This window comes from Nothobranchius furzeri, chromosome 15, assembly GCF_043380555.1.
Source record: "Nothobranchius furzeri strain GRZ-AD chromosome 15, NfurGRZ-RIMD1, whole genome shotgun sequence".
In the NCBI taxonomy this organism is placed as follows: Eukaryota; Metazoa; Chordata; class Actinopteri; order Cyprinodontiformes; family Nothobranchiidae; genus Nothobranchius; species Nothobranchius furzeri.
In genome coordinates, this window is record NC_091755.1 from 53109831 (window position 1) to 53239984 (window position 130154).

General features: G+C 43.2%; 8 protein-coding genes across 29 annotated transcripts in view; 6 read left to right on the forward strand and 2 right to left on the reverse strand.

Annotated features, from left to right (window-relative positions):
• Positions 1-13014: 13014 nt before the first annotated feature.
• csde1 (cold shock domain containing E1, RNA-binding) lies at positions 13015-24706 on the reverse strand. Of its 8 annotated transcripts, none has more exons than XM_070544997.1 (21): positions 24473-24681; positions 20707-20895; positions 19998-20196; positions 19796-19905; positions 19297-19383; positions 18713-18810; positions 18559-18640; positions 18338-18466; positions 17394-17519; positions 17099-17314; positions 16850-17017; positions 16600-16764; positions 16183-16200; positions 15078-15185; positions 14788-14969; positions 14593-14714; positions 14396-14515; positions 14141-14319; positions 13898-14061; positions 13683-13815; positions 13015-13567 (listed from the first exon to the last, which is right to left on the reverse strand). In XM_070544997.1, the coding sequence occupies exons 2-21, from the start codon at positions 20863-20865 to the stop codon at positions 13520-13522; spliced, it is 2613 nt and encodes an 870-aa protein (XP_070401098.1). In that variant the 5' UTR covers positions 20866-20895; positions 24473-24681; the 3' UTR covers positions 13015-13519. The 8 variants fall into 8 exon arrangements, with proteins under 8 accessions (XP_070401098.1, XP_070401096.1, XP_070401095.1 ...); XM_070544995.1 differs by having other exon boundaries at positions 16877-17017; positions 19739-19905; XM_070544994.1 differs by having other exon boundaries at positions 19739-19905.
• A 5205-nt stretch (positions 24707-29911) lies between these two features.
• On the forward strand, positions 29912-32404 carry sike1 (suppressor of IKBKE 1). Its single transcript, XM_015968513.3, has 5 exons — positions 29912-30215; positions 30514-30619; positions 30702-30844; positions 30940-31053; positions 31451-32404. The coding sequence occupies exons 1-5, from the start codon at positions 30057-30059 to the stop codon at positions 31571-31573; spliced, it is 645 nt and encodes a 214-aa protein (XP_015823999.1). The 5' UTR covers positions 29912-30056; the 3' UTR covers positions 31574-32404.
• A 284-nt stretch (positions 32405-32688) lies between these two features.
• micos10 (mitochondrial contact site and cristae organizing system subunit 10) lies at positions 32689-34264 on the forward strand. Its single transcript, XM_015968501.3, has 4 exons — positions 32689-32835; positions 33570-33617; positions 33813-33919; positions 34086-34264. Exons 1-4 carry the CDS (start codon positions 32772-32774, stop codon positions 34092-34094), a joined length of 228 nt encoding a protein of 75 aa, XP_015823987.1. The 5' UTR covers positions 32689-32771; the 3' UTR covers positions 34095-34264.
• An 8303-nt stretch (positions 34265-42567) lies between these two features.
• htr6 (5-hydroxytryptamine (serotonin) receptor 6) lies at positions 42568-49946 on the forward strand. Its single transcript, XM_054746147.2, has 3 exons — positions 42568-43600; positions 46891-47025; positions 49554-49946. The coding sequence occupies exons 1-3, from the start codon at positions 42695-42697 to the stop codon at positions 49908-49910; spliced, it is 1398 nt and encodes a 465-aa protein (XP_054602122.1). The 5' UTR covers positions 42568-42694; the 3' UTR covers positions 49911-49946.
• Positions 49946-66676, reverse strand: tmco4 (transmembrane and coiled-coil domains 4). Of its 3 annotated transcripts, none has more exons than XM_015968500.3 (14): positions 66583-66676; positions 61769-61904; positions 61504-61678; positions 61373-61400; positions 61158-61287; positions 60804-60901; positions 59771-59914; positions 59497-59616; positions 57960-58124; positions 57759-57895; positions 57069-57153; positions 56871-56988; positions 56675-56792; positions 49946-50954 (listed from the first exon to the last, which is right to left on the reverse strand). In XM_015968500.3, the coding sequence occupies exons 2-14, from the start codon at positions 61861-61863 to the stop codon at positions 50448-50450; spliced, it is 1920 nt and encodes a 639-aa protein (XP_015823986.3). In that variant the 5' UTR covers positions 61864-61904; positions 66583-66676; the 3' UTR covers positions 49946-50447. The 3 variants fall into 3 exon arrangements, with proteins under 3 accessions (XP_015823986.3, XP_015823985.3, XP_054602121.2); XM_015968499.3 differs by lacking the exon at positions 66583-66676 and adding an exon at positions 62718-62819; XM_054746146.2 differs by lacking the exons at positions 49946-50954; positions 66583-66676 and adding exons at positions 51202-51357; positions 62718-62819.
• An 11453-nt stretch (positions 66677-78129) lies between these two features.
• vwa1 (von Willebrand factor A domain containing 1) lies at positions 78130-86127 on the forward strand. The gene is made up of 6 exons (XM_015968498.3): positions 78130-78457; positions 80753-81310; positions 82771-83100; positions 83245-83520; positions 85026-85301; positions 85429-86127. The coding sequence occupies exons 1-6, from the start codon at positions 78376-78378 to the stop codon at positions 85455-85457; spliced, it is 1551 nt and encodes a 516-aa protein (XP_015823984.3). The 5' UTR covers positions 78130-78375; the 3' UTR covers positions 85458-86127.
• A 1290-nt stretch (positions 86128-87417) lies between these two features.
• On the forward strand, positions 87418-121482 carry ralgapb (Ral GTPase activating protein non-catalytic subunit beta). Of its 11 annotated transcripts, XM_070544999.1 has the most exons (33): positions 87418-87555; positions 88381-88602; positions 92094-92296; positions 92436-92602; positions 92672-92858; positions 94046-94177; positions 94472-94650; positions 96533-96601; positions 97227-97378; positions 101428-101662; positions 102242-102277; positions 106472-106673; positions 106766-106933; positions 107035-107149; positions 109808-109955; positions 110064-110128; positions 110206-110350; positions 111598-111728; positions 111833-112015; positions 112088-112236; positions 115211-115422; positions 115514-115617; positions 115718-115870; positions 115981-116046; positions 116517-116726; positions 116815-116973; positions 117051-117219; positions 118734-118856; positions 119543-119679; positions 119750-119858; positions 120300-120378; positions 120756-120904; positions 121107-121482. In XM_070544999.1, exons 2-33 carry the CDS (start codon positions 88426-88428, stop codon positions 121298-121300), a joined length of 4707 nt encoding a protein of 1568 aa, XP_070401100.1. In that variant the 5' UTR covers positions 87418-87555; positions 88381-88425; the 3' UTR covers positions 121301-121482. The 11 variants fall into 11 exon arrangements, with proteins under 11 accessions (XP_070401100.1, XP_070401103.1, XP_015823977.1 ...); XM_070545002.1 differs by lacking the exon at positions 115981-116046; XM_015968491.3 differs by lacking the exon at positions 115981-116046 and having other exon boundaries at positions 115211-115398.
• A 2872-nt stretch (positions 121483-124354) lies between these two features.
• prex1 (phosphatidylinositol-3,4,5-trisphosphate-dependent Rac exchange factor 1) overlaps positions 124355-130154 on the forward strand; it is a 114474-nt gene continuing 108674 nt past the window's right edge. For all 3 annotated transcript variants that reach the window (XR_008564303.2, XM_054746134.2, XM_054746135.2), the window contains exon 1: positions 124355-124718. Coding sequence is in view for 2 of the 3 variants with exons in the window: in XM_054746134.2 (XP_054602109.2) it covers positions 124575-124718 (144 nt within the window). In the remaining variant the exon portion in view is untranslated. The remainder of the gene's footprint in view (positions 124719-130154) is intronic.

The window sequence follows — 130154 nt, forward strand, 5'->3', positions numbered from 1 at the left end:
GTAATTCTTTCATTTATGAAATTATAGCAATTTGAATTTTTTTGGCGAGTGCTCGAACTTTGAGGCCTGGCCCCGCCCCTTCAGTATTTACGAAAAGTCAATTTTATTTGCTCATTTGATTCGTCCATCGCTTCTGTTCGATCGCCCACTATTTTTGAGACGATCGTGCGAAAAATGGTCATATTGTTCAACCAAATGTAGACCCTAGAAATGGCCAAAACGGGGTCAAAATGGCCACTTTAGTCCAAAATGGCCGACTTCCTGTTTGATATTGACCATGGCTGCAAGAGGCTTTTCTGTGCGTATTGTTGAGTTCTACAGGTGCACCAAATTTCATCACTCTACTATGAAAAAAGGTCAAGGCGGAGGGGTATTTTTAATTTTCCAGGGGGCGCTGTTGAAACATTTTTATACCAACTTTCACGTTGCCAGTGAAATACGTAAATTTCACGCACTTTCTATATTGGGCCAGAATTTGGTGACTTTTTGGATATGCTAAGACCCCCTAAAGGCCGTCCAAAGACGCGGAAGAAAAAAAAAGAAAAAAAAAGAAAGAAAAATAAACGGAGCAGATACAATAGGCCTTCGCAGCGCTTCGCTGCTCGGGCCTAATTAAAGCTGCAAGCAGCGTCGTTCGGCCCTCGCAGCTCCGCGCCGCTCCGGCCTGGCCGGCAGCCCGGGGCACCAGGGCACGTCCGCAGAACACAAACGTCGACCACCCCAACACCAGAAACTGCTAACGGCCACCTTGTCCGCAACTCACCCTGACTCAGCATCCCCTTTGAGCCCACCATTATATTTTATGTCTCACCACTAGGGAATCCTCTATCTTTACCACACTGGTGGTGTGATGACAGTGACCAACTTTAATGCTATTCTGACCATGTTTTTTAAAGTTATCGAAGGATAACGTTATCTAGGTGGCGCTGTGACCAACTACAGAAAAGTCCCATTGAGGTCAGCTTTGGTGACATTATATAACATTCACCAACCGTTTGTGCCTCATTGGCTAAAGGGCATGATTGTTCATTGCCATATTCAGTTTCGGGCAAATCGGAGGCCGTTTGTGGAAGTTACAGTCAAATGTAAGGTCATGGCGTCACGCCAGCATTCACCATGGCATCAAAGCCCCTCCCATTCTGGAAAGCTATCAGATCTGAATGGTCTTTAAAACATCATGAAGACACTGTATGACCTGAGTGTCATTTTCATTAAATTAGAGGGGACAAATATGGGCATTTCACCATAAAACAATAGACTTCCTGTTGTCAGGGGGCGGGGCTTAGGTGATGTCAGCTGTCCACATTGTCGTTGTCTTGAGATGTGGTCAGTGATCACACAGACAAAGTTTGAATTAGATCTGATCATGCACATGGGAGTTATTAAGTCAAGTAATGTCATGGCGAAAGGTCAAAGTTTGAGGCTTAGCCACGCCCACACCTTTATACTTATTTAAAATCCGACGGTTGAATTTTTTCCCCTTTGACTTAAAAGTACATAGCATAAGTTTGAAGGTGATCGGTGTAAAGGGCAACGGGCCATCAATGTCCAAACAACGTGTGCGAAAACCACTAAATCGAGTACTTGGACCAAAATGGCCGACCTCCTGTGCGAAATTGCGCTTGGCTCCAAGAGACTTTTTTGTAGGGCCAGAGACCCTACATGAGTGTACCAAATTTCGTAATCCTCAGTCAAACCTTGTCTTGGGGCTGACAGTTTTAATGGTCCTAGGGGGCGCTATTTCAGAATATAGGCCACGCCCACAAATCTCAGATGCCCATTTCTATTGGGGGTCAGACTAGGATCACTCACCAGACATTTTGTGGCGATGTCACGATAATTGAAGAAATGAGAGGCAAACGTATTGCCATGGCGTGATGGCGAATTTCGCCATGCTCCCAAAGCCCCGCCTTTTTTCAAAACCTGCCAGTACTGTAGACCAAGTGACCTCAACTTGTCAGCTGCTATTTACCAGAGATTCCAGGTGATTGGGTAAAAGGAGTCCAATAGGGAGCTGTGAAAAAAAGAGTGGCGTGGCGAAAGGTCAAAGTTTGAGGCTTAGCCACGCCCACACCTTTATACTTATTTAAAATCCGACGGTTGAATTTTTTCCTCTATGTCTTAAGAGTATATAGCAGAAGCTCGAAGGCGATTGGTGAAAAGGGCGACGGAGCATCACTCTCCAAACAACGTGTGTGAAAACCACTAAATCGCGCACTTGGACCAAAATGGCCGACTTCCTGTGCGACTTTGCACTTGGCTCCAAGAGACTTTTTTGTAGGTCCTGAGACACCACATTAGTGTACCAAATTTCGTAATCCTCAGTCAAAGCATGGCTTGGGGCTGACAGTTTTAATGGTCCTAGGGGGCGCTAATACAGAAAATAGGCCACGCCCACAAACTTAAGCTGACCTTTTCTATTGGGGGTCAGACTAGGATCACTCACAACAATGGTCGAGGTGATATCACGATAAATGAAGAAATGAGAGGCAAACGTATTTCCATGGCGTGATGGCGAATTTCGCCATGCTCCCAAAGCCCCGCCTTTTTGCAAAACCTTCCAGTACTGGAGACCAAGTGACCTCAACTTGCCTGCTGCTATTTACCAGAGATTCCTGGTGATTGGGTAAAAGGAGTCCAATAAGGAGCTGTGAAAAAAAGAGTGGCGTGGCGAAAGGTCAAAGTTTGAGGCTTAGCCACGCCCACACCTTTATACTTATTTAAAATCCGACGGTTGAATTTTTTCCTCTATGTCTTAAGACTATATAGCAGAAGTTTGAAAGTGATTGGTGAAAAGGGCGACGGAGTATCACTCTCCAAACAACGTGTGTGAAAACCACTAAATCGCGCACTTGGACCAAAATGGCCGACTTCCTGTGCGACTTTGCACTTGGCTTCAAGAGACTTTTTTGTAGGTCCTGAGACACCACATTAGTGTACCAAATTTCGTAATCCTCAGTCAAAGCATGGCTTGGGGCTGACAGTTTTAATGGTCCTAGGGGGCGCTATTTCAGAAAATAGGCCACGCCCACCAGATGTTCACATCAGATCTTTTGGGGGGCCGGACTAGGATCACTCACAAGAAGTTTCGTGACGATATCTTTGGAAATGACGAAATGGGAGGCAAACGTAAGGCCAAGGCGGTACGCCTGAATTCGCCGCGCCGCCACAGCCCCGCCCTCTGCCGAAAACTCCCATAAAGTGACGCCAAGCAACCCCCACTTGTCTTGAGTTACCAGCTACAAATTTGTGGTGATTAAGTGAAATGGGGCAATTTGGGACCTTTCACAGTAAAACTTGATCTTTTTGGTCCTGAGGGGGCGGGGCTTGTGTGATGTCATCATCCGACCTTTCAATTTACTTTGTGGGTGGATGACGAATGACCACAGAAAGTTTGGTAACTCTATTCCATTCAGTTATGAAGTTATAGCAATTTAAATATTTTTGGCGAGTAGTCAAACTTCGAGGCCTGGCTCCGCCCCTTCAACATATACGAAAACTCAGAATCCTTATCTCATTTTGTTCGCCCATCCCTTCTGAGCAATTTTACACAATTTTTGAGACGATCGTGCGAAAAATGATCGAGCAATCCAATCAGAAACGGACCCTAAAAACGGCAAAAACGGCAAAAAATCGCCATTTCAACCCAAAATGGCCGACTTCCTGTTTGATATTGACCATGGTTGCAAGAGACTTTTCTGTGCGGACTGTTGAGTACTACAAGTGTACCAAATTTCATAACTGTACGATAAACTAAGCTTTATGGAGAGGGGTTTTTTTCACTTTGTAGGGGGCGCTGTTCAGCCATTTTCTTTGCGATTTTTTTGGGACCTTTAAAATATCAAATTTTTCACCAGGCCTGACAAGTGTGCAAAATATTGTGAGTTTTGGGGTATGTTAAGGTCCCCAAAAAGCTGTTCAAAGGGGGCACGGAATAACAAAAAATAATAATAATCAGAGCAAAAACAAGAGGCCTTCGCAGCGCTTTCGCTGCTCGGGCCTAATAATAATCAGAGCAAAAACAAGAGGCCTTCGCAGCGCTTTCGCTGCTCGGGCCTAATAATAAAGAAAAATTAAAGCTGCAAGCAGCGTCGTTCGGCCCTCGCAGCGAAGCTGCTCGCCCTCCTTCCGCACCCCCTCCGCTCCATCCCCTACGCTCTCCAAACCCAGCTCCGCGCTTCTCCGTCCTGGCCGGCAGCCGGGGGCACCAGGGCACGTCTGGCAGAACAGAAAGTCAACCACCCCGACACCAGAAACCGTGAACGGCCTCCTCGTCCACACCTCACCCTGACTCAGCATCCCCTCTGAGCCCACCATTACACGTCTCACCACTAGGAGATACTCTATCTTTACCACACTGGTGATGTGATGTTCAGTCTCGGGCAAATCGGAGGCTGTTTGTGGAAGTTACAGTCAAACGTAAGGTCACAGCGTCACGCCAGAAATCGCCATGGCATCAAAGCCCCTCCCTTTCTGAAAAGCTATCAGATCTGAATGGTCATTACAACATCATGAAGACAGTGCATGACCTTAGTGTCATGTTGACTTAATTAGAGGGGACAAATATGGGCATTTCACCATAAAACAGTAGACTTCCTGTAGTCAGGGGGCGGGGCTTAGGTGATGTCAGCTGTCCACATTGTCACTGTCTTCACATGTGGTCAGTGATCACACAGACAAAGTTTGACATTGATCTGATCATGCACATGGGAGTTATTAAGTCATGTAACGTAATGGCGACTGGTCAAAGTTTGAGGCTTAGCCACGCCCACACCTTTATACTTATTTAAAATCCGACGGTTGAATTTTTTCCTCTATGTCTTAAGAGTATATAGAAGGAGTTTGAAGGTGATCGGTGGAAAGGACGACGAGACATCATTCTCCTAATAACGTGTGCAAAAACCACTAAATCGAGTACTTGGACCAAAATGGCCGACCTCCTGTGCGACATTGTACTTGGCTCCAAGAGACTTTTTTGTAGGTCCTGAGACACTACATTAATGTGCCAAATTTCGTGATCCTTAGTCAAAGCATGGCTTGGGGCTGATAGTTTTAATGGTCCTAGGGGGCGCTATTTCAGAAAATAGGCCACGCCCACAAACTTCAGCTGTCCAATTCTATTAGGGGTCAGAGTAAGATCACTCATCAGAAATTGTGTGGTGATGTCACAATGATTGAAGAAATGAGACACAAACGTATTTCCATGGCGTGATGGTGAATTTCGCCATGATCCCAAAGCCCCGCCTTTATTCGAAACCTGCCAGTACTATAGACCAAGTGACCTCAACTTGTCTGCTGCTATTTGCCAGTGAATGGTGGTGATTGGTTAAAAGGAGTCCAATAGGGAGCGGTGAAAAAAAAGAGTGGCGTGGTGACAGGTCAAAGTTTGAGGCTTAGCCACGCCCACACCTTTATACTTATTTAAAATCCGTAGGTTGAATTTTTTCCCCTTTGTCTTAAGAGTCTATAGCAGAAGTTTGAAGGTGATTGGTGAAAAGGGCGATGGTGCAACACTCTCCAAACAACGTGTGCGAAAACCACTAAATCGAGTACTTGGACCAAAATGGCCGACTTCCTGTGCGACTTGGTTCTTGGCTCCAAGAGACTTTTTTGTAGGTCCTGAGACACCACATTAGTGTACCAAATTTCGTAATCCTCAGTCAAAGCATGGCTTGGGGCTGACAGTTTTAATGCTCCTAGGGGGCGCTATTTCAGAAAATAGGCCACGCCCACCGGATTTTCACATCACATTTTTTGGGGGGCAGGACTAGGATCACTCCCAAGAAGTTTCGTGGCGATATCTTTAGAAATGACGAAATGGGAGGCAAACGTAAGGCCTAAGTGGTACGCCTGACTTCGCCGTGCCGCCACAGCCCCGCCTTCTGCAGAAAACTCCCATAAAGTGACGCCAAGCAACCCCAACTTGTCTTCAGTTAACTGGTACAAATTTGGGATGATTATTTGAAAGGGCGAATTTTAGAAAATTTCCCAGTAAAACTTGACCTTTTAAGTCCTGAGGGGGCGGGGCTTATGTGACATCATCAATCGACCATTCATTTGTCTTCGGGGGGCGATGACGATTGTCCACAGAAAGTTACTTTAACTGTAATTCTTTCATTTATGAAATTATAGCAATTTGAATTTTTTTGGCGAGTGCTCGAACTTTGAGGCCTGGCCCCGCCCCTTCAGTATTTACGAAAAGTCAATTTTATTTTCTCATTTGAATCGTCCATCGCTTCTGTTCGATTGCACACTATTTTTGAGACGATCGTGCGAAAAATGACCAAACTGTTCAACCAAATATAGACCCTAGAAATGGCCAAAATGGCTAAAATTCGCCATTTCAACCCAAAATGGCCGACTTCCTGTTTGATATTGACCATGGTTGCAAGAGACTTTTCTGTGCGGACTATGGAGTACTACAAGTATACCAAATTTCATAACCGTACGATAAACTAAGCTTTATGGAGAGGGGTATTTTTCACTTTCTAGGGGGCGCTGTCCAGCCACTTTTTTACGAACTTTCACATCGCCAGTGAAATACGTAAATTTCACGCACTTTCTATATTGAGCCAGAATTTGGTGACTTTTTGAATATGCTAAGACCCCCTAAAGGCCATTCAAAGACGCGGAAGAAAAAAGAAAGAAAGAAAGAAAGAAAGAATTAAAGCTGCAAGCAGCGTCGTTCGGCCCTCGCAGCGAAGCTGCTCGCCCTCTGTCCGCACCCCCTCCGCTCCATCCCCGACGCTCTCCAAACCCGGCTCCGCGCTTTTCCATCCTGGCCGGCAGCCGAGGGCACCAGGGCATGCCTGGCGGAACAGAAAGTCAGCCACCCCAACACCGGAAACCGTGAAAGGCCTCCTCGTCCACACCTCACCCTGACTCAGCATCCCTTCTGAGCCCACCATTACATGTCTCACCCCTAGGAGATACTCTATCTTTACCACACTGGTGATGTGATGTTCAGTCTCGGGCAAATCGGAGGCTGTTTGTGGAAGTTACAGTCAAACGTAAGGTCACAGCGTCACGCCAGAAATCGCCATGGCATCAAAGCCCCTCACTTTCTGAAAAGCTATCAGATCTGAATGGTCATTACAACATCATGAAGACAGTGCATGACCTTAGTGTCATCTTGACTAAATTAGAGGGGACAAATATGGGAAGTTCACCATAAAACAATAGACTTCCTGTAGTCAGGGGGCGGGGCTTAGGTGATGTCAGCTGTCCACATTGTCACTGTCTTCAGATGTGGTCAGTGATCACACAGACAAAGTATGAAATTGATGTGATCATGCACATGGGAGTTGTTAAGTCAAATAAAGTAATGGCGACTGGTCAAAGTTTGAGGCTTAGCCACGCCCATACCTTTATACTTATTTAAAATCCGACGGTTGAATTTTTTCCTCTATGTCTTAAGAGTATATAGCAGAAGTTTGAAGGTGATCGGTGGAAAGGGCGAGGAGATATAATTCTCCTAATAACGTGTGCGAAAACCACTAAATTGAGTAATTGCACCAAAATGGCCGACCTCCTGTGCGACATTGCGCTTGGCTCCAAGAGACTTTTTTGTAGGTCCTGAGACACTACATTAGTGTGCCAAATTTTGTGATCCTCAGTCAAAGCATGGCTTGGGGCTGACTGTTTTAATGGTCCTAGGGGGCACTGTTTCGGAAAATAGGCCACGCCCACAAACTTCAGCTGTCCAGTTATATTAGGGGTCAGAGTAGGATCACTCATCAGAAATTGTGTGGCAATGTCACAATGATTGAAGAAATGAGAGACAAACGTATTTCCATGGCGTGATGGTGAATTTCGCCATGCTCCCAAAGCTCCGCCTTTATTCGAAACCTGCCAGTACTATAGACCAAGTGACCTTAACTTGTCTGCTGCTATTTGCCACTGTTTGGTGGTGATTGGATAAAAGGAGTCCAATAGGGAGCTGTGAAAAAAAGAGTGGCGTGGCGACAGGTCAGAGTTTGAGGCTTAGCCACGCCCACACCTCTATACTTATTTAAAATCCGACGGTTGAATTTTTTCATCTATGTCTTAAGAGTATATAGCAGAAGTGTGAAGGCGATTGGTGAAAAGGGCGATGGAGCATCACTCTCCAAACAACGTGTGCGAAAACCACTAAATCGCGCACTTGGACCAAAATGGCCGACTTCCTGTGCGACTTTGCACTTGGCTCCAAGAGACTTTTTTGTAGGTCCTGAGACACCACATTAGTGTACCACATTTCGTAATCCTCAGTCAAAGCATGGCTTGGGGCTGTCAGTTTTAATGGTCCTAGGGGGCGCTATTTCAGAAAATAGACCACGCCCACCGGAATTTCACATCAGATTTTTTTGGGGGCCGGACTAGGATCACTCACAAGAAGTTTCGTGGCGATATCTCTAGAAATGACGAAATGGGAGGCAAACGTAAGGCCTAAGCGGTACGCCTGAGTTCGCCGCGCCGCCACAGCCCCGCCTTCTCCAGAAAACTCCCATAAAGTGACGCCAAGCAACCCCAACTTGTCTTCAGTTACCTGATACAAATTTAGGATGATTATTCGAAAGGGCGAATTTTGGAAAATTTCCTAGTAAAACTTGACCTTTTAAGTCCTGAAGGGGCGGGGCTTATGTGACATCATCAATCGACCATTCATTTGTCTTCGGGGGGCGATGATGATTGTCCATAGAAAGTTACTTTATCTGTAATTCTTTCATTTATGAAATTATAGCAATTTGAATTTTTTTGGCGAGTGCTCGAACTTTGAGGCCTGGTCCCGCCCCTTCAGTATTTACGAAAAGTCAATTTTATTGTCTCATTTTAATCGTCCGTCGCTTCTGTTCGATCGCACACTATTTTTGAGACGATCGTGCGAAAAATGACCAAACTGTTCAACCAAATATAGACCCAAGAAATGGCCGAAACAGGGTCAAAATGGCCACTTTAGTCCAAAATGGCCGACTTCCTGTTTGATATTGACCATGGATGCAAGAGGCTTTTCTGTGCATATTGTTGAGTTCTACAAGTGTACCAAATTTCATAACTGTACGATAAACTAAGCTTTATGGAGAGGGGTATTTTTCACTTTCTAGGGGGCGCTGTTCAGCCATTTTTTTATGAACTTTCACATCGCCAGTGAAATACGTAAATTTCACGCACTTTCTATATTGGGCCAGAATTTGGTGACTTTTTGGATATGCTAAGACCCCCTAAAGGCCAGTAAAAGACGCGGAAGAAAAAAGAAAGAAAGAAAGCGTAATAATAAACGGAGCAGATACAATAGGCCTTCGCAGCTTCACTGCTCGGGCCTAATAATAAACAGAGCAAAAACAAGAGGCCTTCGCAGCGCTTTCGCTGCTCGGGCCTAATTAAAGCTGCAAGCAGCGTCGTTCGGCCCTCGCAGCTCCGCGCCGCTCCGGCCTGGCCGGCAGCCAGGGGCACCAGGGCACGTCCCCGGAACAGAAACGTCGACCACCCCGACACATGAAACCGCTAACGGTCACCTCGTCTGCACCTCACCCTGACTCAGCATCCCCTCTGAGCCCACCATTATATTACACGTCTCACCACTAGGGCATACCCCATCTTTGCCACACTGGTGGTGTGATGACAGTGACCAACTTTAATGCTATTTTGACCATGTTTTTTAAAGTTCCCGAAGGTTAAAGTTAACTAGGCGGCGCTGTGACCAACTACAGAAAAGTCCCATTGAGGTCAGCTTTGGTGACATTATATAACATTCACCAACCGTTTGTGCCTCACTGGCTAAAGGGCATGATTGTTCATTGCCATGTTCAGTCTCGGGCAAATTGGAGGCTGTTTGTGGAAGTTACAGTCAAACGTAAGGTCATGGCGTCATGGCAGCATTCGCCATTGCATCAAAGCCCCTCCCTTTCTGGAAATCTTTCAAGTCTGAATGGTAATTACAACATTATGAAGACAGTGTATGACCTTAGTGTCATGTTCACTAAGTTACAGGTGACAAATATGGGCATTTCACCATAAAACAATAGACTTCCTGTTGTCAGGGGGCGGGGCTTAGGTGATGTCAGCTGTCCACAATAATGTTGCCTTGAGATGTGGTCAGTGATCACACAGACAAAGTTTGAAATAGATCTGATTGTGCACATGGGAGTTATTAAGTCAAGTAATGTAATGGCGAAAGGTCAAACTTTGAGGCTTAGCCACGCCCACATCTTTATACTTATTTAAAATCCGACGGTTGAATTTTTTCCTCTATGTCTTAAGAGTATATAGCAGAAATTTGAAGGTGATTGGTGAAAAGGGCGATGGAGCATCACTCTCCAAACAACGTGTGCGAAAACCACTAAATCGAGTACTTGGACCAAAATGGCCGACTTCCTGTGCGACTTTGCACTTGGCTCCAAGAGACTTTTTTGTTGGTCCTGAGACACCACATTAGTGTACCAAATTTCGTAATCCTCAGTCAAAGCATGGCTTGGGGCTGACAGTTTTAATGGTCCTAGGGGGCGCTAATTCAAAAAATAGGCCACGCCCACAAACTTAAGCTGACCATTTCTATTGGGGGTCAGACTAGGATCACTCACAACAAATTTCGAGGTGATATCACGATAAATGAAGAAATGAGAGGCAAACGTATTTCCATGGCGTGATGGCGAATTTCACCATGCTCCCAAAGCCCCGCCTTTTTTCAAAACCTTCCAGTACTGAAGACCAAGTGACCTCAACTTGTCTGCTGCCTTTTACCAGAGATTCCTGGTGATTGGGTAAAAGGAGTCCAATAGGGAGCTGTGAAAAAAAGAGTGGCGTGGCGAAAGGTCAAAGTTTGAGGCTTAGCCACGCCCACACCTTTAAACTTATTTAAAATCCGACGGTTGAATTTTTTCCTCTATGTCTTAAGAGTATATAGCAGAAGTTTGAAAGCGATTGGTGAAAAGGGCGACGGAGCATCACTCTCCAAACAACGTGTGTGAAAACCACTAAATCGAGTACTTGGACCAAAATGGCCGACTTCCTGTGCGACTTTGCACTTGGCTCCAAGAGACTTTTTTGTAGGTCCTGAGACACCACATTAGTGTACCAAATTTCGTAATCCTCAGTCAAAGCATGGCTTGGGGCTGACAGTTTTAATGGTCCTAGGGGGCGCTATTTCAGAAAATAGGCCACGCCCACCGGATCTTCCAATCAGATCTTTTGGGGGGCCGGACTAGGATCACTCACAAGAAGCTTCGTGACGATATCTTTAGAAATGACGAAATGGGAGGCAAACGTAAGGCCACGGCGGTACGCCTGAATTCGTTGCGCCGCCACAGCCCCGCCCTCTGCCGAAAACTCCCATAAAGTGACGCAAAGCAACCCCCACTTGTCTTGAGTTACCAGCTACAAATTTGTGGTGATTGAGTGAAATGGGGCCATTTGGGACCTTTCACAGTAAAACTTGACCTTTTTGGTCCTGAGGGGGCGGGGCTTGTGTGACGTCATCATCCGACCATTCAATTTACTTTGTGGGTGGATGACAAATGACCACAGAAAGTTTGGTAACTCTATTCCATACAGATATGAAGATATAGCAATTTAAATTTTTTTGGCGAGCAGTCAAACTTCGAGGCCTGGCCCCGCCCCTTCAACATATACGAAAAGTCAGAATCCTTGTCTCATTTTTTTCACCCATCCCTTCTGAGCAATTTTACACAATTTTTGAGACGATCGTGCGAAAAATGATCGAGCAATCCAATCAGAAACGGACCCTGAAAACGGCAAAAACGGCAAAAAATCGCCATTTCAACCCAAAATGGCCGACTTCCTGTTTGATATTGACCATGCTTGCAAGAGACTTTTCTGTGCGGACTGTTGAGTACTACAAGTGTACCAAATTTCATAACTGTACGATAAACTAAGCTTTATGGAGAGGGGTTTTTTTCACTTTCTAGGGGGCGCTGTTCAGCCATTTTCTTTGCGATTTTTTTGGGACCTTTAAAATATCAAATTTTTCACCAGGCCTGACAAGTGTGCAAAATATTGTGAGTTTTGGGGTATGTTAAGGTCCCCAAAAAGCCGTTCAAAGCGGACACGGAATAATAAAAAATAATAAACAGAGCAAAAACAAGAGGCCTTCGCAGCGCTTTCGCTGCTCGGGCCTAATAAACAGAGCAAAAACAAGAGGCCTTCGCAGCGCTTTCGCTGCTCGGGCCTAATTAGTTGTTTTTCCGGACCTGGAACAGCACTGACAGAAAAACACAGCCCAGCCGACCCGTTTTGATTTTCACAAAACTTTATTCAACTGTTTCATTCAAGACCATAAACAAAAGTACACGAGAACCTCGACTCGGTTCAACTGAAGCCCGTTTGATCGAAGAAATTAGTTCTGACTGTAACGTAACGTTCTGAGGCACGACAGCTCCCCCTCGTCTCCAGAGAACTAAAATAACTCACACCCTTATTCATAAAGCTGTTTTAAAGAGAATTTGACCGCCTGACTCTCCGTACTTAAATTAAATTTGTTTCATTATGCAAAGTCTGAATTTTCACCCAAAAAGCAAAATGAAAATAAAAAAAAGCAAACATTAGATACGGTATAGTTCCACCCACAGGGTTGGGATGCATATCTGTATTATTTCTACTTGGAACAAACAAAAACAAAAAGAAAATTAAGCCACCCTACGATTGTTTTAAATATTTTTCTGGTTGGCTGGAAACAGAATACATATCATTTTTGTTTTTTTTCTTTTTTTTTATTTTTGCTTTATTTCACTTTGTAGCTTGTAGGCACAATTTTCTTTACTTATTAGAGGATCAAGTTTCCATTTGAGGAAAAACAAAAAAAAGCAAAATAATGTGCAGGAATAGTAAAGGAATAATAAAAAGAATTACGGGTATAAAGATGCCACAAGGAATTCTGCACCTGGGAAAAGTGGAGCGTGTGAATACCGGAGAGGCATCTCGAGGCTCTAGACTGGTGACGGGAATTCCCACCTCCATCTCTCACACCACGCCTTTACTTCGGTCTTTCAGTAAAGCATTTTAACACCGCTCAAATAAAACGAGCACAGATGAGAAATAGGATCCTCCTTATGGAGGGAACGTTGCTTTATGCCTTTTGTAGGGAAGCATACAGCAGAGACAACTTGATGAGCGAAGAAACACGAAGAACGAAAACGAAGCAGAGGTTTAAAGACATGCCGGCATTCCGACGCTCATCTACGCAGTCAAACAGGTTACAGGTGCAGAATTCCAGACGAAGCGGACTCGACGGGATCAGGACTACAACAGCCACACCGTCACACACCACATAGAGGAACGACGCCCCTTACATACAAATACCTCCGTTACACACGCGCTCACACACATTCACTGCAGAATGAAACCATCGGCATACTTGGAAGGCCGGCAATAAAAAAAGTTCTTACAGGTATCGATGAGGGCAAATACTCCACATGCCGGTTGCTGCATGCGCGTTTTTAACATGAGTTGGTTTACAAGCGTGTTTCGGATGAGATTCCCTTAAACCCCGCCCCCCTGATGCCTACTGGGATGGGTTGTGTATTGCTCAGTCGATGACACCAGGCTGGCGAGTCTTGCGTTCCACGCTGAAGCCCTGCACACAAAAGCATTGGGATCAAAAACGGTCCACGTTTAAAACAAGTCGACTGGTCAGGAAGAAAAAAGTAAAATGTTGCGAGTAGTTTGAATTTAAGCCAACACGGGGGTACCTTAGAGTTGTCGGGACCACGGGGCTGCCTCACGATGACCAGACGAGGAGCGCTGGCGTCGTCGAGAGTGATGCTCTTCAGGCGGTTGACCAAACGGTCGGGACGTGGCGTCGCCACCGGTTTGGGCCCCTCGCTGTTACATCACATGTTAGCATTAAGATATTTGAACCGTTTGGCTAATATTCACGCCATCCTGCGGTGGGGACGGGTCGTACCTGACTCTGCGCACGTTGCAAGCGCTACATTTCCCCGTGCGCTGATTGAAGACGACAGAGAATTCCACTTCATCCCCGGTCTGAAGCTCCACGCCGTCCTGCACTTCTTTCACGTGGAAGAACAGCTTCTTGCTCTCACCCACTTCATAGGTGATGAAGCCAAACTGGGAGCACCGAAGAGAATCAGGAATGAAATGTTTGAATCTGCATGGCAGGACGGATTTGGCCATTTGAGACCATTACCTGGTCTTTGACACACTCCACTGCCGCTCTGCGCTGAGGGACAACGTTACAGGCCATCTTCTGGCCCGTCTGAGTGACGGTGCAAACCTGGAACTTCACGTGTTCTCCCTTCTGCAGACAATCTGCCTTGTTCGTCATTCCCATGATTCCAAAGGGATAGGTCGGCCCTTTCCCACCACCTAGAGGGGCAAATATGTCTTAAATCTTCCCTCAAATGGAGCGGCGAGTTAAAAAGCTTAGCAACTAGACACCAACCTTCTTCTGTGACTTCAATCAGCCCTTGGTACTCGGTCTGCGAGGGGTCCACGCTGCGTATGGGACGGATGACTTTCCCCGTCATCACGGATGCATCGACATCCTCACCAGCACCATTCACTAAAGCGGGGAACAGTTGATCTCAGTTCCATCTAAAAACTCCAACTCCACGATGATTAACCAACGATGAAACAAACCTCTGGAGTCGGCAGCCATCTTGGTAACCTTCTCAGCACTGACTTTATTTCCTTTTCCCTTAGAGAGCGTGTACTCCACGGAGTCACCCAGATCCAAGTTATCCACATCGCCACACATTTCACTGACGGGAGAAAGGGGTGAGTTTCTGCACATCGCACCAGCTGAAGACACCACCGGGTCCAAACCCGTTTTACCTGTAGTGGAAGAAAACCTCCTGGTCGTGATTTGCTGTTTCGATGAAGCCAAAGTTATCTTTGAGGGCAGCGACGAATCCCAGAAGCCTCTTGGAGTTGGAGTTTGCGTTGCGGTTGAGGATCCTGATGGCCACGGCGCTCTGCTGGCCAGTTCGCTTCACTTCACTGATTGAGAACTCCACCTTGAGGACAAACAGTTTCAAGTTTCATCGGCGTGAAAAAAATCTGCTGAACTAACAGAATAAAATACAACTTTCCTGTTGGTAACATAATCTGAGTCACTCTGCTACCTTATCTCCAGCCTGAGGGTAGCTTCCTCCCTCCAGATCCTTGGTGTGATACGGTATAGTGATCTTCTCTCCACAGTCTTCATAGGAAATCACTCCTTCCTCCACTTCCTAAAGGGACGGAGAGAGATGAAACAGTGGAAACAAGGTCTCCAACAGGAGATGAGTCACGTGTCTCACATCAGACCGATTCAGGAGGCTCGAGTTCGAGTGAATCAGAAGACTTTGTGCTTTAAAAGTGTCTAAGATGCTAATCTAGAGCAGCAAAGCTGGTTAGGATTACCTGCATCAGCTGGGTTAGAACCTGAAACACAGGACTGCACAGTTTAAGCCGTTACTACCAACACTAAGTCTAGTTAGAACTACATTTACACTCCTAAACAGAGACGCACCGAAACCAGAAATGAGGAAACAAAGGATGAATGACGCGCTCCCTGCAACGTTCCAAAAGTGCAGCGGTGTGTTTTAATGGCTTCATTTCTGGCAGCGGAGGGGAACATCATGACTTTAAACAGCGACATTTAATGTGATTCCTTCTTGGTTTAATGGGGGAAACCGTAATCTTTGAAGTCTCAAGGGATCTTGTGATGTCGCGAATCCGGCGAAGACCAGAGCAAGGAAGCCATGCCACAGCAAAGACTCTCCTGGTGTCAAAAGGACCGCTTTGAGGTTCGCGGGTAAACCGTTCCGCTGCCGTTTCACACCGCTGATGCCTCCAGTGTAAAACCGGGTCACTAAAATCAAGGCGTTGCAATAAATCAACTGAAAGGCCTGCTGAGGAAATTATATAAATTAATTAATTAATTTGGCGTTTTGGGCAAAAACCAAAAATGCACTTTTGGGCAATTTTCAGCCGAAAACTTTCAGTGCCTCCTTACGCCTACATCAAGTTTAATGAAAGTATCAAAATAGGCACCGATGAAACGGAATAAATATTTGTTCCTTTTTATTTGAATGCAAAACGATTATTTACACCCGTAAAGACTGAACCACGCTGGTTTGGTCTGAACTGTGCAGCCCTACTTCTGGGATTCATTCCAAGGATTACTTGCAGATCACAACCATGCTGTCAGCCACAGAAAAACAACAACAACCAACAAAAACAAACCTTTTCCACAACTTTCCCCTTGAGAAAAAAAAAAAATCAGAGAAACGGCATCAGACCAGGTTAGACGTGAGGTTTATAGATGTACAGATGCTAGATCAGACCAACATCTGACCTTTGACCTGCTCGGGTCAGACATGAAAACGCAAGCGCTTCTTAAAAAACAAACATTAGGCCAGCTAAAGGTTGGTATTCAACTACGTTTCTGTAGACGAGGACTAGCTTCGTCTGTTACTCGTGAAGCCTCATGCAGGTCTCAGGCCTACCTTGTCTTTTTTCTAACCGTAAGAGAAGCACGAGGAGGAGCAGGAGGAGGAGGTCATTGAAGAGGGGAAAAAACCAACATTAGAACTAAAACAGTTGAGGAGGGACGGGAAGCCAAAGGAAACGTTTATGTGGACTAAAGTGAAGTTTCTGTACCTTCTCCTTGCCCTTGACTGGACTTGCACTCTTGTTCGAGGCTCCGATGACCTCCTTCTCCACCACACCCACAAAGCGCTGCTCAGACTGTGTGTGAAAGGACACGGTTCCTTTGGGAAGCTTCTTGATGCGCACAGCGTGGTTCCTCTGAGCCGACAGCATATCCTGAACATCACATTTACTTTAGTTCCTCACTGACAGATTTCCAAAATGTGCTCAGGGTAACAATAAAAAAACAGATGATACATACTTTTGTGAAAAGCTTAACAGAACCTACAGGCACAACAGTGAACTCCACTTCATCTGAGATATGCAGCTGGGTCTCCTCCAGGACCTCGCTGAAGTGAAAGAACATTCTTGCATCTCGATCCACGCACTTGATGAAGCCGAAGCCGTCTCGCATCGCTGCGATGACGCCCTAGATCAGACGGATCGAGGATTAAACAGCGATCTTCTGCATTTTACGGTTTCACGGCTCGGATAAGAAAAGAGTTCTGACCATTTCACGAGTCTCCTTGGTGAAATCGAAGGTGTCTGGGAGGATTTCGATGTTGGTAGCCCTCTCGAGTTTGTCTCTGCGGTCGGTGGAGATGTTAAACTGAATGTGATCGCCCTCCAGCAGCGTCACCTTAGACTTTGTGTCCTTCTCGCCAAAAGGCAGCTCCTTTTCTGTGAAACCGATCCTCGCGCTGATGCGACCGGGCAGAGGATCGTTCTGCAGAAACAAAGGACGAGTTTGAGTTTCCAGCTGTTTACCTTCATTGTTTTTTAGATTTTCCGTTTAACCTCCTCACCTGATTTTTACTGGGAACCTTGGGAATAACTTTAACGACGGTGCCTTCAAACTGCTCGATGCTGATGTCCTCAAAGATAACCGTTCCTTGTGGGAGGAGCCTCACATCTGTAGCTACTTCTTTGCCCTACAGAAGGACAAAAGTACAAACAATGAAAGCAAAGCACTCAAAGATGCGTATAAGAGGGTCTATTCAAATCTAACGGCCTCTCATGTAGAAAGCTGAAGAAGTGAAACAGTGCTGCCAAGATTAGCCACAAACACATCAGTTCAACTCAGAACTGCTGCCGTACCTTCCACTGCCCTCGACACACACGTGCAGGAGTGGCATTCAGGGTAAGCCGTGGCACCGAATGAAAAGCCTACAATTACGGCGAGCTGAAAACGGAGCTCAAGCGTTTGGGAGCATTTTGGAAGAATTCAAGAGGAACGTGCAAAATCTGCAAAGTAGAACCTGCCTTCCGTGGCAGAATGACGGCGATGCACGATCATCTTCAAAACGAAGCACGTCGTGGCCGCCAACGGAGAGCAAGAGTCGCCTCTTTTGGCTAATTTGCTAGCTAGCTGCTAGCATGAACAGTGAGCTACTTCCTTGCACCAATAGCGGCAACATCAACAGTAATGACTGATGTCTTTACCCTACAAACACTAGCGCTGCGTTAGTGTTTTACAAAGCATTGCTCCTCATTGGTCAACCTTGGTGCCAACAGCCAACACGTATTTTTTGCTAAAGCCCAGCGACTTGTTTTCCTTATCTATGAGTTTAAATACTCATTAAAACCTGTCGATGCTCTGATCTTTATAGACAGCATAGAACCCCAAGTTAGCAGCTGACGCTGGTTATCAGACAGCAGCAGCGTGTTGAAGCGATAAGCTAGAACCTTTGCGTGACCCCATCGGCTATCAAAAAAGCGTTTGCGGCAGGCAGCCCTTCTTGACATTTACATTTCTGTCTTTGATGGTGAACTCCACATCATCTCCAGCCTGAAGAGCCTCCAGATCCCCCTTGAACTCGCTGTAATGAAAAAAAATCTCCTTCACCACATCTGCCCTCTCGATAAACCCGAAGGCCTCCTGAAAGACAACACAGGGCGCAACACAATCTCTTTCAACGCTCCTGTTACCAAAACCAACATTTGTTTACTTTAGAATAAAGATGAACCCACCTTGGTAGCACACACCACACCCTGGCACCTCGCCTGCTTTTTCTTCACCAGCTGAATATTACGGGCGCTCACTGCACCGGTACTGAAACGAGCAAACCATTTAAATACAACAGAGCGTGCTGCTGTGACACACAAACGCCGCACGCCGACTTACTGCTTATTGGTTTCCATGTAAAAGCTGACTTTGTCACCCGTCTCCAAGTGAGTGTTACCCTCCACATCATCAGGAGTATAGGTGAGATAAAACACTTCCTGTAGAAAGGAGAACAGCACCAGATAACAGACGTTTGAGAGGATTTGGACAAATGATCAAGAGTAGAAGGACTGAAGTTTACTCTTTCAATTAAAGTTTATTTATATAGCGCCAAATCACGACAAGAGTCGTCTCAAGCCACTTCACATAATAAACATTCCAATTCAGGTCAGTTCATTAAGCCAATCAGAAATAATGTTTCCTATATAAGGAACCCAGCAAACTGCATCAAGTCACTGACTAGTGTCAGTGACTTTACAGCAATCCTCATACTAAGCAAGCATTTAGCGACAGTGGAGAGGAAAACTCCCTTTTAACAGGAAGAAACCTCCAGAGGATCCTGGCTCAGTATAAGCAGCCATCCTCCACGACTCACTGGGGATCGAGAGAAAACACCCCCCCCCCCCCCCCACACACACACACACACACACACACACACACACACACACTCTTTGGCGTCAAGCTCACGAGAATCCGTCTCTTACCCCATTTCTTTCATAGCAAACGCTGCCAGTGGGCACCTGGCCGGGAGCAGACTTCCCATCCAAATGCACGGGGATTGATGAAACAACCTGCAGTAAAGGAGAACGGCTTTAACACGCAGACGTGTCTGTTTCAACTAAACATCCACTAAAGTCACAAAACAAATAAATTCTTATTGTCGTGATGAATGAGATGGCAGACAGGTACCGTAACTTTAGGATAAGCCCAAGTTTGACCACATTTCAGCACAGATTAGACTCTAGCGAGGGTCGTATATTTGATGAACAAGTTTAGTGTCCATCAAACCTGCTCAAGCGCACATTTGATCAAATCTGTTTGGACTGGGAGCCTCAAACACAAAACCAATAAGAATTCATGCGGGATTAAAGGGAAACAAAGTTGACAGACAAGGACAAAACCAAAAATAAAATGGTGTTCCTTAACTGGATGAATATAACCATGCAGCACAGTAAAGGGATAGACGTGCAGGTCTGACCCCACCTGGCCCGAGATGCGCTCCTCTGGCAGCACTTCTGGCTTTATCTTTAGCAGCTTCACTGCTATGGGCTTGCCAGTGCGCCTGTCAGAGGACACCTCAAACTCTACATCATCTGGTGGGAGAGAAAACAGCCAACATTTAGCTTTGAAACAGGGCATTTAACAAACAACCCCCCCCCCCCCAGCCACACGCAACACTTCTCACCTCCAACTTTAAGCTCCTGCAGGTTGCCGTTGTACTGGGAGCAATGGAAAAAGAGGCGAGCCTGACGTTCGGAGCACTGGATGAATCCGTATGAAGCCAGGAGCTTCTCCACCACACCGGTCTCTCTAATGCCAGGCCCGGTGCCGTTGGCGAATGCGGTGTGACCGTTATTATGGAGCATGCCTGGGTCGAAACTCATCTAGAAGAGGAGAGGAGAGTTTTAAACAGATTCAGCAGCAGATCAGCGTGAAGCTCACAACACAGCGGGTGGGGGAGACGAGAGTTCACGGCAAATTCATCTGAAGCCAAACTTAAAAACTAAAACATGCAGCTGCTGCAGAACCCAGGAGGATAGGATGATAAAACAAAATGCAAACGAGCCTTCTGGGGATCTCTCATCAATAGTCAACACATTTTAGGAGTGAACTTAAACCTATGTTAGCCTACAAACCTGAAACCTTTAAGGTCAAATCATGCCTTAAAAACAGCAATTCACCCAAAACTGTTGATATTTTAAAATCCTAACAAGGTGGAACTTTGCAAAGCATCATGCGCCTCCTGATGGAGTAGTGTACGTTCCTCTGACTCACAACCAAGTGACAATAATCTTATTTAACTATAATATGTAAAAACCCATGCGGTTAGAGGTAAAACCACACCAATCAGCTCAGAGAGCCACTCAGTCAGTAAGAGCTGCGTCTCGTCTTACGGATCTCTGATACAAGGGGCTCCGCTTGTATTTTTTACTTCCTTGGTGAGGATGGCCAGAGACAGAGGAGGATCGGGGAATGTGAACGGGAGCAGTGGAGGTATTCGAGGCTGAGCCAGTGCTTCGAGCAACTGGAGGTTCAGAGGAGCCTCGTTCCATTTTTAACACAGGAGACTGGGCCGGGACAGGCTGTTGGAAAAGGCAACAGCTTCAAAATGTAACCGACTCAAAGCTTTGAATGGTTTTTACTTTAATTACCTTACATTTTTAATGTTTCTCAATGTCAAGGCACCTTACTCAGGACACCGTCCTTCCTCGGTTAAAGAAAACGGTTAAACGGAACAGACTTGCAACACGTGACCGCGGCTTCCACGTAACGGCACGTGACACGAGAGATAACGTTATATTTTATACGTAGTAGTTTCAACATAAATATATAACAAGGTGTTTCCTTTTTAAATTGTTTAGATGTTTGTTATAATTAAAAATATAATTGAGTTACTACCCGCTAGCCACCGAAGCTGCAACTACTAAGCAACTAACCAACCATAAATAACTGCTTTGGGAATTTTTTTTAAGTAGTTGACTTACATTTAAACTTGAAATTTACCCCAGAAGTAGCTGCCGGCTTCTGATCCGCCATCCTTTTGAAAATACTGCGGTGTATTCTGGGTAATTTTTGACCAAGGCTAGGCTACAAGACACCTCCCGTGTATCCTTGCTCAGCTAGCTGAACGGCTAACAAACGGAGAACAGACACCTCGGTAGACATGAACATTGGAACACGTCTGTTTACGTATCTCCTAGGCAACCGGGACTGGGACAAGACATCAAGACAAGGTTCTTTAGCATTGAGAAACGCCCTTGGACACCCAAACCTTGATGCTTTATGCCACAACGTCCAACTGATGTCCCCAACTTTACACAACCTCTGTATGCCAGCTCCGTATTAAAACAAGTCACATGTTTTATTAGAGAATGAATTAATTAATATATTTGAATATCACAAAAACCTTAATGAGTGTACAACCTCCAAACTGAGTTTTTTAGCACCCCTTCTAAAAAGATATAAAATAAAAACCTCCATTCAAACGGAAAAAGGAACTAAAATTAGCTCTTGGCACAGCCAGCTGAGGCGAGAACAGGACTGGAGATGGAGACGGTTTGAACAGCAGGTATCTACAGGTGGACAGAGCTGGTGATGGATTATGGGTAATGAGGGGGATCCCAGAGCAGCCTCTGCTGTTAGACCCTGTTCTGCTCTATCGAAAAACGCAACTTTTAAATAAAAAACGCAAAAGGTAGGAAGCTTTTCTAAAGTTTTACACTTTATGAAGTAATTTCTTTTTTGGGCTGATGGGAAGGTGAGTTATGTAACCAGGCTTCTCTACCGGACGCGTAAGCATTGCGTTATGTCCATAAAGCATAGTTCACAGCAATTAGCCATCATGATAACGAATGGGTGCACTTCCACCAGCACCGCGTTTCGAAAGAGTCCCAGAAGCGGGGGGGACGCGTCACGTATGACACATTTTTAACACGCTGTGCCTACAGAGTCAGGCCAGACAAGAACATGAGATCTGTGTTAAACATCTCAAAACTTTCAAAATAAAGTTCCAAGCAGATTTCCAGTTGCTTAAAGAGCAAGTCATTCCCAAATGAACTTTGTTTTGCTGATAAACTATATAAATGTGTGTAATCGTGCTTTAGACACGTGTAGTCAATTATTTGTCACTTTAGTGCATCTTAGTAAAAACTTAAATATTCTGCCTTAAACTCATTGTTGTGCCCTCTTCAGGTGAAAACTTTGCACTGCATTTGAATTTAAATCTGATAACGCTATTGGCTAAGAAGTACCATATGATGTCACAATGCCGTTATGAGCCTGTGTGTGTATTTGTTAGCAGCACCGCCCCCTCGGTCTACCAGGCAACAGCATTGCATTGTACAAACAGGAAGTAGGAGTGGAGTAAGACTCGGGCAGGGGGTGACTTGCTCTTTAACTAGTTAAAAAAAAAGGTATGTAACTACCAGTGAAACCTCTGGCCAAGGTAAACTGAACAGACACCAGGGATCATTTTGGTTACATGCAGCCATCTTTCTCCGTACTGGTTCTCATGAGAATTTCAGAAATGACACGTGACCAACTCTCAGGTCATTTTGCGACCTTGCAGAACCAGCTGTGTGAAACGTTCCCAGTGGGAAGAGAAATTGCAGATTAAGTGTATTACGTTACACTCTGCTTACACATCCAGTAGAAAGCCAGGGTTAGGGTTTAATTTGATAAGAGAAAATAAAGACTCTCCAGCATCAGTGAAATAGCCTTATAGCTACACTCAAACAACCCTCACCCTGCAACGATGTAACTGAGTAGAGGCTAGTCTCGGGAGCCCGGTGGTAATGGAAGATTAGGCCATTCACAGCAAAGATGCAGGGCTGGGTGGATGGGTGCTCAATGGGGTAGGGCTCGCAGAAAATAGGCAGGAAGGCGAAACTTACGGATCGGCCATACGGTGACAAGCTGAGTCCGACGGGGGAGGTGCTGCTCAGGTCAGCGCTAACAAACGCGGTAGGTGGTGACGCAGGCAAGGTAAACTCAACAAAGCCTTTCCAGGGGCTGCCCATATTTTCCCATAAACTCCAACCAAACTTGCTTGCTTGAGCACTTGCTGAACTTGATTACTGGTTTGAATTTTTTGCTGGACTTAAGACAAAAAACGGTTACGCAACCACCCAATGATACACTGCTGGATGTCTGCAAGGGTGAAGAGAGGAACAAACATAATGGACAATGAAGATAGGACAGCCAGTGTGCCAAGTGTCACAAACACAGGAAATCAGCTGTCAATTCAGAGGAGGAGTTGAAAAGGCAAAAGATTTAAAAAGATGACTCAAGAGTAGAAAGGGTGTCAATTTAGCTGTGGAAACGCAATCTGATCAACTAAATCAAATCACCGGTTTAGAAACATTGAAGGGATGGTGACTGTTTAGTTCAGCTCAGCTTGCTTATTGGAAAAGTCAAGCCTAGTTTATACTTCTCCCATCTGACGAGACGCAGCTTCATTATCCGTTGACGCAAGAACTCTCCAAAAGGCACGCAAAGACGGATGAAGAGCCCATTTTTAAACTATCCGCCAAACGCAAGTCAGTTATTTAAAAAATAGAGATTTTATCGTTGGCTAGAGAAGTCACTGAAATGACAGGTAGACCCACCAGAACATGTCTACAGCCTCTGCTGTCCTGGCAGAGAATTGCTTGGCAACACTGACACACAAAGTAGTATGAAAGTAAGATGTTTCTGTCAACACATGCTAGTTTAAACTTTGACAGAGAAGCATAAACTAGGCTTTAGAGAAACGACAAAAATCAGATGTTCAACAGTATGACCGGAAGTACAAAGAGCAGCTAATTTCTGACTAAACGCTAGCAGCTGAACTGATGTTCCACGTTGTGCTTAAGAGGCAAAGTTTGAGTGCCGCCTTAAAAATGGATCTTAAAGCTAGAAGTCAGAACACAGTTTTAAAAGCTTGCAAACACACAGGTACCAGACAGCTATACACTTTCATCTAGTGCACCAAAACCTAAGCACTGAAGCCAGTGTTACACAACCAGTTTTGACATTTTCTAAAAAGTTTATCATTTACAGTTTTTCCTTTAAAAACAACACCGAACCCTTTTATGAAGTCACAAATATTATGGCTGAAATGCAAAAAAGCCTTTCACATGATGAATCTTGTTCTATGAAAGGAAAACGACTGAAACTCACCTTATTTGTTGACTTTTGTCTTTTCAATAACCAGGCTCTTGATCACTTTGCAGACTTCTTCTCACACACACATACATACACACACACACACACACAGCTAACAGGTTTCTGGCTCAACTTCTAGGTGGTTGCATAAAGTAAAAAGGGGGGAGAGATCTAGCACATGAAAGGCAATTGCAGGTGCAACAACACTGTGCAGAAAACTTAAGAAATACAGAGGGAGAAGAGGAAGAGGGTGGGAGAGAGAGGGGAACGATGGGAGGGAACTAGCAGATAGCAACCAACTCCACACCCTGGAGGTGAGTCGGCAGCGTAGTAAGGATGAGGAGGGCTAGGAGCAGCGTTGGGACGTGTGCTTTGTCAAAGCTGTTGAGTAGGCACAAACTTCTGGTTTCAGATCAGTTAGCTTCTCAAAATATGCTTGGGCATAGGATTGCTTCTCGTCTGTGTTGCAGTTGGGCAGGTGTGCGTGTTCTTTGGTCGTTTCAGGATTTGGTTACTCGTGTTTTTAAATCCTTGAAGTGATCCTGTTCCTCCCACGTTATCTTCGGAGTTACTGCTTTTGGAAGGAGGTTTTTTCTTTCTTCAGTTCCTTTGTTTTGATCTGAACTTGAAGCAGTTGCGGATGGTACAAAAATTCAGTTCGGCTTCACTTCATACTGTTGGGGAGAGAAAGCAGCTCTGGTTAGATAACCCTCTTCTTTGACAATGGACACACACACAGTTTGCACCACAGGAAAAAGGGGCGAGTCCCAAGAGAAGCTGCAGAAAAATACAAAAACTGACCACCTGCATCTATTCTGTAAACAAAAACCTCTTGATAAAGGCAAAAGGGGGCTGATTAGTAGGGATGCACAGATACTGGTATTGGTATCGGTACCAATACCAGTATAGGTATCGTTAAAAGTTAATCAATACCAGAAACCGATACCAATACAGTACCTTAAATATGGCTTCACTGTAACTTGTCATTTCTGTTCACCTAATATTTTAGTTTTGTTATGATTTCCATTCATATATTTTACTTTTTATCTACCTCACAGTCTTTTCCTGTTGAAAGCAGAGAAGCTTTCTGGAACTGCGCTGCTCTGGGCGGCTGCATGTTCGAGTAGCTCTGTTGACTATATGTAAGTTTTGCCTTTTGTTGGGCAATTTTTCTTCCAGTTTCTCAAGAAAAACTGTATTTTTTGGACACTTAACTTTTCTGTTTCTGGTGCTGTGAAGCGTGGAGGATTTTTACTGCAATTTGTTATGATGCGTAACCATGGCAACAAGCTGGTTTACAATCGGGAGCAGCTGATTAACATTAGAAAGGCTGAAATAATACCTCAACTGAAGCCACAAATCCCAAATGAGATAAAACACAAGAAGCGTGGGTGCAGAGCGGGAGCAAAACTGAGACAGAGAAAGAGGAAATTCAAACCATCTCTTCCATCGATCATAATGGACAATGTGAGATCACTGGCCAAAAGATGGAGGAACTCCAAGCCCTTTCAAGGACTCAGCCAGAGTTTCAGCAGTTTCGGAACCGCTGGAGGAGATGATGCAAAGAAGGAATCTCCAGAGAATCAAGAAAATGATGGACAACCCTGAGCATTCTCTTCACAAGACTGTCCGACAACGGAAGAGTGTCTTCAGTCAGAGGCTTCTTCAGTTTGGCTGCAACACTGACCACTCCTGGAGATCCTTCCTGCCAACAGCCATTGTAATATACAACAACTCTTTGATGACTTGATTATTATTATTATTCTGAGCTACTACAGCAATCAATTTCCCTCTGGGATTAATAAAGTATTTTTGAATTGAAGAAAATAAAATTTGTATTCCAAATCATTGCATTTTTTTGTGGTAGAAGTATCGGTATTGGTAATCGTATCGGAGAGTACTTGGATCCAAGTATCGGTATCGTATCGGTCTGGAAAAAAGTGGTATTGTTGCATCCCTACTAATTAGCTAGCGTTGACTATTTTTTGATACATACCACAACAAGGCCCTCTGTTTTGCACATTACTACTATTTGGAACCAAAAAGAAAATTAATTTGTGTATCTTGTGTAGAGCTGGGCGATAGAACAGCAACAATATATAATTCAAAATCCTCTCTCGGTAGACATGAGAACGAGTTGATAAAAACCTCGATATAAAGAACAGCTTATATTGGTGCTCCGCGATGGACCAATCGTTGGCTGGAATAGAGCCGCAAAGCACAATGACAAAAGTGCTGCTAATGTTTGCATCGCTTTAGCTTGTTACCATAGCTAATTGGTAGGATGTTGCCGTAAGCCAGGTAATTAAAAGGATAGGACACAGTGAATGTCATGAGAAAAAAAAAGAGCCCAACAGTTCAGTTATGTGGACAAGTGGCAGCTCGTCCATGGGGGGGGGGGGGGGGCGCTAGGGCGACCCACCAGTCTCACAGGAAGAAGATGGAATTACTATCAAAACATGAAAATTAAACTAAAACGATCTACACATCACAGACGATAAGTGCTGTGTATAATCTGCATCTAAATGAAGTTTAAAAAAATCTTACATATTACGTACTTCCTGTTCTTTTCGAGCACAGCAGTCTTTAACAGAGCTAAACACGTTGGATCCCCTCAAATGCAAAGAATAGAAGCACCTTTGGTCGCAGAAGTTTAAACCAAAACCGAGTGGAGTGTCAGCTCAGGATGTTTGCCTGGAACCAGAAACTCTCCACAGTTCAGTTTTTTAATAACTATTTTTAACTCACCATTCTTTGTTTTAGAGTAAACGAGTACAGGTAAAGGTAAGCAAAGGTAAGACTTGATTTATGATTCTGAGTTTATGAAAGTAGCTTTGTTTTGCTGCAGCATTGCTCCGTGACTTTTGCAGGTTGAGTAATGGTGCTTAAATTGTAAAGAGGATAGGATCATATTGCACTGTTGCTACTGTGTCTTTTGTTGGCCTTTTTATTTAGCGACATTGCGTGTTGAGGTACAAAACGTAGATTTGATCGTAAGAATGGTAATTTGGCACCCCCTAGTGGTGATATTTCGCTAGAACATCTGAAAACAAAAGGGCATAAATGTGCCCTGCCGAAAAAATGTAACTAATTCACCAGCTGCCACTGATGTAGACATATTTTGGCTAGCTAATGTCAGATAAGCTGCACCACAAATGATGTTGAGCACAGGTTTTGACTAATTCAGGGAGAACAACTGATCATTCTGAAGCAGCAGAATGCAAGACGTTAAAATCCCAGATTACAGAAAGTGTGCAAAAATAAATAAATCTTTAAAATGATAACCTTCTGATCTCTTTGAATCTCACCTAAAAGCACCATTTAGTATGAAAGACAGTCAAATAGTACGGATTTGTTTTCTTTTTTAAACAACCTAGATTTTTTGATCGTGATAGTGATAAGATGTTTTTCTAATCGCCCAGCTCTACTCTTTCATGAAATTTAGCTTCATTAGAAACAACAAGTAGGTTAGAGTAGAAGGTTGTTGACCCAAATACGCTGCTCTGTAAACAAGCTGCCGGAGTCCTCCTGCGACACATGATCCGCTGCTGTCAATGTGTTGCAATGAGTCAGTTTCCCATCCCGGAAGGCCACAATAAGAGGTGGTCACAAGCCTAAGCTGAGTTTACACATTAAAAAGCAGGCAAAAACCACAACAGCATAAAAAGAAAACTTACTTCCAGATAAATTTCAAGTGTGGTAAAGACTAAGTCCCCCCCCAGGAAAATATTTTATGGCATAATTTGTGATTTCAACACAGGTAAACAAAACAAAAAAATACTTCCAGTCATGATACAAGCAGTTTATAATCAGTGTACCACTGTTTTATGAAACAGCATAAAACAGGCAAAACATGCCAGTTAAGTACCAGTGACCCTGATGATGTCTGAGCAAGAAAGAGCATTGCTTTGCCAGGGCCAAGCATGTGACTTCCTGACAATCCGCTATTCTCAGCTGGAAGAGTCAAAGTGACCCGAGCAATTGTGCTGAACACCACGATAAAAAGCGTTTCAATTTTAATTAAAAACTCGTCACAAACCCAGAAATTAAAATACACATCCATGAGTAAAAAACAAGCATAATGGTGAATAAAACCTGACTAAAATAAAATTATAAACGCCTCAGACTTCTAAAGAAACGTTGCTCAGGCTACAATGCCACGTATTCTTCATTTGATTTTAATAAATGGTATATTGATACTTTCGAAAAAATATAAACAAAGATGCTTTCTTTCAAGAGAAGTACGTCGTATAAATTGTTTTTTGTAATTATTTGGAAAACTTAAGAATAAACGTAAAGGTCCAGTTTAAGGTGTATCGTTAAGAAGTAGGTTGGCACATTTGCGACATCATCCAGCTGAAACAAATGCAAAAACCAAAATGGGAATTAGATCAAAACCAATTTTAAATCCGAAATTTGTCAGACGGCTAATCAAGTCCGATACAACACACATGCGCTAAAACGTGTTTGATTTCCTAACAGATCGAGGGTAAACGAAGAAAACACCGCGGCTAACGGCACGAGGATGATGGAAAACAAAGAAACTACCTACAAAGCTCGCGTCTACAAAAGTTGTGCACCAACTAGAAACGTCTTAAGTGTTAGAATGGCCAAAGTAGCATGTCTTCGGTACTTTAGACACGTCAAAGAAACGCCAGCTTGCTATTTAACCGTCGCTCGGTCGTTTGGAACGTTAGCTCGTTAGCCAGAGCACGCTGCTGTGGCCCGAGAAAAAACAAGGCATCCCCACCCAGGCCCGACTTCTGCTGTACACCGCCCGTTCGCTTTGGTGACCCCGCCTGAATTATAAAAAAATTAAATGCGAAATAAGACATTTAAATATATCTCAACGGTTTACCAAGCAGAGAAAAATAATATAAAACTCACCCCAACAGCTTTTAGCACTGTCACCAGCGCCGCTAGAAGCAGCACGGCACATTACGTAGTGATTAGGGAGACAGCTCCCGCGATATTTGACGAAGGCTAGGGAAGCCTCTGCAGCTGGCTCTGTTGTCACGCATGGGTTCATGGGAAATGATGTTCAGTTGTTTTGAAGTAAATAATCGGGCTCAACCTGGGCTCAACCGAGGTTTAAAAGGCATTAAATGCTTAATATGCAGTAAAGTATGCTATTAAATGTTAAAACGGCTTTTCCCACAGGTCTGCGCACCAGACACTCATGAAGATAGTTGGATAATGAAATTATTCAGAAAATGTCTATGCACACGGTTTCCTTGCCGAGAATGAGAAAACCAAAGGATTCGTAAACATTTTTACGTCTACGATGATACGTTTGACGGCAAGATACTTGTTTACGGTACAATCCCGGAAGTGACGCTATATTTTTTCCTCTCGAATACGAAGTTGCCAACAAAAAGAGGGATTTCTTTTGTTATACATTGTCCTGGTTTAATTAGTCATCTGTCTCTTGAGAAATGATCTAGGAGGGTCCGCTGAGATATGAATATTTGTTTGTAAAACATTTTTGTGCGTTTGAACAGCATAGCCAGCGTAAGCTACAGTACGGGCAAATTTTCGCCTGATCAAACTGGTATTTGGAAGCTTTAGTTTACAAATACGACTAGTCACTTAATAGCTAATGGCCTGTACTTTTGAAAAAGTGTTGGGGGATGCTAGGACCCTCCTGGAAAGGCTGAAAGAGCACGATACGGCTGCTGAGGGACTGATCGAGCAATCCGGGGCCCTCAGCCAGAGAGTGCAGGGCATGAGGGAGGTGGGCAATGCTCTTCCAGACAAGGTAAGATGGTCTCTCACACATAAACGTTGGGTGAAAGTATATTTATATTAGAAGGCTGACTTAAGCCATGCATTAAGGATTTGGGGTTGCAGGTAAGCTTAAAATGACACTCTTCTCTAACTCTACTCAAGTACTTAGACATTTTGAGATAGAAGGTCTGATCGTCCAAAAAAGTACACCAGCCTTTAAAAGCATATTTAAATAATGGGAATTATTTATCAAGAGGTGGAACAGTCATCCAACTAGTGCTTAAAATGTATTTTTTACTTATGACATTTTCCTTGTTGCTGCCTTTTAGCACACAGAAGACAGCTCAGAGATTCGGGAACTCACAAAATACAAGCCTCACATCCTTCTGACTCAAGAAAACACTCAAATCAAGGAATTGCAGCAAGAGAATAAAGGTAAAATCCTTACAATGTTTTTAGGTATTTTTAGAGTTCATGTGTTTGTCTGTAATTTTTGTCTTCGCCACTGTTTCCGCAGAACTATGGCTGTCCCTTGAAGAGCACCAGTACACACTAGAACTGATCATGGGTCGATATCGCAAGCAGATGCTCCAGCTGATGATGGCAAAAAAGGAGCTGGACACGAAACCAGTGCTCAGACTACACCAAGACTACGTCAAAGTACACCAACTTTCATTGTGCTGTGAACATTCCCAGTCATGTAATTTTCTGACAGAAAAAGGGGTTTGAAGTTATGCTTTCTGAATCTTATCCAGGAAGTGCAAAGCCAGGTGGAACGGATATGTGAGATGGGCCAAGTGATGAGGAGAGCCATGCAGGTGGACGATCAGCACTTCTGCTCTGTTCAAGAGAGGCTTGCTCAACTGGAGGTAAGGACTGGAATGGCAGTCGTGATGTCAGGAGTTATCATTAAGCTTTTAAAAGGCAAAATCAGTGACTCTAAGGCTTTGAAACAGCTCAGGAAATTAGCATGAGTCTACAAACACACACAAGGCTTAGTGCTGCTAGCATAAAAACTGTTGGAGTTTCTCAGGTTTTCTTGTTTGCTAGTTTCCTGGAGCGTATGGTGCAGCATTAGATTATGAATGAAAATATCTGGACACACCTGAGATCAACTTAGAAACTCTTTGAGATGACTTTCTTGACTCATTCTGGTTAAAATGTTGATTCAATAAACCAAACTCGCATAGATACAACCATCTTGCATGGACTGGTGATAACGAGTAATCTACACGAGGTTACGTTTGGTTATCCGGGCTCTTTCAGATTGAGAACAAGGAGCTTCGGGACCTTCTGGCCATCAGCCAGGCATCTGTGAAGATGGGAAATGAAGAGAGCCACCAGCCATCAACACCAGCAGCAGCAGTGCCCTCAGGCAGTGACCAATGAGTGACCCGAGCAGCTGCAGTCTGAACTGATCAGGTGGAACAACCAACCAAACAGGAAGAGCTTTTTCTTTTTTAAGCACAACCTAGATTGCAGAATAATGTTTGTAAAAGTAATTTAAATTCAACATTAAAGCCATCAGAAGCATTTAACTACCAGTGGGTATATCATTATGATAGATATCTTTATGTACAGTAGTTGTGTTTTCACTGCAGCAATGTTGGGAGTGAATTCCTCATAAACGAACGGAGTTTGACTGAGGTGCTTTGGGTATCACTGGTTTATTTTATATTTATCTAAATGCTGAAGTGAAGCTGAGGGAGATTTATTTTTGTTTAGAATGGAGAAAGGATGAGTTTAATCTTTTAAGAACATAAAAAAGTAAAATGCCCAAAAAGTAAAATGCCTCTGTTTTAAACGCTAACTTGTACACCACGTGTGATGTTGTGTTCATCGCCAAGAAAATGACTATTGGCTGTTTCACAAAACAAAATGCCTGCGCTGGAATGACAGTGGGCAGTTTTTTAAAGAGATTGTAAATTTATAAATGTACATTTTGTCTGCCATAGTTGATTGTTATGCTTACAACATGATAAATACCAGTTTTTACTCTGAATTTTTAGATTGGATTGCAGAGTAAATGTGTAATAGTTGACTGCACATCTTTCTCACGGTAACATTTTGTAAGCATTACTTTTTTGAGTGTTATGTACTTGTGCACTGTTATTTTGTCATGAACTGTAAATGTCATCTCAGGAAATTACTGTTGGTTAAGTGAACATGTTTATGGAAGTGTAATTATTTGTGTAAAATAAAACTCGTTCTGAAAACTAAGTCATATTACCTTATGGTGAAGTTTTTGTTGATAAAACACAAAAACCTTATTTTTTAATTCAGGGTTTCACCGCTAGGTGGTGATTTTAAGCTCTTCTGATTGTGACAATGAGACGTTTGGAAAAACATCGCTCCAATAACATTTAAGTGGGAAAAAGCACCAAAAAACGTTAATTTATTTCAAGGCTTCAAAGTATTTTTATCATTGTCGATTATTTGATAAGATTTCATAAATGACGTGGTGAAATAATGGGAACTGCACCGCAATTTTCTTGTTATTCTAAATTTGATTTTCACAACTTGAATATTTTCCGGGTGACCTAAACGCAGCACCAGAGTCACATACCTGGAGCGAAGCTAAGTCAGGATGTCTGAGAAGGAGCTCGGTAAAAAGTGGGACCGGTGCCTCGCAGACGGTGTCATTAAACTTGGTAAATGTTTCCAAGTGTTCGTGTGATACTGTTACTTTAGTGTCCTGGAAAAGGGACAAAGAAAGCTGTTTTACTGTTTCACGCAGCTGTCATTGACTGCCTGGAAGGTTGGCTAACTAGCCAGCTAGCATGCTAGCAAAGGGCTTGGAAACGACAATGAAGTAATTTGTGAGCTAAACACTATCGTTAATTCAAATTTAAATGCATTTAATTGTGTATTTACCCCTAGATGTTGTTGCATGCTTTTTAGATTCTTCTTGCTGCATGAAACCGGGTACAGACGTTTACTAGAAGCATTATTTATTTAGCAACATTTGCTAGGAGAAAATTGAGTATAGGTTTTCCTCACACATGCATAAACATTGTTATTATGATTCTGTATTGTTTATTACGATCCTGAGTTTAAACCCGCATTTCTAGTCAATGACGACAGGTGGCAGGATTAATCTACTAAAGTAAACCATATTATTTCAGACAAGTGAATCAACACAAACGATGCTTAGTTCCTTATTTCTTACAAGAGAAAATAATAAACTGTAGTAAAATACGCAGTTTGTTTGTGGATATTTTGTGCCGTATAGAATAAATCAGCCAAAAGCCACTGGCAGGTCAGAACTGCACAAAAATCTGAAATCGGTATCGATCCTCAAAACCTGTGCATCTGCAGTTTCCAATAAAAACAATTACCAGTATCTATCAAAGTATGTAACCAGTGCTGTGTTTCTGTGTTTCAGGAACTGGGTTGGGGTTAGGAATTGTGTTTTCTGTCCTGTTCTTCAAACGTAAGTAACTTAAAATTTTTGGCCTGCTGTTTTAACCCCAAAAAATGTTCCTTTTTGAACATTTTTAATACTTTATCAGCAACCTTTTCGAACTAAACAAATTATTGTGTCTTTATAAACTGTGGAACACATGTCCCTCAACCTCGCCTGTTCTACCGTACGTATGAGAAGGTGTCAAGTATCTCTTATTTGCAGGGCGCACATGGCCGATCTCTTTAGGCTCAGGAGCCGGACTTGGCATGGCCTATGCCAACTGTCAGAACAACTTGAGGTCGCATTATCTGCAGCACAGAATTGAAGCGGTTTGTTTGCTTTTATTAAAACGTAAACTTGCTTAGTTTAATTTATGCAGATATAGAAAACAGAGATAAGTCTCCAGTAAGTACAAAAACTGTCTATGATACACAATAATCTATATTCTCTTTGTATAACTCTGGATTTATGCATTTCTTTTGTTTTTCTTTGCAGGAACAGTAACTGGGAGTCATTGCAATGATGTTCTTTTGCTTGTGGGAGTGTCACCATTTGCACTGTTCTACAGTTTGAAACACGCGTCTCTATGGATTGTCCTTCCATAGACCGTATGATTTGTATCTGCATGATCAGGACTCTTTTTATTTAATAAAATCAACATGACCATGAAGAGACTTGATGTGGTGAAGGTTTTTCTTCTCAAGCTTCTTGTTTCAGTTACCAACAACTCAATACAGTGAAATGTATTTATCTACATATCAACTTTTGACTCATCTTCACTTGTCATCCAGAATCTTCTGGCGCTGATCCGTAACTGGCAACAGCGGCTCAGAGCAGACTCGTTTGTTTTGATACATGGACTGCAGTACCCCACTTCACCACAGGATGTCATTCTTACTTCATGCATTTTGTTTTCTATTCATTAGCTCCAACACATAATTACCTATTCCCATGCAATTAAAACAAGCAGGACGGCGAGCTGCTGGTGACCTTCTGCAGAACTTACCAACTTTATATCTGCGTTACACCGGCTGAACTGAAGCAGGCGGGACGACACCTGTTAGACTGCTGCCACACCTGAGCCTGCACCTGTCAGACCTGCTGACCTCTAAGGTGTGCTGCAGTTGCATCAAGTCCAGAAGATTCAAGATAGTTTATTGTCAATGCACGGGTATACGGCCAAATTGAATTAGCGCTCACTAAAGACAGTTCACGTAAGAGATGGTAAGATATAAATTCACACACACAGCAAAGGTGTGTGCCAAGATGTAAAAGTATAATGTGAACATGGTGTAAATGGCTGCGAGCAGGTGGATTGTCAACGTCACTCATGCAATTGTATATAAGTGGGCATTAACCCGGATGTGGACGTGGCGTTGGCATTCCACCTGGCTTGGCGTGTTGCAGCAGACCAAACTTCCACGTGTATTTTTGACTAAAATTGATTAAATAAGAACGTGTCGCCCTAACAAGTGCTTGTACATTTTGTCACGTTCCGAGGATGTTAGGACCCAAATATGCAGTTACCCAGGATGACACGAGGCAGAGGTGATGAAAAGTAAAATCCTTTATTTTGAAGGCGGAAAAAAAGTAAATCCAGGCAGCGAGCCAAAGTCCAAAAACTCCAAGGCTGGAGAAACAAAGCTCACCAAGAGCACGAGCAAACACTGACAGAATTAACATACAGATACGTTAATGGACTGACAGAATTAACATACAGATACGTTAATGGACCGACACAAGACAGAGACAATACCGGGCTTAAATAGACTGGGAGACAAATTAAGGAAACAGGAAGCAGGTGTGTGGAGTGAGGGCTGGAGGGAAGGCAGGTGACACTAATCAACTCAATGGGGAAAACAGAAACAGAGGAGGGCAAATACCTAAACACAAAACTAATAAACAATTACCTAAAGACAGAGGGAAGGACTCACACAAACTAGCTGGAGGAGGACATAGCACATACACACACACACACTGAGCTGGGGACAACGAGGCTGGAGCTGACCTGGGAGGAAAGAGTAGAAAAGATAACAAAAGACACTAAACTGACACGCAGAAAAAGGACACATGAGGGTGCCAAAGAGCTACAACATAAGACACATAACAGGGATGCAGACAAGGACACATGAGGGCGCTAAGAGAGCACAAGGGGGGAACCTGGAGTGGAGCACAAGAGGAGTTGGGGAACAAAGGGACACAAGAGGGAATCTAGAGAGGGATGGAGGACACCAGGAGGCACAAAAAGGAAGGGGCTGACGCAGATCATGACACATTTAGTCTATGGTCTTGCTGTGCCAAGCCTCTGCGTGACATAACTTTGATAGCACCCCATGGCAAGAGGAGCAAGGTATTTGTTCTTTGTTTCTGTTTGTTGCTCCTGATGTTTGTCAGTGATTGTCTTTAATTTGTTTGTAAATTATGTATTTTCAGTTTTCACGGTGTTTGCACAGTGACGCACCAGGTGCTCAGTGCGATTCTGGGAATGAGATGGGTGCATCTACAGCCTGACGCAAATAAAAAGTTACACCTGTCGAAGCTCTCCTCCTTACTTCTCTTGGATGCCAAGGGGCAGCAACACATGGTAATAAGACAAGTGTAAATTTCAAACTCAAATATAAAGTAAATGTAAACAGTCACATGTTGGGGTGTCAGGATGAACTAGGTAAACATAACGGTGATATAGTGCACTAATTGTCAAGCAGAAAGAACAAACAAAAACAAACATCCCACTGTCCTGTTCAAAAAAATTATTTATTCTTTATTATTCCTTATTATTTATTATTATTCCTTATTTTTCTTTTATATTTGATAACAGTGCATCGACATAAATTCAACATTCACTTTATGCAAGTATTTTTCCTTTAATATAAAATCCTTGTTCGGGTCTGACTCGTGCTCTTATTGCATCATGTGCTTTAATTTGATTCTGAATTCTGATTCAAACATCACTAAATTAATTGTTCACCTTTGTGCAGTTATTAAAACATATTGGCATCGGCTGGTGGCATAATAATTTAATAAAATTCACTCAGCTCCCAAAAAGCTTAACTTTTTGTGAATAAACAATTACAGGAATGTTGGTCATGTCTGCCTTTTGATGGTAAATGGCCTGAATTTGTGTAGCGCCTTCTTAGGGTTCTACAACCCCCCAAGGCCCTTCACAACACTGTAGTGCAATGGTTTATGCTCTTTTATGAAAGAGGAACCATCCTACATTTTAATTTGTGATATTAATTTGTAATAAATTAATAACCAAATTTTATAGAATTAAGAAGACTCAAAGGTTGTTTTCATCGATAAACTGACGATAATATCCGTGGGTCTGTGTTTCAGTTCAATGAAGAGAGAAGTTTGAAAGTTAAAAGTTTTAATTCTTCAAATTAAACTAGTGATTTTGAAATGACAAACATAGGAAATAACAATCAACATTGGCAACTTTGTTGGACAATCTTTAACAGTTGATATTTTAAACTTGCTCAAATAGACCTTGTGTTGAATGTGTGAAAATTGAGAATGAGGTGAGATGAATGCGTGTGTGTCTGATTTTGCTTCAGGAAGAAACAGTTGTCTGAGTGAAAAGTGATGGTTTGAATAAACTTAGGTTTTGTTGGAAAAGATGCCTCAAACGCTATCTATTGTGGACTGCCTCACCGACTTAGGACCCTCTTTTAGATCCGGGACGCCACAGGAGGATGTTTCATCCAGGGCACCTTGGCTGGCAGAGGAGACGAAGGTGTCCGGCGCTCCGGTCCAGAGATGACCTCGGTACACGTGATGATAAAGCGTTTGCAGATGCGCTTTCTTAAGTTTAATTTACTCAGAAATCAAAAGACTCGGGACGAGTCTGCGTTAGCGGTTGCAATTCAGCTATCCTGTCTGGCTTGGCAGGAACAGCGTGAGGGGGGGAGAAAGGAGCCGCAGCCCCGTTCCCTGTTGGCGTTGTTCACACGTCCTCTCTCTTTCGTTGTCAAACACGAACTGAATCATGAACTGAAAACTTACCAAAAGCCTTTCTCTTCTCAAAGCAAAACTTGTGCGTCAACAAATGTGTTTTGAATTTACTGTGAGAGTGTGTGTGAGCGAGTGTGAAGGTCACCACTAAAACATCTTCAAAACATTACTTAATTAAACATTGCCTCATTATAGTTATTATGATTAACCAAAGCATAATAATAATTCATTTGATGAAAATACATTTATAATGAGTAAAATGGTAAAATGATTATTTAGCATTAATAAACAAAGGAAGCGTAAGACTCTTTATTATGACTAGCTTTCATGAGAACAACATCTTCTGGCACTGCAGGTGGCAGATGTTATGGTTTGCAGCAGACTCTTGCAGACTTCATTTCGGCAAAGGTCTCACTCTGTGGGTGAAAGTTCTGCGCGACCCAGCTTTGACCCAGCCGGGCCAAGTACAACCTTTGGCACAGAAAACCAATATTTCCTCACGTTACAACACAATCAGTCATTCACACACGCTAGTAGGGGTGAGCTACGATGTAGCTACAGCTGCCCTGGGACACACTGGCGCCACCGGTACTCCCAACCACAACCAGCAGGCAGGACACAACAGCAGAATTCTCTGGTCGGTACCGAGACAGAACCTGCAACCTTCCAATTCCTGGACAAGTGATAGGTTTATTAAATGTTATAGATTAAATTTTAGGCAGATTCATTAAGTGTTAATCATGGGGCAAGTTAAGAAATAAATGAAAACTGACAGACACTTTCATCTATATGTTTGATTAATATCAATTTATTACTGATATTTGGTTAAATCCTACAGTAATTACTGCACTTGGTACTTGGTAAATCAGGTGTGATTAACAATGCAACTTTATTAAGCAACTTCTTCTGGCAGTCGCAGAGTACAGATGCTTCTCTTTTTGCTCCCTTATCTTTTTTTCCCAAGGCTCTTTGTCCTGTCTGCCCACAGAGCGCCTCTCTGCACTTCTCCTGAAAAACCCAATTTTTTAACAATGGATTTGATAAATTGGTCATTCAACGCGATTGAATAACGCGATAAGATTTTTTCAACAATGAGAACGGAGCAGGGGACTCACACTTGCTCGCAAGGGACACCCATGGTGGGGTATATGCTGGATTCTTGGAAGGAGTGGAAGATCATATGCCTCTCCCAGCTGTCCATTGAGGACGAAGACGTGTGGATGTTTGGCCTGATGATCACTGGATTTCTCCTGATTGGAGTGGGAGGATATCTGGTTTTCTGGAAATTTTGGAAGACGGTAGCGATTGGAGGGCGACCCGCACCCACGGAAAGCACAGTCCGTGTGGAGACCTTACAGACTGGGACGTTACTCGAGGTGAATCGTAAGCTGGACAATGTTCTAGCTGCGATACCGGTATTAGTGCGCAAAATGGACGTCATCTCTGAGAGGGTCACTGGACGGTATGGACAAGTTTAAAACCCAAAATTGGCTTCACTGGAGGACTGGAATGATCAGTTTAAAGACTGAAGGCAGAGAGGAAAGTTATCTCTGCCTGACCCAAACAAAGTCTTGTTATCCGAATCTGACGCCATAGAGCTCCGGACCCCACGTGACTTTCAGTTAGTAGACGCCATTTTGGCATGCAAAAAAGGTAAACAAACACGGATGTAACCATGAACATGAACGGGATCCGCTTGGATTTTACTTCGTCCGAGTTTACTTCACACTTTAAAACAGAAGAAATCGTTTTATATAGTCAGAAATTAAATAGACTAAACATCTCCGACCCTTACCGTGCCCCTGGGATACTTTTTAAAAACGCCAGAAGTCGTAGCGGACTTCTTACCGGCACAACACCGGACCTGGCCGGGGAAACCCCTTGGGATTCCCCCGGCCGGAGGAGCTGGGGAGAAGGTCTGGGACTCTCGACTCTACTACCCGCTCCGACGCCAGAAGCTGTCGGAGCGGACCGGCACAGCACCGGACCTGACCGGGGAACCCCTTGGGATTTACCCGGAGGAGCTGGCTCCGGCGGCTGGGGAGAGGGAAGTCACGCTACTGCCCCAGCAACCCGACTCCGGATACGCGGATGAAAATGGATGGATGTACGGACAAATAACAGATTTACATGTAAGTAGTCTCGGTGACACAGATAATAGCAATCCAAAGTGCTTTTTATGTGTGATCTGATCAACCATTGCTTAAAAATTAAATACGGCTTAGCCGGTTAATTGCTGTCATCATAAAACACGTAAACGGCAGCACGCAGAACTCACGAGGCAACGTTTTACGTGATGTTTACTTGTTGCTATGAGTAATAAGACAGAAAAAGCCATGCCAAAATAAGTTTAGGAAGCCCACTAAGAATCATAATAAAAGCATTTAAAATAAATACCATACACAGTTGAGGAAACGTTGGTTTAAGTACCTGATATGAAGCGGTCGCTGCATAAGCGAAAACCTTTACTCTCGGGATCCCACAGCTTCATTTTCGCCCGGTCACTAGCGTGTTTTATTACAATGATCCAACGTTTGCGGCGCTCCGGATCTTGGGGAATCCTGTAGATGTCTCATTCCTTATGTCGTCCACGTCTGTTCTGCATCCTGGGGCACAACAGGAATCTACCATATTTCCCGTTTGATTGAGTTTTCTGACAATAGTAAATAGTCCAGCTGCCGGCTTCTGCACGCCAATATGGCGCAGTTTCGATTTGAACTGTTGCATGCCGGGAGAAGTGACGTCAACTCCCGGAGCTCTATAGCAGCCTTCGAGATGCTAACAACAAACCCCCACGAAGGAATGCAGACAGATGCTGTGAAAACCCGACCTACCCCCCCTCGGATTGGCGGACTTCAGCCTGGCGAGGTCATCAACCTGCAGGAGTCAATGTGCTTTGCGCTTCTCCCAAGATTTCCCTCCCACCTGTGGCTACTGTGGCTGAGCGCCGTAGATGGCTGCTCTCGCTGAGGAAACAGGATCCCAGCCCCCCCCCCCCCCCCCCCCCTTCCTATTGGAGTATCATGTTATGTTGTGTTGTCTGTTGGTTATCTGTTCGAGGTGTTTTTTTTTGCAGAGCAAAGCTGCCCTCCTGGTGGGAGAGTAGCTATGAAGTACCTTTTTTTCCCTCCTCCTGAATCAATTCCTCATGTAAACCCCTCTGATCTCTATTAAGGTAGCGCGACTCAGGTTGCGAATGACCACAGTCAAAAATTCTTGTCATGTGTCTTGCACATGTATGTCTGATCTCTGAATTGTGTGTACTGAAACTCTAATTTCCCTCTGGGATTAATAAAGTATCTTTGATTTGATTAATTTGAAAAGTAAATTAAATGTGCAAAAAATTTGACCTTTTTAAAAAAACACATATAAAATGCATGCATTTTATATGTTTTTTTAAAAAGGTCCTAAGAACTTATATATAATATTGGATTTAATCTTTTTTCTTTGCAAAATACTTATAGTGATTTTCATTTGCTGTTATACTTCCCTCTGAAATTAATCAGTCAAATGAATTAAAATACAAATACGTGAGGATATTTAACATTAAAATTCTACTAACAAGGTGTAAAGAGGGATCTGAGTGGAAATATGGACCGCCCAAAAACCTGTCAGATGCAAACGCACTCTTCAGAAAAGCCCATCCATCCATCCATCCATTTTCTGAACCCGCTTTGTCCACGTAGGGTCGCGGGGGGGGTGGGGGGTGGGGGGGGGGTGGGGTATCTGTTGCCTATCTCCAGCGGTCAATCAGGCGGGGTACACCCTGGACAGAGAGCCAGTCCATTGTAGGGCAACACAGAGACACACAGGACAAACAATCGCACACACACACACACACACACACACACACACACACACACACACACACACACCTAAGGACAATTTGGACAGACCAATCAACCTAACAGTCATGTTTTTGGACTGTGGGAGGAAGCTGGAGTACCCGGAGAGAACCCACGCATGCACAGGGAGAACATGCAAACTCCATGCAGAAAGACCCCAGGCCGGGAAGCGAACCCAGGACCTTCTTGCTGCAAGGCAACAGCTCTAACCACTGCTCCACTGCGCAGCCCCTTCAGTGAAGCCAGATAATTATAGAATGGGAATAATTTGTGCATAACAATGAAAAATATCTTTCAGAAAAGACAATATTTGAAGTTAATTGCCAATTTTTAAAAATAAAGAGATAATTAAAAAAAAGTCTTAAAAACAATCAAAAACACTTCAACAGGCTTGTTTTAACACAGAATTAAACCCAGTGTGAGAGGAGATCCTTTTGGTAAAACAACAAATCAGATCTTCATGATCCATGATGAGGCGGCATTAGTTCTGGATGGAAACACTACAACCAAACAAGGAGAAAGCCACCCACACAGTTCCTGTGATGCAGAATTAGCATATCTTGGCTGTGATTGTGCATGGTTATGCATTAACAGCTCAATGCTTCAACACGCTCTTTCTCAGTAGCGGTGCGCTCTGGCTGGCTGGGAGACACGCTGGAGTGTCCGCCACGGGGATTAACAGCAGCCAGGGATGCGGCTTCACAAGGACACCTGTGGAGCACTTGTGAACGGAGCCCCGCTTGCTAACGACTGTTGCAGAGTTTTGTTTTCTTCTTTTCAACTTGTTCTTTTAAAGGACTCGCATGTGAGAGAAGAGCTCCGGCTCGGCAAAAGGAAAAGCTGACAGTCTCCTCCTATGTGAGGAATGTTTTCTGAGAATTTTGCGCCGTTCTCGTTTCCAGCAGGTCACCTCACCGGCTGACTTTGTGAATGCGTAGTAAAAGCTTTTTTTTTTGTCTTTGTGCTGATGCGCCTGTCATCCTTGTGGAATGCAGATTAAAAGCCCTCTGTCAGGTACCGAATGGCTCATTCGGGCTCTTAGCCATGGAGAAAGCAGAGACAGGCTGACTAGATAAAAAAAAAAAAAAAGCTCTTCTCTGGTGGTGAGCCTACTCCACTTGGAAGCATCCATGCCAGTATGGGGATATTTATCCTTGGAGAGAAGAGGAGTTGGTTGGCTTGGAATCTATTTATTCATTAATATCCCGTAAGTGTGAGTTTTTCCATGGTGGGAGCACCAGTTTGTGGAAGTGCCTGGAGAGATCCCTGAGGAGCTGATTCATTGATCACTGCCAGCCCGCCACCATGACTGACTCTCACTTGTCTGGTTCAGCGGGAAGCTCCAACAGCAGCTCTCCTACCACCAGTGACTGGAACATCACCGGCAGCGGCCCGTGGCTCTTGGCTTTCATGTTGACCGCCATCATCCTGGTGACGGTCTGTGGCAACATGCTGCTCATCGCGTTGGTGTTTGCCCATCGCTCTTTGCGCTGCACCTCAAACTGCTTCCTGGTCTCCTTGTTCTTCTCTGACCTGATGGTGGCCACAGTGGTTATGCCCCCCGCCATGCTCAACGTGCTCTGTGGGACCTGGGTGCTGTGGCCTGCTTTTTGCCCGGTTTGGCTCTGTTTTGACATCATGTGCTGCAGCGCATCCATCCTCAACTTGTGCGTGATCAGCCTAGACCGTTACCTCTTCATCATCTCGCCACTGCGCTACAAGCAGAGGATGACCCCACCTCGTGCGTTACTACTGGTAGGGGCCGCTTGGGGGTTGGCAGCCTTGGCTTCTTTCCTTCCCATTGAGATGAAATGGCACAGTTTGGGCCACGGGAGAGAATATTTACTGATTCCCGAAGCCAGCAATGGTAACATTAGCTCGTTCTCTGAAAAACTGCATCCTGATACCCATTTTCAGGTTTCACCATCAGGAGGTGTGTCCTTTCAGTGCCGCCTGCAGGTCACCTTGCCCTTTGCACTGGTGGCATCCGTGCTCACCTTCTTCTTACCATCCAGTGCCATTTGCTTCACCTACTGTCGGATACTTCTGGCTGCACGGAGGCAGGCGAAGAGAGTTGCAGCACTTAGCCACCCTCTGCATCCGCATCCTTCTCTCGAAGAACCTTCCCGGCCTCCTTCACCAGGGAGGCAAGCTCAGCAGGATGGATACAGCGGCAGCCACCATGGACCTCCTATGTCACAAAACATACCGGTAAGGAAGACTAATCAAATTCCCTCTGGGATTAATAAAGTATTTTTGAATTTGAATTGAATTGAACTGAATCAGCAGAGGGTAGTTTGTATATAGTAAAACCCCAAGTCGGTCCTGACAGGTCATCCTGAGCCCGGTTTTGTTGGAGGTTTCTTCCTGTTAAAGGGGAGTTTTCCTCTCCACTGTCGCTACATGCTTGCTTAGTAAGGGGATTGCTCTAAATTCACTGACACTAATCAGTGTCTCAGTGCAGTGTGCTGGTTTTCATTAAAGAGCAAGTCACCCCCAAATCAACTTTTTTTTCCTGATAAACTACATAAATGTGTGTCTAATCATGCAACAGACACGTGTAGTCAATAGTTTAGCACTTTCGTGCATTTTAGTTAAAATTAGAATTTTCTGCCTAAAACTGTCAGTGTTGTGCCGTTGTCGGGTAAAAACTCTGCACTGCATTTGAATTTAAATCTGCCTTTGCTATTGGCTAAGAGGTACCCTAGAATGTTAGCTGGTACCATATGATGTCACAATGTCATTGTGAGCCTGTGTGTGTGTCTATATGTTAGCGGCTCTGCCCTCTCTGTCTGCTAGGCAACAGCATTTGTTGCATTTTTCAAACAGGAAGTAGGAGTGGAGCAATACTCTGGTAGGGGGTGACTTGCTCTTTAAAGAGCAAGTCACTCCAAATCAACATTTTTTTTCTGCTGATAAACTATATAAATGTGAGTCTAATCGTGCTGCAGACACGTGTAGTCAATAATTCGGCACTTTAGTGCATCTTAGTTAAAATTTAAATATTCTGCCTAAAACTGTCAGCAATGCACCGTCGTCAGGTAAAAACTCAGCACTGCATTTGAATTTAAATCTGCCGTCGCTATTGGCTAAGAGGTACACTATGATGTTAGATGGTACATTATGATGTCACAATGTCGTGAGTGTGTGTATTTGTTAGCGGCTCCACCTTCTCGGTCTGCTAAGCAACAGCATTTGTTGCATTTTTCAAACAGGAAGTGGGAGTTGAGTAAGAATCTGGTAGGGGGTGACTTGCTCTTTAAGTACGAAACTTTTAGTTAATGGAATGATGAAGTGAACTCAAAGCACTGATAAGTAAGCTCAGCTGGAAGCTGAATTCAATCAAAATGACAAAATGTTTAAAATATACACAGGGCATTCTTGTTTTTGCTAAAAAGGCACCCTGACCTTTAACTAACAGGATTTGAGCTCGGTCGGGAGCCTTGTCGTTGACATTTATTTATGACATAAAAGTTTTCACGCACGCTGGAATTGTCTCGTGCTATTTTCTGCAAATTTATCATTTAAAACTATCAGATAAATCACATTACAATGATCCCTGAAAATACCTTTATTTTTTAAACAGTTTATCTGCTTTCTTATAAGAAACTTTGTTGATGTGAAAAAGACCTTGGGGTGCTGTTGAGTGCTGTTACTTAAATGTAGTAGATGCCATAGAGAGTGCATCTCCTGAGTGCACCACAAGATGCAGTGCAAATTGGTTTTCAAGCATCTGTCTGCAAAGATGAGAGTAGTAACAAAATTACACCCTCAAAGGTCACTGACCAGCTCTTGCTTTTTATTTAGTCGTCAGATCTTCCTAATGGAATCAGAAGCCTTGGCAACCCTTTACAATGGTGGTCCCATAAAGTAATATTAGTGCATTATTAAACATTTCTAAACAAAGGGCCCCCTTATTAATGCTGCAGTTATTGTTGTCCTTAAGGTTAGGACGAAGGGCCATGGGGTGTCTGCTTATTAATGCATTACTTAATATGGTTAAGCAGTTTGCCAACTCCGGGCAGGGAGAGAGGTCCTTCCGCAAGTGGCGGAGTTTAAGTATCTCGGGGTCTTGTTCACGAGTGAGGGAAGGAGGGATCGGGAGATCGATAGACTGATTGGTTCGGCGTCTGCAGTGATGCGGACGCTGAACCGATCTGTCGTGGTGAAGAGGGAGCTGAGCCAGAAAGCCAGGCTCTCGACTTACCGGTCGATCTACGTCCGGCATGCCACTAGCTGGATTTCCTACGCCCTTGATGGACCTTAAGCATGAATAGGCTGGCATTAACATAGGAGAGGCTAGCCATTAGCATGTCTCAGAGAGTCACTAGTCAGCTAGTGGCCAGCCTAGGCACGCTAATATCTAGCCTCTCCAATGCTATTGTCAGCCTATCCATGGTAATGGTCCGTCAAGGGGGTAGGAAATCCAACTAGTGGCCAGCCTAGGCACGCTAATGGCTAGCCTCTCCGATGCTAATGTCAGCCTATCCATGCTAATGGTCCGTCAAGGGGGTAGGAAATCCAGCTAGTGGCCAGCCTAGGCACGCTAATGGCTAGCCTCTCCGATGCTAATGTCAGCCTATCCATGCTAATGGCCCGTCAAGGGGGTAGGAAATCCAGCTAGTGGCCAGCCTAGGCACGCTAATGGCTAGCCTCTCCAATGCTAACACCAGCCCGTCCAGGCTAACGCTAGCCTATCCATGCTAATAGACAGCAGAGGGAGTATGTGAACCAGTCAATGACCAGCTGAGGGCTGCTAGTCCCTAGCGTATCTAGTAGTAACGCCGGTAAAGGTGCTATTTCTCAGTAAGCAGCGCCAGCCTCTCAGTTACCGGCGCCAGCTTATCATTAATCAGGTCAGTAGTTTGCTTCAGAATTTATATAGCCTCCTGCTGCTGGGCAGTAGTCTTAATTTTGGCCCCCATACCGCACCATACGGATGCTGCCAGCGCGACCCGGGCGGAGACTGGACAGTGTTTATAAAGTATAGTTTCTAGTTTTCCCCTCTATGGCAAGGATACATCACGCTATGGATCCATTTCCTCTACAGTTACAGCCATATTTCTTCACTAAGGCTAATTAGCTGTGGTAGCCATACTGGATTGAACTGATTCCAAAAGTTATCCAGTTGTGAAAGTGACTGTGTGCTACTACAAAATAACATTTTAGTTCAACATAGATGTAACTGATTGAGTTGAAGCTACTTTTGCATTTTGTTGACCAGTCATGGCAGCCATGATGTACGAACAGGGTTGGGTGGTTGGTTGGTGGGTGGGTGGGCGGGTTGGACGGACGGACTTTATTAATCCCAGGCTGGGAAATTGCAGGGTTCGGTCAGAGGATACATTTATACATTGTTAAAGTTATAAAAACTTTAATATCAACATGAGTCAAAAAACAAATGATGAAAAAAAAAATCATTATTTAAGGGGACAAAATGCTCGTCTTGGACGTGTTGCCTCTTGGACTAACTTTGCTGTTTTGACTTTTCCCGTCCGTAGCCGCCTGTGAACAGCGAGCGGCGTCTGGCTCACAGGCAGGGTCGGAGGGCACTGAAGGCCAGCCTCACGCTGGGGGTCCTTCTGGGGCTCTTCTTCAGCGCTTGGTTGCCGTTTTTCATCACCAACATGGCTCAGGTCAGTGAGTTCATTCAAATCTCCACGCTCTTATGGAATAGCTCTCACACTCGTTTTCTTAAACACGGATCTGTGGAGTGTTCATGAGAGGAGTGAAAAACGAGTTCAAAAAGAATAACAACTGAAAGGCAAACAAGAAAAACACTTGGATACAGATCTATTTTTGTATTGGACAGCCTGAGCGTCACAGCCTTGCCAAGCCAACGAGGAAATAGATTGGCATTTCAGCTTCATATGTCTGACTCACTCAGCCTAGAAAACAACTCTCTAAAGCACCATTTACAACTGGCATTGTTAATTTGGACTTGATTTTGAACTGAATACACACTTGCTACTCTGGGATGAAACAAGGAAATGCCATGAAGACCGCCAGAAGAAGAAAAGAAGCCTAATCTAAATTGATAATGACACTTATCCTGATTTTCAAGCTTTGGACGATCGAGTCATTTCGACTTCCCATCTGTGCCCTCCTCTTCCTGCTCAACACAGAGACTTGACTGAGTCTATGTGCTCCTTTCTTTTCACACTCAATGTGGTGTGTGACCCCCCCCCCCCCCCCCCCCCCCGTCTCCATCCCATTCCCACCGCCTCCCCGTCTCGTCTTGATAGGATTGGAAGCTCCACTCCAACAGCTGTCTCCTCCTTCACCGCCGTGGAAACACTCTCCGTCCACGTCCGCCATCGTCAGACGAAAAGGAATGAATGTTTAGCGTTGTTGAAATTTTGTGGAGAATGTTTTTAGTTAGCGAGGAAGAAGAGTCTGTCTGGAAAAAATAAGAAAAGTCTGGAAAGGATTTCTGCAAAGAAAAAAAGTGGATGAAAGGAAGAAAATTTTTGGGGTATTTTAAAAGTAACGATAATTCAATTCAATCAATTCAAAAATACTTTATTAGTCCCAGAGGGAAATTGATTGCTGTAGTATCAGAATAATAATAATTATCAAGTCATCAAAGAGTTGTTGTATATTACAATGGCTGTTGGCAGGAAGGATCTCCAGTAGCGGTCAGTGTTGCAGCCAAACTGAAGAAGCCTCTGACTGAAGACACTCTTCCGTTGTTGGACAGTCTTGTGAAGAGAATGCTCAGGGTTGTCCATCATTTTCTTGATTCTCTGGAGAATCCTTCTTTGCATTATCTCCTCCAGCGGTTCCGAAACTGCCGATACTCTGGCTGAGTCCTTGAAAGGGCTTGGAGTTCCTCCATCTTGTTGGCCAGTGATCTCACATTGCCCATTATGATCGATGGAAGAGATGGTTTGAATTTCCTTTCTCTGTCTCAGTTTTGCTCCCGTTCTGCATCCACGCTTCTTGAGTTTTAGCTCATTTGGGATTTGTGGCTTCAGTTGAGGTATTATTTCAGCCTTTCCAATGTTAATCGGCTACTCCCGATTGTAAACCAGCTTGTTGCCATGGTTACGCATCATAACAAATGCTCAAAAGTGAAAAAAGCTAAAAAAAAAATAGCAGTAAAAATCCTCCAAGCTTCACAGCACCAGAAACAGAAAAGTAAAATGTCCAAAAAATACAGTTTTTCTTCAGAAACATGAAGAAAAAAATGCCCAAGAAAAGGCAAAATTTACATATAGTCAACAGAGCTACTCCAACATAAAAAATAAGAAGGATTTATAGTTTACTTGTGACGTTTCTAATATGACTTTGAACACATTTTGACATTTCAAATTTAATGTCCAAAACATTACCAAGAGAAAATATAAATTCAATTAAAACAAAAATATATTACAGTTTACAATATTCATTCAAATTAGTTACTTCTAAGAATCTTTGACTTTATTTTATCTCCAAATTAATAAATTCTAGAATATACCTTAAGCTTTTTCTTTATATTTTATAGTTTATATTTCCATTTTTTCTGCTCCTTTTGGTTCAAATTAAGTAAACTATTTTCTTTTGAAAAGTTAACAGAAATAACTAAGTTATAAAAAGTTACAGGATTATTCTCATCAAATGACTCAAACATTGTGATTCTTTACACTTTTGTACTATTTGTAAATGTCCTAACTTGACCTGTCAGAGATGTGATTCTTAAAATTTTTATTAAATTTTCTTTTTTAAACTTTCTAAAGTTTTTCCGGTTTGCTGCAAACAAAATATCTCGTGGATTTTAAAGTTAATTAAAAGTCTTAAGTTACACAAAAATATCTGTATGATACATTTTATCACCTGTTTAGTCAGTCGGTCGTGGTGGATGGCTGCTCGTACTGATCCGGGTTCAGTCTGAGGTTTCTTCCTGTTAAAAGGGAGTTTTCTTCTCCACTGTCGCTACATGCTTGCTTAGTATGAGAATTGCTGTAAAAACACTACAAGTCACTGACTCGATGCAACCTGCTGGTTTCCTTAGAAAACGTTGAACTGAACTCAAAGCACTGGTACGAAGAGCCTCTATTTGACACTATATAAATAAACCGAATATCTTTAACTGTATTCTTTACTATTTTTTACATTTTGAAGAAAACAGAAAGACCCGAGTCTTCCTTTAACACCTGCTCTGTTTTGGACCCTCTTCCTCCAGGCAGTGTGCGAGTGTGTCCCCCTCGTGCTCTTCGACGCCATCACCTGGTTGGGTTACTGTAACAGCACCATGAACCCCATCATCTACCCGCTCTTCATGCGGGACTTTAAGAGAGCTCTGGCTAAACTGCTGCGCTGCTGTTCCTCACGATCACCCCGGAGACCGTCGCCGGCGCTCTCCATCTCTCTGCGCAACTCAGGAGAGCCCAACGTCGCCAGCAGCCCCCCGTCACCTCTGGCCTCTGACCCCACTCACCCCCCTGCCACTGCCACGGACGCCGTAAACCTGCTGGATGCGGAGCATGCTGCGATAGAGCTGCCTCTGCTGCTCCCCAATCAGGTGGACACCCTGGGTTAAATAACTGAAGCAAATAAGCTGAGTCAGACAGAAGAGTGATTCACCTGCGTGTTCAGAATTTATAATCCTACTCAATATGAGTTAAAAGGATAGAAAGACTTGAAAATCAGATTTTAAATATAAGGAGACAGCTCAGAAAAGTTCACACATTTCTCATGATGCTTTACAGTTATCAGCGCTGGTACAACAGGCTAATTAAGCTCTCTGGTGAACATGGTTTCCTGTTTCTCTGTGCAGAACGGAGATAAACCGGCTACAAAAGCAACACGTTTGCTGAGCAGCCCCCAGCCATATGGAAACTGTTGTATTATATTCATAGCAACCAGAGTGAAAGGGACGGAGTTGTCACGGATTTTGTAACTAAACCTGCAAGCTGCGCAGAAAGCAGAGGTATCCGACATCGCGGCACTTTTAGACAACAAATGATCTAATTAGCAGTGAACGAGTGTTAAATGATTACATCAGGAAACCATAAAGAAGTGGAATCAAAGCCACTGGTGCAACAGATTTCCTCTAAAAGCTGCAAGAAGGAAATGATTATTGTTTTCTTTGCTGAAAGTTGGGCTGCTTTTTTTCATCCGACTGCTCTTCGATCCAGTGCGAGTCATCCCAGCTCCACGAAACGTGCTCATCGTCCAGGTCAGCCTCCTCTACGCCGCCACACCTGGCGCTAAAGTCAGAGGACACGTTGTCCTTAGTGGTGTCCTCCTCAGAAGGAAGAGACACTTTGTGTTGAACTTGACATTCTGATTCCGTCTCATCTAAAGAGTCTAACAGGTCTGATATATCAGGGATGTCCCACCCGTTACCCGGGTCGTCCTTCTCCAGAACTTCTTCCTGCGTACAAGTTCCAACCATCTCAGCGGGGTTTTGCGTCGCGCCCACACACTGCTCCTTGGTTTCGCTGGGATTGTCCATCGTCCCCGCGGACATTTTTACAGGCAGAGGAAGAACGAAGGAAGCTCCCGGGACTTCTTTGGTGGGAACTCCTACCGCCACCAGGATGGTGTCCATCTGACGCATGTAGTCCAAGTGACCTTTAACCTGGAAACCAGGGTTCAAGTGTAAATCAAGGTGTAAATTTACATTTTGTGAAACTGTAAAAATCATTATTTATCATTAGAACCATTTATGAATCAACAAATGTTTGATACTTATTCTACATTATGTTAGGACACACACCTAGTTTGTGTGTGTGTGTGTGTGTGTGTGTGTGTGTGTGTGTGTGTGTGTGTTTTCTGTCCTTGGTTGCTGTATTTACATCAACAGGCCCATTTCCACTATTAGAACTGGAGTGTCTCCATTTCACCCGGCCATTCCAAGAGGATCACTGTCAGGGAACCGATGTACCTGAACTGGGGTCCATACTCAGAAAGGCCCAGCAGAGCCGCTGGGCGGGACTTGTGGTGAACTCACATGGATTGGTTGTATCTCAGTGGGAAATGTCCTTGTGAGATGTGGAAAAGGAAATAAGCAATGTTCACTCATTTTAAAATCGCCTTTTCTAAAATACCAACGCTGAAAAATGTGGCGGAAATCCCCCACAACAATAATTCACAGCGTTTGGTGGTCTCCTACAGAGCGCTGTTTCTTCTGCTGCTTTTTACGTCACACAGATTCTCTCTCCGCCGCCTGAACGGATGTACGGCGTACTTTCGCAGAATTAAACTTTTAATATCAATCTCCATGCATGCCTTGTGAGACTCAGTGATGTTTCTTTATTTAACCAGATGAGTCGATTGAGAACTCATTCTCATTTACAATGAAAACCTGGCCAAGAGGCGGCAGCAACAGACACATAGCTAGCTTTACAACAAAGAACAACAGACAAGACAAAAATGAAGCAGTTAGACATAAAGACAAAGGACTGTTCTCATATACAGTATGTACAAGCAATCAAAACGAACATAACAGTCTTTAAGTACTCAGAAGCAGGCACACTGATCATACCACTGCAATGAATTTTTGAAGGTAGATGATGGGATGTAGGGCGTGAGCTTCAGTGATTCTTACAGCTCATTCCTGTCGTTGGAAGCAGCAAAATGGAATGAGAAGAGGCCAAAGGAGGTGTGAGCTTTGGGAATAACCCAATGTCACTCACTGCCTAAACAGTTGCAGTACGCTGATGTCTTAGCAAAGTCCTGAAAGGGCCGACTTTGAGAGGACCGAGCCGACTATTTTCAGTCGCCGTCCTCGTTCCCAGAAATCTTAAAGAGGAAACGCAGCTGCCGCTCTTCTACCCTGCGCGGTACAACAGGAAGGAGGTGCAACCACTCAAAGTAAACTCACTCGTGACATTTGAAGCCAAACAGAATTAACACGCCCCCTGGTGGTAGGCTTCAATATGCATGTTTTAGCAACATTTTCCATACTAAACAAATCAAATGACATGAAATCCCATACAATACTGAGTCCTCTTGTTTCAATATTAATATTTCCAATATAAACAGGAAGGGCTGTGCAATATGGCCTAAAGGTTCACCTCGATAACGGTACATGGACGATAACTGCACGTATGCACTAAAGATATCCACTAGATGGGGCTGTCCTGTGCATTACGTTGAGTCCCGTTGCCACGTTACTGGAGGTGGGGCAGTTTTTTAAGGGACACGAACGCCACCAACCTACTCACATCTTTTCGTCGTCTTTGTCTTCCTCCGCTTATCCGGGTCTGGGACGCGGGGGCAGCATCCCAACTAGGGAGCTCTAGAGTGTCCTCTCCCCGGCCTTCTCCACCAGCTCCTCCGGCAGGACCCCAAGGCATTCCCGGACCAGATTGGAGATGTAACCTCTCCAACGTGTCCTGGGTCGACCCGGGGGCCTCCTGCCGGCAGGACATGCCAGAAACACCTCCCCGGGGAGGCGTCCAGGAGGCATCCTGACCAGATGCCCAAACCACCTCAACTGGCTCCTTTCGATCCGGAGGAGCAGCGGTTCTACTCCGAGTCTCTCCCGAATGTCCAAGCTCCTCATCCTATCTCTAAGGCTGAGCCCGGCCACCCTACGGAGGAAACTCATTTCGGCCGCTTGTATCCGCGATCTCGTTCTTTCGGTCATTACCCAAAGCTCATGAACATAGGTGAGGATTGGGACGTAGATCGACCGGTAAATCGAGAGCCTGGCTTTCTGGCTCAGCTCCCTCTTCCCCACGACAGATCGGCTCAGCGTCCGCATCACTGCAGACGCCGAACCAATCCGCCTGTCGATCTCCCGATCCCTCCTACCCTCACTCGTGAACAAGACCCCGAGATACTTGAACTCCTCCACTTGAGGTAGGACCTCTCTCCCGACCCGGAGGTGGCAAGCCACCCTTTTCCAGTCGAGAACCAAGGTCTCAGACTTGGAGGTGCTGATCCTCTTCACACATCTTTTAATTTTTTAATGCCAGTTTATTGATATGGGGAAAATGAAATCAGTTAGTTAGAAATTCCGATAACAAATGTTTGATTTATTGCCCAGCCCTATGGGAACGTCAGGCCTGTATACATCAGTGCAAACCCCCCAAAACATCAGACTGGAAGTCTTCCTTCAGGTTTATGAAAAATACAAAAGCTGCTACGGTAAATAATTTCGATGTGTTGTTAGTTAAGCGTCCTAATCCTGTTTTAACAGCCCTGGCTCTCACCCACTATCCTGCCCACTGCATTATCATTTCACACATTTTATCTAACACAATTCTGTTTATTTTATACATGCTGGAGTCTCTGATTCCAAGATTACAAAAATATGAACAAGAACACGTGAAAATACTTTTAAAACAGAGCGGTACAATAACAAGAGACACAGAGGTTGCTCTGACATGAGCAGATTTCTGAGATTTTATATGTATGGTCTGACAAAATCCAATCTGGGTCATGAATCCACCTTAAAAACTTTAGGTTTTATGGTGGAATCTCACTTTGTTATCAGTTGGACGAAGAAGCTATGTCAGACAGTGCTCTTCAGGTGGAATGGGATCAAGAGAAAGTCTGAGATTCTTGAATGAAACCTTCCAGTGAGCATCTGTTACCACGGTAACAGGATCAATACATTTAATTACTTTTCTTTCTTTAGAAAAGACCCCCTGGTTTCCCTAAACCTGGAAAAAGCGTACTGAAAGTGTTTCACAGCCTTTTTTCTGGAGTCCACCTCAGCGCACCTGTATGGAGCTTCAGTCATGTTTTTTATTGGTTCCCTTAAAGGGACTTTACGGACTATTGAATTTTTATGCTCGCGATTGCCCCCTCAGGCCAAAAGCGTAACGACAGCTTCAATAGTAGGCTCGTGCACGAGGCGTGCATGCTGTACGTGCACACTCCTTAATGAAAATATCAGCTGAGACAGTCCCATGTGTGTGTGTGTGTGTGTGGCCCGGAGGACAGAGGACAGGAGAACGTGCAGCTAATTAATTAAATAATTTGGTTCTGTACCTTTCTCTTCAGCACAGCCGACAAAGGTGTATGATGGGTCAGTCCTCCTGCATGCTCAGATCATTCCCTTCCCTTGCTTGAAAAATTGTTCCAAAATGAAAGTTGAACCCACATCTTTTTTATCTGTGAATTCAATGCCGTTCGGCGAGTCTCAAATAAATATTTGGGCATCTTACTGTAAAAAAATATACCATTAATGTAACAAAGAAACTAAATAAACTACGTTCACATCCAGAATCAAACCCAGGTCTTCTGCATGGGAGTCTGACGTCTTACTAGGTGAGCTAAAGCACCAGTAACATTAAATGTATCTGTAACATTTATATCCTTGATGACAGCTGAAACAACGTCAAACCAAAGAGCGATTCGAAGCGAAAATGGCTATTTTGTTGCTAATTTGCAGGAAATATCTAGAAGAAATTTCTACAGAAAGAAGCTAAGGGTCCTCAGAAATGTAGCTAGCTTTGTCACTAGGCGTTAGGAACAGCGACAAAGTGGCACTGCCTCTCTCTCTGCTGCTAAAGCTACGGATAGCAAACGCTACGGGCTATGTCTGAGCGTGAACACGCATGAAGCAGCCTGCTCGACCCGAGCATCTCTCTTTTTCTGTGATTTTACAGAAAAACAGGCAATCACAGTAAAAATGCCAGGGCTCATTCTACAGGACCAGGGCATTGCAGGAGAATGTATGAAGAAGAAATTTATTATTTCTATTCATGTTTTGGCTGTCAAACTTCCATAATGCCCCTTTAAAGAAAATGCTATGGCCTCACATGGTTTGATCCAACAATGAGAATTGTGATCTCTATAACTGATGCAACTTCAAGGACAACGTATTTGCAGCTGTGTACTGTAAAGGCTTGATTTCAGCAGTGAAAGTCGAAAACAAGACAAGAGATCAGCTTAATTGTCAAAAAGATTTAGATCTAACAGTAACAGAGGAGTAATATTTTAGCTGGGCTAAAATATCAGATCAGAAGGGAAAATATTTAAAATTCTACCGCAAAACAACAGTTTTTTTGACCCTTTGATGAAGCCTTCACTGCAGACTCTTTATTTTGGTTGTTTGGTGAGTGTTTTCTGAGTTTGTAACGAAAAGCTTCAGTCACATGACGTCACATATCCAGCTGACAGTACCAGAAAACAGAGTGGCATTGCATGAAAGTAGTTTCTGCAGATCTAGCTGGAGGGCTGTTCTCCCGGCGCGATTTAAACCCAGAAATTTCCACGTTACATGCAAGATGAATAAATTGGCCTTGTTCTTTTTTCTATTGTAGATTTTTATTTTAAGAGTGTCAGTGAAACATTGCTGTGACTGGAGAAAATCCAGCTGAGGTCTTATTTTTTCCCCTAAACTGTGTTTGAAAATGCTCATAAAATCTCGAACTAAAAATTTACTGAGAAAAATAAGTGATTGGTTTAGATTTGACTTTTCCTCCTGAAGCAAAAGTTTCAGCGATCCCACACACTTTGGAAGTGGAAGCGGCCTGAATTGTGTGTACTGAAACTCTAATTTCCCTCTGGGATTAATAAAGTATCTTTGATTTGATTGATTGATTTGATTTACCTCTGATATCTGGCGTCCTTTCTGAGAAGAAAAAAACTGAACTGCAATATGTGACTTGTTTTTACAGTAAGAGCAAAAAGCCCCGAGCTACTGTGGACTAGGGATGCAACGATACCACTTTATTCCAAACCGATACGATACCGATACTTGGATCTGAATATTCGCCAATACCGATTACCGATACTGATACTTCTACCACACAAAAAAAATGCAATGATTTGGAATACAGATTTTATTTTCTTCTCTGCTTTCAACAGGAAAAGACTGTGAGGTAGATAAAAAGTAAAATATATGAATAGAAATCATCACAAAACTAAAATATTAGGTGAACAGAAATGACAAGTTACAGTGAAGCCATTTTCAAGCAACTGCATTGGTATCGGTTAACTTTTACCGATACCGGTATCGTATCGGTATCCGCACCAATACCGATACCAGTATCGTATCGGTATCCGCACCCACACCGATAACAGTATCGTATCGGTATCCGCACCGATACCAGTATCGTATCGCTATCTGCACCGAAACCGATACCAGTATCGGTGCATCCCTACTGTGGACCCACAATAAAGTCTTGCTCATCCTTTTTCTACACCATGAAAAATAGAGGACGTGTTTACATTTCACAGATCTGACGGCCTTGTGCGTCTACTGGATAGACACAAACAGTTTACAACTTTATTAGGCGAGATGCATTGATTCTGTTTATGTTTTAACGTGATACGGGTGGATTTTATCTTTGAAAGTGTGGCACTAATGCACCTCCATACATTTATAAGCTGACTCACCACAGACGAAAGATCCACGTTGATTATGCGCCGGTCCTGGATGTTAATCGGATGCAGCCCCGCGACAGACAGCTGTGCAGAAGAGCTGCGGTACAAATACCCCAGGAGCCAGTCACCTCTGGCAGGTAGAAAGTTTTATTTTTAATTACTAACCTGCAACAGTTTACAGTAAAAGTACAAACTCATTTTTCTTTACCTGCAGTATCCGTTCACTATCTTTCCAGCCACCACTTTTGCCATTTTCTCCCAGGATTTCGCAGAGCCGTCGACCGGAGCCCCCAGAAGGACCACGTCCTCCACTACTCCTTCACTACCTGAAGATTTAAAACAGATAATTAAAAAAAATAAGCATCAAAATGAAGAGTTTGTGTGTTTCTCAAATCTCGCGTGGTACCTTTAATACTAGCGAGCTCCTGTAGACAGTAGTAGATAACTCGAGCGCCGAGGCTGAAGCCTATGAGGCTGACGGGCCGCTTCCCCTTCAAATACAGACAGAAGACAGGCTCACTATCTCCATCTATCTGAATAGATTGCTCTGGTCTGTAGTTTGTGAAAACGAGCTCTTGTGCTGCTATTTTAGAGGGCAGAAGTTTGTCAGAGGAGTGCGGAGGTTGGAAAACAGCAGGTCTTACTCTTTAATATAAGCAAACGTCTTGTCTCTGATTGGCTAACAGCAGCACAACTCCACTGCTGCCTTCGTCAAACAAAGCCAGAATACTGTAAAACAAGATTTATTGGGTAAAAACTGATGTTTTGTATCTCCACAAATAACACAAGTGCAAATGAGTTCTGCCATGTGGTGGAGTTGCTAAAAGTTAGCTTCTGCTAGCTGAGATGTGCTCTGCTTCCTCAGTCACAGCCCAAGGTGGGCGGGGCCACGAATGCTCATTTCCCCATCTGTTTCCTTTCTGCAGCTAACGCAGACAACGAGGGTTGAAGAAACTTTTAACGTTGGGCATGCAACTTCAGAGCGACCGATCGTATTCGGACAAGCATCACACGGTTTCTCGGAGAACGAGACCTTTAAGAAACTAAAGTTACACACAGATTTAAGAGCTGATAGAATAAGAGAAGCAACAGTTACCTGCTGCCTGCTTCTCAAAACCTGTGCCAGATGTTTCCCCACCTCCGCTGAGCGGTTCAGACAAACACACCAGGGGTTGTCGATGACACTGGCTGCAGCCAACAGAGACGCGGGCCACGTCAGAGCCGTCACGATGCCTGAAATTTAAAAAGCAAGGTAAAGGATCAGCGCAGCAAAAAAGACTGCTGTGCTATTTCATACCTGAGAGCACCGTGTACTTCAGGGCCTCCTGGGCCACCATGCTGACCAGCCCGTCCAGCAGAGACGTCATGGCCGAGCCCAGATCCCTGAGGAAGCGCGACTCCCACACCAGGCAGTACTGCTCTCCACACTCACCCAAACTGCACCACGGCGCCTGGAACGAACCTGAAACACAACAGTCGTGCTTCTGAGAGGGAAAACATCGACACTTGAATGTTGAGTGTTTTTGCAGCCGTTGTGTGTGAAGGACTGAGCTGAGAGAGTGTGCTTTGGAGAGGTTTTGTTTCATATGAAAACAAAATGTTAGTGCTATTTAAAAAAAAAAGTATAATTAGAGGTAATTATAGTTGTAGTTTAAGACCGTTTAGCATCAATATCTGTAAAATAGACTTCGATTTGACGTTGAAGCTATTTTATGAGCATCTTTAAATTAATGTGATATAATCAACGTATTAAATTTGACCAAAGCGTTATACCTCTATGGCTGACGTACTCATCACATGCTATAACTTCAAATTATAAATACACTAAATAAGAGTGAAGGAAGACGGGAGATCAACGGGCAGATTGGAGCAAGGTCTGCAGGGATGTGGACCGGTGGCAGCTGGTGGAACAAACCCAGGAACCTGACTAAAACAATCATGCAATGAACAAGTTTTACAGACAAAGTTAATTATCAACCTTACAGATAAACTGATGATAATGCACAAATACACATGCCTACAACGTGAGCCTTTAAGAGCAACGGTCCATAATGTCCATTTTTGTCCTTATTCGCATTTTATTTTGACATTAGCTTGTCTTGAGTTTTCAGTCTCTGTGCGTCTCAATCGATCATGTGCTCAACGCACGCGCATGCTCAACGCGCAGTACTCACCTCCACCAGTAGGCGACACAAACGCAACACAGAAATTGAATTAGATATCCTGTTTTTGACATTATAATCATATAAAATGAGAACGAATACACACATCTTGCTGTCACAGCGTTATGTATATACAGCAACAATGAGTGAGTGTGAATGAGGGAGTGAGTGAGAGAGAGGGAGGGAGGAAAGGAGACCCTGCACCTTCTAGAATGCTAGCTACAGCGGGTGTATCGGCATTAAATTCAGTGACGCTAGTCGGCCAAAACCTTTCCACTTCTACCTAGCAACCATACACAATTGGCTGTTTACCTGTCATTCAGGGGCGCTTTTCCCAGCGCCTCGGGAGTGGTGATGGTGAGTGTTGGAGAAAACTCACTTTTAATTAGAAACAGCTGCACAAAATGATGTGCAAGTAATTCAGACTGCATTTAGGTGCACACACACAACTCACCAAAACCATCACATTTACAGTAAATAATATATTGCAGATTCTTTATTTACTTTTCAGATTTTCTCCCTTCATGTAAGGAAGGGCAGTCGTCTAGCACGCCCAATGGACGAGCTGCCTCTGACTCAGCCTGTTGTTGATGAACTAAATCAAACGATTTCCCCCACAAATTCTTTATTTAAATGTCATATTTGCAGTTAAACTCCATAAGCCTGACTTACTGTATTTACCACTACAGAGCCAGCCTGTCACTGCAATAGTCAGGTGAAGATGCTTTCCAGAGTTCAGCGGGAGGAATTTAAATTCTTCTATTGCCCCAACACACTTGTTCATCTTGTAGCCTGCAGAAACATAACAGCCAACAAACAACTAATTAAACCAACCACGCAGAGCGCAGGATTTGATCTCACAGGAAGATCTCTAGTGTTCATTAATCTATATCTACATTCTCAAGATGTTCAACTCCTCCCACGCATTATTATTCAGCGCCGTTACCAGTCAGTCCGGCTCCTGCTGCTCCAAACAGAGAGGCCATTATTGCGATGCCAGCAGCTGATCCCAGAGCAGCGGCACCTCCAGCCCCCAGCACAGCGCCGGCTCCTGCTGCCACCAAAGGTGCAGCCAGGCCACCTGTCACACCTGGCAAAGTGATGAGAATCAGAAACCGGCTGTCATAACTTTTTATTGTGGTTCTTATTGTGCATGTTGTCATTCTCTTTATTTGATGCTTTAAATGTTGTTTTATACTTATTGTAGCCATGTTTTAAAAGCCCATCTAATCACAAATGCTGCAAATGAGCTAAAAGCATTTTGCTACAAACACGGGGCTGAAGTAGTTTGTTTATGTCCTCGTATCCGTCTCTGCTGAATAAACATCTAGAGCAGAAGTTCTAACTGTAAAACTCCTATGTTTTGTATTTCTCCTGATAATCTTCAGGTAACATTTTCATGACCCACTACATATTTGAGATTAAAATTTTATTTAAGAAAAAATTCACTAATTTTTTTGTGATCTCTGTGGAAAAAAAGCTCTGGCGCCGGAACAAGAAGTGAGCCAGAGTCGAGATGAGCCTAAGACGGACATCTCGCCTCTGATTGGCTAACAGCAACATGACTCTACCATTGACTCCATTGGCTCTGCAACTTTGATGTTTCATCTCCACCAGAAACACAAGCCTGAAGGAGTTCTGCTGTGCGGTGGAGTTGCTAATGCTAACGTTAGCTTCTACTGGCCGAGACGCTCTCTGCTGTTTCCTAGACGCTGAACCCGCAACCGCCTTCTCCGTCTTGAGTCAAGATGGGTGAGTCCATGAATGCTAAGTGACAGCGTGACGTAGATCTGACTGGGTTTTCTAATCAGAGCTTTTCCTGCTGCTTTCTATAGACAGCTGATGCAGAAAATAGGGATAGAAGACTATCTTTACATTTAGCCTGCAGGCGAAACTTTGAGTACCCCGTCATATTTAAAAAATAACAATAAAATGGATTCTCAGTGAACTTAGCCCTTAAAAAGTAGAGAAATATTCACCAATCACAGTTCCTCCGCCCACTGTTGCCAACCCGATGAGGAGGTAACGCCGTAATTTCCTCCCTCTTTCTCTCCTCAGGCGCCTGGAGGACTCTTCTCTTTTGGAAATAAAGTAAAACAGATGATCTGCAGGAGTTAAAAGATTTATTTTGCATTTAACGTGTGACTCTTGTAATCCCTCTAAGCTAGGATGTGTAAAACAAAAGCACTATTTGTTTACAACACAGATCTATATTTAGGCCATCGGTAACTTTGGTATGAGGAGACGAACGTGACTGCTCACAGCAAGCTGCGTTTTTAACAGAAAATAAATGTGTCGTGCATTTTGAATGAATCAAATCTTCCACGGCTTACTCGCTCTCCTCTCCTGCTTCCCTCAGCCGTTCTCCCAACGTCTCCTCAAACTCCTCCAGCTGCTGCAGAGAGACTCGGAGCAAACAGCTAACGTGGCGGATGAGAACCCTCGCTCTGGAGTCATATTGACCTGATCACGTTACAGATCACAATGAGACAACAAGCTTTTCAAAAAAAAAATCCACACAAGTCTCTTGTTTTACAAAGATTCTTACCATCCTTGACAGAAAAGGACACCAGATCCTGTGGTTCAAACGGATAGCTGGTTAGATCAAGTTTGCAGAAATGCATGTGAGACTGTTGACACGTAAGACACTTTCAGTGTTTTGAGCCTCTTTTCAGATACCTGCATGATAGGAGTAGCTCCTGAAGCCAGCAGGGGATCAGCCTGAAGGATGGAGAGAAACGTGTCTGTGCCCTCGAAGCCCAGACCTGACAAAAAAGCCCCCATAACGGGCATCACAGACTCGTCCAGGTCCAGCCAGCAGACCAAGCCCTGCAAGAACTTCTCCCTGAAACTCCTGGAAAACAGAAAACAAAGTCTTCTTCATCACAGAGTCTCTGATGGTGAAACTACCCAGAATGTCAGGGTGACCTGATAATCTTCCCACTTGTTTTCAGAGCCACCAGACAACTGGCCCAAGGAGACGCCACAGATTGCAGCAAAGGCAAATCGGCTCTGTTCGGCTAACCGTCTGCTGATCATTTTCTCTGGGGCATCTGATTCTGCTCCGGCTCCTCCAGGGTCTGTGGTGGAAAACAGACAAAGCTTAACGATTTGAATCAGTCGCAACAGAGAAAAGTAACATCTCACTCCAGGCCAGGGATTTCCAATCCTGGTCCTGGAGGGCCAGCATGTTTTAGTTGTTTCTCTGCTCCAACACACCTGATTTCAATCAGCAAGTGAGAAACAGGCTTCTGCAGAGCTCATGAGCCGCTGAACAGGCGAATCAACTACTGAATCAGGTGTGTTGGAGCAGCTAAACAACAAAATCAATCAGGCTGGAGGATCAGCATTGGACACCCCTGCTCTGGTCCAAACTTAACCCAGAAACTTCAGAAGGAGGGTTATAAAATATAAAAACATAATAATTAGAAAATCTTTAATGCCGAATTTACAACAAGACCACAAACTTTAAAGTCAGTCCGTTCTGTTTGATTTTGCACAACTTTATTGCTGCAAAATAAATTTTAAACAATAAATCACCAGAGTTTTGAATGGGCTTCTTTCCCATTAGTTCTAATCTCGCCCAAAAGCGAAGAACTAGATTACTGTCTAACTTTATATCAACCCTCTGATGGGCTGACCTGGTTTCAGCTCGCCCAGGCTGCTCAACCGTGACCCACATAGCTGGTTTTGAGTTTGTCTAAAATATAGATGATGTTAATAATTTAGCACGGTTAACTATTGTATTAGTGGCTACAGCTGTCTGATAGTTAGTTAGTAAACAAGCTAACGGTACTGTTTTAACTTTTAACGAGGTGGCTAGCTTAACTTCTTGCTTTACCGCACATATAAAGGAGTGTAAAAAATAACCAACAGAGGAAATCCCGCTTTACCTGGTAAGAAATCGGTTTCGGTACCGTTCCGTTTTTCCTCCATTTTTGTGGCTGTCACAACTGACTGACTGAACTTTTGTTGCGTTCAAGTGTTCAACTCGAGGCCGGACATTACAACGTTTAATTAGGTGATTTCCCAAACTATCAATGCATCAGTTATATTACTTTAAACAACACAAAATAAGTACATGAAATACTTGTTAATGAAGTTTAAAATGCCTTACCTGTTGTTATTAAAGTTATTTTTATCGTTACTTTCCGTCCAACAATTAGACGGAAATTATTTTCGAGCATTTTTAAACGCACCACCAGAAAGCAGGATAAAAGTGACGTAACTTCCACGTACTATCTCAGCGGGTCAGAAATCCTCACTTGTGAAAGTTTTATACGTCAAAATAAGAAGAATTTTTAATATAAAAGTTGCACATTTGGTATAATTGGACCAAGAAGGATTCATCATTTCACACTGATGCCAGAACCCAAGTATCCAACAATATGAGTAAAAAAAAATCTGTCAAAAAGAAGGAAACTACTGAAATCCTGCAGTGTTATGCATCTGTGGCCAGTAGGTGTAAGTGTAACTCTTATTTTGCTGCCTTTGTTTTAAAAGGTCTTTCATTGTTAGTGAAAGTGCACACTCCGTAAACTTTTATTTTACCCACCATTATATATGTAAGACAATTGAAGTGATATTTAGACGAAACATAAAAATGTGTTTTTTAAAAATTACCCTCCTGCTGTCCTCAAATTTAACATTTGTCTGGAAAAACTGAAGACTTTGCTTGTGACGTCTGATGGATATTTATCAAAATAAGGTTGCCTGCCTTTAACCAAGGACACTTTTTAAAAAGCACATTAGAATTTGTTATGAATGTGGTATGATTTATTTGTGCCTGTTTAATTTTAGAATGATTCTAAATTGTGAAAAGATTTCCAACAGGAAAGAAAAGGGCAAGACATTCATAATAAAACAACCCAGATCTAATACACAATTTACTATAAAAAGTTGTATTTTAGAACAGATCAGCGTTTCAATTAAAATTATTAAACGTTTTTTTTAACTAACAGATTATTATAGGTTAGCATGTCACATTATAATAAATTCGGTATGGTATACACTCACTGGTCACTTCATTGGGTACACCTTAATAGTACCGGGTTAAACCCACATTTGCCTTCAGAACTGTTTTAATCCTTCATGGCTTGAACAAGGAACTGGATTCGTCAGATTTTGGTCCATAATGACATGATGGCATCACGCAGTTGCCGCAGATTTTTTTCGGCTGCACATCCATGATGCAAATCTCCCGTTCCACCACATCTCAAAGGTGCTCTATTGGATTGAGATCCGGTGACTCTGGAGGCCATTTGAGTACAGGGAACTCACTGTCATGTTCAAGAAACCAGTCTGAGATTATTTGAGCTTTATGACATGGCGCATTATCCTGCTGGAAGTTGCCATCAGAAGATGGGTGCAATGTCATCATAAAGGGATGGACATGGTCAGCAGTAATACTCAGGAAGGCTGTAGCGTTGCAACGATGATCAGTTATTACTTAGGGCCCAAAGTGTGCCAAGAAAATGTCCACCACACCATTACACCACCACCACCAACCTGAACCGTTGATGCTAAGCAGGATGGATCCATGCTTTCATGTTGCTGAGGCCAAATTCTGACCCTACCATTCGAATGTCGCAGCAGACATTTTTCCAATCTTCTATTGTCCAATTTTGGTGAGCCTGTGGGAATTGTAGCATCAGTTTCCTGTTCTTATCTAACAGGAGCGGCACCCGGTGTGGTCTTATGCTGCTGTAGCCCATCTGCCTCAAGATTCGATGTGTTCTTCTTCCGGCTCTTGGAGAGTACAGACGCTTTTTTTCCCTCCTCTCCTCCCTATCTTATCCCATGGTTCTTTGTCTGTCTTTGGGTGGACGGCGCTTCTGCATTTTTTCTGGAAACTGGAAACTGGAAATTATTAAAATGGACCGGGTCAGTTGGTCTCTCAACACGATTGACAAAATTTTTTCAATGATGAGAATGGGAGAAGGGGCTCCCGGTTGTCCCTCTGGGACAGAGCCAGCTGGGTATATCATGGACTCCTGGAAACAGTGGAACCTGATCTGCCTCTCAACTGTCTGAAGAGGATTCTGAAGACGTCTGGATATTCGTGGTGTTGGTGTCATGTTTCCTGCTTTTCGGCCTGAGTGGTTACCTGGCTTACCGGAAAATTAATGAGCTGTCGAGGAATATTGGCTCAATCCCAGAGCTCAGGGATGGATTACACCGCGCTGTGAATGCACAAACTCATATAATTGTCGAGGTGAGTCGTAAGCTTGGAACTTTGGCTGATTCAGACTCTGGCACAGAAGGTTGATGCCATCAAGGATAGAGTTGACGGATCAGCGCGGATTGGGATAGATTAATAACGCTATTATTGAATTCAGAGAGGTTGAGGACCAACAGAACTTTAAGACAGAGGAAATTATCTCTGTCTGGCCCCAAAACAAGTTTTTTTCTGAATCTGGTGCCCTTGAGCCTGTGAGGCTGAAGTGAATACTCCCCCCACAGAAGAAATGTGGAATGCTGCCGTCGCCATGGCAACTCTGTCTCCCTATCCCAGCCTGGGCGGGACTGCGACCGGTGAAGGCTGCTGAATCGTTACAGGAGTCACTGTGCTCTCTAAACCCAACCACCTCCCTCCCCTGTCCAAACGGAGGTGACGAGCCCTGCTTATCGTGGCTGCATGCACTGATGTGTGGAGAGTTCCCAACCCTACCTCCCCACCTAGTGGACACTTATGTTGTGTTGTCAGAAGTCTGTTGCATATCTGTCTGAGGTGTTCTTTTGCATAGCAAAGCTGCCCTCCCTGTGGAGGGTAACTCTGAAGTGCCTTTTTTTCCCCTCCACCTGACCCAATCGTCATGTAACCCTCTGACCTCTATTAAGGAAGCGCGACTCGGGTTGCGAATGACCACAATCACCAATTCTTGTCATGTGTCTATGTCTACAGTATGTATGTATGATCTCAGAATTGTGTGTACTGAAACTCTAATTTCCCTCTGGGATTAATAAAGTATCTTTGAATTTGAATTGAATTGAATTTGAGTTTTGCGTTCAGACATGCTCTTCTGCATACCTTGGTCGTAACGAGTGGTTATTTGAGTTACTGTTGCCTTTCTATCAGCTCAAACCAGTCTGGCCATTCTCCTCTGACCTCTGGCATCAACAATGCATTTTTGCCCACAGAAATGCCGCTCACTGGATGTTTTCCAATTTTCGGACCATTCTCTGTAAATCCTAGAGATGGTTTTGTGTGACAATCTCAGAAGATCAGCAGTTGAAATACTTCCATCTGGCACCAACAATCATGCCACGTTCAAAGTCACTTAAATTACCTTTCCTCCCCGTTGTGAAGCTCTGTTTGAACTGCAGCAGATTGTCTCGATCACGTCAACATGCTCAAATGAGTGGCCACCATGTGAATGGCTGATTAGTAATTTGCAGTTAGACCGGTGTACCCAATAAAGTGGCCAGTGGGTGTATTCTAGATGTCATGGTATCATGTTGAAACTGAATGATTCTGTAACAAACTACTGAGTGTTAAATTGTGATCTATGAGAAGTTGATGGAATTATAGATAACTATTTTTGTTTTAATAAACTTTAGGCAGCTGAAAAGTACAAATATGTATTTATGTTAGCATATTATACTTTGATTTTTGCTGTAAAATATAAATAAAGCTATTTTACATCATGTGAAAATAATGGACAATTAATGTGTCAAATCTCTGCAAAATAATTAAATATCAAGGAGTAAAGGAACCAGAATAACAACTTTATATAAAAAGTTGCAATGATACTCAACAATCTCGGTTCAGCTGATCGGTGTTCTCATTGATATTTCCTCTTTAGGTATTGTTTGTCTGCTCCTCTTCCACTCCCTTCCCATTTGCTTCATCAGCTCTTCCTCCTTTATGTTTTCCAGTTTGAATTCTTAGCAAAAGACCGTGAGACCAAGCCTAACGCCGGAAAAGTGTCAGAATGTGTGCTACACCTCCAACCGGCTCTCAGCGTGGAAGAGCAGTCAGAACAATGTGGGTTCTTTGTCAAAATAATATCCTGGCCTTGTCACGTGGAAATCTGCGAAACCTGCGTGAGCTGAATTCATCCGTTTGTGAAAGGCATCCTGTTTATACAGCCTGCTGAAAACACTCAAGAGTACCATAAACAAGTCTGTATCAGGCAAAACAACGGCTAAGTTATTAATGATCTGCTGCGTTAATGTGTTTACTTATTATCCCTTATTTTGTATATATCTACATCAATTATTTGTGAAAATTAAGACATATTTAGCTTTTTTGACTAATTGTAACAAGAGAAAACTGTTCTACCCAAAACTGATATTTCTGAAATGTTAGGATGTTGGAGAGGAGTAGTGGGAAAAGCACACACCCCTGAGGAACACCTGAGCTGATTGTCCAGGAGTTGGATGCAAATTTCCTCAATTTTACACAGTAGAAACATTTGTCAGCGTTTTTCTTCCCTTTTTATTTATATATTTTTTTATCTGTGCTGTGTTATTTGGGCTGCTGTAACTGCATTTGGTGCTGGAGGATTCAATCAAAAAGGGAAAACCTCCAAAAGGTTAAACTCTGAATAACTTTTGGTGTTGAAAAATGACAAGCAGTGATGGAAAAGATAAAGCAAGCTTTAGTTGTGGAAATTTGCCCCAGGTTGAATTTAATGTGAATGAAAGAGATTTCATGTTTTGTTGCAAGATGTTGATGTTTTCCCCAAAACTTTAGCAGCGTTAATGACAACTTTTACATATATTTTCACACTGTACGGGCGTGGCGCCGGTTCCTGGCTGTCATCCACCCGGGGGACTCCAAGACAACAGGAGGCGTGGAGCCATGAAGAGGGTTATTAGATGATGTCAGCAGACACCGGGTCACTTTTTGGAGATAATCCAAATGCAGATTTGTTTTCTGCTCTGTACCATTTCTCTACTTTTCTATATATGAATCAAGCCATCACTGCCTCGTTGTTTTTATTGACGCACAGCTGTGGTAAAGTTAATGTGATTCCCATAGAGCTCTCCAGGCGTCTCTCACCTGTGAGGGGATGAACCAGAAAAGGCGCCGGGCGGGGTCCTGACCTGTGCTGCAGCCCCAGCGTCTTCTCCTCTCACTTAAAATGTCAAAACATGTCTGATTAGTTTTCAAGATGTTCTGTTTAAATTGATGCATTGTCATATTTTATTTAGTTTAAAATGTAATAATGCATGATGGGAGAAATGTGATGTTAGATCCCTTAAAATGGTTTTGTTTGGTTTTTTCCCCCATCGATATCAGATTATGTCTGTATCAAAAATTAGGTGTTTGTCCATATCGATGCATTAGAAATCTGTAACAAAGCTGACACGGGACATCTCCAATCTCACGGTTTTCAACCTGATGCCAACATTTGAATAGTTTTCTGTCTTTTTCAATTAATACCTTTTTCAGATCAAAGCTGAAAACATCAATCAAGGAAAGTGTAGAGATGAACAAATCCTAGTCATAGTTAAACATTTAATGAGTTTAAATCTCACACAATGTCCTGACTGTGGCTGCTGAGGTAACTGGGTCAAACGTTTAGAAGACTAAACTTTGCATTTATTCCACTTGACAAACTTGTGATTTCAACACTTTTACTCAATTTCATAACATTTGGTGACTTTTGAACAAAAATAAACCAAAATCTCAATCCTGAACCTTTTCTTGTTGACCGCCCCTGGCCTACAATCGATCTTTCCTCCTGTACCTGAGGTGTGTGTGTGTGTGTGTGTGTGTGTGTGTGTGTGTGTGTGTGTGTGTGTGTGCGTGCGTGCGTGCGTGCGCGCGCGCTCGAATGGGCATGCTTCTGTGTACCTGCATGCATGTGTGTACATATGGATGTGTCTCTGTGTGTGTGTGTGCGCACATGCTTGTGCGTACCTGCATGCGTGTGTGTGTGTGTGCACATGCTTGTGCGTACTTGTGTGTGTGTGTGTGTGTGCACATGTGCATGCTTGTGCGTACCTGCATGCATATGTGTACATATGGATTTGTGTGTGTGTGCACGCACATGCTTGTGCGTACCTGCATGCATGTGTGTGTGTGTGTGTGTGTGTGTGTGCACATGCTTGTGCGTACCTGTGTGTGTATGTGTGTGTGTGCACATGCATGTACGCACAAGCATGTGCACACACACACACATGCATGCAGGTACGCACAAGCATGTGCACACACACACACACACACACATGCTTGTGCGTACCTGCGTGCATGTGTGTGTGTGTGTGTGTGTGTGTGTGTGCACATGCTTGTTCGTACCTGTGTGTGTATGTGTGTGTGTGTGTGCACATGCTTGTGCGTACCTGCATGCATGTGTGTGTGTGTGCACATGCTTGTGCGTACATGCATGTGTGTGCGTGTGTGCGTGTGTGTGTGTGTGTGTTACAATATATTACTCATTGAAAACAAACCTCCAGCCAGACAAGTTCAAACACACCACCCCTCCCGTCTACTCTGATAGCATGTCGCTAACAGACAATGTCCGACTTCTTCTCCTTTCTGAGCCGAGTGACACCGAGCCCGAGTGGACTTGGTGACCCCACAGAGAGGTGTGTTTGTGTATTTACACTGAACAAAAAGACCAGGAAGTGGCGGGATAGATGAAAGAGAAAACTGAAACTTTGTCCCTCAAAGTGAAAGATGCAGATTTAAGTAGGGGGGTGGACGAGCGGATGTGGATGACAGGTGATTGTGTCAGCAGGCAGGATGGGCAAGCCCGTCATCTGTCTGTCTGTCTGTCAAGAGATGCTGGCTGATCATCACACCTGGTGGGAGTGCTGGAGTAAGAGTTTGTGATTTTGGCGTCTCGTTCAGCTGACACGGCTCAAGTTATCACAGGTATATGTGTGTGTTTTCTTTTCGCGTGTGTTCCCTGTCAGAACAAGCACATACAAGCGGCGGGGTGGATTTTCTCATTTGATTGGTTGCCAGATCCTCCCTAAACTCAACCTGCCCTAACAGATCAGAGGCACTTGTAATTATAACACATCCCTGCCTCTCCGAGCCTCCAGACATACCACAAACGTGACTTCAGATGGACCTTTTTTTGGCAGCCGTGGACCCCGGCCTTGCGTGTTTGCATCGAGTACAGATCATGCTACAGATGCGTTGCTAAGCGTGGAAGGCAGCTGGGAGCATTAGGAAGAAAGTGAGATGCAAAACGGCGGGGAGTCACTGAAGGGAGGAGAGAACAGAACAACCAGCTGTTTTCCATGGTGGTCAAAACGCTGAGTGTAAAAGTAGATGGTGATGGATCATAAAATAGAGCAGATCTATGAAAATCTGATGTTGTGCTAGCTGTGTCTGGCTCGGATCGTGTTTGTGGAAGTGTGAGAAATGCCTGCTCTCCTTCCCACAAGCTGCATGAGTGGAGCCGGCGCTCGGAGGACTCTGACATGGATGAGTCACAGCCACTGACCTTTTTCATGTGGTTTCTGAATAAGTGGAGCTCCAGTGCTCCTTGGTTTATGGCGAGCAGCGGAGCCTCTTCGAGCACTTCTAGCCATTGAATTGAAAGTCCTTTTGCGCAGAACAAAAGAGCACATGGGGGCAAACCGAGGCTGTGAAGGGAATGTTTGGATGAACTTTTGAGGGACAAAGCACAATTTTAGCTCTCAGTCTTTCTCTTTAAATGTTCTGGAGGCTTCCAGCGGAGTCCTTCCTGAGGGGCTTCAGCCTCATTAGTCAGACCTTTTGTGCCGGTCAAACACTCATAAAACAACCTCTCAGCCAACTTTAGAAACCAATGCAAACGATGTTAGCTCCTGATCTGTTTGAAATATAAGTTATTTAAATAAATGGAGCTCATTTTTCCAATCACCAACACAATATGAGCATTGTTCGAGCATCCATGGAGAAAACGTCCATGGAACCAGTTTGAACCAGAGGCTCTGTGACATTTTACTGGAAACTTGCAGTGGGTGTTGGCCTCACCCTTACGGAGACTCAGTGTTTGTTGATTATCTCAAAACAGATGTTCTAATGATCGAGACGAGCTCTAGTCGCACCCCGATTTTGCTCCGAGACAGCGAGCAGACTCAGGAGCTTCTGTCCCAACTAAAATACACACTTTGATTTATTGTGTGAAAACAGAATCCTGCCCCGAATCACTTGTGTTTAACACAACATTTTGAATTTGTTTAGTGAAAGATGAGATTAGATCGAATTCCTTGGAGGATTCCAGGAAAACCTCGAAACTTCGGCATCTTAAAGAGCTGCTGCTTGCTCAAGAAAACGGACCAACAAGTGTTGAAACATGAAACCATTTACAGTTTAAACCATAGGAAACGCTTTTATGCAGCTCAGCAAACAAGCCCCGCCATGCAGAGGGCGCTGAGACAGGAAAGCACCACTGACGCACGACCGGAGGTGCGAGTCGCTCAGGAAAGCCGTGGGTGCTTTTCTGCACATCCCATTGATGGGAATTCCCTCCTTGCATGTATTTTTAGTTTAACTGATGATCTGTGTGTCAGAATTCCCCAAACAGGCTGCGAAGATTCTTCCCGGTTGCACAGAACACTTGAGCCACTCGACTGAAAGGTTTAAATGCTGATTATTTGGCACATATTCAGGATCCTGTTGGATCCATTCCTCACTCTCGTTTCCCTGTCGGATCACACTTTTTCTTGTCCGGTGTTTCAACAGCTTTTTTAAAAGAATGGAATAGGCCCAAGAATGTAATTTTCATTTTAGAAGTGTGTGTGTGTGTGTGTGTGTTGGGGGGGGGGGGGATTTTACAGTATGCTCTAATGGGAAACGGGCTTCAACACAAACGGTTGTTGTCGGCTTGGTCCTAGAGCTCAACCAGTGTCAATTTAATATAGCGTGATATTGTTTTTGGATGGTAAAAAGTGCAGGGGTCAAAACTTGACTTTGGAAAAAGTGGGGGGGACATGTCCCCCCCCCCAAAAAAAATTACATCCATGAGTAGGCCTACTAATGGTCATAAAGGTTTTGCTGCCTCTGTTTCTATGATGGCAGGTTGTATCAACTCTAAAGTGTCATTAACAGCGGCGTGTCCAGATCTTTTAAAATGGGGTGACTCGGGTGAAGCACAATTTTGTTCATGGGTGGCACCAATGGTTATGCTTTTTTTGTTTTACCCCCAAGCCTTTTGTGGACAATGAAAAGCCTATTTAAAGGTAAATTAGTGTGGTGGCACCTGGGGTGGCCAATCAGATTCCAAGGGTGGCATGTGCTACCCCAGGCCACTCCCTGGACACGCCCCTGGTCATTAAAGCGATCAGATGATTTGGTTTTGCATTAGATTGCAAAGCATTTCAATAAAAGTCATCTTAACCCTTTGATACATGAATTATGAAATCTTCAACCATGATTTTAAAAAAATAATTCATCTTTAGGTGTGAATGAAACAAATTTCAACTAATAATTTTGTAACACTTAATAATAATTTATTACATGTCCACCTCGGTGGACAGCGCACATTCTGAACATGAAATATGTTGGCTTGACTTACTGAAGTCCAAATGGAGCGGCTCAGATGCAATAAAGTCAACAGCTGTGCTTGATAGCAAATAAAATAAATAAAAACTATTTTGAGTACCTGTCCACCGTAGTGACCATTATGCATCAAAGGGTTAATCCCCAAGCAGAAATATTTCTTCTGCATTTGTGAAGAAGGCCCCATTTGGTCATTAAGGAGCGCTGTGTCAGAAGGACGTCGTAAGAACAGAGCGGTTTGGAGAACAAGAGAGCAAACTTGAAATCTAATCCCACTTGTGATCAACCCGTAAGAAGCAGGTGGACCAACCAAAATCCCACGATATCAGCCAAATTCCAAGCATTGATGAAGAAAAATGAGCTCCTATCAGTCAGGATTTGGGCCAGAAGCTGACTGACAGCATTCCAGAGTGGATTCCAGAGGTCTTACGGAAGAAAGGCCTACTCTACAAATGGTAAAAGGCTTTGGAACGCGTGAAAAACCTTGTAATTACACGTCTGTAGACCACAGAACCATCTGACAATAAGATCTGGAATCACAGAAGCAGCCAACTTTGTGAAAAACAGTAATTTTGTCATTCTCACAACTTTTACACACAGCTGTGTGCACTGGAGCAACACATGTACTGCATTTTCTCAAATGAGACAAAAAGAAACCGTTTAGTTGCAAACCACATTTTGAACACCATGAACTGTCAGAAAGGAGAAAAACATTTTCAAACGTGGATCTGAGGAATTCTCTCAATAGTGGCATTCCGATCTGCAGCCAAATTCTAAATAGGTAATTACTACCAGGCTCCTATTACGAGCTGCAAGAGCAGGTTGTTCATCAGACTGCTCACGCTTTAAACCTTACCCAAAGGAAGCCTTTTTGTCTCGGCGTAAATGTTATGACTCTTCCCTTTCCTCAGTGACAGCTCACTGTTTTGTGGCCTCTCCTCCCCTGTCCCACGCAGTTTCCTGCTCTGTTTCACTTTTTCTTTCCTGAAAACACTTCTAACTGCCATCCCTGCAAAAGTACGGTATGCAGAAATGAGATGCAACAGATCAGCGCTCGGTTGCATCAGCTTTATTTTTGCTTTCATGACAGTGGAGACGTCTTGGAAACAGCTGGAAATGTCAGTGGATTTCAGCGCTGTGTCAAATGCTGAGACGGGTTACAGTTATCTGAAGCAGATCAGTCGTTCGGTCGGCCGTTGCACAAGCAGCACAATGCCTGACGGGGTGAAATATGGAGGGAATTGTGCTTGTGTGTATGTGTGTGTGCTCATCTGTGCACATTGAGCTTTTTACTGCTTTCATACAGATGCACGAGTTGCTCCAGCAGGGGGGTATGCTGTCTGTGTCTAACAAACTTCCAGATGGCCAGAGGGGAAAAAGAAAGGGGACAAAAACTCCCAAATGTAGCAACATCCCAGACAGCGACCGCACGCTCCAGGAGCCAGAAAACGTACATGTGAAAGCTTGTTTAGCTGGAGGGGAGGTGCATAAAACCCACAGAAAAATGAATGTTGCATGGTCATTGTTCAGTAGCAGCAGGCTGGAAATGGATCCAAACCGAGCAGGGGAATCCACAATTCAGTTTTCAGCAGCACAGCACAGAGCCAGAACCTTTATTGATGGGTCATAGGCATAAATTTCATAAAATCTCTTGTTTGTCTGAACAAAAATTGGACAAATGTTGAGTCGCCACCCATGTATAATTACACGCTTGTACTTGCCTCCCATCCTATCCTACTGTAGACGATTACAATGAAGTATAGCTCACACAAATCAGCCACAATGCTTCCAGATCACAGGGTGCTCTGATACTCCATCTGTTATTTGCACAGGGTGTGTTTATTGCGAGCGTCTCACTGGGATAATAGAAGTATTTGGACGAGATGCATCACAGAGGAACTGAGACTTTTTGTCTTGTCCCACATGCATTCTTCCATCCTCTTCCATCCATTTATCTTTTCCCACAAACTTTTTGTTTGTGTGTCCTCCCCACCCCTACGTGCACACAACCAAACACGGACTGTATTAATAGTTTCCATGCTGACTCATCCAGCTAGGGCTGAGTTCAGGCCGACGTGCTCCTCGTGTAAGTTCTGGATGAGTGGTTGACAGGAAAGGCTGCAGGCGTGTTTACCCTTTTCTGCACAAGGACAGTGTTCTGTATAATTGCAGAATTTCACTCACGCTGGTTTGAATTCTGAAAGTTTATTTTGGTCAGCTTGTGGCAAATTCTTTTGTTAGTCAAACTTAAAGTACCAGTAAATGTTCCTGCTTCACCCTCCTACTGGTTGAAAGCTGAATTACAACTGTTCTAAACAAACCGTCACTCTGGTTTTAGCTCTTCGCTTCCAAAAATGTTACCCTCTTACTTTTAACTCCAGGCTCCGCCATTATGCCAAAAAGATAACAGAAGAATAAAAAGAAGAAATTAGTTATTTATTGACAAACTGAAAATGCTAACTGCTAGCTAGCCTTTATATAAGGCAACGGCAGGGTAAACCGTTCCCCCTTGTGCACCTACCCATTCCACAGAACTGTTTAGTGCGGTATCTGGTCAGCAGAGGGCTGCAGAGCCAAGGTGACGTAGGTAAAGTTTCTACCTACAGAATCACTGAAACCCACTTTTAAATGAATAGTTGAAAGTGTTAAAACTGTTAGTGCAAGTTGTAAATGCATATTTCCCCCCTAAGTAAAAGTTTGTCTGTTGCCATATTCATCAGAGTTAGATAAGTGCAAATAAACATTTAATAACCAGCCCAATCATTCTCCTAATCTGGGAGTATTCGGTTAGCTTTAGCTTAGCATAAATAATGTAAGTAAATGGTAATAGCTAGCATTTCATCTGAGAAAGTCATTATGGTTTAATAATAATCTCATTTTTTCTTGATGACCTCAATAATCATATTTACTGCAAATTAAAATCATAGAAAACAGGAAGGAATTACAGGAGCTGGTTTAGACTTGGCAACATTACGACAAACTGCCGCTGTAAGCTGCTGCTGCAGGACGTAAGGATATCACGTAGCAGCATGACGTCTGGCAGACATTGTCACTTCCAGTTTTACTCTAACGTTTACAAAATTTCACCCTAATGGCAATAAATGCTGTGTCATTTTCTGGGCACCTTGCAGCGGCGTTTTGCACCAGCGGCTAAGAGCGTTGCTTTGTCGTAATAAAATCCCAAGCCTTAATCGGCTCCTGTAATTATTTTGTGTTGCTTGTTGTTTTCATTTGCAGTTGATGTGATTATTGAGGTCACCAAGAATAATTACGATCAATACTGAGCAATTTTCATGACTTTTCACTCAAAATGCTAGCAGTTACCATTCACTTCCATTGTTTATGCTAAGCTAATGGAATACTGACAGATGAAGAATGACTGGGCTGGATAGAAAACGCCTTTCTTCACTTATCTAACTCTGGGGAACATGGCAACAGACCAAATTTCACTTAGAGGTGGAATATCCCTTTAAATGATACAGAAGGAGGAATAAAACTGTTGCAGGGTTAGGGTTAACGGTCTAAACCGGCGACGGTGGCACAGGAGTTAAGTGCTCGCCCCGTAATCGGAAGGTTGCAGGTTCGAGCCCCGCTCAGTCTGTCGCTGTCGTTGTGTCCTTGGGCAAGACACTTAACCCACGTTGCCTGCTGGTGGTGGTCGGAGGGACCGGTGGCGCCAGTGCTCGGCAGCCTCGCCTCTGTCAGTGCGCCCCAGGGCAGCTGTGGCTACATTGTAGCTCATCCCCACCAGTGTGTGAATGTGTGTGTGAATGGGTGAATGACTGATTGTGTTGTAAAGCGCCTTGGGGGGTTTCAAGAACTCTAGAAGGCGCTTTATCAAATACAGGCCATTTACCATTTTACCATTTTAAACAAGCAGGTCGATTTAGGTGGTTTATTTATTGCAGCGAGGCACAAACCAGATTCTTGAGCTGTGGAAAAAACAACACACGCTGACTCTTCATCCATCCAGCCATCTAATTCATCTGTTTTCTTCTGCTCAGGTCCAGCTCCGAGGAAATCCCACATGGATCTGACCTCGGATCTGGTCATCAAAACCTCCTCTGTCTGAGGTAGAGACTCACTTCCAGAGGCAACATTTTCTCTAGTCAAGATCTGTGATCTTATATTTGGCGGTTCCTTTTCAGATTTAGATCTTCCTGTCTTTGTTTTGTCGTTCTTGTTGATTTGTACACAGACCAGCGGTTTCCAACCCGTTTTTCCATGAGGACCCCCTTATCCTGTATGCCTGAGACAAGCCAGGGCTCCCGACTCTCGTTCCTACCCGCATACACCTACCTCAGTCTTTGACAGATTCTGTGCACAAAATGAATCCCCATAAATAAATAATGAATAACATTCATCGTGGATTTCTCTTCAATCTTTAGCATGGATGCACATTCTGCCATCTACAAAGTGTGCACACTTTTAGGATGTAGACAGCGTTTTGGCTTTTAGAATTTCAGGATTTTTATTTTATTTCTATATTTGGTAGTATTTTAGCATTCTGTCAGTAATTAAGTTTGACTTTGCTTTAGATGTTTCTTCTGACATGCTTCTTCACCTACAAAACATCTGGACTTCCTCCTGAACCTTCAATGACATTTGATGAAAAGTACAACTTTCTGTGTTCCCAAAAGTACATTTCAACACATTTTTATATAACGAAGTAATTATTTTTATGAAGCTTTATATCCAACAGGTCTTTTAACAGTTTATTTCTCCATCTCAGTCTGTGACTCATCTTGTAAAACTTAGGCAAAAGATGCAAAGTGAGGATTTATTTCCTGATTTTAGACGTTCAGCGTCTGCTTTTGGAGAGAAAACTGAAACTGGTTAGTGAGCCTATTCTGAGTTACTGGGAAGACTGGAGAAAAGGGAGGAGGGAGAAGCTTCTCCATGTCAAGTACAAGAAACCAGCCGGAAGTTTTTACAACACAGCCTTCAAAATAAAAGCCCCAGATAGTTTACAGGCAGATCAATGCAGAATCCTTGCCAAAACACTTAGTATTTTACCTCATTGTAATTAAAATACAAAATCAATTATCAGAAATATTGAATCCTTATATATTTTTTCTGAATTAGTTTGGAATTTTGAAAATCGGTCTCACTCCTGCAGAAGACGAGGATTTTAGGGCCACTGGAAAAAAATAAAAGAAAAAGAATTCTGACTTTTTGACTTCTGAGAAAAGTCAGAGTTATTATTTTTTTTCCAGGAGCTCAGATCCACTTCTGCACATTCCCACCTCAGAAATAGCGTTATTGTTTCTGTGTTTTTACCTTTTAATGTTGTATTTACTAAAACACAAATAGCATACAAAACAAATGGATACATGTGAGCTTTATTCTGTGGACAAAATTAGCATAAATTAAACAACTAAAACTTGTTTGCAGCACAAATGCTATTTTAAAGTATATTCTAGTTCTTGCTATGGTAAATAAAATGCACTAGGAGTACTGTGATTTCTTTGTAATTCATTATAAAATCCAATAAAGTGCATTTCATAAAGTTTGATGATTGCACACAGTTTATCGGTGTTTGTGATCTATTGTAAACCATTGACCTTCAGTACTGGACTCCTGATTCATCTTTTTTATTATAAGGTCTGAAAAGGTTGTCTGGGATTATTTGTAATATTGTCACAAATAAACTCGTTACCTTATAATAATCCAATATTTGACCATTTAGAGGGAAGACGTATTCATAATTTTGCAACTTGTTTCTTCCACAGCTGTTAGTTTATTCTGAAGGTTGAAAGAAAACTGGTCCGCATAAAATTCGTTCGCTTTCCCTTTTGTGCCCTGAGCGAGGGAGAAGCGCGTTTGCGTTCCAACTTTGCGCACTCGCCCTGGAGTTTCTCTCTCGGCTTTTAATTGAAACCTCCGGAGTTTTTGCGCCTGGCGGATCTTGCGCAGCGCGGCGGAAAGATAAGAAGACAAATGAAAAGGCGCGCTGGATGGAACTCGCGTAAATTACGCGTCTGGCAGTGATTTACTGACAGGGAGTGTGCTGCTCCGGGCTGCGGTGAATATATGGTTGACCCTGGAAGCCATACGATTTGTGATATATTCTGCTTCAGTGGAGTTGAATCCTATTTGTGATGGATAGCTACATATTGACGTGGATGGTGACGTGCGCGCTCCTGCGCCTCTCGGTTACGCAGAGCTCCGCACCTGAGGGAGGTAAGCATCAGGATACCAGTTTCGGATATTTTGCAAAAAATAATGAAAGCTAAGGGACTTGATCATATCAATTTAATTAAAACTCGGCATTTAATAAAGTTTAATAAAAAAATTATAATTCACCTTTAACGCAGTTTAAAAAAAGTTGGAAGTCTCTGTTGCCATTAGATGTAATTAATTTGCCTTTAGGGGGAATAAAAAGTCTGTGGATCAGGGTGGGGTTCTCTTTATGAAAATGGCAGGTATCCAAATTGCCAGGTGATGAAATCTTGTTGCCCCAGGCTAGGGTTCCCAAAGCCGGGAGCATTCAGGGACCACCCAGGCATGACCTCAGGTGCTTCTTATATAAAAGGGTCTCAGATTTGTATCAGCTGATGAAATCTCAAAGCTTTGTAGCAGTGGTTTTTCCACGAGGACAGCATGTCTCTAGATTTACAAGATAATATGTTTGTGAACTTGATTTATAACATCATAAAATTTAAGATCTGGCGTACTATTTCTGTTTTCTACAGCAAACAGCCCTCAACTGTTTTTAATGTTTTGCTTGCCTTTCCTCTTCGTGTTCTGCTAAAGGAGCCCAGATTTTTCAGAACAATTTAAATCAGCTGTTAAAGGTTGACACCAAATGCTTTCTGCTTTAAAAAAACGACGCACTTATCTCAAAGTTAAGAAACTAAAACATTTTTAGAAAAAACATTTCACTTATAATTATTAGTGTTTCAACATTTATTTTTTTTAGCATTTCAGAACACCTTAATTCACCCGTTGCTGTCTGAAGAAGCATCCACAAAAGCTATTGATAATCATGCCTTTCTCATAAATGGTGAACAGCAGCAACACATAATTATTTATTTGTTTATTTATTTGGTTTTAGAATAATGTCTTGATTAAAGAAGATGAATGAATGGTTGTCTAAAGTTATATTTGATACATTAAAGTGGGGTGGAGCTTTTTTTTGGAGGAGGGGGGGGGGGGGCAGTAATGTCCCAGAGGGGGCCTTGGCCACCTCTGGCTACCCCTTAGAGGTACCAATATCTGGAGCTTATATATTTTGTTTTTGCACATCTGTTCAGCAAAACCCATAACATCCATGATTTATTCAGTCATAATTATGTACTGTAACATTTAAAAGGTCTGCTCTTGTTTCACTAAAGCTTTTCACATCAAGAATAATAGTCCCTCTATAAATCTGACCTGTGTGTAATAACAGAGGCCTTCGTCACTCCCAAACTGTGAAGCCTCCATAGAAATAAAACCCAACCGCCACAGAGGTGGAGGTGGAAAGCTGTGATAAGGCGCAGCCTCTTGGTTCTAAAGTCCAACAGAGATGTAAAGAATTCTTCAGATGGATGGAGACAAAAGTGTGTGTGTGTGTGTGTGTGTGTGTGTGTGTGTGTGTGTGTGTGTGTGTGTGTGTGTGTGATTTATGTGCGTAGGCTGCGCTGCTTTCTCAGCTTTCATCACTCCAGAGGAATCCAAGGAAAATGAGAATTTTAAGCTTGTGTGAGCGTTGCAGTGGAATCTAGCGGCAGCCGAAAGTTATTTCCCGCTTTCGCCGTCCTTTGCAAGTTTATTTGTCTTCTCTCCTGCTTGAGATCTTAACAGCAGAGCATTTTCTTTCTGCTGAGTTCACAATCTGATAATCTCCTGGCAAAATATCTTTTTAGATGTTGTCTCTGTTCCTGCAGCTTCTTGTGTCTCTGCACTGAAATTGACTATCGAGCATTCCTCCTTGCCTCTCATATGGAACTGCCCCCCCACCCTCCCAAACTCACACACACACTTTGCGCCATTTAGTGTCTTTTATTTCCCCATGGACCACCTCCTTTCTTCACCCCCACCTCCACTGTTACTACTGTTTTTCTTCTTGTTCTGTCCTGATTTTTTTTTCATTTTGTTTATTTTCTGATCGTGTTCTGATAAACGTAAAACTGGTTTGGCTCGTTGCCAGAAGACCTTTAATGTGCTGCTAGCTCTAAACTGATTATGAAGTGTGGTTGCTGAGTTTGTTTCTGGGTTGTTTTTTTTAACTGTAATTGCCTGGATTTGCTTCATACTTTCTTCTGCTGTGGCTTTCATGCTGACATGAACTCTATATATTATAATCACTGCAAGACAGTGTTTTTCCAAGAAAGTGGGTGGTGAGAAGGAGGGTGTGTGGAAGAGACCTGTGGAAAAAATTGCAGGAGTAAAGAGGAATTCCAGAGGAAGTTTTATTCAGTCCCAGATGAGCTTAAAAAGCCAGTATGTTATTTTTTGTTACTATTGACTGTTTTATTGTTTTTTGCTCCGCAGTGCTGAACTGCTGCGAGGGTGACGTCCTCTTTTTAGTGGATTCTTCTGGGAGCGTGACGTCCTATGAGCATTCCCGCATGCTTTCCTTCCTGTCTAAGCTCCTCCTCCCCTTCTCCTTAGGGAAGGAACAGGTGAGGGTGGGACTCCTGCAGGTGGGCACCAGACCACGCCTTGAATTTGGCTTTAACAGATATATTACCCAAAACGGCCTCCAGGGAGCTTTGAAAAACATCAGACCCCTCAGAGGGGACACAAACACTGTGGACGCCATCAAATTAGCAAAAGAATTGGTGCTGCGACCCGGATCACAGGATGGGGCTCGATTAGGGCTCCCCAGAGTGCTAGTGTGGTTGACTGATGGGATAAAACCAGGAGATGTGACTGGACCAATGGCTGAGCTACGAGAGGAAGGCGTGGCAGTGCTAGTGGTTTCCACTGGGCACAGCAACTATAAGGTGCTAAGGGAGGTGGTGACCCCCCCTGTGGAAAGTCACCTGCACTTTGTGGATATTGATGACATGGACATCATCACAGATGACCTGCGGGATGCCATAATAGGTGAGCTTGATAAGGACCGTCTCTGTAGGGGTGTAACAGTCTGTAAACTTCCTATTTGAAGATTTGTGTCGTTTCTCATCACATGTAGAAAGTTTCACTGATATGTTTAAAGCAGCACCAAAGTTTTCTACTTCTCCCTTCTACTGGCTAAAAGTGGAATTACAAAAACCTTGTCATTGCTTGCTGTAGCTAGCGCTAACCACAAGCTAATGCTAGCACAAACCAATTACAAAAATAAGTCACGAAGTTAAAAGATTCACATTGTTGGACAAATATTAACTCTTACAAGTCCAGTATAACAAAGCCAGGTCACCATCAGTTCGTGATTTTTGTAGCCTCCTTTAGCTACCTCAAACGAGTGTAGGCTGCACCGATGTTCACTCTGCTTTTAGCTCTTTGCTTCACCTCCAAAAACATTACTCTCACGTTCACTTCCAGGCTCTGCCATGATGTCATCAAAAAGCAAAATGTTTGCTTTTTATTGACAGTTGACAAACTGAAAAAACAAACTGCTAGCCTGTGTATTCGCTACCAGCACAGTAAACAGCTATCACCATAAAGCAGGTGGAGACCTCCCCCTAGTGCACCTACCCATGCCACAAAACTATTAAGCGTAGTTTCTGGTCAGCAGAAGGCTACGGAGTGCTATCCAATGGAAACTTGGTTTTCCTTCAATAATCACCGAAACCAGTTTGAAAGCGATGGCTTCAAGTGTTAAAAACTCTTTAGTCCTGCTTTAACAACAAGAGAAAACGATTTACATATAGATGAAAATATCTGGCTCTGGCGTTTATTCTATCCAGTCACCATCAGCCCGTGAACCGGCCAGATGTATTGCACCCCTCCGTGCTCCCCCTTATTTCCACTCCTGCTCCTCAAGAGTGTTTCTAATGTCAGGACACCGAGAGAGCCTGTAAGCATGTGAAACGTGATAGGCCGATCTATTAATGGATTAATGATTCAACATCCCTTTCTTCATCCTCCAACACCATCCCAGACATGATACATTTATATATATTTATAAATTCAGACTGGGCAGTTTGCTCCTTGCTCAGACTGGATTAGATAACTGCCATAAAACTCCAGAGAGGCCCTTCACATGGCATGAAGTGCATCTGTAAGACGCAATGCACTGTTTAAAAACAGTCTGTGTAGTCCTTGGTGAATGCCCATAGATCCAATCACAGATATCAATACCTCTGAGGCATTGGGTATTTTGTTGCAGGGCCTCACTTGGTTTGCTATTTAAAGTTGTCTCATTACAGGGTTATGAATGCATTTAGAAAGCTAAGTCTGGCCGCAGGTCGCCGTCTGCCATCGGCATCAGCTTAGCTGTCTGCCTTGCCTTCCATCCTTGTTGACATCTTCTTAAATTACGTTCTACAAAACTTGTTTCTTTACTGTTGTGTAGGTTTTACTGCAAACTTAACGTTTCTCCTCTTTGTCCCGTCTCTTAACAGAAATTATCCGAGCTGAGCGCATCCAAGTCCGAGACATCACCACCACAGCTGCCACTCTCCAGTGGCGCCCCGTTCTGTCCGGTTTGAAGGGTTACTATGAGATCCAGTTTGGTCAGGCTCCGACCCCGGGGGCAGGGGGTGGTGGAAGTGGATCCGGGACCAGTCCGAGCACCGGTGGGAGTCAGTATCAGAGGCTCACTCAGCCTGCGGACTCTAACAGCATCAGGCTGACTGACTTGAAGCCTGACACCACCTATACCGCCAAACTGACTCCAGATTCTAACCAAGTAGAATTTAACTCATTATTTGTCACTTTCAAAACAAAGCCAGGTCAGTTTGTTTGTTATGCCCTCCTAAATGTCTCCATAATGTTGAATTATTTTGAAAAAAGGAACTAGAAAATTACACCACTGTAGAAAGAAAGAGTTAAACACCTCCTACTTCCTTGCATTTCTTCTTGTGTCCACACTCCAGAGGTTGCAAGCCCAGCTGTGATAACCGTCTCAGAGTCTGGGAAAACCAGTGTTCGAGTGAGCTGGGGTCCACTACAACCAGAGGTGGTAACAAGCTACCTCATAGAGTACTCCATCTTGCCTGGGGGCAAGCTCCATCAACGCACAGTGGGTCGAACGCATAACTCCACTCTGCTGACAGAGCTCCAACCGGGCACCACATACCTGGTCACAGTTACGGTCTGGTACGCCTCGGGAAAGCAGAAGGCCATGTCTGTCAAAGCGTGCACTCAAGAAGGTCAGACATGATCTGCTTACTGTTAAACGTTTTCTTTCATGAATCTTTGTTTTCCATTTCATAAACTTGAGATGATTTATTCCAATTTTACTTCAGTCCAACATCTTTAAGCCCTTGTTCACAATTGTCACATATAAGCCTTCTGGCTTTAAAGCTTCCAGATGGATTAGTACCTTCATAAAAAACCTGCAAAATCTGTTGGAGGACCTTTAGGTGGCACGGGCCAATTGTATTTCTTTAGTGCCTTAATGTTGTTATATAATGAAATAATAAAATAATAGTTGTTTTACTAATATTTGACAATAAATAGTTTAGTCCATCCATCCAGTTTAGGCTGCTTATCCGGGGTCGGGTTGTGGGGCCAGCAGCCTAAGTAGGGAGGTCCAGACTTCCCTTTCTCCTGCTACTTGGGCCAGCTCCTCCAGGGGAACCCCAAGGCGTTCCCTGGCAAGCCGAGAGACATGGTCCATACAGAGATAAACGTTATTGTCTTTATCTTAGTGAATCTATAATTAATTCAACAGGTAAACTAGTAGTAGCACATCCCATGTCAAAGAAAGTAAACTGTCATAAGCAGAGGGAGAATGCTAAGTGGTTAGCAGCAGTGTGCTAGTCAATGGCCTCCTCCATGAGGCCACCACAGCTCGGCAGAACTCCACTGTTGCTTCTTCTGAGGAGAGAAACACTTAGAGAAAATAAAGTTAACAGCTGAAATAGCAGGAAATAATGCAGTTAAAGAGAAGTGGTAGAAGAAAGTAGTAGAGTGTGGAAAGTGGTCAGTGTGTCCTCCAGCAGTCTAAAGCGGCATGACCAGAGATAACTCTGGATAACCTAGCCTTTTAGATGGAGGCCTGTTGGAGGCAGGGCTAGGGAGAGCCGTCTTTACCGACTTTATTCTCCACCTCCCTCTACTCCCCCACTCATCCAGATCTGGGCTGACATCAGATCTTAACTATAGGCCCCATCAAATAAAAATGTTTGGGTGTCTTCCTCACGGACTAAAGCTGGGAGCTGGTTCCACAAGAGAGGAGCCTGATAGCTAAAAGATCTGCCTCCCATCCTTTTTTAAGACATTCTGGGAACACCAGCAAACCTGCAGTCTGAAAGCAAAGTGCTCTGTTAGGAACATATGGAACAATCAGGTCACTGATGTATGATGGAGGTTGATTGTTAAGAGCTTTATGTGTGAGAAGGAGGATCTTCACATCAGTTCTGAATTTAACAGCTGGAAGCAACGCCTTGCCTTCATGAATGGGTAGGTCTAACAAAAAAAATTGACTCATTGCCTAAATTCAAATGCAGAACAGGTTAGGATTGTAATTTTTACAGATCTCTAACAAACAAATATAATTCCTGAAAAGGGGGAAACTCTGGGTTTCTGCTTTAAGGGGTTAATATCAGGTCAGAGTAGGGTCCTGTTAAAGTTCTGTCCCAAAACTTGATGTTTATAGTCAATTTTATTTTTCCGTTTCTTTGATTAACTTCTCTGACATTTTCTTGTCCAGTGACTCCAGCCCTAGCAGACCTCCATCTGACCACTGTGGGGAGTGACTCGGTGAAGGTGGACTGGAGGGGCAGCGCGGATGGTTTGAAGGGCTACTGGCTCACATGGGAGGCACAGCAAAACGCAATCCCCAGCCAGCGCTCCTCCTTCTATTTGCCACCCGATTCTCTGACAACACGACTCGCACATCTCCCCCCCTCCGCGCGAGTGTGTGTGTCACCCATTTACCAGACAGCACGGGGAGAGGGACTCTGCTGCACAGCAGAATTTCATTCAAGTGAGTGAAGAGAGAGTTCAAATGCATTTTAAAACACTTTTTATTCGCCTTATTGGTCAAAGGCACCATGTAAAAATAATTTAAGTTCATGAAAGTTGAATGCGCTTCGTTCTTCTCTTCCCTTTAGATGCATTTGCATATGGCTACCAGTCATAGCAGCCGCTAACGGCACGTGCACCTTACCAAACATGGAGGTAGAATGATGAGAAGAATGCTGACTTCCATCCATAATTCTTTTGCATGCCTTTCCCCTCTGTGGACATTATCCAGAAGAGATTGTGGTTTGGCTCACCGAGCGCTCATGTGGAAGTCACAGACATTTCAGAACGCTGCGGGACAATATGGCCACATGTTGGCTGTTTAAGTTCTGCAACACAAAGTATTATCTGCTCTTCTGCGTTTGTTGTCACATCTGGGTTTCACCTGTTGCTTGTGTCAAATTCACCACTCCAAAGATTATTTTAATGTGTCGTGTCTCGTTTGCAGTTTCTAAGCAAGGCAAGCTGGGACTGTTGATGGGTTTTTTTTGGGCTTGTTTTGGAGAAAGGCTTCACAACACATGCTCACCATGTGTCCAATAACCCTGCTAACACAGACCATCTGACACCCATTTACTATAAATAATGTTGTAAACATATACTTATGTCCTGCGTCTCTTTACAGGATGTATTGAAAACTTATTTGTGTACACCAGAGCGGTCAACATTAAAACAAGTTTATGAACATCAGGAGCCTTCAATCTGACCAATCATGTGTTCTTATAGAGATTCTTTGTATAATACAGATGCTTGTAACTGAGAGTTATTGCTCTGATGAATATTAATCCATATTTTTATGTATGTATTGAGAATTATGTAATTAAGAGGATTAACACCTTGGAGTATCCACAGATGAACTGTTTACATTATAAGACCGTTACCAATTCACAGCTAATCTTTGCTGCCCCCTACTGTCATACTCGCTGTTTGTTGCTTTCTGTTGAAATCTGGCTGAAATCTATCACAAGCTTTCAATAAAACCAGTTAACATGTATGTTTGTTGTATGTGTGATTTTGGCCCTTGTCTTGTTTGGATGCCCCTGCATTAAAGCTGCAGTCTGGAGTTTTCAATCTTATCTTCTTTTTTTTTTGGTAAATCCGCCCGTCCCATAAAACCCCACAAAATTTGAATTAAGCGCTGCTCAGCATGGAAAAACTCAGTATTTTTTTTCACTAGAGGTGAAACATTTGTCTACCCTGCAATAAAAAAATTACACTGCAGATTTCACATTATTTTTTGTAGAGCATCCTTCAATGTTGTGGTATTTTCATCATATAACAGGCAGTTTTTCTGTCTCAAGGTTTTCCTCTGCAGTGCACAGCAGGGGAAGTAGAGAAAGAAAAAACCGTAGTTGGACTGAATGTCCATTTTTGCATAACTGTATTTGCATAAATATACAAAGTCCTGAGCAAACTTACATGCACCACCCAGATTGCCACCAGCTGGATCTACTAATTTGTATCCTAAATGCACAGTAAGTTTAAACTTCAAGAGAACACAAATATGTTCTTGAAGGGTTTATGTCACTGGAATCAAGATGGTTCAGATTTTCTTCCAACGAAGACCAGAAGCGAAACAGGTAAATTAATTCATAAATACAGATTTTAGAAAAAAGATCATTTTACATTTTTGACTCTCCCCGGCTTTTACCCCCAAACGTCCACCTCCAGGCACATTTGCTGTAACAAACATTAGGGGGCGTTTACCACCCGGTGTTGTGTCGGAAAATGTTTCCACGCTCGTCAAAGCATTCACGTCGTGGAAATGGACATTTTCGTTTAAAAAAATGTATGTAAACTTGAAATTAGACAAAAACAGGCTTTTGTCCTCCCTCACCCCCAGTATAAAATGCACATGTACTTACAATTGCTTGATTTATTTGTGCTAGCTAAAAATATGAATTTTATGGCATTCTTTTAGCATTCACCTCACACTCCACGTCACAAAAGTTTTTATCGCACAAGTTGATCTTAGATATTAGAATTATTTTCATATATTTTGTTTTAAGAAGTCATTTTGCCGCAAAAATACTTTGAAATATGCTTCATTCGATGGGGTTACTTTTTTCAGCACAACACCAAATTCTGTTTCCGTTAGCCAGTCAAACCCTGACATTGCGACGATGGAGGCTGTTTTGCTCTAGACCAGGTCACACATAAAGCACTACCTGTGAGTTTTTACAGCTCTGTTATGAAAACGTCTCCAACTGTTTCAGGTAAAAATAAAAATCAACTTACTTAGCTTGCAAACATACGCTACTATCTTTGTAAAGTTGGACAGACAGCGAGCTAATGTCAACGAAGAAGCTAACACAGCGAACCCTGCCTAGCTGGTAGCGAAGATTTAAGCACAGCGTATAATAAAATAAATTATGAGGGAACGCGTAGAGACACCTGTTTTGATCAGATATGACTGTTTGACACTTTCGGCAAACATTTTAGCAACCCAGCCGCTAACTTTAGGTAATGTTACTAGCAGGATGAGGAAGATGTTTTATGCTAGGTAACGCTAGCTAACACTACATCTAAAATCCGTTTCCTGGTCGTCATTCGTTTGCTTGTTAACATCCCCGTCGGTAGACTTCTTTAGCTACTCTAAACTTTCTGGACAATCGCACCCAATGGGTATTTTATGTTTTATGCGAATTTTACGTGAAAATGAGAACGAAACGTAAGCAATAGTCTAGTCTTTTTACTGTCAAATGGTTAATCTCAAAGTCATTTAACATTTTATTTTGTTCCATCGCTGTTATTGAGCTTGAATCGGAGTCTGTCGATTGGTTCACTATTATACTGTAATACTTTTCTCATATTTTGAGCTTGTATGTTAGGTGTGTGTAGCCACGCGAGATTGTATACAGAAACCTGTTAAACTAGTTTAAGTCTTTGTCAGCAGTGCAATGACATTTAAAAAAAAAAACTATTCCCTTTGCAAGTGTCTCAGCTGAATTGGTGCTAGAATTTGGACTAAATACCTAATTGATTAGCATTTTTTCTAGCTTAAAATTATATAAAGTAACCCTTTATTTGTGTGTCTGCAGGTGGGAGGCAGGAGGTGTGAGTAGAGAGCAACAGACATCAGCAGCATGTACTCCGAGTGGCGCTCGTTGCAGTTAGTGGTGCAAAGTGACCAGGGCCACCTCAGTGTTCTACACTCTTATCCCACCAGTGTGGGCACGGAGGTGGCAAATGCTGTGGTCAAGCCTTTGGGCACAGCTGTTAGCCCTGTCGCCACAGAGAACATCCTCAAAACCGATAAAGAGGTAAGACCGTGGGCCACAAATATACGCTGCAGTGATACCAATCTACCAAGCATCCACTACCATCTATAGGCCTGAAAACCATTCTTCAAATACTCCTGTTAGAGTATTAATATGTTTTATCCAAAGGCTATTTCTAGTTAATTTAATTATTTGTTAAATTACATATGAATTTAAAGGTGTTGAACACTGAATAATGATTTTTTTAAATTATTATTTCTGATTATAATCTATCACTCAGAGATTTTCATGCAGGCTGAACATGAAAATCGTCTCCTACACCTATGTCCTGCATTAGTTTCTGATTAGTTTTCTGAAAATAAATGGTGAAACTCTAGGATGTGAAAATCTTGACAGATCTATGTCACACTGTCCCTTAATGTTCATGGACTCACCCACCTTGACTCATGACGACAAAGGTTGCTGTTGGTTTAGCGTCCAGGAAACAGCAAACAACATCTTGCTTAGAAGAAGCTAACCATTAGCATTAGCAACTCCACCACATGGCAGGACTCTACCAGGCTCGTGTTTGTTGTGGAGATAAAACATCAATGTCGCAGAGCAAACTGAGTCAGTGTCACATTGCTGTTATCCAGTCAGAGGCAAGATGTCCAAAAATCAGGAAATAAAGAGTCCTGATCCTGCCATCTGAAGCTACTTTCTCCTCCAGCTGACTTGTACTTCCCGAGTCAGACACATCTGAGCCTCCCTCCACCTGAGTACACCTGAAGCCTAGTTTATACTTCTTCGTCTGTGTCAGTACGGAGACATGCAACGCCATTATTTGTCATCGCAGGGGCTCTCCAACAGGCTTGCAAGGACCAGTATGAAAGCAGTGGAGGCCACAAGCCTGTGATTGGTCAGAAAACTGCTTCCTTCCTTCGTCAACAGTACCACCATTCCCCCTAAAAAAAAAAAAGAGAGCCAAACATATCTAGTGGTAGACACAAAACAGATTGAAAAACTTCTTGTGGAAAAACTTTGACGATCTAAACGTTAATCTACCCGTGACTGAAGGAGTACAGAGATGTTCAGTAAACGTTTTATTCGTGTCAGGAAATCACAGGAAATGTGAATTTAGAGGTGGCGACTGGATGAAGAGGTGGAGGACAAATTTGTTTGTGTTAAAAAATCTCTGAAATATATAAACACACCAGAGACTTGACTGGCAGGATAACCCAGAAAAGCGCTACACCCCTCTGCTGTCCTGGAGGTAAACTGCTCAACAACACAAACACACCAACGGAGAAGTATAAAAGGAAAATGTCTCCGTCAACACTAGGGGTGTAACGGTCCGCAAAATTTGTACTCCGTTCGGTTCAGTGTTTTGAAGAGCTCATTTCAATACATTTTTGGTATATTATTATTGTATTTATTTATTTAAAATCTGAAGCGGCTCCTATAGTGAGCAGAACCAGGTGTCATCACAGGCCGCTGATCTAGCATGACGCCTACAATTATTTCACAGGTTATTTGCGCAGCTATGAGCGTCACGTTCATACAGACAAGTGTTGTTTGACTGTTGATGCTCGTGTTTTTATTCCTGCAGCGAGCCTTAAAAAGTCGCCTCACACCGCCCAGAGTTTCTTCTTTAAACTCGTATTAAATAACAAGCTTCCTCCACTCCTTGTTTTTTGTTGTAGGATGAAAACTTGACATCAATCGTCTCAGCGGGAAAGTTAAGCACACGTGTTTGTTTACGCATTGGCCGCCGCGTGCCTGCACAGTGTGAGAGAAGGAAGGGAGGGAGGGGCGTCTTTACGGGCTCCAGTCGCAGCGGCAGCCAGCTGGTTTGATCCGCTCTGAAAGGCGTTGATCAGAATTTGCAGATCACGTTTTGTAAATGGAGATCGGGCGCGTGTGCGGAAACTCGCCCAGGAACTTTTATCTGCTGCTCTTAAATCACGCAAATAAAACTTCATTATTTAACGGAAAAAACAAACCGAAACGGTACGCAAGTGGACCGAACCGAACAGGCCGAACCGGTTCAACACCTCTCCGCGAACCGTTACACCCCTAAAAAAGACAGACGTGTGTTTGTTTGTGAGTGCAAACATGCTAAAGGAGGCGTATAAATCAGGCTTTACAAGGCTTTCATTCCTACTAGAGACCACTGCAGTTGTACAGATTTAAGCATTCAACACCTTTAAACACCAATTATCTGAACTACAATGCATTTTATTTGCATATCTCTTAAGTTTAAATGCCATCACTTACTTTTTGAGTGTCTTTGCTGCTAAATGTGAGCTTAAGTTATTTGCTTCCATAAGACTGGGTCAGGCCTTTGTTGTGTTTGGACGTATTTGTTTCTCTCTGGCTAAACCATGCCAAGGAGTAAGCGTGCTCTCAAGCAGAACTTCCAATATAATCTCTTTGTTTTGCTTTACTCACCATTTATTGTGTTCTTTCTAAATTCTCAGTTCATATGTTAGAAATACGGCAGAATGTTTGACTAAAGCGATGTAGGGCTCGTGTTTGGAGCGGCTTTTTACATTAAGGTAAAACGTTTTTTCTCCATGCTTTAAGTCCATTATGGTCCATTAGATATTTCATGTCTCACTCAGAGATATTTTCTTGTAGCTAATCTACAATTTAATGGAAAGGCAAATGCTAAGTGCTACAAAGGTTGCATGATTTATGTTGACTTTAAATTTAACTGAGTGAAATGTACAACCCAATCAAATCTCAAATTATTAAGGAGTTATTAGGCTGCAGTTTTTCTGTCCCTGAAATGCAAAATGATTGCTTCTCATTTCCATTCAATAGGATTTTTTTTTCATTCCTATTCAGCTTATTCGTGTCATTATGGCTGGCCATTGAAAGCCAGAGACATATCTTTTTGTGTGTCTAGAAATCAGTCGTGCATTTAACTACACGCTGCTGTGTGCTAGTAGTGAGCTTATAGTGAGCTTATAGTGAGCTTCAATTAAACAGGACAGGACGATGCAAACCTGTCCTATCCATTCCTTTGCAATAGCCAGCTGGACCAGCAGCAGCAGGATGCATGCATGAAGCCAAAAACCTCGTAAAAGTTGGCTCTGCATGAAATAAGCCCTTTAGAAGTCCAGATGAAAAACGTTGGAGTGAAGCATGCTGGGCCTTTTTTGTTGTATTTTATGCTGAAAGGCTGATGATTATGTGTACCTATCATGGTAAAAATTTGGCTTTTCATTTGGAAAAAATCCCTTTTATTGAGTTGGAGATTAGGAAACTTTAAAAGAGATCAGCTTTTTTTTTGTAGCGGTCATCATTTTAACCCAAACCTTTGGTCCTTATTGTTTCTTGAAGGTAAATCAGAAGTACTAAACTTCTCATTATGACCCATGTGGGATAGTTCTGACTGCCAACATAGCGTTGTAGTGTCGCCCAAGCGTGGTACAATAATAGTGTTTAGATTTATGAGTCTTTGTAAACATGACTCCGGCTGATGCTCCAAACCCAAACGCTACATTAAACCAGTGACTCGTATCTAAAAGGAACTTGTTTGTTTTCAGGTGAAGTGGACCATGGAGGTGCTTTGTTACGGCCTGACCCTCCCCTTAGAGGGGGACACCGTCAAGCTGTGTGTGGATGTGTACACGGACTGGATGATGGCCCTGGTGTCGCCTCGGGACTCGATGCCGCAGCCTGTGGTGAAGGAGCCCAACTTGTATGTCCAGACCATTCTCAGACATCTCTACAACGTCTTTGTGCCAAGGTAAATTGGAAAGGGTTTCAGAGGATCTCAACTTTTACATTCTGGTGCTGCGGTTTAAATGTGCAGCGACTGAAGTTTGGTGCCAAGAGAGGATCGATCCTTTCCTGAACGTGTCCTCATGACTGTTTTGAACCTCCAGGCCTGAACAGCACAGTCTGAACCACATCAGGCTCTGCCAGCAGGTCCTGACGGCGGTCCAGAAGCTGGCGCGGGAGTCTGTTTCCATGGCGAGGGAAACCTGGGAGGTTCTGTTGCTTTTCCTGCTCCGCATCAACGACACGTTGCTTGCGCCACCGTCAGTCGGCGGTAAGGCCAACTTTGAGTTATTCACTCAGTCATTATGAGTTCTAACTAGGATGTTTCTTATGTTGTTAGTGGGGGTCGCAGAGAAACTGGCAGAGAAATTGATGGCGGTGCTGTTTGAGGTGTGGCTGCTCGCGTGCGCGCGCTGCTTTCCCACGCCGCCATATTGGAAGACGGCAAGAGAAATGCTGTCCAACTGGAGACATCACCCTCCTGTCATAGAGCAGTGGAGCAGAGTTGCTTGTGCTCTGACTTCAAGGTGAGAGTGGGTTCTCTTAATGGGTTTGATTGAATCTGTTGCCTGAAGGGAATGAAGACGTGAACAAAACTAAAACTGCACCAATGATCAGAACAGCTGTGGATCTTTATGACTTAGTTTTAAAGGGACGTTATGGAAGTTTGACAGCCAAAACATGAATAGAAATAATAAATGTCTTCTTCATACATTCTCCTGCAATGCCCTGGTCCTGTAGAATGAGCCCTGACATTTTTACTGTGATTGCCTGTTTTTCTGTAAAATCACAGAAAAAGAGAGATGCTCGGGTCGAGCAGGCTGCTTCATGCGCGTTCACGCTCAGGCATCGCCCGTAGCATTTGCTATCTGTAGCTTTAGCAGCAGAGAGAGAGGTAGTGCCACTTTGTCGCTGTTCCTAACGCCTAGTGACAAAGCTAGCTACATTTCTGAGGACCCTTAGCTACTTTCTGTAGAACTTTCTTCTAGATATTTCCTGCAAATTAGCAACAAAATAGCCATTTTCGCTCCGAACCGTTCTTTGAACGTTGTTTCAGCTGTCATCAACGATATAAATGTTACAGATACAGAAGACGTCACTGGTGCTTTAGCTCACCTAGTAAGATGTCTGACTCTCACACAGAAGACCTGGGTTTGATTCTGGATGTGAACATAGTTCATTTAGAGTTTCTTTTTTACATTAATGGTATATTTTTTTACAGTAAGATGTCCAAATTTTTATTTGAGACTCGCCGAACGGCATTGAATTCACAGATAAAAAAGATGTGGGTTCAACTTTCATTTTGGAACAATTTTTCAAGCAAGGGAAGGGAATGATCTGAGCATGCAGGAGGACTGACCCATCATAAACCTTTGTCGGCTGTGCTGAAGAGAAAGGTACAGAACCAAATTATTTAATTAATTAGCTGTGCGTTCTCCTGTCCTCTGTCCTCCGGGCCACACACACACACACACACACACACACACACGCGCACGCGCACGCACGCACACACACACACACACACACACACACACACACACACACACACACACGACTGTCTCAGCTGTTATTTTCGGGAGTGTGCACGTAGAGCATGCGCGCCTCGTGCCGTTACGCTTTTGGCCTGAGGGGGCAATCGCGAGCATAAAAATTCAAAACTCCGTAAAGTCCCTTTAAAACTTGTTTGTTCTTGTCTCATCTCTGACCAATCCAGGCTTTTACGGTTTACCCACGGACCGTCCTTTCCACCTTTTAAAGTTCCAGACGAGGACGCCAACCTGATTCCGCTGGAGATGGACAACGACTGCGTGGCTCAGACGTGGTATCGCTTTCTCCACATGATCGGGTGCCTAAGTCCTCAATACAAGTCCCCCCCCCTCCCCCCGCATGAAAAAGACTAGCTCTAAATGACAGTTTATCCATTTGTGTTTTTACTACAGGGAAGTAGACATTTTACTTCCCTCAGAACCACTTTTTCACCCAGGCCTTAATAATTAACCTTTTGTTCCACATTATTGTCGCTCAGTTAATGTATTCATCTTTACGCAGTCACTGTTTCAATCATTCAAACGGATGTTTTCACTGCCATCTGAAAGCTTTTTGCTTAATCCACAAATATGCATCTTTTCTTTGTTTGTAGAAATCCAGTGGACCTGAGCAACCCTGCAATAGTGAGCACCACTCCAAAGTTTCAAGAACAGTTCCTGAACTCGAGTGGAATTCCCCATGAAGTGGTGCTGCATCCATGCTTGAAGCAGCTGCCCCAGATCTTCTTCAGGGCCATGAGGGGCATCAGCTGCCTGGTGGATGCTTTCTTGGGTAAGAAGATGCTGAAATTAGATCAGAAAAGTTCAGTTATTTGGCATTCAGATTCGATATGAAGGACAAAGTGTCCTCCGAGGGGTGGAAATCGAAGCTTTTATGCAGTTTTATTTAAGATTTGACAAGATTTAAAAACATTTTAGGTTTTTAAAGACATTTAAAGTAGGAAGAAAAGGGAACTCTGACGTTATACATAACAATAAAGGCTTTAACAACCCATGTTAGTCAAAAATATTTCATCCTCTCATTTCATTTTATAAATACATTTTAGAGCTGCAGTGTGTTGGTCACTAATTGCGTGATAATTAATAAACCAGTTTTCTTACCCTTGTAATGAGTTAATTTACATGTTATTTAATGAACCATAAGACATAAGATTCCATAGTAAATATGAAATCAACCTTATGGATCTGTGGGTACTTTAAACCAGAAGATTGGAACTTTTATTGCAGGGGTTATGTAACCACTTCGTATTAACTCAGAGAAAACAGAAGAGAGAGTCAGGTTTTAAAAGTTTAAAGATGTATTACTAAACAAATTAAACTAACTTTAACACTAAATGTATGGTGTTACTAAGGTGAATGAGATGGAGAACGGTGTGATGTGGAATGTTGCTCAGAACCAGCAAATCTGAAGAAACAGTGGGAATGAAGGTGATGTCTTGAGCTAAGCTTTGATTAGGAGTTTCATAAACACATTCGACGCCATGTGGTCGCTCCACACATACCCTTAGAATGAGACCTCCGTGCAGATCCAGAATGCCAGGTCCTTGAACCCCTCTTTCGGTACTGGAGCCGATGAAACGGCGTCAGCAGTACGACAGACTAGTCTTTGGATTGTCTCCAGGTAAAAAGCGACAGTTGGTTGACCGCGTCAGATGGACCCAGAAGGTCAGTGAGTTCAGCTTTTATTCTGAAAGGAACCGTTGCAGCAGGTGGAACGGCAACAGATTTTATCCAGCTTGTTGTTGGTTCTTTCGGCTGAAGAGGAAAGTTACGAATTGGCCACTCCGACAACTTCTCTAGAACGCTTTGAACTGGCGTTAGAGATGACGTGGGCATAGTTTTATACTTCGGATGTTTTGGTTTATGGTCGAATGAAAAGATGACAGATTTACTAAACCCCACCAAAACCACGCCTCCGTCAGATCTGGCAGATTCTGATTGGATCAGTAAAGCAACGTGTCATGTCTTTAACGCTACGTGAGATCAGTCCTAGTGGAAACATTTAAAGTCATATTATTATATTCTATAGGATTATAATAAAGTAGTTAATATTTTGATTTCACTGATTGGTCACATCTTATTATTGACTAACACTTTGTTTGATTAGCTTGATTAAAATAGAGTTCTTTGAGTTATTAAAAGGAGAGAGTCCTTTCTTCATTCTTCTCTTGAGCTGGAAAGAAGCAGTTTAGAGCAAATGCATGAGACCTTGAGGCCATATCTCATGCAGACTAGTTCTGTGTCAGAGGAGAGGGGAAAATGGCTTTTAGGTGGAAAACAGTCATTTCAGACCGTTACACCCTCACTTATAAAATGACCCTAATAAGTTACAGGTAAGCATTTGTATTGTAGCACTGGTGACTAGAAGCAGTTTAAAATGCCACTTTTCTACCCATTTTCTCAGTTAATCATTAAAATATATCATTAACTCATAGGAATTCCTATTCTTAAAGAGGCTTAGTAGGAAAGCAATTCACTATTTTATGTAATCGGGCTAAAACCATTTATGAATCTATCATCAGTTGGTTTTTGTCTCTGTTCAGTTGATATTTTGGCTCAGATTCTGTGTAAAGTTAAGATGGAGGTTCTGTGTTTTGTATTAAAAAGCGTTTTGAGTTAAAATGTCGGTGTGTATTTTTCTCTTTGCGCTGTAGGTGTCTCTGTTGAAAAGAGAGACGTACGTGAGAGGGCGTTCTCTTTTTGTCCAGTGCTGCTCTCTCATGGTACAGACATCAGCTGATGCATCGTTTAATGAGATTCTCTGGATATATGATTTTGTTTATTTGTGGTGATCATGTTAAAGGTCCAGTGTGTGGGATGTAATGATAGCTAATGAAAGAGCCCGTCTACCGTTAAAAACTTACTGTGGCCACAAAATAAACCCCATAAAAGACCTGATTTGGAGCCAGTTGTTGCTTTGGCCCTTCAGTGAGTGGTCTGAAGGGCTTTTATGTTTTATTGGCTCCTTTTAAGGTGAAGGAAATAACCGAATCCCCCATTTCTATTGTAATATCACTTTTTGCTCTTGGATTGCTCTAAATGTTGCACACTGGAGCTTTAAGAATTGTGGGTTTTTGTTGCTCAGCAAAATGAAAGATCCTGGATATTCAAACTACAAGCTCTTAAACATGGGCCTATCAAGAATCGATGCGTTTCAAGTCTTTGTGATTCATGTCTAACCATTGCCTTGCATGTCTCTGAATGAAGGTCACCTTTGATTAACTCACTCCCCTTTCACCAAATCATTTGCGGTGAATAATTAACCTCCACACACGTGCATTTGGAATGAACGGACTCTTTACCCTGCATCCTGTACTGTACTGACCCTCTCTCTCTCTCCCCTAAAAGGTATATCACGTCCCAGGGCTGACAGCGCCCCGCCCACCCCCGTAAACAGAATTAGCATGTCCCCACCTCCGTCCACCACCAACACTACGCCGCCTCACAACCGGAAGCAGCGACATGTAGGAGTCACAAAAACTGCAAGCAAGACTTCAACAGTAAGTCTAATGGCAGATATAGTGTTGGCATTCAGTTAGTGCCTAGGAGGGTTGTCACGGTGTGAAAATTTAACCTCACAGTTATTGTGACTAGGGCTGCAACAACGAATCGATAAATTCGATGAAAATCGATTACTAAAAGCGTTGGCAACGAATTGTGTCATCGATTCGTTGGGTTGCGCAACTCTTCCAAAAGCCCCCTCCCCTCCCGCCCGCCGTTGCGCGCAGACCGCAGAGCCGGCAGGTGTTTGTAAGAGGAACATGGCAGAAGCAGCGAGACCCCAAAAAAGTAAATACTTCTAAAGTTTGGGAGCATTTTCAGTTAAATCAGGCGAAGACTTTCGTTACCTGCAACGTTTGTAGGTCAGACTTAGCATGGCACGGGAGTGCTGCAGTGATGATGCAGCGTCTTAAACGCAAGCATGTCAGAATCATCAGCGAGGAAGGAGAGAGCTCGGTGTCCGGGTAAGTTAAAAACTTTTCAAAAGTGATTCACCCAAGCCCCGGATTATTACACAGGCTAGACATGCCCTAAGCTCGTTAAAAAAGGTCTATAAAATCGTAAGCGCGACGCTATTAGATGGGGGGGGAACTCGCGCTGCTGCGAACCGGTTCCGCCGTCACATTCCCGCAGAAACTGGTTGATCACACCGGGGCCAGACTACTAGCTTGTGGCTTTACAACCACAATGTCCTCAGAAGCGAAAACGCTTTTAAAAGGGAGGGAGGAGTCCTAACTGTTGCTGCAGGCGTGTTGTGTGAGAGTGCAGTTATATACTGGTTAATATATTTTTGGGTTCCGTTGCTTTCATGTGGCCTAATGTGAGTCTATTTGGGATCATTGGAATGATCAGCAGCATTTCTTGATGTGACTTTATGGCAGTTGCCCAGGGCATCATCGCAAGGAGGATGGCATTCATTTACTTTTGTTTTACTTGGTATTTTTTCAGTCATTTTTGGAAGTAGTGATTAATTTACAGCCTATGTTTAATTACATTTAAAAATTAGTTGTTTGACATCCCCAATTATAATAAATGTCTACAGATGAGATCAAACAAAACAGATGAGAATTGCCCTTAGCAAGTCACCCCCAAATTAACTTTTTTTTTGCTGATAAGCTAAATAAACGAGTGTCTAATCGTGCTGCAGACACGTGTCGTCAATAATTTGGCACTTCAGTGCATCTTAGTTAAAATTTAAATATTCTGCCTAAAACTGGCAGTGTTGTGCCGTTGTCAGGTAAAAACTCTGCACTGTATTTTAATTTAAATCTTCCACCACTATTGGCTAAGAAGTATGCTATGATATAAACTGGTACATTATGATGTCACAATGCTGTCGTGAGCCTGAGTGTGTGTTTGTTAGCAGCTCTGCCCTCTCGGTCTGCCAGGCAACAGCATTTGTTGCATTTTTCAAACATGAAGCGGGAGTGGAGTTGGACTCTGGTAGGGGTTGACTTGCTCTTTAAGCTGTTTAACTTGGACCAAGCATTTTAGGTCACAGATAGGTGTAGCTTAGGGTCTCTGTCTATACACCTTATAAGACAATTTAGGTGATGGCATGCTGTTTTTCTGCTATTCAACTGTTTTCTAATAATGTTGTGTTTAATAAAGTGAAGGAAGGAGAAAAATAACGTTTCCCTAGCAGTTTTTAAAAATGTCCCTATGTAATCCGATTAATCGATTAATCGTGTCGAGACCCCATCCGATTCATCGATTATCCAAATAATCGTTTGTTGCAGCCCTAATTGTGACCAAAATTATCACGGTATTCGGTATTATCGTGGTGTTTTTTTAAAACGTGTTACATTTTCAGACAACTAAATAAACCCTGTATATCAGGAAAATATTGTCCTCCGAATGTGTCTAAATTTAGCCTAAAATTTGTTATTTTGTAATTATGTTTATTTGTTTACATTTTTCCCCTTTAGTCTTTAAAATACCCGTCTGTGCGAACAACAGTAAAAAGTCAGTGCATCTCTGTTTGTGGGGTAAAATTATGGAATGGATTAAATAGTGATTTAAAGCAATGACCAAGTATGACCCAATTTAGAAAGTGGTACAAAAATATGGTCTTCATGAGGTACAGGGAGGAAGAGGGATTTTGACTCAAAAAGATCCAATGAGTGGTGTGAGGATGTAAGTGTACAAAAGAAAATGGGGTGTGTTGTGTGTGTTGTAGGGAATGTTAATCGCTGTGTGTGGTGGTTAAATGGAAAAGGTATGTGGAAGTATTTTGCATGGACCATTTGACTAAAGATAAATATAGAAAATTTATGATGAATTAGGAGATCGACATTGTTCCTTTTGATCTTGAACAAATGGGAAAAGGGGGGTAGGATTTAATAAGCACTAGCTTCCTCCTACTCCTTTTCGAACAGAATATGATAATTTAATTTTTGTGTCAGCGTGATTTTATTTTTAATGTCTACAATGACTTTGTTATTATTTTTATTGTTATTGTTATAATAGTTATTTTTATTCTTATTATAATGTTCGAAATAAAGATTTCATTCATTCATTCATTCATTCATTCATTCATTCATTCATTCAAAATACCAATATTTGCCCATAACTTCTTATTTTTTGTCTGTTTGATGTCATCATTTTAAAAGTATTAGATCAGATGATACTCAGTACTCAAGTAGCCTTCTAATCAGATACTTTTTTTACCCTTACTTGAGTAATAAACCCTGTATCAGGAAAATATTGTCCTCGGTTTGTGTCCTTCCAGTGAGCTTTGCAGATGTGGGAAAATGTCATCAGGCAGTAATCATTGTTAAATTCATAATTATTCTCAGAGAGACCAACTCTTATCTGCCCCTGGGAGCCCCGTAATGCATAGCGTCATTTCAACATGGGGGTGTCCGCGACACGGTTTATATGCAGGTAGCAGCGCTGCGGCTGCTTTATATAGCGACTCGTTGCGTTCGCCCTCAACCCAAATCCTCGGATCACACATTTTAGCTAAAATGCTAACGTTAGCTTGCCTTGCGTTGACTGTAGAGTTGTGAGTGATGGTCACGCAGATGTGTCATGAGATTTGAAGCGTTGCTGCCTTTCACAGACACTTTTTCTGCACGTGTTGCAAACAGGATAGCCGTCTTCTATCAACTGTCCCTTGGCATTCTTCAAATATCCAGAAAATACCCGTACTTCCGACTTTGTCTTCTTTGAGGGATAATAAATGTCCTGAGTGCTGCTGTCTCCTCCTTTGGCCATTATTTCAGCTTTAGCTTCAAGAAAGTTTTGGTTGTAAACAACAAAGTGCGCATGTGCCGCCGGCAACTTCAGCAGATGATACGGTGGCTGGTAAGTGTCACCGCGCCTACACCGCAGCCACGGTAATCCACCGAGATAATATACAGAGACAATATATTATTTTAAAAAACAAGACGGTTATTACTATGGTCAACTGCGCCGTGCGACAACCCGCTCAATTAACATAATTCACAGCCCAAATCCAACAGAACCGGTCGGGCTGATTCGGTTCTGGTTCGGTCTCGGGTTACAACTCCAGCGCTCAGCCCTGCAGTACCACATTAAGGCGGAACAATACTTGGTAAATGTGGAGGACACTCACTCTGACAGATTTAGATGCTGCGCAGTTGCCGCCGTTAAAAAAACAAAACTACATTCCACTATAATCGATTACGCCGTACTCTTCTACGGTGCAGAATCATTTATGTCCGCATCTCGATGCATCGATTATTTGATTATTTTCCTCAGCTCTAAAGCCGAGACGCCCAGACTTCCCTTTCCCCAGCCACTTGGGCCAGCTCTTCCGAGGGAATCCCAAAATATTCCCTGGCCAGCCGAGAGACATAGTCCTTCCAGCGTGTCCTGGGTCTTCCCTTGGGTCTCCGCCCGGTTGGACGTGGCCAGGAAACCTCACCAGGGAGGCGTCCTGGCTGCATCCTGACCAGATGCCCGAGCCACCTCAACTGGCTCCTCTCGACGTTTCTGTTTTTAGGAAATCCTTAAAATCTGGTAACTGTTAAGAACATTTGAAGCTCAGATACTTTGGTCTTTCCTCTCTCCCACTCATCAGGGTGGCCAACCAACCAAAGTGTCCCAGCAGCAGCAGCCGCAGCAGCAGCAGCCGACGTCCTCGCCGACCCTGCTCTCCAGTCCCAACCAGAGCAGTTGGGAGTCACGGCCTTTACCGGCCCCGGCACGACCAAAGGTCAACAGCATCCTCAACCTGTTTGGTCAGTGGCTCTTTGACGCTGCTCTGGTTCATTGTAAACTCCACAGCGGCCTCAGCCGAGATCCCAGCATGACCGGTAAGAAAGGAACTCAATGGCTAACGGAATTCCAGTTGATGCATGGGCAATGATGTTAAGTTGCTGTTCATTAGTATGTGTATTTTTTTGCGTGGAATTACATGTTTGTCGTGTTAATTTTTTAGTGTTGGGATATCTTTCCCTTTTTCTTTCTCCGTCATTTCCTCAGAAATGTTGTCGTACCTTTCTGTGTGTGGAGGGCTTGGTTAGAAGTGGCCACATATAAGATTTCCATTCAGTTCTCATCCCAACAACATAAACCTGGAAAAAAGAGCCTACAGGCTGAAAGTTAATATGAGTGATTTGTTACAGCCCTATTGTAGTTCATACCATTTCCCGGGGAGTCCGTGACGACACGAAGAGCATCATTCAAAAAGAAATTTGGCTGAATATTGGCTCTCCATCTATACTTCTCTTTTTGGTGTAGTGTCCTGCACGTGTCCACCATGTCTGATTACTGTCACTAGTTGTAACGAGTCAAAAGTCAAAAATACAATTGATGCCTGATAATGACTTGATCCTCAAATGCTGGATCTGCTTTGATTTTTGTCTCTCTCCACTATTTCTGTTATCTTGCAGCCTCTTTTATCCAAATTCTCCTTTCTTATAAATCTTGTAAGTAGGAATGGCAGCTTTTTTTTTCTCACTTGATTTTTGCGTTTCTTGACAAATCGTCCTGCTTTTCAGTTGAATTCCTCATGATCATTGCCATTTCCACCGTCCTTTTACGTCCCCCATTCCTTGTCACATTTCAAAGTTTTCCAGCTTTTCTCCAGAGGTGATGAAATGGATTTCACCAACTGACCATCTGTCTCAGCTATGTTGTTGCCAATGTTTTGACAATGCCACCTCATATTATTTTGGTTTCATTCTATGATTCATGCTAATCTGTCTTAATGTGTTACAGACCCCCCTTCCCCTTTTCAACTCCAGCATTAATGTTTTGGTTTTTGTAATTCCTTTTTGTTCTGTCCGTTTACTTGAGTTGTGATTTGATTGGTTTTCGTTGGGGCTGAACGATTTCAGGAAAAAATTGAATCGTGAATTTTTTTTGTCAGAAATTGCCATTTCAATTCAATTCATGATTTCTTTAAAATCCACCTTAAAGCTTATTTCCGGAGTATTTCTCTTATCTAATGGCACCATCTAGTGGCTGACAAGCGTATCACACAAAATCGCAGTTCCTTTGTTTTTTAAAATGGCGACTTCATGTTTGTGTTCATAAATGTGCTTCTGTAACAAACAGAGCTAAAACACACTGTTTTACGAGTATTATTCTCATGTCATGTTTTGTTTTCATATATTTATATTTTAGAGACTTTCTTGTCCGTGAAAAGTTCATCAACTCTGCATCAGCTGAGGTATTCCTTAAATTTGAAGCGTCTAAGCGGTAGTCTAACACTATTGGTTAGTTCTGGTCGGCGCTCAGTTCCAATTGCACGGAGCTCTGCCTGGCAGGAGGCGTGCTTAGCACACAAAAAAGACGTATTGCTTATATTATATCACAGTACATGATGAGATAATCACTTTTACAGATTTCTGACAAATCATACATCATTTCTGAAAGAGGAAATCTCTGGAAAGCAGCTTTAAGCCAAATCTTCACAATGTACAGTAACATTTAAAAACACGACAAGACACCATCAAAACTTCAAAAGCTGTTACTCTAATGCTGCAAAGATAAAAACTAGATGAGATCTGCCACCAAATTTATTTATCCATCCATTTTTCTGCACTTATTTGGGTCAGGTCGTGGGGGCAGCAGCCTAAGCAGGGAGACCCAGACAGCTACTTGGGCCAGCTCCTCCGGGGGAATACCAAAATGGCCAGCCGCGAGACATAGTCCCTCCAGCGTGTTCTGGGTCCCAGTTGGAAGTGCCCAGAAAACTTCACCAGGGAGTTGTCCAAAATGCATCTTAATCAGATGCCCGAGCCACCTCTACTGGCTCTTCTCAATGTGGAGGAGCTGCAGATCTACTCAGAGCCCCTCCCAGATGAACAAGCTTCTCACCCTATCTTTAAGGGAGAGCCCAGCCACCCTGCGGAGAAAACTCATTTAGGCCGCTTGTATCCACGATCTCGTTCTTTCGGTCACTACCCAAAGCTCATGACCATGCATGAGGGTTAGAACGTAGGTTGACCGGTAACAGGAGAGCTTTGCCTTCTGGCTCAGCTTTCCCTTCACAGGAGACGGGTACAATGCCTGCGTCACTGCAGACGCAGCACCAATCCACCTGTCGATCTCCCACTCTTATCTTTCCCTCACTTGTGAACAAGACCCCGAGATACCTAGACTCCTCCACTTGAGACATGACCTCGTCCCTGACCTGGAGAAGGCATTCTACTCTTTTCCTAATCAAGACCATGGTCTCGGATTTAGAGGAAGTGATTCTCATCCCAGCTGCTTCACATTTGGCTGCGACTGCGCCAGCGAAAGCAGGAGATCATGTTCTGATGAAGCCAAGAGGAACACATCGTCTTACTGGCCTAAAATCAATATTGCGATATATTGACGATTTCATCTTGATAACGATAAATGGACGATAACTACAGGTATGCGCAGAAGCAAAAGTTGTCCACTAGATGGGGCTGTCACATGTATTACACTGAGTCACATTTTTACGAAGAGGGTGCTCGCTGCAGAACCACAAAGGCAGAGCTGCACCATAAGGTGGAGCTGCACCCGAGTCAGTCCCGCCCATTCACGCAAACTCAGCCTAGCCCACTGACTTCCATTTTTGTTTTTCCAACTTTATCGCAAACTAACCTGACCCACATGAATTACGGCTTTTACTAGTTTACAATTGTTAATGCTATGTCCTATGCTCCAATTAAACAAGATAAATATAACTTGCTACATGACAAAGCCTGAATATATCCCGAAATGAAAAGGCTTCTTCTAGCGAATATCTGCCCACAGCCGCTCTAATAAAAGTGTGATACAACAGCATGTAAGACTGTCAAATTTGTTCTGGTAGTCCAGTGGCAAGATTGTCTGATTCAAATTTTGCTGTCCCCTCAGCTGAAACTCTTTGTGTCAGAGTTTTGTTAACGAATGCTTTCAAAGGGTGTGAGTGTCAGTTTGGAATCATTGAAGTGTTTTTTTGTCGGCAGCAATCTATTTATCCAGCTGAAACATTTAATTTGTTTATATTTTAGTTGTAATGTTTATTTTCTGCACAATATTTATGTCTCTAAAAGTTCTTTGAATTTGGTCGTTCCTAAACAGCATTTTAGTTGAAACTCTGCTCACAAATGGACTCACACTGGCTAAATAAACAAATAAATAAACAAACACAGTCATTATATGTTAAACGGTATACCAGTAAATTGTTGTAAACATAGTACTGGCAAGTGTAGCTAGAAATGAAGAAAAGAGGTTGTAAACTACCTAATGCTTCCGCAACTGGGAGGCGAACCTGCACAAAACTGCATATCAACCTGGCTCCATAACCACTACACCAACACATCGGATAAAAATTAAGTGGCGTTACATGTAATTGTGCTACCCAGTGTGTCTTTGGAGATGGGATGTATGGTTTGTTGGCGGTGTCTCAGTAGAAGTTATTTCAGAAATAATTTGTCCGAAAATTCACAGAATATCCAGATTTGAGAACCAAGACCAGACCCGCTTCGGGGGAGGAGACCAAATAGAAGCTGAGATGGGAGGTGAATGCATGAATGAGGCTAAAAATGGCTTTGGCGTGTTTCTTATGAGGAAATGACAATATAACATGATTAAAAGTTCCAAAAGTTAGAATTTTTATTATATGGAACCTTTACAAAAACTGTTCAATTAACTTCTCAACTCCGTCCTCAATCTTGCATTTTTTAGCTATAACACCCTCTTTGGTTCCAGAATGCTATCAAGTCTGACAACTGGAAGGAATTGGACTGACTCTGATGTAATGGGTGGGGCTGACTCTGGTGCAGCTCCACCTTCTGGTGCAGCTCTGCCTTTGTGGTTCTGCAGCGAGCACCACTTGTTTTTACGTGACTCAAGGTGGTGGAGCTTCTTAAAGGGACACGAATGTTGCCAACCTACACACGTCTTTTCATTTTTTTATTATCAAATTTATTGACATGGGAAAAATTATCTCGAAGAAGCAGAAATTTAGATAACGATACATTTTTGAATCATTACCCATCCTTACCGCTCCGTCTTTTGGGCTACTGCAACCGCCCGCCTTCACCCCTGCAGCTGCTCGTTGCCACCGCCGTGACTTTTGACATCTGGGGAAAACCTTCAGTGTGTAAAGTAGTTGATGTAACAGATCCTGGGTCAGTCAGAAGCTCTGTAAAGAAACGTAGCTTTGACGATCACATAATTGCGTTGTTTGAAATCACAATTTCAATAGTACAACAAATCGCTCAGCCCTAGTTTTCGTGCCTCTGTGCATGAAGTGAATGGTTTGTTCTTTTAAGTGACAGTCTCACAACTGTAACACCAAGGACGCTGACACAGGGACTTTGCATTGTGGGCTTGCATGTGAATTACACGGTTTAGCACTTACGTGCTTGTAACAGTGGTCGGTTGAACTTGTTCGGCAAACTCTTTGTGTCAGAGTTTTGTTAACGAATGCTTTCAAAGGGTGTGAGTGTCAGTTTGGAATCATTGAAGTGTTTTTTTCTTCTTTGTAAAAGTGAATCAGCGTTTGCTTCTTTGCTTTCGTGTTCTGGATTTGTACTGTTTCCTTTTATGGTTTACATAGATTTATCTGTGTTTGCCCGTTTGTCATTAATGCATGAACGCAGTTGGCCACGTGACAATTCAAGATCCTTTCATTCTGTTTTTAACACTTTCTACAGCGATAGCCACTCAAGTGAGTTTAGAGCTGAGAAGGAAAGGCTCCCAAATGTCCACCGACTCCATGGTGCCCAATCCGTTGTTTGATATCAACGAGTTTCCCGAGAGCTATGAGTCCGGAAGAGCAGAGGCCTGTGGGACACTCTGTCGCATTTTCTGTAGCAAAAAAACTGGAGAGGAAATTCTTCCTGTTTACCTGTCCAGGTAGAAAAAGACTTTACCAGTTTCGTGCTATGATGTCAGCAGTTATCTGCAACTACAGCTACGTTAGATAACACTCATTTGGTCCTCTGCAGGTTCTACATGGTCCTTATTCAGGGTCTCCAGATTTCTGATTTCATCTGTAGACCAGTCCTGGCTTCCATCATTCTCAACTCCTCGTCTCTCTTCTGTACCGACCTGAAGGGCATCAATGTTGTCGTGCCCTATTTCATAGCTGCTTTAGAGACTATTGTGCCAGACAGGTTAGGCTGGTAGCTTCTTAAACCAGTTAAAAACTTTTTGCCAGGTTTGATTGTTTTTAACCTTTTTGAGGATATATTTTTTCTTTATTTACATTTTTTAGGGAGTTGTCCAAATTCAAGATGTATGTAAATCCTACTGACCTGAGGAGAGCTTCCATCAACATTCTTCTTGCCATGCTGCCGCTGCCACATCACTTTGGGAACATCAAATCAGAGGTAAAGTCTTTCACCTTTATTGTGTATTTTAATGTAGTGTTTATTATTTGTCGGAATTAGTTATTTACTCTGCTTGGAGCCTTTTCCCCTTTCTCTTCAGGTTATTTCAGATTATTGTTGAAAGATGCAGTTTTGTGGGTTATTGTTATTTTCTGGCTTAATGTTTGCTTAACAAGTAAAAGTGAAAAGTTTGCGGAATAGAACGATATCCTTAAAATAAAAAAGGTGTAAGGTTCGATACACTCGAATGTTTCGATTTTTCAGTTTCTGATTAATTAGTTAAAGGCAGGTGTGGATTTTTGTGTGTGCACTGTATTTATTTCTAGGGATGTCCCTCTACAGCTTTTTCACTTCCGATACAATACCGATATTGCTGCCTTCAATATTGACCGATACCGATATCAATCCGATACGATATTAGCACAAATCATACATACTTTTACCTATTTCGTAGTGTGGAATTTATGAAAGGCTTGATCAAGTGATATTACTCAATCGGAGAACAAGAGCCAATAACAGTAAGTGTGAAAAAAATGGCTTTTTTAACCATTGGTTGAAAAAATGTGGACCTTAACTGACTGCTTGAATCGGAGGTTTTTGATGCTGTCCGATATAACCCGATACAGTGTTTTTGGGCTGATATAGAATTACTTCCGATTTCGATATCTGAACGGGACATCCCTATTTATTTTGCGTGGTGCAATCAAAACTCCGACTGCTAGCTAGCAGCAGTTTTCACCGCCTTCGTTCTGATTGAACAACAAGATCTCGCAACAAAACTAAATGTGTTTTGGGAGCATACCGCCGGTTTTTACCAAATACATTCAGTCTTAGTAATTGCAAATATCGTTTGACTACTTAAAGGGACAATGTGTAATTTTTGTCATTAAGCTTTTTCTTTTTTCCCCCTAAACTTTAATGATGCATGTTGATTCAACTATTTAAACAGTGATTAAATCAAATCTTAGCAATCAGCAATCATTAGGGATGTGTGTTAATATCGCCCGATATCTGCCTTATAAAGTAGTAATAGAACATTTCTATTGGTTTTAAACCATTTTAGCTAAATAACATTTACAGACAGTGCACAAATTATACATTTAACTCTTCAGCTACTTTTGCTCTCATTCAAAATGTCAGAATACCATTCGGAGCGAAAATGGCTATTTTGTTGCTAATTTACAGGAAATATCTAGAAGAAAGTTCTACAGAAAGTAGCTAAGGGTCCTCAGAAATGTAGCTAGCTTTGTCACTAGGCGTTAGGAACAGCGACAAAGTGGAACTGCCTCTCTCTCTGCTGCTAAAGCTACGGATAGCAAATGCTACGGGCTATGCCTGAGCGTGAACACGCACGAAGCAGCCTGCTCGACCCGAGCATCTCTCTTTTTCTGTGATTTTACAGAAAAACAGGCAATCACAGTAAAAATGCCAGGGCTCATTCTACAGGACCAGGGCATTGCAGGAGAATGTATGAAGAAAACATTTATTATTTCTATACATGTTTTGGCTGTCAAACTTCCATAATGCCCCTTTAATATGAAACCGAACTGGAAGCCAGTGTAAATTTGCCAAAACAGGGGTGGTATGCTGCCGTCGGTCTGTGCCCATAAGAAACCTTGCGGCAGCATTCTGAACCAATTGGAGGCGTACCACTGAAGAAGAGGGAATACCATATAAGAGAGAGTTGGCATAGTCCAAACGTGACGTTACAAGAGCACGAACAACTGACTGAAGATCTTTTTTGTTCAGGACAGATTTTAGTTTGGCCAGTTGGCGAAGATGAAAGAAACACGACTTGACTACCTGATTTATTTGTGCATCCATTTTTAAAAAAGCGTCCAGAGTGACCCCCAAATTTGTAAATGTTGGCTTCACCAAAACTGACAATGACGGGGGCAGAGATGGCTCCACAGCAGAGTGGGAGTAGGGGGCAAAGAGAATAGCCTCCAGTTTGGAGCTGTTAAGATAGAGAAAATTAGCTAAGAGCCAGGACCTGACTTCACTCAGGCAGTTAGTCAGTGGTTGCACAGGGTCAGCAGATTTTAGGGCCATATAAAGCTGACAATCGGCAGCGTAGAGATGAAAATTTACCCGGAATTTTCTAAAAATGGCTGCCAAAGGTAAAATATATAGATTAAAAAGAAGTGGACTTAAAACGGACCCCTGGGGAACCCCACATAAAAGAGGTGCCACCCTCGAGGCGCAATTCCCCAGGGCAACATTAAAACATCGGCCATTGAAATAGCAGCGGAACCACTCTAAAGCTGTTCCATGAATGCCAATTAACTGCTTCAGTCGCTGTAATAGGATTGCGTGGTCGACAGTGTCAAAGGCGGCAGGTAAATCTAAAAGCACCAACAACACATGTCAGAATACGATAGATCTGAGGAAAGTTTGAGATTTTTATGTTTGTTTGGCACAACCGTTCTAACTTAAATTGAAGTTGGTTTAGAGTTTTAAGTATTCAAGAGTGGAAGTTGATTATGTTAATTACCTAAAATGATTTTTGTTTTTATGAGAGGAGGACCCCATTTATATTGGTATGTTTATATCGGTATATTGGATATTGGTGAAAAAGCCAAAATCAAATTTTCGTACAACCATTTAATGTAATCAGCTGGATTTAATAGTTGATCGAGCCTGGCCTGTGTTCTTTAGGTTCTGTTGGAGGGGAAGTTCAATGAGGAGGATGGGTGGCCCCACGACCAGCCCGTGTCTTTCTTATCACTGAGGCTCCGTCTTGTCAACGTCCTCATTGGAGCACTGCAAACCGAGACCGACCCCACTAACACACAACTCATCCTGGGTATCTGTCTAGTACTCGTTATTGGGTTTTGTTACTTCTCATCATGCAAAATCCAAATTTACCTGTTTTAATGCATAAGGATGTTAATTGTTTTTTCTTTTCTTTTAGGTGCCATGTTAAATATTGTGCAAGACTCGGCATTGCTGGAGTCCATCGGAGCACAAACCGAAACTGTAAGGCTCTGATCGCTCCTCCTTTAAAAATGAGACCTGAACGGGTTGTTGAGGTCGCTGTGTTGCTCTGGTTGCAGGGCAGCATCGATGGCAGCCACGTGACACTACGGAGTCAAAGTCACAGCCGTACCAACAGCGGCATCAGCTTTAACAGTGGGGGCAGCATGGAGGCCACCAGTCCAGACTGTGAACGCCCTGCACAGGCGCTGCTCAGAGATTATGGTGAGACACTGAACTGCTCCCCTGATAGACTAACACTGTTGCTACTTTGGTCAGAAAACCCTGAACAGGATTATTAAAAGCACTCACTGCCTGCTATATTCAGTACAACAGGATTAATAAAGTGATTTATTCTTTATAGCTAACGTGGTTAAAGCGGTATGCAGCGTTAAGAAGCGCTGGGTGAAATGTCTTTGTAGGTGATTTTTTTGTTTGCTGTGATGCTGCTTGTCACGTTTTTGAGATGTTTGGTGACCTTAATGCCTGGGGACTGAATAGGGACAGCATGACTAGAAGTAATAAAAAGGATCAACTATAGTAAAGTAAACTGTGCGGAAAATGAGGGAAAAACACCAGTTGCATAAAAATGTATAGACCTCACTGTTCTGTCCTTTTACAGTTTTTATTGTTGAGTTTATTTTACTATAAATGATTATTGGTCAGTTAAAACCTATTAGAAATTTACATTTTTCCTTTCAAGGCTCATCGTCAACAAGAAATGTTCAATATACATTGGATCTGATCTTTTTGTAGTTTAAAATCTGGAGTTTTTTGTCAGGCTGCACCACCTAGAGGTGGGAAAATATATCGCACCTTAGATCATCACCTCTCTGTGAACACACACCTCTAGCCAGGCAATAGAGATAAAACTCATTGTTTTACAATGATCATTTTCACATTATGTTGTTTATTCATGCACACACACACACACACACACACACACATATAACATTTACGGTGAAACTATCACTTTTACGATTTCTATAAAGTCGTACGTAATTCCTGAAAGGCAGAAAACTCCGGATCGCTGCTTTAATTGTGTTATCAGTATGTTAAATGGTCGAAGTTAAATGCCTCATTAAGTCATGGCCTAAACACTTGAGCGTAATTATAGGAAAATAAAGTAAAATACAGTATTTATGTAATGTAAGTCTGTCATTAGCAAGAAGGAATAACTGGATTATTCATGAGAATTTTACTCTGCATGTATTTTTGATGCCTTTTTATAGAAATAGTGACAAAACTCAGCCCTGATTCTGAGTTTATTTATTTTTATCCTGCGTGTTGCTTATTGTTGTGTGCTGTGCCGTCTCCAGACTTTGCTAATGCATGCTGTCCTAAACAAGAGATGATTGCTAAACGAGCACCCTGAACATTGATCCTGTGTAACCTTCCAGCCATGTCGCCTTAACCCTGCATTGCTCTGTTTTTTTGCGGTGTTTGGTATTTTGGGGTGTTATATGGTCTAGCTCTTCCAGATACCGCTGCAGGTCTGCTGGTGCGTAGCATCCACCTCGTCACTCAGAGGCTCAACTCCCAGTGGAGACAAGACATGAGCATTTCACTCGCTGCCCTGGAGCTGCTAGCTGGTCTTGCTAAGGTAAAGCTAAACAGTGTTCGTATTCAATCAATAATATCATAATATGTCATGATTTCTTCAAAGTGCGTCTAATGATCTGAACTTGTTTGGTTTCTTCTGATCAGGTAAAAGTGGGAGTAGATTCTGGGGAGCGTAAACGGGCCGTCAGCTCTGTCTGTGGCTACATAGTGTACCAGTGTAGCCGTCCAGCTCCACTCCAATCTAGAGACCTTCACTCCATGATCGTAGCTGCCTTCCAGTTCCTGTGTGTGTGGCTCACGGAGCATCCTGACATGTTGGATGAGAAGGTGAGTTTAATTAGTTTCAGATATTTATCACTTTCTTTCAACAAAAACATTTTTACCTTTTTATTTTTCTAGGATTGTTTAGTGGAAGTGTTGGAGATCGTAGAACTGGGAATCTCCGGCAGTAAATCACGTCACGAACAGGAAGTTCGCCATAAAGGGGAAAAGGAGCACAACCCAGCTTCAATGAGGGTGAAGGATGCTGCTGAGGCCACCTTGTCCTGGTGAGGATTTTTAGAGTCCATCCAGAAGGATGCTGGTGATGTTTCCCTTTTGTTCTGTATGTCATCCTCCTCTCTCTCTCTCTCTCTCTCTCTCTCTCTCTCTCTCTCTCTCTCTCTCTCTCTCTCTCTCTCTCTCTCTCTCTCTCTCTCTCTCTCTCTCTCTCTCTCTCCCCCTCTCTCTCTCCCCCTCTCCCCCTCTCTCTCTCCCCCTCTCTCCCTCTCTCTCTCTCTCTGTCTGTCTTTGTATGTGTCTCTCTCTCTCTTTCTCTCTGTATGTGTCTCTCTCTCTCTCTCTCTCTCTCTCTCTCTCTCTCTCTCTCTCTCTCTCTCTCTCTCTCTCTCTCTCTCTCTCTCTCTCTCTCTCTCTCTCTCTCTCTCTCTCCCCCTCTCTCTCTCCCCCTCTCCCCCTCTCTCTCTCCCCCTCTCTCCCTCTCTCTCTCTCTCTGTCTGTCTTTGTATGTGTCTCTCTCTCTCTTTCTCTCTGTATGTGTCTCTCTCTCTCTTTCTCTCTGTATGTGTCTCTCTCTCTCTCTCTCTCTCTCTCTGTCTTTGTATGTGTCTCTCTCTCTGTATGCGTCTTTCTCGGTCTCTCTATCCCTATCTCTCTCTGTCTTTGTATGTCTCTCTCTTTGCATCTCTCTCTCTCTCTCTTTATATGTCTCTTTCTCTCTCTCTGTTTGTGTCTCCCTCTCTGTCTTTGTATATGTCTCTCTCTGTATCTCTCTTTCTCTCTCTCTCTCTGCATCTCTCTCTCTCTGCATCTCTCTCTCTCTCTCTGCATCTCTCTCTCTCTCTCTCTCTCTCTCTCTCTCTCTCTCTCTCTCCCCCTCTCTCTCCCCCTCTCCCCCTCTCTCTCTCCCCCTCTCTCCCTCTCTCTCTCTCTCTGTCTGTCTTTGTATGTGTCTCTCTCTCTCTTTCTCTCTGTATGTGTCTCTCTCTCTCTTTCTCTCTGTATGTGTCTCTCTCTCTCTTTCTCTCTGTATGTGTCTCTCTCTCTCTTTCTCTCTGTATGTGTCTCTCTCTCTCTCTCTCTCTGTCTTTGTATGTGTCTCTCTCTCTGTATGCGTCTTTCTCGGTCTCTCTATCCCTATCTCTCTCTGTCTTTGTATGTCTCTCTCTTTGCATCTCTCTCTCTCTCTCTTTATATGTCTCTTTCTCTCTCTCTGTTTGTGTCTCCCTCTCTGTCTTTGTATATGTCTCTCTCTGTATCTCTCTTTCTCTCTCTCTCTCTCTCTCTCTCTCTGCATCTCTCTCTCTCTGCATCTCTCTCTCTCTCTCTGCATCTCTCTCTCTCTGCATCTCTCTCTAGCCCCCTTCAGACAGGCCATGAAAAACGGAAATGTTCCGGACTCTGTCCGTAAGACCTTTCTGTCTGAATACAAACATCCGGATAACGTTTTCCGTAATTTAACCGGACGAAGCCCCTAGTAACAGGTCCGGACTTGTTACGGACAGGGTGGCTGCTTCAGACTGGTGAGGTCGAGTTCCGGACAGGGAGGAGGGGGAGGAGGAGGGGGGGACCGGGGGACACTGTGCGCACCTAGATAGCCCGCTGCTGTAACATGCGGCGAACCACAGCAGCTCGCCTCCTACGGTACCGTCTATAGACGCGCGACGGAGCGCTTCACACCGCTTCAGTGATTCCTTTAACCATTGAGCTTCATCATCCAGGTCTCTTATGCATTTTCATGTGCGCAGAATTATGCTTAACATAAGTCCGACGCCCCCCCCCCCCCCCCCCCCAGATATCTGGAACTTTTCCCTGCTGTGTGAAGGCAGCCGAAAGGACCAGTTCCGGTACAAAAGTGGTGTGTCTGAAAACACAGTTCCAGTTAAAAACTGGATTGAATTGTCCACACATAATCCAGAATGTCCATCTGAAAAGGGCTTCTTGTCTCTCTCTCTCTCTCTCTCTCTCTCTCTCTCTCTCTCTCTCTCTCTCTCTCGCTCTCTCGCTCTCTCGCTCTCTCTCTCTCTCTGGCTCTCTGGCTCTCTGGCTCTCTCTCTCTGGCTCTCTGGCTCTCTCTCTCTCTCTCTCTCTGGCTCTCTGGCTCTCTGGCTCTCTCTCTCTCTCTCTCTCTGGCTCTCTCTCTCTCTCTCTCTCTCTCTCTCTCTCTCTGGCTCTGTCTCTCTCTCTCTCTCTCTCTCTCTCTCTCTCTCTCTCTCTCTCTGGCTCTGTCTCTCTCTCTCCCTCTCTCTCTCTCTCTCTCTCTGGCTCTGTCTCTCTCTCTCCCTCTCTCTCTCTCTCTCTCTCTGGCTCTGTCTCTCTCTCTCTCTCTGGCTCTGTCTCTCTCTCTCTCTCTCTCTCTCTCTGGCTCTGTCTCTCTCTCTCCCTCTCTCTCTCTCTCTCTCTCTCTCTGGCTCTGTCTCTCTGTCTCTCTCTCTCTCTCTGGCTCTGTCTCTCTGTCTCTCTCTCTCTCTCTGGCTCTGTCTCTCTCTCTCCCTCTCTCTCTCTCTCTCTCTCTGGCTCTGTCTCTCTGTCTCTCTCTCTCTCTCTGGCTCTCTGGCTCTCTCTCTCTCTCTCTCTCTCTCTCTCTCTGGCTCTGTCTCTCTCTCTCTGGCTCTCTCTCTCTCTCTCTCTCTCTCTCTCTCTCTGGCTCTCTCTCTCTCTCTCTCTCTCTCTCTCTCTCTCTCTCTCTCTCTCTCTCTCTGGCTCTGTCTCTCTCTCTCCCTCTCTCTCTCTCTCTCTCTCTGGCTCTGTCTCTCTGTCTCTCTCTATCTCCAACGTTTTCAACTGTGCTTTATCTCTACTAATGCTTGTTTACCTGCTAAATTGCCTCATTGTGCATTTCCTGATATTTTGAAAAGATGACAGTGTTTTTAAATGTGTTTGAAAGCAAATAAAAAAATCACAAAATCCTTTGGAAAAATCTTAAACACACACACACACACACACACACACCATGTGTGTAGCGTAAGGTGATTTTGCTTCTACTGACCCACATCCTGTTTGTGTTCCTGTGGCGTTCCCCAGTATCATGCAGGTGTTGGGGGCCTTCCCTTCTCCCAGTGGACCCGCCTCCACCTGCAGCCTGCTAAATGAAGACACACTGATTCGCTACGCCAGACTAAGTGCCACAGGAGTCAGCAGTTTCCGCTACTTTGTCTTGGACAACTCTGTCATCCTTGCTATGCTGGAGCAACCGCTTGGCAATGAACAAAGTCAGTGGTCTAACGTCGGATTTGGTTTGTGCAAATAAAGAGTATTGTTCTGGTAGGAAGAAAACGCGTTAGCCATCTGATTTCTTAATAAACGAAAGCCCTGCTGTACTCACAGACCCGAGTCCATCGGTGACTGTTCTGATCCGGGGGACAGCGGGACGACACGCCTGGACCATGCAGCTCTTCCACCAACCGAGAGGCGCTCGGGCCAGTCAGAGGGTAGGGCCGTGTTACTCCATAGTGACACTCTGGCGATGTAAAACTCCAGTTTCATATCTAATCTTACAACTTTTCTCTATTTCCGTCCACCTGTTGTCAGATGTTTGTTCCGGAGGGCCGTCCAACACCCAACAACGACGAGGGCGTCAAGTACAACGTCAAGCAGAGGCCTTTCCCTGAAGAAGTCGACAAAATTCCTCTGGTCAAAGCGGATGTCAGCATTCCTGACCTGGATGATATTGTCAGTAAGGAGGTGAGAGGACAGCTCTCTGCTGAACTTTGTTGTTGAACCCGAACCCCGACTGATACGCGGTGGCCCTGGGGTCTTTCTTATTACCGTTATTTGTTATTGTACAAACTTAGGTGGGTTGTTTGGGCTGGGAGGATGATTCAGAAGCCACAAGCTCACTGATGAGTAATTACCACCACGTAAGTTGTTGGAGAGAAGATGATCTCACTTGGGTAACGCACTGGTGAAGGTTTTTAATCGTCCAGGGTGTTGGAGTCCTAGTAGCTTCAAACGAAGACGGCTGGATGGAAAAACCACGTCCGCTTGGCTTTTTAAAAACCTACTAAGACTTCATTTGGGTGTTTCTTGTAAAAAGGGTGAAATTAGCTGGTTTGGTGATAATTATCTTTTAATATTAAAATGCAGTTCTGTGTCCTCTAATAGATACGTAATTGACATTTAGGTACAGCTTTATCAGTCAAATTAGTACTTTTTAGAAAGTTAAAGATCATGTTTTTAAATTAAAGCAGCACAAGACCTGAAGGGATGTCAACTGGATTGGATTGAGTTGGGTCTGCTTGGCTTGACTTGACCTCTGGCTTGTGGGACAGCTCCAGTCCCGTCAGACATGTTCCGTCCCACTTTAGAACATTGTGCTTCCCCTTCTCAGCTGGAAATTCAACACGACAAGCTTTGCGCTTTAATGACCAAGCAAATTGAGTATGAGAGCACGTTGGAGCGACGCAGTGAGGAAATCTTGAAGTCCAAGCCTTTCCCAGACCCGCAGACGGACTGCAAGCCCCCCCCACCATCACAGGAGTTTCAGACAGCTCGCCTCTTCCTCTCCCACTTTGGCTTTCTGTCTCTAGAGGCACTGAAGGTTGGTCAGGATAACGTTTCTGGTTTTGAATACTTTATGAGATTGTCTCTTTGAAATCACTGGTGTAAAACTTTATTAACTATTACAGGAACCCAACAACAGTCGTCTACCTCCTCACCTCATTGGCCTGGACTCATCCTTGCCAGGATTCTTTGACGACATCACCTACCTGGACTTGCTTCCTTGCCGACCGTTTGACACCGTTTTTATTTTCTATGTGAGGGCTGGACAGAAAAGCAGCTCTGAGGTGAAGGACTACACCCTAAGCTATTCTTGCATTTTGCGTTCAGGTGTACTCATCTTTTGACTTTGCTTTTCAATCAGATCTTGAGGAACGTGGAGTCTTCAGCTACTGTGCAGCCACATTTTTTGGAGTTCTTGTTGTCCCTGGGCTGGCCCGTGGATGTGGGACGCCACCCAGGGTGGACGGGACACCTAGACACCAGCTGGTCCTTGAACTCCTGCTTCGACAACAGCGATCTACAACAAGCAGGTAATCTAACTGAGCTTAACTGGAGAGGGAAATCATTGTTTGGTGTTGGTGGTTTTGTATTAATGAGCCAGGTTCTGCTGGAGGTTTCTTCCTGTTAAAGCAGAGCTTTCATACATGCTTACTTAGTATGGAGATTGCTGTAAAGTCTCTGACACAAGTCAGTGACTCGATGAAATCTGCTGGGTTTCCTTCCATAGGAAACTTCAAACTAATTGGCATAATGCCCTTAATTTAATTTAAATGTGTGCATCAACTGATGTTATTAGTGACATTTTGGCATGAAAATAAGGTGGAAAAATTTCTACATATCGGCCATCAGCTGATCATGTCTACTACACATCGGCCATCAGCTGATCATGTCTACTACATATCGGCCATCAGCTGATCATGTCTACTACATATCGGCCATCAGCTGATCATGTCTACTACACATCGGCCATCAGCTGATCGTGTCTACTACACATCGGCCATCAGCTGATCATGTCTACTACATATCGGCCATCAGCTGATCATGTCTACTACACATCGGCCATCAGCTGATCGTGTCTACTACATATCGGCCATCAGCTGATCATGTCTACTACATATCGGCCATCAGCTGATCATGTCTACTACATATCGGCCATCAGCTGATCATGTCTACTACATATCGGCCATCGGCTGGTTGTGTCTACTACATATCGGCCATCACCTGGTTGCGTCTACTACATATCGGCCATCGGCTGGTTGTGTCTACTACATATCGGCCATCAGCTGATCATGTCTACTACACATCGGCCATCAGCTGATCATGTCTACTACACATCGGCCATCAGCTGATCGTGTCTACTACATATCGGCCGATCATGTCTACTACATATCGGCCATCGGCTGGTTGTGTCTACTACATATCGGCCATCACCTGGTTGCGTCTACTACACATCGGCCATCGGCTGATCATGCCTACTACATATCGGCCATCGGCCGATCATGTCTACTACATATCGGCCATCGGCTGGTTGTGTCTACTACATATTGGCCATCAGCTGGTTGTGTCTTCTACATATCGGCCATCGGCTGGTTGTGTCTACTACATATCGGCCATCAGCTGATCATGTCTACTACACATCGGCCATCAGCTGATCATGTCTACTACACATCGGCCATCAGCTGATCGTGTCTACTACATATCGGCCATCAGCTGATCATGTCTACTACACATCGGCCATCGGCTGATCATGCCTACTACATATCGGCCATCGGCCGATCATGTCTACTACATATCGGCCATCGGCTGGTTGTGTCTACTACATATCGGCCATCGGCTGGTTGTGTCTACTACATATCGGCCATCGGCTGGTTACGTCTACCACATATCTGCACTGGCAATAGGAAAGCCAATATCGGTAGACCTCTACACTGATAAGTAGGTTCAGTTGGAATGTTTCCTTTGTAAAATTACCTTGAGACGACTCTCGTTTTGATTTGGCGCTATGTTTTGAATTGGTCCCATAAATGTATCCATAATGTTGTAGAGGAAGCAGCTACGCCTGAGGACACGGGAGGTTCAGCCTTCAACGGAGAGAGGAAGGTTTTGTACTACGCTGATGCTCTGACGGAGATCGCCTTTGTCGTTCCGTCTTTAACAGAAAGTTCAGGTTTGTATTCCAAACCTCACATGATCATTTATGTCATATAAAGTTTACTTAAAGGTCTCCTTTACTGAGAAACTGTAATACGTGCTCTTTGTGAAATACGATCAGCAACTGAGCCAAGTATGAATGCTGAACATGAAAAAGTTCTTTAACCCCCATCGTCTTCATCAGCAGCAAAAAGAAAATAGACGGGAAAACGATCTAGCAAGAAAAGGTCAGTCTCCTCTACTTCACAGGGATAATTGGTATTCATAGCCACGCCCAGCCTGGCTTGTGACCACCTACGGGAAGGAGAGAGCAGGGTGCGTCTCGGTTAGCAGAAGCTAACCTTAGCAATAGCAAATCCACAACATGGCAGAACACGTTCAGGCTTGTGTTATTTGTAGAGATAACATATCAGTGTTGCATCTTTTACCTAAGAAGGAAGAGGAAACGGAGGCAGCAGAAGAGTCGCATTGCTGTTAGCCAATCAGTAGCGAGTTTTGCATCTCTTGAGTATTAATGAGCAATCCTGTCGTTTTCCTCCCCCCACTCCGACAGACTTCTAACCCCTAAAACAGGAGAGCTTCTTTTCCCTGCAGAATACGACTCACAAGGCATTCATTTGTTCACAAAGACCCAAGTAACTAAAACAACAGGTGAATGAGAGCTTCAGCAACTCCTGACTGTTTATGCTGGATGTGTTGTAGAGGAGTCATCAGTGCACAGTGACTCCACCATGGAGGCAGACACCAACACAGACTTGGTGACCAGTATACCTAAACAACACGGTCTCACACTGGACCTGTTCACCAACCACTCTGAGAACCTGGAGTCTGTGAAAAAGGTAAAGACCGCTGCTGTGATGAAAAACAACCTCTGTTCCTGAAACTCACTGGAGGCTTCTGCTTCTGCAGCTGAGCCCTTTGGTGAAGGCAAAGAGGTCATCGACTGGAAAGTCCTACCCCCAGCTGGGCCCCGAGACCAAGGTGTTTGTAGTCTGGGTGGAACGCTTCGATGACATCGGTACGTTCGTGCTGTTTGGTAATGATAAGCCACCGGTACTATAAAGTACTAAATGTGTATATAGTACTAGGGATGCAACGATACCACTTTTTTCCAAACCGATACGATACCGATACTTGGATCTGAGTACTCGCCGATACCGATTACCGATACCTATACTTCTACCACACAATAAAATGCAATGATTTGGAATACAGATTTTATTTTCTTCTCTGCTTTCAACAGGAAAAGACTGTGAGGTAGATAAAAAAGTAAAATATATGAATGGAAATCGTCACAAAACTAAAATATTAGGTGAACAGAAATGACAAGTTACAGTGAAGCCATTTCCAAGCAACTGCATTGGTATCGGTTAACTTTTACCGGTGCATCCCTATATAGTACCCTGATTCTGTGCTAAATGAACTGGTGCATGAATGTTTTTTGTCTCCGTGTCTCTAGAGAACTTCCCGTTGTCTGATCTCTTGGCGGAAACCAGTACGGGTTTGGAGGCTAGCTTGAGCAACAGCACTTCCTGCAGGTACTGAGAAGTCGACGCTCGGGACCTTTTGTCTATCAGCTGGTTTTTGTCAGGTGCAAAAAGGAAGACTGAAAACACGTTTAGCAAAGCTGAGCTCAGACTTGCTTTTGAAAACAGGAAGTACTCGTACAGTGTGTGCAAAGGCAGGCAGTGGCATTTGTTCTGTGATAATATTTTAGAAAGAACCAGAGTTATCATGGTTGTACAATTTTAATAAACACATATCCAGACCTTCACCTAAGCTATAGAAGCTCCGCTCGTGCCGTCGACTTTTATTCAAAGTCAATCGAACATCGGAAACGTCTTCTGGAGTCGAGTTTTTACTGTTAAAACTTTAGTTTCAGGCATAATAGCTCCTGCTGTTGTCTCCGCCCTAGGTCAGGGTTACTGGAAAAGGACGTCCCTCTGATCTTCATTCATCCTCTGAAGACGGGACTCTTCAGGATCCGGTTGCACGGCGCTGTAGGAAAATTTGGAATGGTGATTCCCCTTGTGGACGGAATGGTGGTCAGCCGTCGAGCTCTAGGTAAAAACGGTTTTCTACGGGGAAAAGATGAGTGATGCATGTTGGGAGTTTAGATTTGTAGGTGACACTCGAAGTCAAAGTGCAGTCAGAATGTTTGTTTTTCTTTCAGAAAACGGACGACATTCATCTCTTTGTACCTAAAAGCCAGAATCGAGCTGCTTCTCCAAGCTGATTTTTAACGTTCTTTTGTTCCGCCTCCTAGGGTTCCTCGTGCGTGAAACCGTCATCAACGTGTGCAGGCGGAAGCGGCTGGAAAGTGACTTGTACAACCCTCCACATGTGAGGCGAAAACACAAAATAACCGAGATCATCCAGCGCTACCGCAACAAGCAGCTGGAGCCCGAGTTCTACACCTCGCTCTTCCATGAGGTCGGCGACGGAAAGCCTCACCTCTAGTCCTCTCCGTCCTGTCCTAACACTGACACACACGCGCACACACACACACACACAGAATCTTTATATTTATACTGTACTATTTTGGTATTTATATGAATACATATATCAGCACTGTTTGCCTTTGACTCTGAGATCAAACGAACATGCCAAGGTAAAAAAAAAAAAAAACGAATCCCCTATTCATGTCTGCATTTCAGCCGCTCATCGGAGACGGGAACGGCTGAAGTTTAGCGGTGACGGTGTCTCTGATTGATTAGATTCACGCTTTGCTTCACTTTAAATGCAATACATTAAGAACGCCGTTGGCCTGTTTGGACTTTTAAACCCGTAACGTCTGGATTCATGCTCCAATCTTTAGTTTTTTACTGAAACAGAGTTTTCTTTGCCAAGAATGCTCTTAAATTTATCCCCAAATCTAAGAGACATAAAATACTTCTCATCCAGACACCTGCTGTAGTCTTCCTTGTGCAAACACACACTTGGTCTGAAGCAGACTGAACACACACACACGGATTGTTTTTATATTCTTTTTCCTTTTCTGATTATTTATGACTTTATTTTTTATTATCATTGACCAAATGTGGGTATCATTTTGACAACTGCTGCGTTTGTGGCTATCCTGTCACACATCCCACCACTGCACTGTATGTGTGTGTGTGTAGACGGCCATTTTTCTGCTTGTTTATTCAGTCAACACTACGAGAGCTCACGGATCTTCTAAACCCCGCTTGTTGCATTTAAAACGTGGAATTCTGTCATTTAAAAAAAAAAAGAAAGATTTCAAGACAATAATTGAGTTTTCCCCCTGAATCTGTAAGTCGAGGCGCCTTTAGGTAGGTTTACTCGTAATGCTCGGGTTTCCTTGCAGTTGGAGCTACGGAGTTTGCACTTAACGTTAGCAGGGCTGATCTAAGACGGCGTTGATGTCGTTGGTAATAGCAAACAGGAATCATAGCGTGGTTTTTAAGTGTCTTACTCCTCTAACCAAGATCTACATGATGGCCAAAACGCTGCATGTAGCTAACAACGTTATATAGTACTGTACACGTCGTGTGCCACCTCTATTTTGTAATATTTTGCTTTAAATGACTAAGCATGAGTAAAAAAAAGTAAAAAAAAAAAGCAAATATTTAGAGAACCTTCAGGAAGCTTGTTGAGATTCTTTAATCACAATTTCTGGCTTATTTGAAGCACAATAATAAGAAATAACAGGTGGCTCAGGACTTTTGCACAGGCTTTCAGCTACGTTTAGATGACAGAAATGTGCAGTTTTGCCTTCATAAAAGCTATTTTTATTTTATTTTCTCCACTTCACTGGTTCTGATCCAAGCCCTCCGACTGTCTGCCTGTAATAATGTGAATTTATTTGTCACAGGCGGGTCGGGGCAAACACCTCATCCTTTCCTTGATGTATTGGAAAGTCTTATTGCACTGAGCACATTTTAATTCTTTTATTTTTATTTTTTTGGGTCGGTTACCTGTCGTTTTGTACTTTTGTGCATTTTGGAAGCAAATCCCGCCTGAAGGAAGAGTTTTATCTTGTGAAATAACGATTGAAGAAGAGGCTTTGCAGAGTTTTTAACGGATCATGTCTAATTGTGACTCACTTTTTATGACAGTGCTGTGTGCACACGCCTTTTTTTTTTTTGAAGGAGAGGTCATTAAATACGCTTCAGAGAAACTACACACAATCAGCCACACGTCGTATCTTGTTACTCCTCTGATGTTTGGATCGTATTTAAGGACTTGCCGTGTACAGAAGTGGAATATGTGTAAATATACGATGGCTTAAGGCATTTACAAGTTGTCCGTTGCACTCTGCATCTGAGACGGCGGGACGTGTGTGTATGTTTGTAATTATGTGTGGAAGGAACACGTTGGGTATTGAATGTAACATGCATCAATTAAAACTATTATTGACATTTTAAATGTTCTGTTTTCTAACATCTGAATTGTTCTTTAAATGTTGTAAAGACTTAACTTAGGACTCAAACGTGCAACCATAGTCTGTTACAATAATTACATAATCATTTGTGTTAAGCCACATGGTTGCACTGTTGCCTTTCTGTGTGGAGGCATCACCGGCTTCCTCCACAGGCTAAAACATGCATGCTAGGTTGATTTGAATCTCTGTGTGTGTGTGTGTGTGTGTGTGTGTGTGTGTGTGTGTGTGTGTGTGTGTGTGTGTGTGTGTGTGAGAGAGAGAGCTCTGTGATGGACTGAAGACCTGTCCATGGTGCCCCCCGCCTCTCACCTAATGACACCCTGTGACCCTACTGAGTGGTCTAAATATAGAATAGATATAATAGAATAGAGTAGAATAAAGTAGAATAAAATATAATAACTAGCATAAAACTTTGCTATAAAAAATGGCAGGTAAAGGTAATATGGCCGATAACGTTACGTTATGTCAAGTACCGAAGACGAGCATGGTTGTGTGTTTATAAGCTGTTCACAAGTCTAACGGCAGATGGAAAGAAGCTGTTCTTATGGCGAGAGGTTCTGGTCCGGATGGACCGTAACCTCCTGCCCGAGGGAAGCGGCTCAAAAAGTCTGTGACCCGGGTGAGAAGGGTCAGCTGCTATCCGACCTGCACGCCCACGAGTTCTGGAGACGTACAGGTCCTAGAGAGATGGAAGGCTGCAGTTGCCAATCACTTTTTAAATTATCTGGAGAAATGAGCATCTGAGATGACAAGAATGGTTTAATGTGTCAATAAATACCACTAATGGATGTTTCCTTGGTCCGAGGTACAAATAACACAAAAAATGCAACTAAACCATCATCCACCAGAGGGCGCTGTTCTCTCAAATTAGCCTTTGATACAAAATACTGAAAATTCGGCTTTAAATGAACAAACAACGGGACAAAATTTCACGAACACTTTAAAACTTTGAAAGTATAGTTTATAAATATATAAAATATGTTGAAACATAAGTTATTGAAGAATGACGGCATGTTTAGTGGCTGGTTAGCGGCGCAGGAGCGGGTAGCTGGCGCGTGTGTCCCTCCTCTTTCTCCTCCTCTCTGCTGTCTCCTCCAGACTTGGGTTCGCTCTCAGCTGGAGCTGCTTGCGACCACAGAGCCGAGCTCTCTTGCTTGTCTGGACAGTTTTATTTTAATTTAGGGGAACTTTATTTCGAGCATCACCTGTCTGCTTTGGATGGGGTTTCTGGAGAAGTTTCTTCTGAAAGATGGACTCAAATAACTGAGTCCATCCGCGCGTGGATACGTGAGGAAAGACGCGTGTTTTCCAGGGGGTCCAGGTAACATCATGGAGGAAAACGAAGGGCATCACGAGAACGGGATCCAAGCCCCGAAAGACTCGGACCGACAGCAGCGGCTCCGGCTCTGCGTTTTAAACGAGATCCTGAACACCGAGCGGGATTATGTCCGGACGCTGCTTTTCCTCCAGTCGGTGAGTTTTGACGCTCATCACCCCCACACACTCACTTTTCTCCCCTCACCTTCATCACAACGAGCAGAAACCCTCAGCTGGCCTCCTGTTTTCTTTGACACCTTTAGGATAAGCAGGGTGTGGATGTTGGACACATGTTTCACGCAGACTGTCAGATTGTGTCCAGCATCTCATCCTGATGTCTTAATTGTCCGTTCATTGTGTGGAAAGGCTGACGTCAGTTGTAGCCCTTTCTATTTACACACAGCTCATGATGATGATGATGAGTGGTGAATGAACCTCCTGGTGACTTTACACACTGCCAGCATGGGTAGCGTCCCCACCTGCAAGCGACTACTCACTTTGTCACTTCCGCATGTCATCCTCCACCCCCCTTCGTCCCTTTTGTCGACTCTGATATTGTTGAGCAGGTGGATTCGGCCTCCAGCTGTGGCTAAATATGTGGGTGGTCATCCCTATCTGGTTGCATTCTACATGATGGTGAAAGACCTTCTTTCTTTTTAATTGCAGCACTAATTGCTGCTGAGGAGTCAAAGGTCAGGATCAGGTGTAAAGCCTTAGAGCAAATAGGGTTTTTGGTTACTTTACTTTGGCACCCTGCAGACTCAAAGACAAGCCCTGAGTGTTATCACTCTTATCCACAATTAAAAGCTGCTTCCCGTTAACATTCCCATGATTCCTTACATTTTTCCCCCCTGTTTGTGACATCTGGCAGATATTTGTGTCAAATGCAATGTTGGTTCTGTTTTCTTGTCCCTGGGCTGTCTTGTCACATGCTAAGAAACTTCCTTAAACAGATTGTCGTCTGCACTGATGTCTAACTGTGGGATTGGGTCACACAGATGGAAGTCGGTCCCAAAAGCATGTCATGTAAGCGCTTTCCGATCCAGTCCATGCACGTTTTATATTTGTAGGCAACCCCTTGGCCAATGATTCCTTCTCCCAGTTGCACAAATGCCAGTGAAGGCTCATCATCTGTTGCAAGGCTGACCAGGCAGCAGAGGGACTTACTGTGACCTCCGTCCCTCTGAACCCGTTTCTCAGCCAATATCTCACAGATTTATCAGAGAAATCTGAAAGCTGTCAGTTGCTCCCTCTTATATCACCACACACTTTTGATGTATGCCTCGTAGATTGAGGAAATACGGTCTGGATTAAGGGTTGTTATCAACCACATCTTTGCATACAGTGGCATTTATCTCACATAGCGCCAACGCAAAGCTCGTTATTTGCAATTAGGATAAGCCTGTGGAATTTGATCAGCTTGATTTTAACATTTAGCGGTTCTGCCGTTGGTTTGTGGCGTGCAATTTTGTTTTGTGGCATTAAACGAAATAACGTCTTATGCAAAATCCTTTCATGATGGAAGTTGTTGGTTTGCATTGATTGAGTAGTACGTGGACGACATGAAACAGAAGTCGGCCACTGTCGCCACATCCCTGCCAATCCTTTGCAGATTGCCCCTCATGTTCCCTGTTGAGGGTCCGGCCAAGCCTTCTGCCTCTCGCTCAGTGGGAGCCAAGGGTTTGTCACCAAGCACTTCACTGTGGTGTTGATAAGGGAAGTCTAGCTGTGGGAGCTTGTAGCATATGGTTTCAGTAAAGATAAAGTATGGTTTGAGATGGGGGGGTAAATGGGGTGAGGATGAGTTGTCCCACAGAGTATTGAGACGGAAGGAAGCAGTAGGGGATGAAAACAAGCCTGCTGTTGAAACGTTTTTACAAGTTCCCTCGAGTTTTCCTTTTGGATTTTTCCCTGTCTTGATTATCGAACACACGTTTGTCCTAGAATGCCTCACTGACCCTCGTAGAAGTGATGGTATACATTGTCTTTCACAAACACACCAGAAAACAGGGGTAGAAGAAACTTCACTAAAAACGTTAGATTGAGTCTATGACTAAAAGATTGAGACACTCTTCCTGTTGTGTTTATTTCAAGCACAGCTGACCACATCTGGCATGGACGATAGAGTGGACAGGCGGAAAGACGAGGCTAAAAGCTTCAGTGACGTTGTGTCCTTCATGCCGAATCGTAGTGAAATCTGTAAAATCGGATCATGTGGAACTATGATCCGCCAAACTTTTCTGCTGTCTGCCTCAACAGCAGCCACTTTAGAGCAATCTGGAATTGGTTTCATGTTGATGTTCGACTCGTCATGTCTGAAGGACATGCCTGCCTTTAGCGATGCAGGAAAGTCCCTAGCCTTTGTATTTACTCTGCCTGGCTCTTTGATAATTCTGGGAGTATTCAGGTAACCCAGCCTACAAATTGACACTGACTCACCCGTTTCTGTTATCTCATCATCGGTTAATATTCCCGCTCCTTTTATGTTCTTCCATCACCCTGTGGACTTCAAGCCCCCCCGAGCAGCGCTCCTCCTCAATCAGAACGATATCACCGACACACAAAAGAGATGGATATCCGGCTTGGGCATCTCAGCTGTTCTGCTTGTCTCTCATCCCCTGGTAATTACAGCTCCTACGAGCTCATCTACTGTGTGAGAGCGGGAAACATGTTAGGCGAAGGGACGAGACGTGAGAAGGGGATGGGAGTGTGAAAACTCGGATTGGAGTATTACTCCTGTTCAAAGTTTTAGTTGCAAATTCCCAAATCAATTACCAAGAGATGTCCGATGATATCGGCCGGTATTGGCATCAGAATGTAAGAAAATCCACATCAGTTTTTACTCTTTTAATGACACAACGTTTACATGCCACGTTCATATTATACATAATACCCTTCAGCTGTTTGTTCTCTTACTTAAACAAACAACATTTTTGGGCCGATACCGATATTACTATCACTGTCATGGCGGAGAACCAATATTTGCCGATATATATGCACATGTACGCTCTCATTTACGCTTATGAAATCAGCAAATTTTGTATAGACTGAAAATGATGCAAGCTGGATTCTTGAATATTTTGCTTTATTTCTATATAGTGCAATTTGCAAAATGTTATTACACACACACACACACACACACACACACACACACACACACACACACACACACACACACACACACACACACACACACACACATTTACGCTTCTGAGATGATTCCCATTACTGTTGCATGACTAAATAATTCCACATCATCACCCCCTCACCCTCTGAAACAGATACACAAACTGAAACATGAATGAGAAAATATCAGTTGTTAATATATACTTGGTATATATGTTGTGTGTGGGTGGGCTGGTGTTGGTGTGTGTGTGTGTGTGTGTGTGTCTGCTCTGTCTTCTCCATCCCCAGTGAGTCGTGGTGGATGGCTGCTTATATTGAGCTAGGGTGCTCTGGAGGTTTCTTCCTGTTAAAAGGGAGTTTTCCTCTCCACTGTCGCTAAATGCTTGCTTAGTATGAGGATTTCTATAAAGTCACTGACACTAGTCATGCAACCTGCTGGGTTCCTTTTATAGGAAACTTTTTACTGGTTGGCTTAATGAACTGACCTGTATTGGAATGTTTACTATGCAAAGTACCTTGAGACGACACTTGTCGTGATTTGGCTCTTTATAAATAAACTTGAATTGAATTGAATTAGTGTAGATTTTTGGGTATTTCCTTTTGGAGGCTGCTTTGTTGACCTAATCCTGCCAACTGGATTTTCCCTGACAGGAAGTGGTCATGATGTAGTCTATCTGACAAGAATGTGGCCACTAGCATCATACCCTGTAGGTCTGAGGGGTTTTTCCCTTCAAAACTAAGGAAAATAGGGTTGTTGGCCACATTAAAATCAGCTGGATTTCTTTTTCTTGTCTGACCACAATGACCCGACAAAAACAACAGTGGAAACCGCATGGCCAATAAAATCAGTCGGATTTTGACCTTCCTTCTTCATTCTGAGAGTTGAGAGACGGAGAAGAGTTGAGTGACCAGGAAGGTGGTGTGGGATTATAGGAAACATCTGGAAATCCTGCCCCCTGTGACCTTTGCTTTGGGCCACACACAAATGAGATCAGGGCTCTAATGCTGGTGTGGGTTCACATGAACAAATGAAATGTTTTTTCTGTGACTGCACATCATTTCAAACTTCTTTTTGCTGATTTCTGCCTGATGTTGACTTTCCTATACGCCCCCCTTGCCGCCATGGAGACAATACCGGCTAGGCAAACAGGATGATGTGCATTCAGGTCTGCAACACAGCATCCAGCTGAGGCCGAGGAAGACAGACATGCTTCCTCTTTGAGCTCTACCTCTTTCCTTTCCCCTTCTGTTCCACCTCTCCCACCCTCCCCTCTCTGTGGGAAAGACCAGCATCAGATTTCTCTGAACCAGGGAGTAAAAATAGCTTAAGATTCAAACTCCTCATTGCAGCAACGCCGGTGGTTTCAGCTCACCGTAGCCTGAACCGAGCTAAATTTATACAAACATGGACACATACTGCAAGACCTAGGGAGGGAACACAACCTGTGGAGTCTTCTGAGGCCTTGTGTGGGTATTTTATTGTCTCTGGGCTTTAAATCTTTCTTCTTCACAGAATTATTTAAAATATTTCAAATGGAGCCAATAAAGAAAACCCTTCAAACAAAATGTGTAAAAAAAGAAAAAAAGTTCTCTCCTTCTGGACAGTTGGTACCTAGCAGTGCTGCACTTTGCCAGTCTAACTCATTACAGAGCGATGGCGGTAATTACCAGTTTCCAACTTAATCTTTGAGCTTTTTATAGTCATGTGTGTCGATAAGTCGTTTCTTTAAGGCATAAGACTGTAGCAGGAATTTTAAGAATTTAAGTTAACAAGCCCGAATGGTTTTGAAACCCAAATACACGAAATCAAATAAAACAGTTCCTTAAGGGGTGGTTACAGCCTGAGTTGTGAATAAGACAAAGAAACAGAATTTAGGATTAAACGTTTCAAGAGAGATGTGCATCAGTAAAACTATTGTAAATTACAATCCCTCATCAAATATCTGACTATAACCTGATGAATCCGTTCCCAAGGGGTTTAATTTTTAATTTTTGGTAAAAAGATTCCAAAAATGGTGCAACTTGAGGTTTATGAACTGAGGCAGCAAGCTTATAATGTTTGTTTGCTTTCTCAAACGTAACCAGATGTGTGTGTTTTTAGGGCTGAAAGGCTATTTAATGGACAGAAAAGCGCTGGATCATAGAGCTACTTCACATTCTTGATTTGTTGTATTTGTAGATTTCAGACTGGCTCACAAATGTCTCTTTAACAACCTTTTACACCCTGAAACGTTCATCATTGACTAGAGGATTACAAAAAACTGATGGGGAAAAATAAAGTTACGACTTAACACAACTGCATTAACGTTTACAAGGTTTGGCAAATAACAACAGAAATAACAACAGACATGATTCTCAGGCAGGTTTATGCTGTTATTTAATGAAATTCTTTTTATTAAGATGGGCAAAGTAAATTTTTATTTTCAAACATTGACAATGCCGGCTAGGCAAACAGGATGATGTGCA

Coding starts and splice junctions, on each gene's coding strand:
- csde1 (XM_070544994.1), bottom strand. CDS start 20,865: ATGGAACGAGGCTCCTCTGAACCTCCAGTTGCTCGAAGCACTGGCTCA. Junction 19,906..19,997: donor GCAGGAGCTTAAAGTTGGAG/GTGAGAAGTGTT, acceptor CTCTCCCACCAG/ATGATGTAGAGTTTGAGGTG. Junction 13,568..13,682: donor GTGGTCCCGACAACTCTAAG/GTACCCCCGTGT, acceptor TTTTGTGTGCAG/GGCTTCAGCGTGGAACGCAA.
- sike1 (XM_015968513.3), top strand. CDS start 30,057: ATGGCCTGTACTTTTGAAAAAGTGTTGGGGGATGCTAGGACCCTCCTG. Junction 30,216..30,513: donor GCAATGCTCTTCCAGACAAG/GTAAGATGGTCT, acceptor GCTGCCTTTTAG/CACACAGAAGACAGCTCAGA. Junction 31,054..31,450: donor AGAGGCTTGCTCAACTGGAG/GTAAGGACTGGA, acceptor GGGCTCTTTCAG/ATTGAGAACAAGGAGCTTCG.
- micos10 (XM_015968501.3), top strand. CDS start 32,772: ATGTCTGAGAAGGAGCTCGGTAAAAAGTGGGACCGGTGCCTCGCAGAC. Junction 32,836..33,569: donor AGACGGTGTCATTAAACTTG/GTAAATGTTTCC, acceptor TCTGTGTTTCAG/GAACTGGGTTGGGGTTAGGA. Junction 33,618..33,812: donor TTCTGTCCTGTTCTTCAAAC/GTAAGTAACTTA, acceptor TCTTATTTGCAG/GGCGCACATGGCCGATCTCT.
- htr6 (XM_054746147.2), top strand. CDS start 42,695: ATGACTGACTCTCACTTGTCTGGTTCAGCGGGAAGCTCCAACAGCAGC. Junction 43,601..46,890: donor CTATGTCACAAAACATACCG/GTAAGGAAGACT, acceptor TCCCGTCCGTAG/CCGCCTGTGAACAGCGAGCG. Junction 47,026..49,553: donor TCATCACCAACATGGCTCAG/GTCAGTGAGTTC, acceptor CTCTTCCTCCAG/GCAGTGTGCGAGTGTGTCCC.
- tmco4 (XM_015968499.3), bottom strand. CDS start 62,760: ATGGAGGAAAAACGGAACGGTACCGAAACCGATTTCTTACCAG. Junction 61,905..62,717: donor CGAAACCGATTTCTTACCAG/GTAAAGCGGGAT, acceptor TTTCCACCACAG/ACCCTGGAGGAGCCGGAGCA. Junction 58,125..59,496: donor GCTCTGTAGTGGTAAATACA/GTAAGTCAGGCT, acceptor GTTGTGTTTCAG/GTTCGTTCCAGGCGCCGTGG.
- vwa1 (XM_015968498.3), top strand. CDS start 78,376: ATGGATAGCTACATATTGACGTGGATGGTGACGTGCGCGCTCCTGCGC. Junction 83,101..83,244: donor CACTTTCAAAACAAAGCCAG/GTCAGTTTGTTT, acceptor TCCACACTCCAG/AGGTTGCAAGCCCAGCTGTG. Junction 85,302..85,428: donor CACAGCAGAATTTCATTCAA/GTGAGTGAAGAG, acceptor TCTTCCCTTTAG/ATGCATTTGCATATGGCTAC.
- ralgapb (XM_070544999.1), top strand. CDS start 88,426: ATGTACTCCGAGTGGCGCTCGTTGCAGTTAGTGGTGCAAAGTGACCAG. Junction 110,129..110,205: donor TCGGAGCACAAACCGAAACT/GTAAGGCTCTGA, acceptor CTCTGGTTGCAG/GGCAGCATCGATGGCAGCCA. Junction 116,974..117,050: donor GACAGAAAAGCAGCTCTGAG/GTGAAGGACTAC, acceptor CTTTTCAATCAG/ATCTTGAGGAACGTGGAGTC.